This window comes from Camelus ferus, chromosome 2 (genome assembly GCF_009834535.1).
Source record: "Camelus ferus isolate YT-003-E chromosome 2, BCGSAC_Cfer_1.0, whole genome shotgun sequence".
NCBI classification, from domain to species: domain Eukaryota; kingdom Metazoa; phylum Chordata; class Mammalia; order Artiodactyla; family Camelidae; genus Camelus; species Camelus ferus.
The window spans coordinates 25,096,322-25,240,500 of NC_045697.1; positions in this window are offsets into that span (position 1 = coordinate 25,096,322).

Here is a 144,179-nt window from a genome sequence, read left to right on the forward strand (position 1 = left end):
TTTAGGTGTACAATCAATAATCAGTATGTTTGTAACCGAAGTAGTAGTTTGTGGACTACCAGCAACTACAACCCTATACTACTTTCTGTGTGCGGTAATGACATCTAACAAAAAATTAGCCTCCAAATAATTTCATTGCTCAAGTTTTTTTTGGTGGTGGGGGGAGACTATTTGTATCTTGCTCTCTGTTCATTAATAAAAAAATTGTATAAAAATATTCCCTTACTATAGATTATATCAGTTTAAACCACAGAAGCATAGCCCCTTTAGATTTTGATAAAGTACCTTGGTAATAAAATGAGCACTACTTTACAAAAATCATAGACCAAGCACTCATTCATCTCTCAGGTCTTCTACTTGGAAGGGTCCATAGGCTTATCTCACTATCCTGTCTGGGTTTATTTATTTATATTTTTATAAATAAGCACATTTAAATCTAGAGAGATAAGGCGAACCAGCGAAGCCTTAGCTATATTAACAGAACCAAGACTAATACCTAGGTTTGTGTGTCCTGTGGTCTTCCCTCTACTGATAAAAATTTCTCTTTACACTTCAGCAAATCAACGAATTAGAGAATTTCAGAATGCTATTTGTTCATTTTTCACCCATTCTGTCATTGTCTCCTTTTCTCTACTTGCTTTCTCTTTTGGCTTCTCATTTTGTTTTCTCTTCCTCTCTTCTTTCCTGGCTAAGTTGTGATGCTATATTTGCGTTTCTTCAATTTATTTTCAAAGCAAGACTACCTCTGGCTGCCAGCCAACCTTTACTCTCTGTGAAGAAGACAAGTGCTATTTGTTATGTGCAATGCTGCTGTTTTCTGTTCTTGGAAAAGTCAAACAGAGAAGTATATTCAGCCAGCATTTTTTCCAGCTCATTTGAACAGAGATATTTCTTCCTCGGATTTCCTTCAGAAACTGACTTAAAGCAAGCTCAGCCTCTGGCACTCAACTGGACTTTGAAAGCTGTGATTGGGTCTGGCTTTTCAGTTCAGACATGTAACAATTTAATCTGCTGACCTTTTGCCTTCCTTCCTCATTTTCTAAAAACATTTAACCATGGGCAGCCATTTTATCTTCAAGAGTGTTCCGTCCCCTGAGGCATGTTATCTTCACTGAATACATCCAAACAAAATCAAATGAATATGATCAAATAATGGTTAAAGAATCTAGGGAGAGATTACTGACAAATTAATTTTTTTGGAAAATGTTAGTTATAATTAAAGGCCACATCCTGATAGCCACTGACTTTACATAGTAATTTAATGAAAAAAGAGTGTTTTTGCTTTTTAAGCTTGTTGTTTTGAATAACTAACAATGAAAGTGGTACTCATAACCTCCTGTGAAACAAGGATATAAAATTGGAATAAAAAATACTACTACTACTACTACTGAAAACAGAGTCATAGACTTCTTTCTAAACGGCCTGCTTTAATACATAAGCTATATATATCTTTACATATGTATATCTACATATATATATATGTATATTTTTCAGTTAAGAAAGCATTAATTCATGCTTCTCCCCCTAAATAGTTTCACATAGATGAGTGTTTTCTCTAAACGCCATTCACCTAAATTTTATAACTCTACATCATCATTTATGTGTGCTCAGCACATCTGAGCTACATTTTTATTGTCTCCTGAGTAAGAGTTTGTGTTCCTGCCTCCTAGCCACATTTTGAGATCTAGAGTTCTTTGAGATGGCTAAGAGTATTCCCTGATACAAATTATTTTAAAATTAAATTTAAAATTCTGTTCTTCTGATTTTTTTGTTTTATTCTGTATCTTTTTAGATATGAAAGTAATCATATTTTTCTAGCTTTTCACATAATGATGTGTTGTTCCGATAGAGTCTTACATCTCTTCCAACATGACTTTAAAAAGGATGGTTGTATGAATCTTCATTTTTATGTATTTAAAGAGGTCAACCCTAAGTTAAATTAGTTGGATTAAAATGCTGGATGTTTCCATACAGACGATTTGATTTTCCAAAACCTAAGGCATAAATTAAACCAGAATGTTAGCCTACCTTTGAGCATAAGTGAGCTATAATTGAATATATAATCCCTAATTCAATTTTCACCTGGGTGTTTTGGACTCAAATCTATTTTCTAGCTGCACTTGATAAGTACATTGGAGAGGATTTGGAAACAGAATCAAAGTCAAGTGCGAATTCTTTCTGGAAAATGAACATCATATTTCCATAATTAACTTGATTGTTTACAAAAATTTATATGTACATAGCATAGTTTCCGGAGCCTTTGAAATTTTGAGCCTGTGTAAGAAGGTAGGCAAATGACTAGAAAAGTAGGGTGTTAATAGAAATCTTTTTTTTGAAAATCATCTACAAACTGACCCTGTTTTTTTCTATATTACTTTAACTTTTTCACTCAAATGTACAGATTCGGTATTAAGTTTTAGGGGGTGTGTGTGTGTGTACATATGTATTTTTTCAATCTGGTTGCCAAGATACCAAAATAATCTCTTATGGGATTTGTGTCTAAAACTTAAAGATTTAAACAAATGGATAAATGGATAAATTCAAGTCAGGCATCTGCCCACATAAATTTCTTCAATACACTTAAGCATAAAAATGTCACATTTTGTTATATTTATAAACCAAATTTGATCTTGTTCAACTACTACCTGCTAGAATTAATAGGATATATAATCTCATCATTAGTGGTAAGAGGTTCTTTTTTCTTTTTGAGGAATTAAAAAAAAAGAAAAGAAAAGAAAGAGAAAAAAAAAAAAGGAATAAGCAAACCAAGAGAACTGGGTAAAGAATTCTGATTTTCATTTTACTGTGAAGACAATTTTAAGACAAAGACCAAGACTGTCTTTCCTGAAATATAATTTAATTGGACCTTTGTCTCCCCAAAATCCTATCACCATCCAAAAACCAATAAAAACATCTTTTTGTTTGATTGTTTACTATATAAAATCAGTTTCAAGAAAATTAATTCTTTTAACTCTTCAATTTGCTCACCAGTGGTAAACATCTTCCAAAGAGAAACTAAAATGTTGCTATTCTTACCTGAATTTTTATGGTCTACCTGGAATTCTGCCCATGACAATTATGACCTCCATGCCAAATCACTGAACAATTACTACAGTTTTTAAGACTACAGTGTTTAAAGAACATTTGCTCACACTGGAGAACTTGAGGACGTTCTGTGGGAGGGACCAAAGGATTCGGACATTCTTGCAATGTGATATCCCTCCATTCATCCAATTTTGAGACTAAAACTCTCTTGTCACTTTAGGACAGTGAATTCACCTTGACTTTGCCCAGACTCTGTTATCAAGAATTGAGCCTCTAAGTTGTTAAATAAACAAACAAGCTAATGAAAGACCAAGAAACTTCTTCAGAGGAAAATAAGATGGTTCTATGAACACAGTTTTTTTGCCCAAGGAGAGTGGTTATTAAACTCAACAGAGTGCAAGCTACACAGAAAGTCCTCTTTCCCTATTATTTCTTGTGATGTTTCTTTAGACTTGAGGAAAAGGCTTACTCTAAAAAAGAAACAGATCTTATAAGAAATCTAAATCACTGAGCTACAATTCTCTTCCTTCCAGTGGTGAGAATAGAAGGTTTCTTATACATTTCAATGTACTGAATAGAAGATAAACTATGCCAAGACCATTAACTTGAGCAGAAGGAGATGGTACTACAGTGGCACAGAAAACCTATAATTCCTAACAAATGGTCATTTATATTTACTTTTTATTGGCCATAATTAAAAAGAAATAGAGATATGGATATCTGCTTATATATTTTTCAAAGTTGTTTATTTTGTACAAATTAAATTATACTATTGCATTAGAAAATTTAAAAATACTAAAATATAATTATTCCTCAGCAAATTCACCTGTAGGTCTTGTGGTAAATGATCTGGCCTAGAGTCATTTGAGGAAATACACAAGAAAATAAATTTTAATTTAAAAACCTACCTCACTTTTGATCAAAGTTTCAAATATAACTATTCACACTTACTAACTGAACTTGGACTTAAATTAGTTTCTCTGTTTAAAAATCAAACAAAACATTCTCAAATATATCTTCAAAAATCAGTATTTCTAAAAATGAGAATATTCTAAAAATTTAACTCATATTAATTAAACACAGTATCTAAGAAAATCCCACAACATTTCAGATACTTTGTAGATAATTTGGGGAGATTTATTTTTCCAAATAAGGAAAATCAGCATTGTGTTGAAAATTTGCAGCCCTTGCTGCATTTACTTATCTAACACATTTGGATTCATCATTCATCTATAGGTAATGGAAGTTACATTAAGGCTATTTCTATACAGTAAAAAATGTCAGACAAAAACAATTTCAATGACTTAAATTTCACATGTTTTAGAAAATTGCTTATATGACAATCAGCCATTTGAAGCAATAAAAGTCTCCAAAATCACTGGAAAATTGTTGTTTCTTACATGGCATTCATGCATTTCAGATTTATTGTGAACATTTCAGGAGCAATTTTGCATTTTACTACTTATTTTTTGATGAGTTTTATTTTCAAAATATTAGATGAATACTAATTAAGCATTTTTCCTTGTATTACATTAAATACTTTTTTATTTTTTTGCCTCAACCACTATTTATTACATGGTATTCTGAATATTAATACTGTTAATTTGTTAACAATTAACAAATTGTTAAACAATTCTTTATTGACGTATGGATTTGTAAGAAAATGTGCCTTTGCTGCTTTGATAATCTACATTTCTCAGCCCCTAGAACCTAATAGTAATCCTCAAATTAATAATAGGAACTCAAATATACATTATGTATCTGAAGGGGTGTATTTACTATTTTTATTTGAACAAACTGAGAGATTAATGAGTTATGAAAAAGAAATGAAGTATGTTAGCCTTGATTGGATCCTTTTTCTCTAAAAGACTTTATTGGAACAATCAGCAAAACTTGATTAGGTTTGAGTATTTGATGGTAATTTATCAATGTTATTTATTATTTTTACTGGCCATTATGTAAGCAATTTATCTGCAAATGGGTGAGGAAAATAAAAAGTTACTTTTATAATTCTCGTAACTATCCTGGAGGCTTAACGCTATTTCAAAGTAAAAAGAAAACTGGCCAGGGAGTATAGAGTTAAATTTTAAAACTAACAGATTAGCATCCGTTACTTGCATTTATATATAGACCTACTAAACAAAATTTTATTGTTAAATCCAATTTTTTACACGGTTAAATCAATGTTATAATGTTAAAGATATATTTTTAAATGCTCACAAAAGGTTTGATTCCTGTTAGGGTTAGGGTTATTTCTAAGAATCTTGAAAAGTAAGTACCCTGAATTATTTCATTTAATCCCATCAGAAATGAATAAGATCAATTTGAATGGCTGTATGACAGTGAATAGTAAAATAATATCATCCTAGAAAATCTCTTACTATGTGGCACTATTTTAAATACCATATATAATTAAATTATTTCATTATAATTAATGAGAAAACTTTAAGGCCCAAAGCACTACTTAGAGGATCTCCAACCCCTGTAACAGTCCATGCTCTTTGAATTGGATCAAATACAGAAACAGAAGAGAGTAGGGAGCAGATCTTGACATCTACCAATTTCTTGTTCCTTTCAGTTCATACTTGAATCAGCTGAAAAAGTCCAAAAAGACTATTTGTGTTTCATCAACATCTGCTCAGCATTCTTGAATTAAGTACCAAATTATAGGTAACTGAGAAGTTTTAACCCTTTAATAGGCATATTATCTCCCTTTGTAAAATGACATAATAAAAATGTGTGTAAATCTATATTTATCTCATTTATTACCTTCTTTATAAGCATTATAATTAGATTAGTAGGTTAATGCAGAATTCATATTCGTTAAGGATAAGAAAACACTGCCTATCTTAGAAGTCTTTTGTTATTTAGCAAATTTTTCAGTAATGAAGAAAACAGGAATACTAATATCAAAAGCTTATATTTATTGTGATCTTATCTGTTAAATATAAAATTTCTTTCCAGCAAAAATCTTATGTGAAACATCCCATTCTTAATCCTGTTCGGGAGATCTGACTGCTGAGCTGGCAATCAATCTTTATAGTTTGATATAAATATGAATATTAGATACTTTATTCCTAAATGAAATGTAATGCACTTTTACTTTAAAGAAATATTTTAGTGAATGTGAAATTATATACACACACTCACACACAGGAGAAAGTGTCATTCTCTCACTTTGCAACAGATTACACTACATGCTTATCTGAACAGAGGCTCGCATTTAGCAGTCAAAATCGAACATGACTGTGCCCCTTTGCAAGTAACCACAATGCCTATCAGGACAGCAATACCTAGAAGAAATAACAGCGATATTCAACAGGTGTCGAGGGACAGCAAGAGGAGCATAAGGGGATATTAGGTACAATCTGGTGGCTGACTGGAGTGCATCATGGGCATATGCGAGACTTATGCTAATTACCCCCAGAAATTCTCTGGAATCTTCCAAAGTGGGCATTTCCCCTGTACTCCAAACTTGCACCATCATCTATTTACTTGCTCTTCACACTTGTATTATTTAATAGTTATCTAAGCCTAACTTGTCCAAAACAGAGCACCTGATGTTTGTCAGCCCACCCTATCCAACACTGCTCCGTTTCTCTCATACTATACATTCAATCCAGAAACATCTAATTTCAACATGTATCTGGAATCTGGCCACTTCTCACCTCCCTGTCCAAGCTCTCCTCTTCTTTCACTGGAGTACTGAATAGTTTCTTAACCGGTCTTAGTGCTTATTCTCTTACCTCTGCCTCTGCTTAACACAGAGATCATTTTCAAATGAAATTTCAATTGTATCACATCTTGCTGTCACCCTCCCATGACTCCATTTTATTCAGTGAAAAATCATAGTCTTTATAATGGACTCTGAAGTACCACTACATCACTGGTCCCACCCACACACATTACCTCTGACCTTTCTGACCTTTATTTCCTCCTACACTTTGCTCAGTAGATAGGCATTAGTGTCATGACTATTTTTAAAAACCTTTTTCTGCCCTTTCCCCCACAGTCCCTATCTCCCTTAGCCCATTCTAAAGTTGTAGCATTTATGACTTCATAACATACTATAAAATTTAACCATTTATTGGCTATCTCCCCTTACCAGAACGTATGTTTCACAAGGGAAGAAAGCTTTACCTTATGTTTAACTGATACATATCCATCTCTTGCACTCAATAAGTATCTACTGAATGACTGAATAACTAGATTAGAAGGCACTAGACATAAATTATGAATAGAATCATTTCTAAGGTGCTTCAGAAAAATTTTGATGAGGAAATGACCAACTCAACTTTTCTCTCACTTTGTCCTAAGTTACCACAAAGAACAAATAGTACATGTGAGTTAAGAAATTTTCTATCAGTATTTTTTTAACGCAAGTTCTTAGAACCAACAGAATCGTAAGCTCTTCCTTAAAAATAAATTAGGCATTTTGGGTGGAACCATTACATATTTATATTGCATTTTTAATGTTTATAAATACAGATTGTTTTATAAAAATTATCCCTATCTTAGCATTATTATTAGCAAAGTTTTTTGAGGCTTAATTTATATTTGGTTGAATATCAGTGAACTTTACATATATATTAGATGAAATAAATGTATATAATATTCTTAATTTTATTTTTATTCTTAATTTTTATAGAACATGAATAATCATACATGACTATGCTTTCTAAGGCATAATAACAGAACCATATAAGATCTTCTATAAACTTTATGACATTTAAGTGTGAAGAAATGTCATCTTCATCTCTCTATAGCCAACATCCAGCATTATATTTGTGCATATTTAACATTTGAGGAACATATGAGGAAAAAAAATATAAGACCAGCATGGTTTTCAATAATGAGGTAAATTAAACATAGCTATGTAAATTGGCACATAGAAAAAAAAAAACAAAACCCCTACCCAACATGTTTTACTGTTTGCTATGGAATATTTCAACAGTGGCTTAGCTACTACATATCTGTGTGCTTGTTTACTCAACACATGATTTATAAGTGTCCTGAATTAAAAAGTAAAACCAAAATCAAATGTTCCAAACCAAAGCATGTTGAGGTTCTCTTGACTTAAAAAAAGCAAGATCTCTAATCTTTTTATAAATATTATTTAATCTTGTAATTTTAAAACTGATTTAATCTTTATCTTGGGTGGAGTAGAGATGGGAAAGGTGGATGAACGTATACATATTTATCCCTACATACGAATATATACGAGATAGATGGGTAAGTTGAATAGGCCAGCCTAATAAATCAATCACTACTTACAGTATTTATATAAAAAAATCCCACTGTTTTAAAAACTAACTTGCTAGTTGATTTTTAGGAAAAAAAATAACTTTTCTAAGTTGGAGACAGAATTAGAATTTTTTTTTTTTTTTTTTTTGGTTTTAGAACAAAATCTTAATCACAGCTTATTCTAATAAAAAAAAAAAAAAATCCAGTACTTAAGATACCCTGACTATGGAAAGATTAGTCAGAATGTACAGAGCACAGAGGAATTTTAGGTCAATGAAAATCCTCTGTATGACACTATTATGATAGAGACATGTCATTATGAACTTGTCTAAACCCATAGCATGTACCACACCAAGAACCCTAAGGTAAACTTTGGGACTTTGGATGCTAATTGTGATAAAAATATCACTCTGCGGGAGTGGGGGTGGATGTTGATAACAGGGAAGGTTGTATGTATGTGGGAATAGGAGGAATACGGGAAGTCTTTGCACATTCCTCTCAATTCTGCTGTCAACCTAAAACTGCTCTAAAAAAAAAAGTCTTAAAACTAAAAATTAAAAAAAAAAAACAACTTGAATAACCAGACTTAAATTTCTGTCTGACATACTTTTCTAAGAATACAGATTTTTATTTTTCATACTACATAAAAGAGTTTGAGCTACAGTATTTATTACATTACATGGGTAAGAGTATAAGTAAAATCTTGACAATACCATCTGTTCTAAATTTGGTAAATTTAAAAAGCCTACATCATACATAAAAAATTATAATCAATAACATCACCTCACTTTAGTCAGTTCCACACCTTAAACTGTTTCTAGTGAGATTTTTTTTCAAATTTCTATTAACTACAGGAAAGAAATTCATTTAATCTCTTCTGAGTCTTAATTTTATAGCATCAAATCTGAGACTTCAGTAGTTCTCACTTTTAAAAAAAAATTTCTTCATTCATGCCTTATCATTGCCTTCCACTACTACTGAGATTCTTTATCGCTATTTGGAGTTCTCCCTAGGACGTTTCCTTTGTAAGCACTACAAAATCTGCTAGGTAATGTTCTCTTTAATTTGCAACCTCTGAGATAGTCACAAAAACTGCTAATTAAAAGCAGTTGAAAATAGTCTGACTCACAGATGCAGCTGGATTGAGTTGAGTGGGAGGGTAGCACAGATAATCGTTTGTTAACATCTTAATTTACTTTTAATGGAGAAAGTGAAATCCTTCATTTAATTTACATTTGTTTCTTCTCTTTAATTATTTGTTGTACTAAATTTTCACTTTTTAAAACTAAATCTTGCACAATTATATAAAAAGTAACATGTTATTTAATGTTAACTAAATTCTTAGATTCAACGATAATGAAATAACCTTAATAAATACAGTTTGGAGAACTTCAGACTCAAACTCATTGCCTCTTATAAAAGCAGTAATGATGGTAAACCCTATAAATGTGAAAAGAAATGAGTTCCCAAGAGTAGAGTTGTTCACTTATCACATAATTATCTCTCATTAATAGAAAATGACAATATTATAATTGAAAGAAAAGTCAATCCTCTAAGCCTTCTTTCCAAGGTTCATATTAAAATGCATGAAATCTTAATTCCTAGCAACAATAATAAAAATTTAAATGTAACAGTTAAATTTGTACTGTGAACTAAGTGTGTGTGTGTATGTATATAAAAAACATAATTATAAGAGGATTATTCATCATCATGTTGGCTACATGTGTGTTTTTTAGATATCAATAAGGTTATATTCTATATTTTTCTTCTTGAATATTACATGAATTCACATGCTATGTTACTATTTATAAGTCATATTCACTGAATTTAACTCATCTTACTACATTTGTTTATATATTATTTGAGCTCTCTAACTTGCAGTGGCTAATTCTAGTATCTGTGGTTTGAGGTATCTTACAAAAAAGTATAATAAGTGGGACTGAAAAAAATCTTAACAATATGTTCAGTTTGACCTTGGGAGTCTGTACTGGGAGAATGTTTCCCATGAAAAAGTTATTGGGAAGGCCGAGTGGTTAGCAAATGATCAAATCCTAAGGTCATATTAACCTTGGTTAATTCACCATTGTCATGAGTCTGACTCCAAGTCCAGCTGCGTTAGGATCTCAATTTCTTCTGTACTAGAATGGACTAAAAATGAGGAAGCTGATTCGTATTCAGAAAATGCAGAACACACCAATATGTGACCCACAATGTCAACATGTTAACTTAAAGTACATTTATTTCAAAAGCAAATAAAAAACAAGATTGCTTTATGTGCCTGTCAGATATATTTTATCCTTTTGAGTAAGTCACATGCGAAATACAATGACCAATATGCTTTTAATTAAGCATGGTATTAGCAAAAGGGAGATATATATACACACATATAAAATTATTAAAGGTATGAGCTCTGGGATACTTACAAGTCACGATTTTTGTAAGTAGTTCAATGTTTGAATCATGTCATATTTTGAGAAGCATATTTCAACAACAAAAATTTTAATATTTAAAAAAAATAAAAGTCTTTACTTGCTTTTCTGATCCCTTTACTGGGAGAAATATAATTATAGCAATATTTCTTAAACCTTTCTCCTGTCCATCTCCCAACTGAGATTCCTAATCAAATACTCCCCTCAACCTCTCAGACATTTCATGTTCCAAGAAAAAAAGAAGAGCAAGAGATTACTTTTTGTAAAAATAAAACATGTTTATTACCACAAAATCTTATTAATACAGGCTCACAATCCCTTACCCGAAATCCTTAGGGCTACATGTATTTCAGAATTTAGAATTCTTTGGACTTTAGAAAGGCACAAAGATGTGGATGCTGTTATCATTAATATGAGGATACTGACGTTTCTGCTGCTGATAATGAGGATGCTGCTGATAATGATAATAATGCTGAAACCCACCACTGCGGCTCCTGCTACCCCTCTCCCTGCGTCCTTATCCACCACACACATCCTACACATATGACTAAAGAGACGGGTTTTTTCCCTCGTTTCATTCAAGAAACTTAGAGTCAGGCAGCTTACAAAATTGATAAACTTCCATTTTTAGTTAGAAGCAATTCCAGAATTCAAATTCTGACCCTCTCTCTCTAAATCTAGGATTCACCGTAATCTCCGTAATAACAGTATGTTTCCAGAATATCTACTAGAACTTTTATCCTACTGATATTTTATTCTGTTTTCTTTTTTTTCAACCTACTCAGGTCTCTGACCCTGCAGTCAATTGATCAGTAAAAGGTTATATAAAGCCTAACTATGGTGTCACCCTTTGTTGAATTCTAAGCAGTTGTAAGAACTCAGAGTCTAAGTAGGAATGCATCTCACTGCATTCCTGTTCTGCATTTATATTTGACCTATATTTTATTCTCTTCTCTGTCTACCAGTCCCTTTTAGGTTGAGGGACACAAACTATTCAGTGTAGGTATGTCCTTGCTACTTATGTCTGGATCTTCATCAAAACTCTTATGTGCTTGTTTGTTATCAGAATACAATGGAGAGAGAAATCACAGAATAATTTGAACAGGGAAAGTGTGATATATAAATTAATTAATGTTAACAGAGAATCAGAATAATAAGGAATGAGAGTGAACTCTACAGAATAAGAGAAGATATAATGAGTTCAAGGAAGAGTCCCCTCTTAACCTTCAAAAGATGAGTTTTTCAGAGATTTTTGCTAATGAAACCAGTGTCTCTCATTGGGAGAAAATGTGACATGGCACCACATCAGGGGAACTTGATGACTTGTTGAAAATCTGCCACTCAGAAATTTCTGTAAATATGCCACGTAAGACTGTTGGGGAATCAAAAGACTTGCATTTTATATTTATTTTTTTACTTTTTTATCATCATCCATATAACTTGGTAAAAATTAATCTTGAATTTCATTCCTCACTATGATGAGCAACCCCACTGTATCCAGTCATTGAAAGCAGCTGTAAGAATCTTCTAAATTATGAAAACAACAAATGAATAAAAAATAGACTGAAAGTATCAGAATCCAACGAAGTTCCCAGAACTTGAGAGTAAAGACCTTATAGAGGTTCACCAAGGTTGCATTCAAAGCAGCCTTCTCCCTGAAAAGCTATTTGCTGCCTTTGTGAATGTAGAGCCTGATAGCAGAGCATGATCTCAGTGTTGTTGCCACTGAGCTGGTGCAACATTAAAGTTCATGGATACCAGAGCAATGAGGATTTAAGAGGAAAGAATGGCAGAGAACTGGAACTATGGAAGTTGATCCAGGTCTTCTGGATACAATCCCTCAAAAGGCATTAACCAATTCCTAAAGTGGGCATGTCTAGAGTAAAAGGTCAAAAACAACAAAGAAAAACAGCTGCTGAGAGAAAAACGATACTTAAGGATCCGCAGTGTCAGAGTTCTGGGGCAACAACTGATAGACCTGAAGTCTTAAAAAGGAAGTCAGACCCTGCAACCACTCCAGGTTCATAGTTCATAGTTCTAAAGGGTTATTCCCTAAAAGAAAGAACCTATAAGAAATAGAAGAATTTTCACAAACTTTAAAGCTTCAAGCATTCACAGTCATTATTAAAGCAAGGTGATTTACATGTGTGCTATCAGCCTGAAGAGAAAAAGACAGTTTTCTCTGAAGGATGATAATACTATCCAGAAACTAATCCAGAGACTTAACTTTTCACTTTAAGTACACAAAATCTCACCAACCATGCCAGCAAACAAAGTTCAATGAAGGAAAAAACAGATATATAAAGATACAAACATAAACCAGGTATAAAAGACTGATTAACTTATAAGAGAAGCAGAAAAGATGAGTGTGGTTTGGTTGAGTTATACTCTCTCCTCAGCCTTTATAATCTTAATCACATGGAATTAAAAAAATACAGAATCACGAGAAATTAAAAATGCTAAATCACTTGATTACATTAATAGTGTCAAAACAAGAGAAAGTGATGGCCTTTAAACTATAAGAATAATTGTACCATATGGAAAAAAGATGACTTCGAATTCACACCATGTACGAAATCAATTCTAGATGGATCATAAACAACAATCTGAAATGTGAAACCAGAAATTTTATGTAATACCACATAGAGAATGATATTTGAATAGGTTACTAGTTCCTCAAAACACTACACAGTATTTACTATGAAAGAAAAGACTGATAAATTGAACTTTATTAAAATTAAGAAATTCTTAATTCTTTGAAAAACAATTTTGAAAGACTTGAAATGGCAATCCACAAATTAGAGTGAGATATTTGTAATACAAATAACCAATTAAAGATTCATAAAAATACATAAAAAATAAGTGAAAATCAATAATGAAGAGATAACTACATCTAAAACAAAAATGAACAAATGAATTGGACAGGCACTTTAACAAAATGTTATCCAAAAGTAAGCTTATGAAAATATGCTTAAGGTAGTTATTAGCAAAACACAAGTAAAACTATAATGTTATAAAAGAATTAGAATGGTTACAATTAAACAAAAAACAGCAATACCAAGTATTAGTAGGGGTATAGAGTACTAAGAACTCACACACTTCAAGTGAAAGTGTAAATTGCTACAAACACTTTGAGCTGGATAGCAGTATCTACCAAAGCTGAACATAGGTATACTTAAGATCAAATTCCTAGATGTATTTTAGAAATTTATATATACACTTAGAAATCTGTATATACATTACCAAAATGCAAGAATATTTAAGAAGCATTATTCATAGCATCTCAAAACTAGAAATGACCAAAACTACCAGAACACTAAAAACACTAGATAAACTACCAAAACACCAGATAAAGGATAAAAACTTCAGAATTGCTAATAAAGTAGAATATTATACAGTACTAAGAACAAATTATAACTTTCTATAACACAGATGAACCTAACAGTGCTTAGTAAAAAAAATTTTAGAAAATCCATAATAGAATAATGAACACTGATCATGTTTGAAAACATGCAGGACCATTTTCATGGTAGTAGAAAAGTGGCTGCATTTTTGGAAGGGCTAGTAACTGATTAGAGCCATAAGGGAATATGCTGGAGGCTGGTATTAGTCTGTATCTTGATTTATTTGATAATTCTACAGAAATGCTTACTTTTAAAAATCCAGTGATCTATCTACTTAAAATGTATTCATTTTAGTTTGTGGCGGTTTTATTTCAATTTAAAGGCCAAAGATAAAAGTTTGCTACGTTTAGATCTTACCACATTTAATAAGAAATGGCTGAACTTAAATACCAAAATGAGTGTACAAATTTCTATGATTTCACAATAAATTTAAGAGAATTAAACTTTTGTATTTTGGGCTACATTTATACTAGATTGCAAATCAGTCTATTCTCAGGTGAATTCCTTTTCTGATAGCATTTATATACCATGTTTTCTTATTTCATCCATCTAAATGTTTTGTGTCTAAAACAAAATCCTGTCTATGGACAAAATTTTGAAAGAACCAATACAAGTGTTTAATTCACCTGTAAAAATCCATTTGCTGAGGGCTAAATTGAAAGAAACATAGAAAGGAATAATGTAGGAGGAATTGTGTTTAGTTCTTTCACATTCAGTATTTTATGTTCGTTGGAAAAATGTGTGTGTGTTTTAATAATTGGTGTCTCCATTAATGTTATTTAAGAGGAAGACTTAAATGTTCTAAGAAAGTTTTAGCAGATTTTGAAGATTACTGATTTCAGAGGACACAGTATAGCTAAAAAGTCTGAGAATGGAAGATAAAATGTCACATTAAAAACAGTAGAAAAAAATGATTAACTTCTTTCTGTTTTTCCTATTTGGCCCTCTCTTGAAATGCAAATGAAGATCTGATATTCTGACAGTTGTGTACAGATCCACATGCTTTATTACCTGGGTTGGAGCTTTGTCATTTATTCCTCTTACTTTTATTTACCAAATATTTCTTACCATATAATATGTGTCCACCCATTAGGGTGATAGAAAAGTTTGACCTGCCCTCCTTCCTACCTCAGTACAGGTGTTTGACAAGTACGACTGCCAGACACAGGCTTTCCCCTGAATACTGTTTGGACTCTAATCCAACAGAGTAGCATAGTAAATTAAGGCTTCAAATTTCTGGCTATATGTGAACATGTCGTTAACTGGTATCATTACTATCAATCAACTATATTTTGTAAAATTCTAATTTATCATCACAATATATTATTTTATATTATTTTAACAAAAGCTTTTCTTTAAAAGCAGGCATACGAGTTAAGCATTCAAAAAGAAATGGAAGAAATCTGGATTGTTCTGGTGATTCTGATTGGTGGTTTACTATTTTTAAATATACATTTGAACAACATGTTTTTTCTTCTTCATAATAAAGATATCTTCAACCTTCTAGTTGCCTCCAAGTTGGGGCCACACTTCTCAAGGACTGCTAATATTTTAAAACGATACTGGTAAATTTTTATTGTGACCTTACCACGTGCTAGGCATTTTGCATAGCTTAACTTCTATGAGGAATTATCTATGGTCCAGTCCTTCTGCATATTATAGAAAGTTAAGGTTATGCAGTGTACCTTTAACCCAATTGACTAAAATTGTTAGTAAGAAGCCTACCATCTCGTCAAAGGGCACCACTTGTTAGCATTGATGCCAGACAGGTGCCTGTGTCACGTGCAGCTCTTTCACAATTAAACAATAAGAGTGCTAATAGTGTTTGTTTCACACATAACATGTCTCAATGCTTTGCTGTGATAAATACCAATGTGGTGAGAGAAGACAAACACATGTCAAAGGAGTAATTTCTTTAAATGAGATCATATATTCCTCAAACACTGGAAATTTTCCTAACGAGGAAATTCTAAACTTAAAGAATTCCAAATTTGTAACGGTTCTCCCTTAAGCTCTGTTCAATTAACAGGCACATTATGTAATCACATTCATTTAAATCCAGATGGAAGTCCTTTAGAACATTTTATAACATATCCACTATATTTACTAGTTGTGCTACAACCAGCACATTAAAGTTCAATCATTCTAAACATAAATTAAAAAAAAATATTGAGGATTTCTGATTCTCAGTTACACATGTATGGAGCTTGGAAGCTGGCACCCCATACTAACAAGCGAAAAACCAAAGAAACAGAAAAAACAACTCTCTTTGGATCCATAAAAGAAGAGAGAACAAAGAGCAAAACCCAGCCCCCAGTACTGGGGAGACAGCAGTGAACACAGGCCAGGAGTCATGACTTACCAGAGCAGTGACCTGAGGGTGAAACTGCCACAGGAACCAGGGCCGGGCAGGAAAATCCAAACTGCAGTGGATGAATTTGCTGAAGGCTCAATGTGGGAGGCTCTGAGAGTTAACAACCTCACCAAGAACCAGTCGTGGGGGGCAGAGCGCTCCACAATAATGAGAGATTTGCTTCCAGGAGCTCAGCCAGGTTCCCACAGTAAACATCAGAGAAAAAGCCCTTCTTGCTTCCTGCAAGAAGAAGGTAAAAGGAACCACTCTGAAATAAGCCTGCGCACTCTGATCCTCTTAATGAGGCCTGCCCTCAGGTGAAACTAGCTAACCAGAGCCTAACGGACAAGGGGAAGGGAAATCCCCAACTCCAGCCCATCTGCACCATCCTTTCCCATCTAAATATTGAGGTAAAAAACAAACAAAAAACCAAAACAACAGAGAAACTGCTGTAAAGCTTACAGTCCAGAGGCATACACTGATACCTAATCACTGGGCTACAGAACACTTCTGCAACCCCACACCTTACCTCCACATTACTAAGCACCTGTTGGTACCAGTCCCTTGTACCTGCTTCATCATGTTTGGTTATCAAGAAAAAATTACAGTCTATACCAAAAGATAAAAGAACAAAACAAAAAACAAGCAAAAACTCAAACACATACACAATTTAAAAGGCAGAGCAAGCATCAGAACCAGACATGGCAAGGGTACTGAACGATCAGACTGGGAATTTAAAGTAACTATGATTAACCTGCTAAGGGCTCTAATGGATAAAATAGATAGCATACAAAATCAGAAGGGCGACGTAACCTGAGAGATGGAAATCCTAAGAAAGAATCAGGAAGAAATACTGGGGATCAAAAATACTGCAACAGAAACGAAGAATCACCCTGATGAGCTTTTTAGTGCATTGGACACAGCTGAGGAAAGGCTCGCTCAGCTTGAGGATATTTCAATAGAAACAGCCAAACCTGAAAAGAGAAAAAAAGACTGAAAAAACAGAACAGAGTATCTAAGAACAGTGAGACAACTACAGAATGTGTAACATTCTCATAATGAGAATATCAAAAGGAAAAAAAAGCAGAAGAAATATTAGAAATATTAATGACTGAGAAGTTCCTCAAATTAATGTTAGGCACTGAGCCAAAAATTTAGGAAGCTCAGGGAGCAGAAACTAGAGTAAATACTGAAAAACCTGAACATAGGCATATTTTCAAACTACAGACAATCAAAGATACAGAAAAAAATTTCTGAAATAAGCCAGGGTTGGGGAGGGGGATACAGTACCTATAGAGAAACAAATACAATAGTTATATACAACTTCTACTCAGAAACCATGCAAGGGAAAGAGAGTAGGGTGAAATTGTTAGTGTTGAAAGAAAAAAAAAAAAAAAAACCAAACCAGAATTTTGCATCCTAAGAAATTATTCTAAGATTATCCTTCAAAAGTGAGGGGAAAACAGACTTTCTATTTCTCAGAGAAAGAAAAATTGAGGGAATTAGTTGGCAGTAGACCTGCTTTGCAAGAAATTAAAAAGAAATAGTTTAGATAGAAGGAAAATGATACTGGTTTAAACATTTTAATTGACCTAACAGATAACAGTTTGTTTAAAATAGTATTAGCAATAATGTATTTGATTATGTATGCTTATGCATATAGTATATATACATGCTTATATAATGAAATGAATTACAGCAATAAGACAAGGGATGGGGTAGAAAAATTAGGATTATGTTGTTATTGTAAGGTACTCCCACTACCTGTGAGGTGTTTTGGTGTGTTACTTGAAAGTGAACTTGGATTAGTTGTAAATGTATGTTGCAAATTCTAGGGCAACCACAAAACAAAGTGAAAAATAAATATAACTGATTTTCCAAGAAAGGAGAGAAAACGGAATCATGTAAAATGTTCAATTATAATCAAAAAGGCAGAAAAAAACTAGAAGATTTAAAAACGGTACAAAAAAGGGCAACAAATAGAACCTAATAACAAATATGGTAGCTATTAATCCAACTATATCATTAATCATTTTGAACATCAAAGGTCTAAATGTACCAATAAAAAAACTGATTGTCAGAGTATGTCAAAAAACAAGACCTAATTATATGTGTCTGCAAGAAACCAACTTTAAATACAATGACACATAATTTTAATGTAAATGGATGGAAAAAATATACAATGCTAACAATCAAGTGAAAGAAGCAGTTTTAGTAATTTCAGACAGAGCAGACTTCAAAGCAAGGAAAGCTATCAAGGATAAATAGATATTACATAATGATAAAGGAGTCAATTCTCTAGAAGACAAAGTAATTCTTAATGTGCATGCATCTAACCACAGAGCATCAAACCACATGAAACAAAAACTAGTAGAACTGCAAAGAGAAACAGATGAATCCCAAGTCATAGCTGGAGACTTTCACACATCTCTTCCATAAATGAATATTCACAGGCAGAAAATTGGTAAGAACATAGAGGAATTCATCAACACTATCAGTTAACTCTATATAATTGACATCTATGGACTACTTCATCCAACAATAGCAGAATTTATTCTACTCAAGCTCACATGAACATTCACCAAGATAGAACACATTCTGGGCCATAAAACACACCATAAGAAATAAATCAAACAAACAAACAAACAAAAAACTTACAATCTCTGTTCTTGGACTACAATGAAATTAAACCAGAAACTACTAATAAAACAATAACTGGAAAATCCCCAAATATATAAAGATTAAACAACATGTCTAAGTAACACAGTGACCAGAGAAAATTTCAAGAGAAATTTTAACAGATTTTTAATTAAATGAAAACACAACTAATCAAAATTTGTGGGATGCAGTAAAAGCGGTACTTAGAGAAAAATTTATTGCATCGAATGCATATATTAAAGAAGATTTAAAATCAGTAGTCTAAGTTACTACTTTATAAAAGTAGAAAAAGAAGAGAAAATTAAACCCAAAGTAAGCAAAAGAAAATAAATTGTAAGAATTAGGGAAGAAGTCTATGATGTTGAAAACAAAATTAACAGAGAAAATCAATAGAACCAAACCTAGTCCTTTGAAAAGATCAATAAATTTGAATGACCTCTAGCCAGGCTAACAACGAAGAAAGAGAAGGTACAAATTACTACATTATATAAATGAAAGAGGGGACATCACTACAAATCCTATGGACATTAAAAATATAAACAATAAGTGCTATGAACAATCTAGGCCAATAAAGTTGATATCTTAGATGAAATAGACCATTCCTTGAAAGACACAACCTGGCAAAATTCAAGCAAGAAGAAACAGACAAATTAAATAGGCCTATATTTATTAAAGAAATTGAATCAGTAATTAGTATATTTCTGAAACTTACTAAGTAACAGACCCCAATGGGTTCTTTGGTGAATTTATCCAAACATTTAAGGAAGAAATTTTTTTTTTTTGATTCTTTACAGTATCTTTCAGAGGACAGAAGCAGAGAGAATACTTCCTAACTCAAGGGACCAGCATTACCCCTAAACCAAAGCAGACAAAACAGTACAAAAAAACTACAGATCAGTATCTCTCATGAACACAGATGCAAAAATCCTCTATAAAATATTACCAAATCAAATCCAGTATTATATAAAAACAAATATACACCAAGACCAACTGAGACTTATCCCAGGTATGTAAGACTGGTTTAACATTTGAAAATCAATGAATTTAATCCACCACATCAACAGGGTAAAAATAAAAAATAAAAATCACATAAGCATATCAATAGATGCAGAAAAAAACATATGACAAAATCTCAAAATCTAACATTTATTATAAAAACTCTCAGTAAACTAGTTATGGTGGTTAAATACCTGAACTTGATAATCTACAAAAAACTAGAGCTAAAATCATAATTAATGGTGAGAAACTCAAAGCTTTCTTACTAAGATCAGGAACAAACAAGTATATATCCTTTCACAACTCTTTTTTCACCATCCTAGGAAATTCTAGTTGATTAAATAAGCCCCCCCAAAAAAGAATAAAAGTGATAAAGATTGAGAAGCAAGAAAACTGGTTTTGGTTTTGGATGACCTGATTGTCTATACAGAAAATCTGAGAGACTCAACAACAACAAAAACACACGACTCCTGGAACAAATAAGCAATTACAGCAAGGTTGCAGCATATGGGTTAATATGCAAGAGTCAACTACTTTTTTATATACCAGACATGAAAAAGTAAAATTTGAAATTTGAAAATAGCTTAAAAAATTAAAAACATAATACCATTTACATTAGCACCTCCAAAAATAAAACATTTAGATATAAATCTAACAAAATAAGTACAAAATCCATGTGAGGGAAATACAAAACTCTGTTGAACAAAATCAAAGCAGACTAAATAAATGGGGAGGTATATCATGTTCATAAATAGGAAGACTCAATATTGTCAAGAAGTCAGTAATTCCCAACTTGATCTATAGATTCAATGAAATACCAGTAAAAATCTGAGCAAGTTATTTGGTGCACTTTTGACAAACTGATTCTAAAGTTTGTATCAAGAGGCAGAAAATCCAGAATATCACCCTTGGTGTTAATGACTTATCAATATAGTTTCATTGATTCTAACAAATACAATACCCTGGTGGAGAATGTTGATAATGGGCAAAGCCCTGTATGTGTCAGGGCAGGAAGTATATAGGAAGTCATCTTAATTCTGCTGTGAACCTAAGATTGCTCTAAAAATATAAACTGTTTCTACAATTTCTTTTTCTTTTTCTAATTATAAATAAATTCTGTAGTAGTCAACATGCCAAGGTTTCTAGCACTAATTTCCAAATGTTTTACAGGTGTAACTAATTAAGGTATTAATTTTGACACATATATATCACATAGATTTCTCAGTAACTAAAAGAGATCAGCACAAATGTCATTATGAATTATCTGCCAGCTGTAGTTAGAGGACATCTGAAAATGTCAACTCTTAGATCATATATTAATTTATTTGCTCACATTTTTTCTTTCCCTTAAGGTTCTGCTCAATACAGTACTTCTGGGTAGAAATTAAAATCAATGAAAAGGAGTCACTATATAAAATGACTATTCTCCCACAAATTAATCTAATAAATTAATGGAATTAAAAATAAACTTTCAATGGGATATTTGGTGAATTTGACAAGCTAACTACATATTGGAAAATATCAACTAATATTTTACACATGAAAATATACAAGAATACCAAATGAATATGAAGAAGGACTTGTTATATGAGGTAACATAGCAAACTTTAAAGCTGTAAAAATTCAGGGAATATGCTACTAATGCAAGGAAGAGAACAGGACTGTAGGTAGAGTGAAGAGAGTACTTTCACTCTTCATACTTTCATGTGTCAGTATCCCTTTTTTTAATTACAAGAGAATGTATTTGTATATTATTTGTACAATTTAAAAAACTAAGAATAGCACTATTTGCTAACATTTCAGAGAGCTTTGTGCTATTAATTGTTCCAGGTGTTTTCACAGGTCTTGTCTCGCTGAATCCTCACAACCACCTTACTGTCCTTTTATTTCAGAAGAGAAAACTGACACCAGAAGAATTAACTTGCCTAAAGTTGCACAGCATAGAAGTGTCAGGGCTGGGATTTGAATCAGGCACCTTGGCTCCACATGCTATACTCTTAATCGCTATACAGTGCAGAGTTTCCAGAGCCAAGAGGGAAATGTATCCAGTATATAGCAGGAAGATAACTAAGCAAAGTTAATGAAAGATATATGAGTATGTCAAATTTTCACAAAACAAGGAGCTATATTTATACATATATATACACATATATATATTTCATTTATATTGCATAATGTGTAATATTATATATAAATATATATATAATGTAAAGACAATTTCCCAAAAAAATCTAAAGAAATTAAAATAATCTAAATATAATTAACTGTAAAAAGTGTGTATTAGTTTGCTACTGCTGCCTAACAAATGGTCAACAGATTTAGTGGCTTAGAATAACACCTATTTATTAGCTAATAGTTCTCTAGGTCAGTCTAGCATTGCATAACTGGGTTCTTGCTCAAGTTATGACAAGATAGGGCTTTTATGTTGCAGCACTGAAGTATCAGTCTCAGGCTGTTCTCATCTGGAGGCTTGGAGGAAGATTTTGTTTGAAAGCTCATTCCGATTGTTGGCAAAGTCATTTCCTCATGGTTGTAGAACTGAGGTTTCCATTTTCCTACTGTCAGCTGGAGCATTCAGTTCCTAGGGGCTACCTGCCCTCATCTTGCCATGTGCCCCACTCTATTTCAAAGCCAGCAATGGAAAATTTCTCCTGCTCAATACCACTTATGATTTAAACATATCTTATTTCCTCTTTGTCTGACCACTAAACCCAGACTTAAAGGGCTGGTGCAATCATGCAGGCTCATCCCAATATTCTCCCTATCTTAGGATCAGCTGATTTGGGATCTTAATCACATCTTCAAAATCCATTCACAGTAGGGTCTAGTGTGATGATTATATTAGTTTAATTAATTTTAAGCTTTGGTGCCCAGTTGTTCAGTCAAACACTAATCTAGATGTTGCTGTAAAGGTATTTTTAGATGTGACTGACATTTATAATCAGTAACAAAGTAAAGCAAATCATCCACATAATGTGAATGGGCTTCATTCAATCATTTCAAGGCTTTTAGAACAAAGACTGAAGTTTCCCAAAGAAGGAGAAATTCTGTGTTAGGGTTGCAACACAGAAACCGTGCCTGAGCTTTTAGCCCATTGGCCTGTCCTAACAAGACCACAACATTATCTCTATACCTGAATTTCCAGCCTGCTGTCCTGCCCTATAGATTCCACACTGCTAGCCTCCTTAATTGTATGAGCTGGTATCTTAAAAGCTCTCAGTCTCATCCTTAACTCCTGACACTTACTGACTTTCAACATATCTCGTTTAATCATTCTACTCGCTGATTTTCAATAGCAGGGCTCAGTATAAAATTGAAGATGTAAAGAGGATTTTTCTCTGACATAGGGTTGCTGTATTTAGGAAATAAAAATATGGAACACACAGTTAAAACTGAAAATCAGATACAGAATGGATAATGTTTTAGTATAAGTATCTCCATGATACTTCTACTAAATACTTAATACTTACACTAAAAAAAATCCATTATTTATCTTAAAATCAAACTTAGCTGGTGCCTTCAATTTTATCGGGCAACACTACATTGGGAGCACTTTTCAATCTTCAAAGAATCTTCCCTTTTTTCTGTTTGCTTATTTAAGATTTGGAAAGAAATTGTTTAACTACTTAGTATGACACTTGTGTATTTAATGGTAACAGCATTCAGCATATAATTAAACCAGTTGGGTTTTAATTGTAAATATATCCAGAGGCAATAATACAGAAGCTCATGGTGTTTTGAAGCCATCCTTAAAAACTGATACATATTTGTGTATGTGGAGTTTGCAGAAAGCTTGAAGGATTTTATTAGGTATTCCGAGACTAAAAAAGAATGGCACATATTGCTAAATACATATTATTTAGCAAGTACTACAATTCAGTTGTGTAATAATGAGCTGTTCAAACAACAGTGCTACGTACTTCTCTTCTCTCCCATGTTCATTGGAGACGCTGCAGCTCTGCTCTCTTACTTCCTGTTAAGGAAGATGGAGGCAGTGGGAGGAAGGCAAGTTCTCTTCACCTGGACTTAGGACATTGAGACCACAGTCGTGGTTGTGGCATACCAGCTCTTACCCTAGAATCTTCCAGTTTGAAAGTTGATCCATTTTTTCAAATACATAAAACAGCACCAACTTCAAATAAAACAGAATCAACTTCAAATGGATTATTGTGAGGATTACATGAGAAAATTTGTGAAAATATTTTATAAAAACTTCATTCCTGTAAATGTTATTGTGATGCAATAATGATTCATTTGCTCTCTGGCTGAACTATACCTTCAACTCACTGATATAAAAAATGTTTCTCATGAAAATTAGCACTTGATATTTAATTTTAACTTTTGTCAAATAATATTTTTAGAAAAGGTTACTGACATTGCAAAGATTCTATAGAAATCGAATTACCCTGTTACTAACCAAAAGGTTTATTTTAATAGAAACACTGTAGCTTAGGCAAAAAAGAATAAACAATTTTTATTGTCATGATCATTTGTATATGCATTGTGTATTTTGATTTTTTTTCATTTATAGTCTTTTTCTTAGAGTGGTTAAAGATTTACAGAAAAATTGAGCAGAGCACTAAGTTCTGATATATTCCCTCTCCCTGTCCCAACAAAATCCTCTATTAGCCTTTCCCAGTGATGTGTACCTTTGTTATAAATGATGAAATAATACTAATATATTATTATTTAGCCGAAGTCTATAGTTTATATTAGAATCCACTTGTTTTATAGAGTTCTGTGGGTTTTAACAAATGCATAGTGTCATATATCCATAACTAAAGGATCATACTGAATAATTTCACTGCCTTCAAATTTCCCCAAACTAAACTTAATTCTTTCCTACTTTCTCCTCCCAACCCCTGGCAACCACTTAGCTTTTTACTGACTCCATAGTAGCCTTTTCTAGAATGTCATATAGTTGGAATGATATAGTATGCAGTCTTTTCAGACTGACTTCTTTCATTTAGCAATTTGCATTTAAGGTTCAATGTCTTTTTGTGGCTTGAGATACTTCTTTTAATGTTGAATAATATTCCATCTTATGGATATACCACAGTTTGTTTTTCCATTCACACATGAGGGATATTTTCGCTGCTTCCACATTTTGGCTATTATGAATAAACTATACTACAAACATCTGTGTGCAGGTTCTAATGTGTACAAAAGTTTTCAACTCATTTTGGTTAAGTGCCTGGGACCACAATTGCTGGACCACATAACAAGGCTAAGTTTAGCTCTGTAAGAAAAACTATCTTCCAGAGTGTCTATGTATTTTTACGTTTCCACCAGAAACAAATAAGAGCTCTAGTTGCTCCACCAGCATTTGGTGTTCTTAGAGTTTGGGGTTTTACCTTATAGGGGTATAAGTGGTTTCATATTAGTGTTTTAATTTGCAATTCCTAATGAAATAGAATTTTGACTATCTTTTCATATGCTTATTTGCTATCTGTGTGTCATCTTCGGTGAGGTGTCTGTTTAGATCTTTTCCCCACTTCTTAGTTCCATTGTCTGTTATCTTTTAGTTGAGTTTTAGGAGTTCTTTGCATATTCTGGATACAAGTCCTTTATTAGATATGTGTTTTGTAAATATTTTGTCCAGCCTGTGGCTTATTATTTCATCCTGTGAACACTGTCTTTCTCAGAGCAGATTTACTTTATCATGTTGATTAATCTGGTTCTTCTACATTTCCATATAAACTTTAGAATCAGTTTTTAGATATTTACGAAGTAACTTGTTGGGATTTTGTTTGTGATTGCGTTTAATCTACAGATCAAATTATAAGTAGCTAATATCTTAATAATATTGAGTCCTTTTATCCATGAATAGTCAAAAATCATTCCATTATTTTGGTTTTCTCTAATGTCTTTCATCAGATTTGTAGTTTTTCACTATGTAAGACTGTGTGTATATTTTGTTAGATTTATATGTATTTCTCTTTTTTGATGCTAATGTGAGTGGTGTTTTGTTTCACTTTAAAATTTGAATTATTCTTTGCTGGTATGCAGAAAAGCAACTGACCTTTGTATATTAGAATCCTATCTGGAAACCTTGCTATAACTGCTTACTATTCTATGTAAAAAGTATGTTATCTTTGAACAAAAATAGTTTTATCTTTCCTAATTTTTATACAAAAACTGAAACATCTTGTAATCTGTGTACAAGATCAGGAGCACCTGAATCAGATTGGTCCAGCTGAATGTACGAATTCCCTCATTTAGGGGTATCTAAAATGTGAAGCATTGTAGTGACTGGTAGTGTTAGACTGGTAAATTAGAAATGGTAGTGAAAAATCTCAAGGAGTTTCCAATCAAGTGTGAAAGATGGGAAAGTGAACCAAAATTCCTATAGTGCTATCCTGAGAGCCAACCAAGTTCCTAGAGATTAAGTTTAAACTGAGACTTGAGGCATGTTTATGAGTTACATTATATGAGATGAGAAAGAAGTAGTATGCAAAATTATACAGCATATCCCCTTTTAGTTATAACATATCTTAAAGGATGACTGTAGAAAAAGAAATAAACAAACACGGAAGTGAAAGGAAGTGAGTGATGGTACTGAAGGTGGAGGTAAGGAGCAGATCCTGAGTAGACATATCTCTGTAGTTTACAAGTTAGAAATTCAATTTGAACACTAGAGAAAGCCAGTGAGGATTAAATAATGAAGCTCCATGGTCATATGTGCAATCAGAAAATACCAAAGAAAATCTAGAAGTTGGATTTGGATTATTCTTAATAGATGAAGAGAGAAACTCAGATGTTCTTATGACTTCAACAGAATCAGTGGTGGAACTGATGCAGTCTCTACCTTGGTAAAAGGCACTGGAAAGGATTTTTAAAAATTGTAATAAATCATCAAAGATTTTATAATCCTGACAAAATTAATAAATTAATATCAACAGTGGCTTTACAAATACAGAAACTAAATATATAGGAAATAAGATAATCCAAAATTGGCCAGAAATACTACAGTGTTTTGGAACATAATAGGAAAAAATAAAATGCGTAAATCTGAGATAAGTAGAGCCTGGGAAATAAGATTGTTTAAAACTAAAAACTAAATGTTTAAGATATTGGCCCAAAGAGTCCTATGTTTATTGGTTTACTTACCCATTCCCTCATATTTTATTCAATGGACATTTTCCCCCAAACCACTGTGAATTAAATGCATCGCTGGATGCTAAATATAAAGATTCATAAGAACGTATTTTCAAATCAAGGTTCAGAGACAAAGCTACAAATCAATAACCAGAAACATAGTAATGCACAAAATGATACTCATATAAAGAGGATAAATAAGGCAACAACAAAGGGGGAAAAAAGGGGGAAGATTTGGTAAGCTTTTTAAAAGATAACTGTTGTCTAGAGAGCCATCAAGGGTAACTGTTTCTTGGAAACAGCATAGTAATATGAAGCAACAGAAAATCAAGTAGAAGAGATACCTTTTTCTTTTTTTTTTAACAGCATTTTCAGCAGTTATTTTTGCTAACACCTAGGTTAGGGCAAAAGTTTATCAGATTTTGTAGAAAACTTTTGGAAACAAGCAAGTCATCTCTTTGAAAATACTCATATCATTTTTTTCAATACCAAATTATTTGATCAGATCCAAACTAAGGATCCAGATTTCCAAGTAGTTACTGTTAAACCTGATTGCCTCTCCCAGCCACTCCCTCCCCCAACAAAGTACTTCAAGAGACTTAAAAAAAAAAAAAAAAAAAGCGTATGTAAAGTTAAAGGCAATGTTGAAGAAGTGACGGTTCTTTTGCTTCATTTATACTCAGAATAGCTTATTGGCCTGGCTAGTTGCACTTGGTCCATAAAGTAAATGTAAACTTGAGAAGTAGAGACACACTCCCATGGATGCATGAGCCTGATTTGGGGAAAGTTCAAGTATTGCTTGGTCACCTAACACTGTATCAGTGGGACAGATTAGACAAATAAGGATCATTCTTGTATTAAACAGTGTGAACAAAAGAGAGTCTTCATTATCTCTGAGATTTCAGATAAACTGCCATGACACCTTTTTTCAAATAAAAAATTATCTTGGAAATAGGGTATAATAGAAAATTAGCATATTTTCAAAAACAGATTTTCTTTATGGCTTTATTTTCACAACTGTTCTAAATGACTAACCAGCATTTATTCTATGCTACACATTTTACAAAGTATCAGGTAAAGGCACTAAAACATCTCTTGAATTAAGGAAAAGAAGATACACATTACTGCATAAATACAAGTACATCTTTTTATAAACTTACAATTTGCATTTCGTGTGTTAATACTAAGTTTTGTTTTCTACATGGCATAAGTGCAAAACATAACACTTTCTTTTTAAAAAGTTTTTTTAATTATTTATTATTGTGGGGAAGTGCTTCAAATACTTCAAAATAAATTTCATGAATATACAATTAACATACTTGACAGTAAAACTTTCAGTCACTTTACATTATTGTTATTTTTTATATATAAACCTTTTGTTCTGACATAAAATTTAAGTGTGTTACCATCAGCTCATCAATTTTTTATCATTGCTACAGGACTTCCCCAAAATAGACTTCAAAGCCATTTTGTTCTGTTTCAGAAATATCAAAAGAAATCCCTATTTTATTTGACTGTATCAAACTGATTAAATGTCATTTTAACATTAGAGAAATAATACTGACTATCTGTGAACTTAACATATGGATACAACTTAATGAATACTTTTTTTAAGTTTTGAAGTTTCATTAAAGGCTTGAAAGTTTGTTATTTTGTCAAATGGATAATGTCATTATACAATAAAATCATATAATTGTGCCTACCATTTTATATGAATATAATAAGTGATAATTACATTAATTTAAATAAATTATTCACATGAGAATAATGACTTTGCTTTGAGTTTGTTTCTGAATTTATTTATGGAAATCTTAAATCTCCGAAAAAAGCTTTAATATGGAAAGATTTAACAGCTCTTGTTAACCAAAGTCATTTTAAAAGCATCTGGGAAGAGGAACTAAATTTTTTTCTTCCCTATAAAAGTCACCAAATGGATTTGTGAATAAAAGCATGAAATTTTATTATGAAGTGATATTTGATCCTAAACCTCATTAGGATGAAACAGAATTTACACTTGAAAAGTTACTTTGGTATTTAGGGCAAAACTGTTAAATTTGAATAATGTCAACTTTTCTACATGAATAGAAAGTAGTCTATTTAACAGTATTTAAATTTTTTAAAAGCCTGCATGTTAATTTAAAGTACAACATTGTCCAAGAAGTTATATCACAGAATACTTGTTTTTATTTACACAGCCCTACAGATTGTGAAGTATTTATATCTCAACTTTTCATATCAGTGTTTAGAGATCAACTAAACTACCTTGCTATTTTGTAAGAATTTTAAAATTTTTTTACTACTCAAGTCTTTGGGGTATTCTCTAGTCTTTGTCCATCAGTCTTAATAAAAACTGCAAGGAGTTCTATCAAGGGAGTTGTATCCACATATCTCTACCAAAGGAATAATTCAATCCTTTGATTCCTTTGGTTGTAGTAACTATCCACTTAAGCTACCACCTATATACACATTGACAACCACATTCATCTAAAGAATAGTTATAATATATGTTGGTAAAATACTTACATAGAGAAGAGCATGTTTTAAACATAAAGTAGTACCTCACTTTCAGCTATAACCAGATGAAATCCAGTTTATAAAGACATGTAATCTATAGTCCTTCTTGCTCTGGACAGTACTCCTCATAATTATAATTGTATAAATAATTTAGTTTAAAATAAAATATAAAGAAATGGTTATAGTGAGATTTGACAGTTGTTTATTATCATTCGTCAAATGTAACAGGAGACTTCTACATATCCATTGCTATGTCAAATTAACGAGTTTAACCCCTGGAAAAGAAATATTAGCATGCAATTCATAAAGTCAGCAATGTTACAGAGTTTAAAAAGTTTCTTAACCTTTATAGGCTCTAGTGAGATAACATGGAGTGTTCCGTACCAAAAACCATTATCCACAGTTCATGCATTGACACCACAGCTAACAGCACTGAGACTAAGCTGTTGCTAGGCAGTTGCTGAAAGATAAGGGCTATTTTTCTTTTTCTCAAAATGAAGAGTAAATAAATTAATATTCCTAAATATTTTTAATAGTGCCTACCACATGGCAGGTGTTACAGACATTTTTATTTTTAGTAAAATAGATATTAGTTCACTGCACTAATCTTTCACTTGTTATCATTTTCACATCTCCCTATTTGCTTTGAGAACATAAATGTAAATACAAAAATATGTTCAAAAATGTCTACAGAACTTATTTTAATGTTAAAGTATCTAGAAGACATGGAACATAGAAATACACAGATAGTAAATTGCCATTTACTGATCTCACGCATCTACATTCTAAATGTGAGCAGGATGAGACTGAGACAAGTTAATGAACAAACAAGTTATCAAAAATGATACTGAATAAGTATGATTTGAGTGTTTTATTTTGTCTATGGTGATCAAGACAAATATCTGATTAGTTGACATTCTAATGGGTAAATTTATAAAAAAAAGAAACTGAAGGTGATCAGTATAAGTATCTGGGAAGAGATCTGCCCAGGCTTAAAAAAAGAAACAGTAAACATAAATGCACTGTGTTGGGAGAATTCTTCATGTGTTTGAACACAGCAAATAATCTAGTGTGGCTGAGAGAGAATAGAGAGAAGAGAAGTCAGAGGGAAAGATGGCACATGAGTATCAGCAAAGGTGGAGGCAGTTTATTAAATTGAATATATAATTTAATGTCTCACTCTTGGCAATATCCTCTCCCCAAACTATTAATTTTTCAAGGAAAAACCAGATTGATTTCCCTATGCTAAAATTAATTTTCAGAGATGTTATGTCCCCTACTACATTGTGAAACTGCATGGTGAAATATTAAATTCCAGAATTCTTTTTATGTCAAGTTTTAGAAAAATGAATTAACCATTGTTCAGTTCAGCTTTCTCAATTATTTCTCAATGCTTTACATTAATAATAATATAAATTATTGCTGAGGGAGGGAAACATGTCTACAAATGGGAATTATTTAACTGGACTGTATTTTGGAGCTTGAAACTAAAATGATATTTTTGATGTATCAGAATTCTGTGACCACCTCTGGAGCAGTTATGATACAAATTAAAAAATAATTCAAACGTCCTATCAATGTTTAGAGGTAACTATAATTTTGATCAGCTGAGTTCTGCTTTCTACTTAAATAATATTAAATATCACTCCCAGACTTCAAAAGTAATTTCTGTACTGAATATTGTAATACAGAAAAAGAATAGTAATTGACATTTTGATGAAGGCAAAAGCTCTCAGATGTTTCCAAATAACAGCGTAACAAATAAATTTTTTTATCGTACAGTTTCCAAAGTAAACTTTAATTAAATTGCATTTTTAACTTACAAACTTCAATAAAATCAAATAATTTTATGTTTCTAAATCTGATAATATATTAAACCAGCCAATTTCACTTATTAATACAGGTCCATAAGGTTATGTGTATGTCTTACATCAAAAAAAAAAAAAAAATCACTGAAACCATTGGAGGTTGTTGTCCACAGTTATTTGGCAGCTACACCTGACTTAAATCCATGGGAGCCTATCAGTTTATCTCATAGTCCCACCAGTCAATCGCATATAACTCTGCTGTTTGGTAATACTGCATCGTGTGTGCATGTGTCAAGAGGCCAAGACCCTAGGTTTCAACACTGTGTGAAAATGTCAAATGAACAAAAGAGCACAGCAAAAGAAAAAAAAAAGAAGCATCTCTTTTTAATAGTAGAGCAGAAAAATAAATTATTATAGAAGCTTGAATGTGTCATTGAATTGAGGCAATTTTCTGAAAATATGAGGTCAGAAACTACTATGATATTTAATTTAAAAAGCATACGCATAAGTTATTGCTATTTTATTAGAGACAGTAATGATCTAGAAACAATTAAAAACAGAAGACCAGTCCAAAGCTAGAAAAGTGAAAATTGTGACAATGTCATAACTGAAAAGATTTCACAAATGGAGAAGAATTTGACAACTAAGACCAGTTGTGACAAATAAAAAAGTGAATATATATCTAAGACCACCAGTCATTCTGGATACGAAACAAGCTCATGCATAGCATGAAAATCTAGCATTTAAGCAAGTGTGACTATGCAAAAGGTGGGCTGCAGGAATGTAATGGAAAATATGTTTTTTTCTCATCATGAAGTAGCCAAAAATTACACTGAAAACTGCTGCAATGAGGAAATTATGAAAGCTATAAATGAATAATTTCAATGCTAATGAAACAGCCTCCTACTCATGCTGTATTCCCGTAAAATGAATGAATGAATCCAACAAGCGTTAACATGGTTGAGGAGAAAGCTTCATTAGCTGTAAATGTGCTAAGACCAGGTTGACTGTCCCTGGCCACAGGCCCCAAAAGATAAAAATAGCAATAATTGAAAAAAATTCAGCACTTGAAACATTCTGACAACTTTTGTGTATAGCAGATAGGGGAGAAAGCATGAGAAACCAGAGAAAAACTTTTAGCCAGATCAATAACCATTTTGTACCAAAATCACAAGCTCGCCAGAGGCTAGCCAGACTGAACATTATGTAAAAAACCATCTTTTCAAATTTATTCTTCCCCAGACATGGTATTTGTGAAACAGCTGTATGGCCAAGGAAATTTATGTCCCAGGGGGAATCACTGCACACATGCTCATGGAGCTGGTGCTTACTGCATTTAGCAGAGAGTTCGAATTTGATCTTGGGAATGTCACTTACACAGCTGGAAATAAGATTTTGGTTTACAATGATGTTTGAGTGAATTTTCCCAAATTCTGATCTTTCAGTATGGACACTGTAAGTCTAAAAAACAGTATTTCTCAAACTTGTTTGCAGCCAGGATTCTAGCTGTGTAGAAGAAGGAACATACGTATGAGACTGAAAAGCAGAAAATTTAAAGTGTTTGCAGTAAATTGATTTATCTTTCTAGCATGGTTGGAGATGTTCAGTTTTATCTGGAACAAATCAGGCAGACATTATAGTGCCCGGTCCCTATTTATTCATTTATCCCGTATTTCACAAGCATGTAGCTAATGCTTAGTAATTCCAGATGTTTTTAGAAGACAGGCACCGTTACCATTCTCATTTTATAGGTGGAGGGAACTGAAGTACAGCTGACTTCCTAACAAGGCCAAGGTCACAGGGTTAATGAAAGGTGAAGGCTACAAGTGAATTTAGCTAGGGCAGCTCCAGAGTCCATGCTCTAAACCACCAGGCTATGCTATCTCTTCTGTTATCTTTCCTAGCCTCCCTAGAATCTCAGAGAATGAGTGAAGTGGTGGCGCATCAATGGAATTTTTCAGAAGAATTTTTAGAAGAGCATTATAGTGTGTTTAGTTGTTATTATGCATATAATTATATATATTATATACATGTATATAGCTAGAAACTATATATATAAAATCTTAGCTATGCAGTATTTAAACATTGGCTATCTGGGAGATTCTAAAAACTATTTAATATGACCCTTTATTCATAAATGAGCGTGCAAGCATATTATTGCCTGAAACTTAGGAATCATAACCAATACAGTAACTGGTTACAAAGGTGCTTGCAGAAAAGGCATTCTCAAGGAAATTTAGGATTAGTGATTTCACAAGGTTGAGATTGTCAGTGAACAGAGGAGCCAATTAACACAAAAAAGATAAGACACTAATAATCCATGGCAAGCAGTAGCAAAATATTTACTTTAATTATTACCTATGGTTGCCTGAAATGAATTGCCTATTGAGAGCTAAGCTTTAATACATGTATTATGATTGATGATCATGACAATGTTTACACAGGGCAGAGGGCTGAGAAAGGGAGGGAGGGCTGGCAGTTTCTGACTATGCTACCAAGACAGTAACCAGCTCAAGATTTAAATTCTCATCTCAAAGGCTAGTGAGGACACGGGGATTTTCTTTTCCAATAAAGTAAAATCACTTATCTTTTTATCAGCAAGTTTCATACAGGTATAAATTTAAAAATAAAGTCTATCCTTTCAGTTTGATGAATTATGGCATTGGATTAGATTCTCAGGGCTGTCTTAACAAAGTCCCAAAACATGAGTACAAATGAAGATTACTGCGTCCCAGTTCTGGAGGCCAGCAGCCCAAAATCAAGGTATTGGCAGAGTCATGTTCTCTCACACAGCTCTAGAGCAGAATCCTCCCTTGCCTTTTGTAGTTTCTGTTACTTGACATCAATCCTTGGTGTTCCTTGGCTTATAGACACATCACTCCAGTCACATGACTGACCTCCCCGTCTGTCTTCACAATGCCATCACTGGGGGCATGCCTGTCTCTGCATCCAAATTTCCCTCTTTTTTATTAGGACATCAGTCAAATTAAATTAGGACCCACCCTAGTGAGCTCATTTTAATCTCATTCCCTCTGTAAAGTACCTATTTCCAAATAAGGTCATATTCCTAGGTAATGAGAGTTAGGGCTTCAATATCTATTTCTGAGGTAGGCAATTCAATCCACAATAAGTGTAGAATGAATATACATATAGCCTTCTAAAATACATTGAAATTAGGACATTTATAAAGAGAGAGTGGGATAGTGACATTGGAGAGAGAATATCTGATAGGATTCCAGGGACATGGATAGGATTCCCAAACCTCACCAAAAACCTCTGCCAAAATAAGATAAGGCTGCTTTTGCCTTTTTTCAAACAAATATAATGACTGTACATGAGGTAATGATGTTGATGAAAATGCAAATTCCCCTCATATTCCTTTCTTAGTTTCATTTATTGCCACAAGATCTATAATAAATATCATATTCAAGATGTTCCAAAGGAGAAACTGCAAAGCCAAAACTCGTATAAAATGGCTTAGACACCAACTCAATGGCAAGATTTGGCTCATATATTCAAGACAGGAATCTAGGAGTTAAGAGATCTGGCGATAGCTAGATGGAGAAGAAAATAATATAATAGTGTATTAGGCCCAATTTATGTAAGTGGAACACCTACAAGAAATACCTGAATCAATCTCATAGCTTGAGAAACTAGTAGTGATTTTAACTGCTGGATCATTTACTGGATTAATCTGGAAATTATTAGTGGTTTGCTTCATATGAAGTTGAAATTCCATGATATGATATACAACAAGATATCCAAACACTTTGAGAACTGAAATGTTGGAGTCGGTAGATTCTATGTGATATAATATTCACCCCCTCAGAATCCAGAGAACATTCTGTTTTCCAAAGCACTGAGAAATATATTGATGAGTAGAATTTCAACCCTGCAATTCCTCAAAGCTGTTCTATTTGCTATACAGGAAGTGGTACCACTGAAGTAGATTCCCTATTTGGATTTGATTGATGAATTCCTGGAGTGGCAGAAACAAAGCAGTAACACAAAATTGCTAAAGCAATGCTGTCTTGGTTACTCCAACAGCCAACTATATGCATCTGTAATCAGAATGTCAACTTGTCAATCTTTAATGCTGGCCAACTGATGGCATTATGCCTAGGACTCACTGAGTCTCACTAAGATCGTCTTTGATTTACTTAACTGGAGTTGTGGAAGGGGGGGGAGGAGGAAGCCCTCTAATTCTGGAGATTAACTTGAATCTCCTTAAATGGCACTGACCTAATTTTCAGCCCTCAGTCAATTCACAGATGCAGAATTCCTTGAAAGAAGCTGAGGCTGGGTTCTATTTCGGAAGGACCCTGAGAGAACTCCAAAAGTACATCTTCCTTGCAGTCCTCACCAATAAGACTTGCAGTCATTTATTAGAGAAAATGTTCTCTGGGTAAAGCACATTTTGGAGGCTTTTTGGAAATGTTCTCTGAGCTAACACAAATCCCCAGAAACAGAATTTTACCACTGTCCACCAGCCAGAGGGGGCTTATATGGCTCAGTTAATAAATGATCCGTAAAGAGCTCAGTAGGACTGAGAACCTATCCTATAGTACTTTTCTCACTTTCAAATCTATAATTTTTAGGTTTATTTTATTATGAAATAATTACAGTTTGACAGGAATATGCAAAGATAGTTCAGAGGGGCCCATCGTACTCTTCACCCAGTCCTCCCAGAGGTGACATATTACACAAGCACTAATAGGAATTTGATGTTGGCACAATATGTGTATAGTTTCACAACATTCATTACATACAATTAAGTGCATCCAAGATACGAAACTATTTGATCCAAATAAACAAATCTCCCTTATAATACCTCTGTAGTCATAGTCACACCCACCTGCGTACCCTCTCCGCCACCTCTAATCCTTGGCACACATTAATGTGTCTTCCACCTCTATCATCTGTAATTTTGTTATTTTGAGAATGTTGTCGAAATTGAATTGAAACTATTGGTCCATAAACAGGGCCAGTATATTCTGTTGAAATAGCCGAGTAGAAAACAATTTATACAGAGAGGATTCCACTAAAAGCTCTGGAAGGGCAGTCCCCTCTCCAGCCGTTTTGGAGTGGACTTGAAAGAAGAACAAGAAGGGGCTTTCCCTTCCCTTTCTCCTTTTTCACATGTTTTCTTAAAATTGTATTTTGTTGAAACATTATTTTGTAACTTTTTAACAGACAATTTAAACGTATCCAGGCTGGGGTTTGATCATTCAGGTCGTAGTGGCCCCAGCTGCTCCGCCACCCCGCAGCCCCCTGAATGTGCGCTGCTCCTTCTCGCTTCCTGTTTCCCCTCAGAAACGCCACCCGTTTTCCACCTGCCCAAACCTCCTCTGCTTCAGATCTCAGCACACAAACGTACACAAACCTCATCTCCTCTCACGGCTCTCCGGTTTTCTCTGCTTTCTCAGCTCTCACGGGCCCCTTTCTGCGCCGAGTGCTGACCGCCTCGTCAATCGCAGGGTTACCGTGAACCTGCGTGGTGCGTGTCGTGCGTGGTGTGCGTGTTGGTGCGCGTCGTGCGCGTGGTGCGTGTATGCACGTCGTGCACGTGGTGTGCGCGTGCTGCGTGTAGGGGGAGTGCGCGGGAAAGGGCAGCGGGGCTTGTCGGGTCAGTTCGCTGAGCAAACGTTTGAGTCCAGCCAGTTCGCCCCGCAGGCCCGTGCCCCAGGCGACTCAGCTGTCGTGCAGTTAGATCTGTGGGGCTGGAAGAGCCGGCACCCTCTGGCGGACGGAGGAACTTGTGAACAGGTAGGGAAGAGACGGGGGGGGGGGGGGGGGGGGGGGGGCGTCAGCCTGTGTGTCTGGGATGAGGTATGGAGTTTCCTCGTGTAAATTCAGACCCTGCTGCTTAAAGTATGGGCTCAGGGACGCAGCATCAGCGTCGCCTGGGCATGTGTTAGCCCGAATCTCAGCCTCTGTCTCAAACCTGCGAATCTGCGGATGGATTTGCATGCGGTAGTATGAGAAGCACAGAGTAGCAGTCTTTCTGGCTCATAGGCGCGTTGAAGTTTGAGAAGTGTTGACATGCGAGTCTCTCAGGATTCCCAGTAGGAGGCAGAACACCAACAACCAGCATGAATTTCTGATTGTGATAGGGTTGAGGTCAAATCCTTACTGACTGTTTTAGGGTCACACGGCGATTCAGAAAAACAAGAGACCTCCCCGATAGGGTGACTTTGGAGCTGAACACAGGAATAACTGAAGACATGACCATCGGGATGTCTGCAAAATAAGCAGCCGTGCAGAGGCCCTGGGGCTGGAATGTGCTTAGCATGTTTGATAAAACAAGGAGACTGTGTCTGAGGCAGAGTGAGGGAGGAGACTGTGATAGGAGACCGTGGGGATGGATTTTGTTGACCATGTAGTTCATGGTGAGGACTTGAGATGCTATCTGAGTGTAATGAGAGGCGATTGGAGGGTTTTGAGTGGAGGAGTCTCACGATCTGACTTTTAACAGGTATCTCTCCTAGTGATGTGCTGAGAATAGACTGAAGGGAGCAAAACAGGGAGGGCAGGTTCAGAGGCAACTGCAAGATTTCCGAAGAGAGAGGAACAAGGTGGCTTGGACCAGGGTGGAAGCAATGGAGGTAGAGAGACATGTTTAGAAGCTGGTCATATAATGAAAGTAGAGCTGCCAGGGTTTGTTTATGATTGATTTATGGGTACAAGAGCAAGAGAAGACTCTCCCCAGATATGTTGTGTACAACTCTCTAGATTAACCTTTCCAGAAGACTTCACATACACTGTCTGGGGGCTCCAGCAGGCTGGGGAAGTTGTCTCCCTAACAGGGAAAAAAAACATCAGGAAAGTCATCTTATAAAATGATAGAAATTATGAGAGTAATTTAAAAAAATTTCCCAGTTGGCTACCCCTAATTTTTTGTTATTGCTATATTTATACAGGATTATAAAATTCAAAATCTTAGAACCTGTGAAATAGAGGCTGGTTGGTGAGGTCTGTAGTTTTTCTCTTTGTTTTTGTTTTGTTTTCCTTGCTGCAGCTTCTGTCTTTCATTATACATTGTCTTGTACTTAGGTTACAAGTCTACGAGTCAATCCTTCTCTGCCTTTTTAGACAATGACTTTTTTCTTTTGGTATCTCAGCTGTTTGCTGAACAAAATAATGAATGAGTGGATGACTTTCAGGAGCTAAGAGTCTGGGCTAGATGAGAAATCATTTTTGTATAGTGTGTAAGAATCATATTTTCATTCATCACAGCATATAATTAAGCCTTGGCACATACCCTGTTCAAATCTACATTTCAGTAAAGGCTCAAGCATTGCCAGTGGCTGACAGGTGTTTCTTAATGATGATCATTCCATGGACAATAGGGTTATTTTCCTTAACTTGGCTTTATCAAACTTGTCCTGTAGGAGGGATGTAGAACTACATCCCACAGTCAGTCTTGTGCTGGGAGGTGCCCTTCCACAGTTCTGCAGAGGTGTTTCAGAAATTTCCTCACCCACGAGACAGATTTGGGCATCAGAGGGCTGCTCCAGACAGGCTGGAGGAGAAGGGAATTCTTCCTTATGCAATACTGAATGCTGAAGGGGGCTCATGCCACTACCAGCTAGTTGTGATTTCACTGTGAGAGTGTGTTAACCAGGGCTAGGAGGATTTTAGAGCAACATTAATCCCCAACAGTTTATCATTTCAATGTCCAAACTGTCCATCTTTTAATTTATTGTTTTGATGACCAAATTTTGCATCTCCAGCATAGACATTTTTTTGTGAGCTTTCAGACTCATAAATCCAAATGACTGTTCAATAATTCTATTCAAACTATTCAAAATCATCTTAAGACCTTAAATGTTTTCAAGTCTGATTTCCTCAAAATTCATAGAGCCTCTTCATGATGTCTCCAAGTCTCATGGTTGGCATGAACAGTTATTTCATTCTTTGCTCAAGACGGGAAATGATCATCTTTCTTAATTCTCTCTCTCTCTCATTTTGGCTAAAAGTGGTGGGAAGCACTGTAGGTTTTGTCTCCTAAATGTGTCTTCAAATCTGTCAGATTCTAAGCAGCTCCATAGCCAACTCCTTAATCCCCCTCAATCCCAGTTATCATCTCTTGGTGGTTCTCCCATGGTAGCTGATCTTCTCACACCACCTTGGTCTCCATCAATCCAGTCTTCCCAGTTTTAGACTTAATGTTTAAGCAACAAGGTCTTCCTTGACCAGAGTATCTAAATGAGCCACCGAGCCCTACCCCATATAACTTTATATTCTGCTATATGAGTTTCCTGTAACTACTGTAACTCATTTCCACAAACTTTGTGGCTTGAAACAACAGAAATTTATTCTCTCACAATTCTGGAGATCAGAAGTCCAAAATCAGTATCACTAGACCAACATCAAGATGTCAGCAGAATCACACTCTGGATGCTCTGGGGGAGAATCCATTTTTTGTTTCCTGTGTCTTCTGGTGGCTGCCAGCATTCCTGGGCTCATGGCCACGTCACTCCGATCTTCCAGGTCAGAATCTTTACATTTCTCTCTCTGTTCTGTCTTCATATCACCTGCTCTTGTTTGTATATAAAGTCTCTATCTGCCTTCCTCTTTTAAGGGTACACTTGATTGCATTTATTACCTTTTGCTCACATAATCCAGGATAATCTCCCCATTTCAAAAATCCTTAATCACATTAAAGATTTTCCATCTGCTTTTTTGACCATAAAAGTTAACATTCACAGGTTCCTGAGATTAAGACTTGTCTATCTTTTGGGAGCTCATTACACCTGCTTTATTTTTGTTTTTCTTCATAGTACTTGCCACCACCTGATGGAGATTTAGTGAATGTTTTCTGTTTATATTTGTTTCCCCAGCTAGAATGTCAACTCCATGAGGGCAGGACTTTGTCTTAGTCATCACTGTGTCTCCAGTGGAACAGTGCTGGCACATAGTAGGTACTCAATAAATACTATTGAAAAGATAGAGAGTGAAATATTATTGAAACTGATAATTCAACATGAATTTAAAGTAAAAATGGAAAAACAAACAGCTCTTCTCTGTTTCTTAAGTGTGAAGTACATGTTTGAGGAAAACTAGAAGTTTATTTACAGATTCATAAAAGAAAAAAAAACTTGAATAAATAAAGGGATCTGCAATGCTTCTGAATCAGAAAAGACTCAGTATTTTAATATGTCAGCATTTACTGTAGGGATCAAAATCCCAAATACATTTTTTCTCTAACTTGATCAAGTGACTCAAAAAAGATTTATCTGAATAAACAGGTGAGTCAAGACTTGATATATGGGGAGATTAATGAGTGAAACTTGGAATACTAATTGTTAAGACATTTAATAAAACTACAGAAGACACAGCTTAAAACCAGAGCCTCATACATATAAAACTTAGAAGTAATAAAATAAACATTACAAATAAGAAGGTTAAGGAAAAATTACTCAATACATGTCTCTGAGACAATTACATAACTGTTTAGGAAAAACTGGAAGCAGATAGAAGTCTCACCTCCTACCATATATTTAATGTAGCAATTAAAATAAGGGAACTGGATTTGGCTCTCAGTCCCATGACTTACTAACTGCGCACCTTAATGACAAATTGAAATTATAATGGAGTGATCATAGTTTAGGCAGCCAAAAATAGAATCAGGCTGACATTGTGGATCTGGTCTCAGACACGTCCCTGCACCACTGAGAACTTGGATTTTCTGTAAAATGTACCAAACCCAAATACACCACCAGCTGTATTCAGGACAATATCTGCAAGCTGCAACCTGGTGGTCTCAAGCTTCCCCCTTGTAACTATGCAACCATTTCAGACTCCAACCAATCCTTGCTTGACAAGAACTCTTACTTCTTGCCAGCTCCAATTATAATTCTTGACAAATAAGTTATGTAACAAACTGTGGCCTTGCAATTTTTGCCTTTATAAGCTTTTTTTCTCCTATTTTATTGTCTGATGGAGCACAGTTTAAGTACTTCTTGAATCTGTGTTTTGGGGCTGCAGCCCTAACCAATCCCCAGTAAACACCTCTTTATTTCAGTCAGGTCTCCTTTCTGAAATTGTGGTGAAAGTAGCTGGCGCAGTTGGCAGGACCTGGGTGACTCCCCGCAGCAGTCCAGCACCTATTCAGACTCTGCATATGGTACCTACACCAACCCATTGTGTCCCGCCTTCTCTCCAGTTGCATCAGACCTGCAGGGTGAGTGCTCCTGGATCCGAACCTCCCATTTGGTTGAGGTTCAAGTCTTTAGTTGAGAATTTCTTTTAGATTTTTCTGTCTCAAGATTTGGGTTCAAGGCTTTTCTGTCTTGTGATTCAGATTTCAGATTTTCTGTCTTTGCTACTTGGTGAGAGATTTGGGTTTCAGATATTTTTTCTGCTTTTGGTGAGTTCTCAGAATAATGGAAAGTTCTTATAGCAAAATTTCAATGAAATTGTAACCCTCCTCAGGAACCTTTGCCAGCTTTATATTTAATACCTATGAACCCCCATACTGTAACTACTTATCTAAATGGGTCCGTTTAACCTGGAATGATTTAAATTTGTATTGGCCAAAGTGAGGAGCTTTCAAAATTCCCAAATTAGTCTGTCTTCATACACAACTAGAAAAAATATCAGAACCAGACAAAATCAGTGGAAAACATGTTTTACTTGGTATCTAGAGGACTCTAGACTTAACACTGAGAAAATTACATCCCTCCCAGATGTAAATGGAAAGTTGACTCAGACTGTTTCTAAACTTAAGAAATCAAATGAACTTCCTCGCTCTCTCCTTCCCCTGCCCCCAAACTCTTCACCTTCTCCATACCTTTAGCCACCTCTTTCTGATGAAGGTTGCCTCGACTGTGAGCAAGCAGTGTATGGAATTTTGAAGACAGGAGACCATATGATTAGATACAGTTTAGTGCCAGTGAAGTCTTGTTTTGGGAGGTAGATTAGCAGGTACTTATTGTATTATTAAAATGCATATATATACACATGAAATATATATGCTATACATGGGTCAGTGATGAGCTTGTGAGATTGTATCGTGAACTGAGGAGTATATTTATCCAATTCTGAGCAATTGAGCTAGGGTACTCTAAACTGTATATGTCTATGTATCTGTATATGTATATACATATACACACACACGTATGTATGTGTAAACCCACTGACACACATATATTCACTATTATGTAGCATTTGAATATAAAAATTTAAAAACACTCTTTGTAATAGTATCCCCAAACATGAAACACTAAAGGATGAATTTAACAAAACATAACTTCCATAGTGAAATCAATGAAATATTTCTGAGAGAAATAAAAGAAAAACATAAGTAGATAGAAATACATACAGTATGGATTAGAGTTCAATATTATAAAAATGTCAGTTCTCTCCAGATGTAGCCATCCATGCAATGCAACCCCAGTCAAAATCTCAGTAGGTTTCTTAAAGTGTAAATTGACAAGATGAGTTTTTAAAAAACTACAGAAATTCAAGGGATCTATAGTTAGAAGTAAAATTGATTAGTGAGTATATGGATTTTCACCTTGTTAGGTAATAAATAAAAGATAGCTCTTTTCCAAAGTTGTAGCAATTTACACATTCCCCAGTAATAAAGAGAGTCCTCATTGCTTGGAACTTTCTTGCTAATACACAATAGTTTTCAGACTTTTACATTTTTACCAATCAAACAGATACATAATAGCATCTCTGTGTAATGTTAATTTGCATTCCTCTGCTTTTTAAAGATATCACTCATCCTTTTTCGTTTATTGGCCAGTAGACTTTCTTTTCTGGGGTTATTTCATTTTTTTCTTTGTAATGGGTACATAAACCTCTAAAATCCTTGATTACTTAATATTTTGTCAGTTACGTATGTCATCAGTAATAATTGTCACAACAATGCTGCATGATAAACAAAAATCATTCATTAATGGCATACAGAATAAACATATATTTACCCCATCAGTTTGAGAGTTGGCTGAGGACATTAAAACCTTAAGTTCCAATGAGTCGTCTTTACCTATAGAATTAGACAAACCACCCCTGTCTGAGAGTATTAACCCTGCTTTACTTAAGAAAACTTTAATGGCCTCCTCTGAGATATTTGCTTCTTAAGATACTGTTTATTCTCCTCAGGACCCAACCCCATCACTCTTCGTTTCTTTTAGGCCAGTAACTAGAAGCAGGCTCCTAAAGGTGAGATACAGTGTGACCCATGAGGATGGGCACTGCATTCCAAAATAACTACTATTTTTCTAACATCTGGATTGGAAAAATCCAATTTATACAGATAGATACCTAGGGAGTATGTATAGGAATGAATGTTACAGGGGGGTGATAATAGTGGAAGGAACATAAAGTTATATCAGATGGAATATGAGCCCATTAAGCAGAGTTTCTGGATTTAATGTTGTAGCTTGGGTTGTTAGAAAGACCTCTAACATTTTGTTAGACTGAATAGGTTGGTTGACTGAACCAAACACGAAAAGATGACCCACAGTAAGTAAGTTAAAACATCAGACCTCCCTTGGTAATTGTAGAGGAAGGGATTCAAAGGCTCAGCAAGATTGTCACGTTAGAATGGATTCATTATTTGTGATCCACCCTGAGAGGGTCTGGAGGACATGTCTTTTACCATGACTTTGAGAAATAAATTTGTGAAGGAATCCTTAGTGTCACAAAGCCTCAGCTCTGATTGCTCTTCTTGTACGTCACAAGTTACGTGGGGAAACTGCTGCAACTGAATTGAGAAGCATAAATGAAATGGAGTAATTGGATCCCAGGACAGCAGGAGCCAAGTGGCAGCACTCAACTGCCAAAATCAAGACAGGCATGACTGCCATAATGAACCATGGCGTCACTGCAGCAGCCTGAATAGTCTGACTTGCAGAGTGCTGCGGTGTTGGCGAGTTGATCATAGTGTTCCCAAGAGTGAAACAGACGAGGAAGCCTACTAAATTCTTACTTGAACTGTATGAGAAGAAGAGTTCTACATCAAAGGAACAAGATTCCAACTTGAATCATAAAAAAGAAAGTCATGATTCTTCAATAAATTCCCAGACTTGACCAAGTTTGTAGAACTAAAATGTCTTGAATAAAATGGAAGCTAAGTGCCCTTGAAAAAGAACTCTGCTATACTGCCTTTATACCATTAATCTTTCTCCCACCATTCCCCAAAGGGACCTATGAACTTTTATCAGGGTGACTGTGCATTGGGGAAAAGGAAATAATTAGAATTTTTAGAGATTATTAGACATTGGCTCTGACTGAGGCTAATTTCAGGAGACCCAAAGCATCACTGTGGTCCGCCATTCAGAGTAGGGCCTAAGTGCGACCAAGTAATCAGTGGAATTTTAACTCAGGACCATCCCACAGTGGAGCTGGTAGGTTCCTGAACCTCTCCTGTGGTATCTCCCCAGTTCTGGATTGCATCTTGGAGTAGCTATAAATAGCAATGGGCACAATCCCCACATTGGTTCCCTGACCTGTGGGTTGAGAGCTGTTATGGTGGGAAAGCCCCGATGGAAATCATTAGAACTGCTTCTACTTATAAAAATAGTGAACCAAAAGCAATGCCACATTCCAGGAAGGATTTCAGAAATTAGTGTCACCATCAAGGACTCGAAGAATGCAGGAGTGGTGACCACATCCCCATTCAACTCACCTGCTTGGGCTGTGAAGAAGACAGATGGATCTTAGAGCATGGCAGTCGATTATCATAAACTTAACTGGGTGGTGATTCTAAATGCACCTGTTATAGCAGATGTGATTTAATTGCTTGAGCAGATTAACACATCCCCTGGTAGCTGGTATGTAGCTATTGTTCTAGCACATGCCTTGTTCTCCATTTCTGTCTGTAAGGCCCATCAGAAGCATTTTGTTTTCATAAGGTTAGGCTAGCAGTACCACTGTCCCACCTGAAGGGTGTATCAGTTCTCCCGCTCTCTGTCACAATTTAGATCACACAGATCTTGACTGCCTTTCCCTTGTGCAAGATATCACACTGGTCCATTCCACTGACAACGTTTATGCTGATTGGACCTGGTGAGTGAGAAGCAGCAACTACTATAGACTTATCCTTAGAATATTTCTGTGTCAGAGGATAGGAAATAAACCTGAATAAATTCAGTGAATTTTTGTACCTCAGTAAGATGCTGAGTAGCCCAGTGATTTGGGGCACATTGGGATACCCCTTCTAAGACGAAGCATAAGTCTGTACTACAGCCAAGAAGGAAGCATAACACCTAGTGGGCCTCTGGATTTTGGAGACTACATGTTCCTCATTTGGGTCTGTTACTCTGGTCTATTTACTGAGTGATCCAAAAATGTGCTGGGTTTGAGTGGAGCCAAGAACAAGATAAGGCTCTATAACAGGCCTGCGCTGTCCCACAAGCTTCTCTGCCACTTTGGTTGTAGGACCCAACAGATCCAGTGGTGCCTGAAGTGTCAGTGGCAGGTAGGGAAGCTGTTCGGAGCCTTTGACAGGCCACTGTGAGGAAATAGTAGCACAGGCCCTTAAGATTTGGGAGCAAAGCTCTGTCATCCTCTACAGATAACTATTCTTTTGAGAAACAGCTTTTCGCCTTTTACGGGACCTTAATAGAGACTGAAGGCATATCCCTGGATACCAAGTTTTCTTCCAGCCTGAGCTCCTATCAAGAACTGGGTGTTATCTGACCCACCAGGGCATAACGTTGAGCATACGCCAGCACCCCTCATCAGATGGAAGGGGTATAGATGAGATCACAGAAGTAATTTACATTAAGAAGTGGCTCGGATGCCTGTCATCCTCACTCCTGCTGCACTACCTTCCCTCTCCCAGTCTGCAGCTATGGCTTCATATGGTGTTCCCTACAACCAGTTGATGGAAAAGAATAAAAAAAAAACCTCAGGCCTGGTTTACAAATGCTTTTATGTGAAATGTGGGCACCACCTGGAAATGGACAGCTGCAGCTCTACAGCCACTTTATGGAACATTCCTAAAGAACAGTTGAAAGGGAAAATTCTCTCAATGTGCAGAACTCTAAGAATTACTCCTAGATGTTCATTTTGCTTGGAAGTAGAAAGCCAGGCATGCAATTATGTACTGATGTGTGGGCTATGGCCAGTTATTTGGCTAGGAAGAAATATATTTGGAAAATTAGTAACAAGGAGGTCTGCAGAAAAGGTAAATGGATGGAGCTCACTGAGTGGGCAGAGGACGTGAAATACATGTGTCCCAGGTGAATGCTCACTGAACGATGACTCCAGGAAAAATGATTTTAATAATCAAGTGGATAGGATGATCTGTCCTGTGGATAGCAGTCTCTTTCCTTAGGCACTCTTACCATTGCTGAATGAGCTAATGAACTAAGTGGTTATGCTGGAAGTGATGGGAGTTATGCCCATATTTAGCAACGTGGGACTTCACTCATCAAGGCCAACCTGACTACAGCCACTTTTGAGTACCAGTCTGCCAGCAGCAGAGATTGACACTGAGTCCCTGATATGGTACTGTTCCCAAGGTTTATCAGCCAGCTACCAGGTGGCAAGTTGATTACATTGAACTACTTCCATTATGGAAGTGACAGCACTTTGTTCTTGCTGAAATAGACACTTACTCTGGATGTGTACTTTCTTCCCCTTCCTGTAAAACTACCACCTTATCAAATGCTTTATCCACTGTCATGGTATTCTGCACAACATTGCTTCTGATCACGGAATTCAATTCACAGTGAAGAGTGTCACAGTGGGCCCAGACTCATGGAATGTGCTGGTCTTACCACGTCCCCTGCCTTTCTGAAGCAGCTGAGTCAGTATAATGGTGTAACAGCTTTTGAAGATTCAGTTACACCACCAAGTGGATAGCAGTATCTTTCAGGGCTGGGGCAGGGTCCTCGCAGGTGCTATGTATGCTCTAAATCAGTATAGCTACAAGTCATGGGTCCAGAAACCAAGGGCTGGAATGGGAGTGGCAACATTCATGCTTAATCCTAAGGGTTCACTGGTAAAAATGTGCTTCCTGTTCCTGAATCCTGTGGTTTACTGACCTAGGGGGTCTTAGTTCCGGAGGGAAGGAGGCTTCTGCACTTTAAATGCATAATTGATACCCGTCTTGGGTACAATTATTTTATTGGAAAATTACATAAATATCTTTATTCTCATGGCATGTAAAAAACAGAACCTGTCATAAAGGGTAACACTCAGTGATTATCAGTTTATGAAAATGTGTGCTTTTTATTTGCAAATATGTATTTTAATACAGAGGAGTCAAAATGATAGATTTGCTGATTTTAAATGAAATCCTTAGAATAGAATATACACATCATTTAAGATCAAGCTTTTCCAATGCAAAAAGGTTTATAGGTTGATATAAACGTGGGCTAGGAATAGAAGAATCTCTCCTCTTAATTGAAATGAGTGTGATTACTTCACGTATCAGAACGTGTATCAACCACAACTTACTGATGCAGGAGCAAGAGTCTAATGTTTCATATTGTGGTTAAATGTTTCTAATTGGTCATTTGAGACTAACTCCATTTCTCTATGCAGTAAATGTATGTAGGATATTCATTTCAGCTGTCATGTGGCCAAGTAATAACGCATTTTCAGCAGAATATGAGTTACTCTGGAGTATCAGAGAAAATGTGTTGTGGTTTTAAAACATGATTTTGGTGCTGTGGTGAATGGTATATTTAAAATTTTTATTTCTAATGTCTTTGTTGCTGGCAAATACATCACCACATACATATGTGGATACACACAGGCAACATATTTTGTTATATGTAGATTAATGCATACATTAAATTAAGTATGTATTTCCACATATCCAGGGATCTTACTGTTTAGAATTATTAATTCTTACAGTTTTTCTGTAGATTTTGTTGAATTTACTATGCTAACTGACGTGATTTCTTCAAATAATGATTTTTTTTATGTGCTTTTCTAGGACCTCAAATGAAATGCTGAGTGTGATAATTCTAGACTTTAGGGGGAAGCTTTAAATATTTTACTCTTTTTCCTGTAGGTTTTCTGTTAGTATTTCTATCTGATTGAGAAACCTCTGTCTTCCAAATTAAATAGAAATTCCAATCATGATGATGTTTAATTTTGTCAAATACTTAGTTTTTTCACTCTATAGACATCTTGTATAGATGAATTATAGATTGCCACGTTAGCACTTACAGTTCTGGGATAAACACTGTTTTCTATTGATGAGTTTTATTTGCTAATATTTTATTCTATTTCATGACAGTGTTGTGTCTGTAGTTTTCTTTACTGTAATGTTCTTATCATTTTTAGGTTGCAGGATTTTAATCCTTTATTACATGTGTTTTGAAGCATTCACTTTTTTGATTTTTTTTTGTTTGTTTTTGACAGAGTATGTGGTATTTTTGTATTACTATTTCCATATATTTCTGGGGATAATTAACCAGTCCATAGAGGCCTAGGATTTTATTTTTAAAATGAGTTATAATAACATTAAATTATTTAAATAGATATTATATATTTCAGATTATCTATTACTCTCATTTTAAAGTTGCATTTTTTAATAAAAAACACTCATTTAATCAAAATTGTCAAGTTTATGGCTATAAAATTATTTCTTTTATTGTCAATAATATGTAATATCTTCTTGATCTATAGTAATTCCCCTGACTTAGTCATCAATTTTAGAAGTTTATTCTCTCTCTCTCTTTCATCAGTGTAGTAGCTAGGACTTAAAAAATTGTCTTCATAGTTTCAAAAAATCAATTTTTTGTCTTTGTTGATTTTCTCAGTTCTGTATTTTCTATTTTATATATGTTTGTTTTTATCTTCGTTAGTTTCTTCTATTTGTTTTTTTTACTTTGCTTTACATTTTCTTGCTTTTTAAGATAGTAACTTATATAACTTATTTTCAACCTTCATTCTCTTCTAATACATGCATTTAAGACTATCACATTTCTTCTAAGCAGTATTTCAAATGCAATACATATATGGGTCACATCATCATAATTATTAAGTTCAAAATTTTTTCTTATTTGAGTTTCCTTAAGTTTTAGCCATTCTTGGATTTTCTCATTATGGTTTAGTTGTTGTTTTACAGTTTAATTCTACTGACCAGAAAATATACTTTGAAAGGTTTTAATCCTTTGAAATTTATTGAATCTTTTTCATGGCTCAGAATAAGGTCAATTTTCAATATTACCTTAACATTTTTTAAATTTTGTTATTGTTAGGTGCCATGTTCTGTATATGTCAAATAAGTCGTTTGTCACTTTTTATTTCCAGCTCTTCTGTATCAAATTGAGTTTTTTCTTCTTCTTTTCTAAATCATCTATTAAGACATTTGTTTTTAAACCCCCTACTGTCTTCCTTTAATGCTGTTAATTTCATTAATACATTTTGGAGTAATATTATTGGTTACATTTAAATATATGTGAGATGATATCTTCCTAAGAGATTGATTCCATTGTCATTATGAGACATTCCTTTATTCTTAGTAGTGTTTCTTTAAACTTACTCTCACCAATATTATAATAATTCTTCTAGATTTATATTGGTTGTTGATTGCATGGTGAAATCTTTTGATTTCAAAATTTTCTGTCTTGTATTTTGATTATATTTCCTGTGAACTTCTATATAGATAGCTTTAACTTTTAAATTCCATCTTATATTTGGATTTTCATTAGAGTAGATATTCTTGTTCATATTTATTGTAATTTTCTCGTATATTTGTATTTAAATCTACTGTCTTACCCTTTGTTTTCTATTTGGCTCGCTTGTTGAAATTTTATGTTTTATTCTATCTACTTGACTTATTTTGTGTTTTATATATATATATATATATATATATATATATATATATATATATGATTTTATATTTCATCAAAGTTAAACTTAAAGTATACCAGTGTTTTATTTCTTTTTACAATTACATTTTCAAGCCCCTCTTCCAATTTGTCTCTACTTCTGAAAGAAGTAACATATTCGGTCTTAACTGAATTCTCTCTTAACTCTTTTCTTTCATTGATGTCTCTGTGTTTCTGTTTTTTGTTTTTTTTTTAATGAAGTGAAATATTGTAAATTTTTATTAATGGCCTTTAAAATGTATTTTTCAGAAATAATCTCTGGGAAAAAATATTAGAATTTGTACAAAATGTGGTTTAGGCTTCAGGTATTCATTTCTTTTGTCTTCATGCACATTTTAAATTGCTTTAGAGAAGGAATTTTAAAAATGTGTACAAAGTGCATTTAACAAAATATTGGATTAGATGATTTCTTGATTTGACGATACTATAAATTCCACAGAGGAACAACAGAGTACAGAGGAGATCATATTTTGGAATAAGATTGATGATTTGTATAGATTCTCTTAAACTGCACTTAACATGCACCAGCACCCCCCTCCCTTACCTCAGCAAAAATAATTCTTTTCACCATGCTCTGAGCTGCTCCCACCAACTGATTTGAAGGCTTACTGAATGTTGTTTGTACTTGTTCCTAAATATGGTTACACACCTTCAACTTTAAATTTTAATTACATATTTTAATAAAATATTTGATGGACAGTTGGAATGAAAGTTTGAAAGGAAATATACTTGTTTCAATTCAAACTAAACTAAATGTTAGGGGAAATTTCAAGACAGCTAAGTTGCTAATAACCATGGTATCAAGTTAAAAGTGGGCCAACACCTATGAAATAAAATCCAGAAATAAAGTAATACAATTTAGATAAATTATTCTGTCTATTATTTTTCATGACTCCTTGCTCTATATTGACTTTTTTGGAGATAAATCTACTACCTGCAATTTTGTTTGATAAAAATTCAATCTAATGAAAAGCAATAATAATTCCTTGGAATAGTAGCTTATGAGTTCTGAAGTAGCTAGATGTAGAAAATTTCAATTATTTGACGAAGAAAGAGAGGCTATTTAAAAGATTTCCCAGTCATTTGCATGGCCTTCAGGTAGAAACTTTCAAATCTTTGATCAGCTAATGCAGGGCCAATGAGAACTATTATTCTAAAGTTTATCCCACAATCGTGTGTTCACTATTCTTTTGCTTATTGGATTTTGTGAAATATGTGAACATAAGTCTAAGAAACACTTCCAAATACCTGGTTAAATGTTCAGAGAATGCTGTTCCCAATGGGGTGAAGGTATAGGAAAGGCAAGGTGACAAAACACTTTTTAAAGTCTCACTTAAGACTCAGTCTCTTTCCTCCATTAAAAAAAAAAATCTCCTAGTTGCAAATATTCATTCAGTTATGCCTTTTCTTCTGTGTGATATGGCTTGTATATTCTAGCACAAGAATTTCACTCAAAACAGTTTCTAAAGTCACTTCTATCCGAATTTTCAGATTGAGGAATGAAGAAGCAGATCTGTAATTACATTCCTCCTATTGCATAAGAGCAAATGGTTATAAAAAAGATATTTCCACTAATAATGCAACAGGGAGATTTGAGTCATTTTGTTATAAATTTACTGGAATTTTGGAGCAGCCCAAACATACACAATCTTTACCCTCTGTGCTGATGCATCAGTTTGTAGATAAATTTTCACAGAAGCAAATACAGCTGAAACAGAGTAACTAAACCACCACCAGTCATTCCAGAATTTAGTTTCTAAAATAAATAGTATCTGGCTCCCTGGAAGTAAGAAGATACATTTGTACAGGGTCTACATAGCTTTTCAGTGACAACTAACAACTCAAAAGGAAAGCTAAGAATAGTAGCCCCAAAGTGTTCATCTAATGCCATCACTAACCTGCATTTGCCAGTGTTTGATGTTAATATACTTTAAATTAATTTGAAACTAGTGAAGTTTCTAGTGTCCTTAGGGTCCTGATACCTTCAATATCTCTCTTGAACCTGGCAGCTTCAATTCAATTGACCTTACTTGACATCACTTATGAAAAGCCTTTGAAGTGCTGCTGCCTTGATTCAGAATGAATCTACACTGAAGAAAAAAAAAAGAAAAGAAAAACACATCATTTTTAAAACTTCTTTTTCACTCTGACTTTGTCATTTTCCTTTTTGCTTAAGTCTTCTGAACCATAATTTCTTTTGAGAGGTAAAATACTGTGTGTCCTATTTTTTATAGTACAGTGCATTCACTTTCTGGAAACTGATGCATTGTAGGGATTATAGACAGTATAATTTTTGTCTACTTCTAATATAGGTATACATATTTAAGCAATGTATACTTGGTCAGGATCAAGTTTTAAAAATATGTTAATGCACAGAGCCTGTTGCCTGGGCTATAGTACAGACTAAACATTGAATAAATAGAATGCAGTTGTCTCTTTGCCAACTGTAAATTCCTCTAATTTGGGGGTCATTATAACATTTTTTTTCTTTCTAGAAAAATATATTTCAGTGAAGTTAGAATGAGCTATATCACCTCATAATATATTGCTCATTCAAAAATTACTAAAATAAAAATGAGTAAAACCTCCCACCATCCAAAAATTATGCAGTATAGGGAAGTCCTTTCTCTCTAGACATGTGCTAGTATTTTTCAATACAGCAGGTTTAGATCCTCAATAACTTACTTACTTATATTAATTCCATAGGCATAGCCCCACTCCAATGGACAAAGAGTTTATTTTGCTCATCTTCAAATGAATCAGAGCTGTAAGTGCCTCAAAATAGAAGCTTAGTAATTTATGAGACATTCCATTTAAATTTAATTTTGGTTGTTTACTTTATAAAATACAAGACAAGGTTGCTTAAGCATGGCTTTCCATTATGATTATACTATATAACATTGAAAGTCTACTAAAGATAATACTAGCATATTTGTGGCTTTAATCAACATGCCGTGGGCTGTTGACTCTATGAACAGGAACAAGTGTATCTGTTTTGGAGTAGGTTACTTTCCCAGTCACAGATATTTATATGAAAAGTATGTAAATAGGACTTCCAGTATCAGACCAATGGGAGTGGTAACATATTTTAGTGATTACGTATCACCAGTGTTGAAAAGCAAAATGTGTGTGTCTTGCTGTTGTAAAACTTCTCTTTAAAATTTTCTTAATCATTTTAACATATAAGTAGGATGTCATGAGCACATAATATACCCTGTTAGCTAGTATTTGTTATGTTATAATCTTGGTAGAAGACCTACCAATTGTTTTTTTTAAGGTACACAGATTCCCTATATACTCTCTCTACCCCCTCCCACCCCACACACAGCCTCCCTCAGCATCAATATCCTGCATCAGAGTGGTGCATTTATTATAAAGCAATGACCCTGCATTGATACATCATTATCCCCCAAAGTCCACAATTTACCTTAGGTTTTTTCACTTGGTGTTGTACATTCTATAGATTTTGTCAAATATATAAAGACATATATCCACCTTTGCAGCAACATATAAATTAGTTTCACTACCCTGAAAATCCATGCTTTATGTATTTATTCTTCCCACCCCTAACCCTGGCAACCACTGATCTTTGTCTCCATAGATTTGTTCTTTCCAGAATGTCATATAGTTGGAATTATATAGGAAGTAGACTTTTCAGACTGACTTTTTTACTTGTTAATATGTATTTATGGTTCCTTCATGTCTATTCATGGCATGACAGCTCATTAATTTTTAGCGCTCAATAATATTCCACTGTCTGGATGTAACAGTTTACTTATCTGTTCACCTGCTGAAGGACATCTTGGTTGCTTCTCGGTTTCAGCAATTATGAATAAACCTGCTATAAAATTATGTGCATGTTTTTTACTTCCTTTGGGTAAATACCAAGGAGTGCAGTTACTGGATCATTTGGTAAGATTATGCTTAGTTTTCTAAGAAACTTCCAAACTCTTTTCCAAAGTGACTGTACAGTTTTACATTCCCATCAGCAATGACTGAATGTTTTTGTTAAACCATATTCTTACCAGCATTTGGTGTTGTCAGTGTTTTGGGTTTTGGCCATTCTAATAGATGTGGTATCTCATTGTTTTGATTTGCAATTCCCTAATAACATATGATGTTGAGCATCTTTGCATATGCTTGTCATCTATATATCTTCTTGGTAAAGAGTCAGTTCAGATATTTTGCCCATTTTAAACTAAGTTGCTTGTTTTTTTATTGAGTTTTAAGAATATTTTTGTACATTTTAGGTAACTATTCTTTATCAGATATGTGTTTTGCAAATATTTTCTCCAAGTCTGTGACTTGGAATGTAGATTTGCATTGTACTCTTAGGCCTATGATCCATTTTGAGTTAATTTTTGTACATGGTGTGAAGTCTATGTCTAGATGCTTTTTTTTTTTGCATGTGGAACTAGTCAATTGATCTAGCACCATTTGTTAAAGAGATTATCTTTGCTCCATTGTATTACCTTTGCTTCTTTGACAAAGATCAGTTGACTGTATTTATGTGGGGCTACTTCTGGGTTCTCTACTGTGTTCCTGTAGTAAGTCTTGACGTTGAGCAGTGTCAGTCTGCAACTTTGTTCTTGTTTAATATTGTGTTGGCTATTCTGGGTCTTTTGTCTCTGCACATAAACTTTAGACTCAGTTTGTAAATTTCCAGAAAATAATTTTCTGGGATTTTGATTTGGATTGTGTTTAACCTGTAGGTCAAGTTGGGGAGAACTGATATTGACAATATTGAATCTTCCTGTTTATGAACATGCACTGTTTCCTCATGGATTGATTTCTTCTTCAAATCCTTTTGTAAGAATGGTGTATTTTCTTCATGTGTATCTTAATTGCAAATTACATTTATTCATTCCTGGTATATAGTAAGGTATATAGCAATTGATTTTTGTTTATTACTGTTATATCCTGCAACCTTACTACAGTTACTTATGCCTTTCAGGAGTTTTTGTTGTTGTTGAGTTTTATCAGAGTCTCTACATAGATAATCATGTCATCTGTGAACAAAGACAGTAAGACAGTGTGTTTTTTCTTTCCAAATCTCTACATTTTTACTTCTTTTTCTTGTATTAGTTGTAACTTTTAACACAGTGTTGAAATAGGAGTGGTAAGGGGAAACTTTCTTGCCTTTTTCCTAATTTTAGTGTAGGAAACTTTGAGTTTCTCACTATGAAGTATGCTACGTTTAAGATTTTGTAGATGTTTTGTTATCAAGTTGATTTTGTCCCCTCTATTCCTAGTTTTCTGGCAGTTTTTATTATGAATGAGTAATGGAACCTCTCTCCCACCAAATTTAACTTTATAAGTAATAATCTTATTTAATAGGTTACTTCACTACATGCTAATGCAACTTCTATTTTGTGCAAATAATGCAGAAGCAGCATTATTTTAAACTAAATCTATCATGAATTTGTTAGTGGGATTTTATGAAATGTTGGCTAATATCTACCTTAACACTGTATTAGGGTAAAGTACTGTGGGAAATAGAATCCAAAGATATCCATGTCCTAACCCCTGGAGCTTTGAATATGGTACTTTATATGGCAAGATTTTTCACATGTGATAAAAGTTAAAGATTTTGCAATGGTAAGATTATCTTGAATTAGCTGGGTGAGCCTAATGTAATCACTGACGTACTAATAAGAAGGATGCAGGACAGTCAGAATTGGAGTAGAAGATGTAAAAACAGAAACAAAGGATGCAAGTACTAAATTTCTGCCTTTGACGATAGAGGAAGGGAAGGGGATATGAACCAATGAATCCATGTGGCCTGTGGAAGTTAGAAAAGGCAAGGAAACAGATTCTCCCCTACAGACTCCAGAAGGAATGCACAATTGCTACTGTTTTGGCCTTTAGACCAACAGAATTGTAACACAATAAATTTGTGTTCTTTAAGTCATTAGGTTTGTGGCAATGTGTCACGGCAGGAATAGGAAATTTAAACAACCACTTTTCATTATATTACTATAAAATTAATTTGGAAAAACCAACTAGTTATTTGTTTGCCTTATAGAACATTTACATAATTTAAAGCAAATCCTGGCTATTTTTTAAGTTCATCACAAATAATTCCTTTTTATTTAAAGAAATGCCTTCTTTTTTAGCCATCTGTACTTATTAGGCTTCTCTGTACAAAATTAAGCCTTAATATTACATGGCTGCATTCAACAAGTTGAATAGACCAGCTGCTCCACTAGGTTTGCCAGGAAGTACATTTTAATTACATTCAACTCAATATTTATCAAAAGTCTGTCCAGCTGAGAAAATACGTGAAACTGTTGGGGGAAAAAAAAAACAATTTATTCCCACTTGTGCTAAAAAGATACCAAGATTCAGTCATATCAGCTGGTATTTGGGTTCTTATAATAATATAGCTTTTTTCTTCCCGATTCCAGTCATCCTTTTCATTGCCTCGTAAGTAATTGTCCTTGTTTAATAAAGGCTCTGTTGAGTCATCCTGAATGATGTTAGATCCTGATGGATCAGTTGTTTCTTTTATATTTTGTGGATGTTTTAGACATGAGAGTTCCTTTTTGAGTAATCATTTAAAAGCTTTAGAAAAAGCTTGCATTTAATTTGTGGTAAGAAACAACATCTAATTTTGAAATAGTCATTTTATCCTCATTATTAAATCTCAGTTATACTCAACCCTGTTTTTATATCTTATAAATTATTTTAATTTATTAATTTTAATCACATTTTATGAACTCTTTTATAAGCCATATTGAAATATTTAGGGGCATAAATAACTAATTAATTACTCAAGTTAAATTAGTGAAAATACACAATCTCTAACCTACATTTTTAAATACTGGCTGTAATAATGAGAAAATACTAGGATTAATTTGTATAGGAAAAATTTTCCAGCATGAGAATTGAGTTAGGGTTATACTGTCATTTTTCTTAATGTAAGCATTACTTATTATAATTTCCTTTCAGTTTTTTTTTAATAGCTTCATGATTTTTCTTGATTTCCTGATGTTCACAGACAGTTGAATGAGCGATTTCTTTTGGAAACTTACTGACTCCATTAATTGTTATTTTATAATTTGATTTTGCATGTTATATTTTACTGAATCATTTTTCTTTCAAAATAAAATTTGAGTTCATGAAGACAAAAGCTCTCTCTATTTACTTCACTTTTTTATTTTACTCTCTCATTATGACTTTCTTGCTTACATTTTTGTTGCTTTCTCTGGAGGTTAGCACACTTAATAAGCCAGGTGAGAACAGAATCTGCTCTAAACATTCTCAATGTAAAAGACTTAATATAGGAATTAAAAATTTGATGGCTCTTAGAAAAGCTGACGGTAGAGTAAAAATCAAAAGAGTGTCTGAAAAGATAAAAAGTTGCCAGCTAAGATCAAGGAAGCTCATATTGAAGATCTCCCTTGAAATAACAATCTCAAAATCACACTGAAAACTGTTCAGAATCTCACTATAATTCAACTAGTGCCCTAACTTGAATACAAGATAGTTGTAGCTGTGAATTTGATTTGTATCCTGATTTATCCACATGGAGGATCAAACTTTAGGGTTTCTGCTCAGCAATCTCAACCAATAAGAAGTGTGTGTGTCTGTGTGTGTCTGTGTGTGTGTCTGTTATGGGGAGAAGAGAGACAGATAGGGAGAGAGGATGCGAGGGAGAGAGTAAGAAGTTATTTTTTAAAATTGGTTCATGCAATTGTGGAGGCTTGATAAGTCCAAAATGTGCAGGATGGGTCAGTAGACTGGAGATGCAGGAAGACTTGAACTTTGAGTCCAAAGGCAGTGTGCTGGCAGAATTTCTTCCTTCTCAGAAGAAAGTCTTTGTTCTATTAAGGTCTTCAATTCATTGGATGTACCCCACTTGCATTATGGAGGTCACTCGATTTCCTCGAAGTCCACCAATACAACTGCTAATATCATCCAAAAATATCACCTTCACAGAAACATCCAGAACAATCTTTGATCAAATATCTGGGCATTATAGCCCAGCCAAGTTGACACAGCCATACTACAAGTTTTCAGTTTCTCTTTTTATTTCTTGTTCTCAGAACTTAAAGCCACGAGCTTAATGCTTTATAATCCAATTTTTTCCAGTGTAGTCAGGTGTCATCTCATATTATAACCTCTTTTATTTTCATCCATAAGATTGTATTATTGCTTCAGTGTGGCATCTCAGATCTCATCCTTCTTTAGTCCCTTGAATACATGCAAATAGAATTTATGTAACTAACTTGGCCCTTGCCTACCAGGGTCTCATTTAATATTAGTAATGGGATCATCGCTATCTTCAGTTCTAATCAGATCAAATAGCTTATTCTAGATCCCCATGTTTAAGGTTCTGTTCTTTGAGACCACTTTCATTAACACAAATTTAGTTAAATGGAGGCCAGTTAATCTAGTCCGAGTATAGAAGATTTAATATAGGCATTATGGACTTATATAATATTTGAAGATTGGATAGTGAAGGGCAGGGATGCAGGTGCTGGAATTCAGAGAAGCTAGATCTGAAGATCTGATCCTACAAAACTAAAGAGAGTAGTTTTCACGTTCTCCCTACAAAGCTATTGCAGTCTGCAGGAATCAGTACACAACTAAACAGGAAATGTGTCTTGAGGAAACATAAATGCAAGACTCTCTTCTGCAATTCAGAGGAGACCTTTGAAAGGAATGTCAGTGATGCCAAGTTTATAACAGAAACACATATAAATGTCTAATATGTGGGAGGAAATCAGTAAATATGTACGTAGTTAAATTGATTAGTTTCATTACTGCAGGTGCTATGATGCAACATTTAAAACCATCTGGTTTGCTCTATAAAATGGAACAGCCTACTAATTATGTCTGCTATGATACACATAGCCAAAATATCACCATCTCGTTCAATGATCATGGAATATGGTATTTGTCAACACAAATTATTTTGTTAATAGTGCTACTCTTAGAGTAAAGATCTGTGTTTGATACTTGGTGTAATGTATTTCTCAGAGAACCTAGTTTTCTTTCAAGGGGAACCCTCCTACCAAAATGTCTGGTACCTAAGAAATCTCACTAGATGTATCATTTAAAGTCAAATAGCCATGTGAAAGTATCTACCTAGCAAATGACCCATTTCTTTAGAACAAATTGACCAATTCAAAAGAAATACAGCAAAATTCTACAGTGCAAGATGTTACGTGCAACCCTGGAAAGTTTATCTTCCTGACTGGTTTTATTGTTCCTGCCACAAGCTCTTATGCTAAAGCTGAAAACTCTAAAAGAGCAGTAGTCTCTTTGTATATTTTGGTATAGGGCCTTGTATTCTCCCCTGCAATTTCAGATGCCAGTTCGGAAGAATAGGGACAATGCCAATGAGTCTGATTTGAGTCTGTTTGGCCTGCCTGAGGGATTGACCTTGAAAAGAGATCCTGAGGCTAAGCAGAAGGCATAAATCACCAAGTGATGTTCCAGAAGGCCAAACTGAGAGAGAAAGGGCACAATCTGAGATGGAAGTCACAGGCTAAACCAGAGGCCCAGGGTTAGCAAAGTATGTATGCAGAAATAGAACTGAAAGCAACAGGACAGTTGAAAATACAGAGGTGTCTGTACAGTAGGTTAGAAATGAGGAGAAATTGCCTATCAGGGCAAAACTTGCCGAGGCTCCAACTCTGGCAGTGGTATTTAATTGATTAAACTTAGTTGGCCTTGAGATTACAGTCTCTCAATACCCATTTCAGAACCTATATATATTAAGAAAAGCAAGGCCCTTGAGCAGTTCTTTCCAGAAGGATATAGTATGTTTTTTCTAAGCCATGTTGTCTCCTTCAGCAACGAATTCTCAAATTCAGCTCCATGTAAGGGAACCCTCCCTCCCTCACTCCCTCCTTTCTCTCTTCTTTCTTTCTTTCCTTCATTCTTTCCTTCCTCCCTTCCTTCCCCCTGCCCTCCCTCTCTTTCCCTAGCTTCATTTGATCATTTCCCCTTTAGCCCATTAGCCCAGCATGTGAATGTAATGAGTAAGTTCTAAGCTTATCAGCTAGTGCCTGAGACAAAGCACATTAGTTTTTGGAAATCAAGTCTTTCCTCTGATCAGAATTTTTTAGTGTTTTCCCATGTTGTTAAAATGCTTTCCAGATTCCTAGAAAATCTTAGCACGTCCATCATGGTCCAACATAATCTTGCCATTGCCCATGTCCAGAACGTAATTTTCCGCCACTGGCTCTGTTAATATACTCCAGCCACACCAGCTTGCTTCCTCTTCCTCAAACATGCCAGGCTCATTACTGTCTCAGCACTTGGCGTTTGCTGCTTTCTCTGTGTGGAATTAATGCCCTTGGAACTGACCATGTCTGACTTTGCATAATCATTCAGATCTCAGCTCAAATAGACAATTTTCAGAGTCTCTTCCTGATGCTTAAATCCTGCCTTTACCCAGTCATTTCCTCTGCATCAATTCCCTGTTCTGTTTCTCTGCCACAATTCATATCTGAAATTATCTCAATTATTTGTTTAGCATTGATGATCACTTCATCTCTTTTAAGTGTCAGAGATGCAGTTTGTTTCCTTCGGTGCTGTCCTGGCGCCTGGGTCAGGTTCCTAGAGCAAGTTTGTTTTTGTATTTGGAGGTGTGGTTATCCACATATACACGGAATAAATACAGGTTTAATTAATTCATTAAATCTCTGTATCTTAACTCTTTTCACATAAAACTGCAGACCCACTAGAAACTCTTATCATCTGCCAAAAATCTCCCTAAGATTCCTGAAGCCACCCAAAGGAGACATGCTGTCTAACCAAAACCAGTGTGCTCGCTTCTGAGTGCAGCAAGAAGAAACCCAGGACCTAGGTACTTCTTCCAACCGATGCTGCTCCTTTAATATAGAACTCTCGGAGCTGCTGTAGGCTGCAGATGCTCAGATTGCTTAGCAAATCTCCATTCTTGTCCTTCTCCTGGTAAATGCTTCCAGTTTCCCAAATCTGGCCGGCCCATAGCCCTTTGTTAACTAAGCCAGCTCCTCGACTCGTAACCACTGGTGTTTCTCTCCCAAAGGCCACTTCTCATTTCCCTGAAAAGCACCCTCTGATCTCTGTGGGATCCTTTCTCTTCAGTTGCTTGTTTCCCTAATATCTTTGACCCGAAAGTGGACACAGAACTGCCTGTTAATTAATGGCTCACGATGACAATGGCTTGCACCTTCAGCAGTACTTTAAGTCAGGGGTGACCAAAGGGAAACAGGCAAACAGAGAGACACATTACAAATGCTATTAGATGGAGCTTCTCTAATAGCCTGTGGACCCACAGACCCACTGCTGATCTGTCAGCCAAGGAAGATGCCTCCCTGACCGTTCCCAAGACCTCACTATGTGACCACAACTAGCTTACTGTCTCTTCACAGAAGTAGCTTCGAATATGCCTGGGAAATGTGTGGATCAAACTTTTTTGTTAAACAATTTTGCTGAAGTATAATTGAAATGCAACGAACAACGCATTTAAAGCATACAATTTGGTGAGTTTGACATATCTAGACTCCCATGAAACCATCAGTATCATCAGTATTTCTTTGACTCATGAGTTATTTAAAAGTCTATTTTAGCTTTAGGTATTTGGGGATTTCTTAGTTACTGTTCTATTATTGATTTCTGATTTAATTCTGTTGTGGTCAGAGAATATGTATGACTTGAATCATCTTAAGTTTTTTGAGACTTATGGCCCATATATACTTTATTTTGGTAAATTTTCCACATGATCTTGAAAATATGAATTGTATAGTTGATAATATCTTTTAAGTATTCTGTATGCCTAACAATTTTTTATAAGAGATGGAAAATTCTACTGTAATTGTGAAAATTGCATGTTCGTGGCATTTATCTCTTTAAAAAGCACTATATTTGGTAATAATTTTACTTTAAATTACTATATTTTGGTGACTATGTGCTGTTACAATTTTTTTAAAAACATTGCTCATTCTTGTTTTACTTATTCTATTAAACATTTGCCTTTGACAGTATTTTCACTGATTTGTTTTAAAAATTGATGTCGTTTGGCATGACATAAAAATTATGTAAAATGTAAATCTTTTGTAATAGAGGGATCTTAAGGAGAGAAGAATTATGTACAATGATCGAGTTCCTTTCATGAAGACATCACTATAAAGCTGTTCGGCCTCCATTTAAGTCTAGTTTCTCACTATAAGCACTATCTGATGTTTTGCATATGTCTCTTAGCCTGTTTCTCCAATGTAAAATTAAGATAATGATGTTTATTTCAAAAATGTATAAGGATTAAACTAGAGATTACTCATAACTTTCTTGTCATACTGGGAACATCAACCTATGGCAGCTCTTCTATTGCTCAAATTTTGTTGTTCTTACACATCAAGAAATCACAAAGTAGTTCATCTCCTGGTAAAAAAAAGAGGTGAAATAGTTTCTTCTTTTCCTCTGAACTTCTTTTCACATTCTGTGATTATAGCATTTCAAATGAAATAGACATTGGGTGAAACTGAACATATATACACATTTGCACGCAGGCACAATAGTGTAACATAAATTTCCAATATATTTATCCAAGTTTACAGGATCTTATTGAAAGGAGGAGACCATAAAAGTAGAAGAGACTGCGTGTGACAGAATATATAGCAAGTAGGTTAGCAGCCAGATGCTGGTGGCATTATATGAACAAGGTAAATACAGTACATTGGCAGAGTTTAATTATTGACATAATACTGCATTTTTATGTCAAAACTTACATTATCTTTCCAGAAGAATTTCCAGTGTCAATCTGTACTTCCTTTTGAGAGAATGCTAATAAATACTTTGTTCTAAGAAACACCCTGTCACATTCTCTGCTGAAGGAAGGAAGGACAATTAGTGGTATTGTGATTTTGACACTATCTCAGCCTTCATATTCCTCTCTTTCTGGAAAAGCTTATCCTCATAATAAATGATACATGAAGTTCTATTTTATTATGCCTTTAATTATTTCCTTGTGTTATCCTATCACTTAGATTTGAAGTACCTATATGGAAAAAGGTTTTATTTCTTTCACTGGATTCAGTAAATATTTGTATGATTTTTAATGGTTTTACTTTCAAGTGAACTTTCATTGCAAATTATATTTATCAAAAGAGACTTCCAAGTGTAAATATATTGAGATTAACATAATTAAATGTATTATACCTATAAACATTAAAACTAGATAGTTTAAATATGAAATGATCAGAGGCTTAAATGTTCAGAATTCACTCTTTTACATAATACATTTCATTTATTTTTTTATCTACACAATTCCCTTAATACACAAATTAAATATGTGAATATCAAATGTGGTTCAATATCTATAAGAGCACTTTATCATTCTTGTTGGATATCTTTTGATTTTAATATTTTTGATACTTCATATCTTCACCTACTATATGGATTATACAATTTTAATAGAATTCTACTTTGGCAGAATCAAAACTGGAGAGATTTTGATAACATATAACCTATAAATTTCAGAGAGTAATTATGGTGAATAATGAAATTATCTATCAAAATCCAAAACCTTAAGTGCTAAGAGAAGATGTCATTGGCCAGATTGTTAAATATCCAGAAAGTTTACTCAAATGACAGTTGAGTTCCTTTACAAAAACACTATTTTATTATGCCATCATCAATTTTGCTTATATAAATCTCTGGATTACGTTTGTTCTTGAATTGTATTGTTACCACAAATGAGCATTGATATTCCTGGTTAGTACAGGAAAACATGAAGAATGATTGGAAGTTAAAATTATTTTCATATTCTCAGAAGCACATGAAAACAGGAAAAATAACTGGTTCAGAATTGTCTATTATGCAGATTATAATTTCACAGTTGTTTCTCACATCAATTACATCATGCCTGCTAATAAAAAAAAATAATTCTAGCATAACTCGAACAGTGACTGAGCTGCCAAAAATATCACTGCCAGTGAATTAAATCATGTTGTTTACAATAATTTGCTGACTTTTAATATGAAAAAAGTACTTTGTGGAACTAATGCTGATGCTAATTCTGCATTTTTATGCTCTGAAATGACAATGATATAATGAAAAATGAAATCTCATCTTAGTGTGCATTTTGGATGCAAAGCACACAGATATTACAAAAGACATCTTGATTGAAATCTGTTCAAAAGTAAAGTTTTTAGAAAAACTAAATACTCCTTCTTAACTATATGCCTGTGAACCTCTACACTATCAATTCTGTGTGGGAGGGGGGTGGAGCTTGTAATAAGTGGTACAAAAAGAAATATTTAATTTTATGGCTATATACTGAAATGCATGTGCAAATTTTAATTAAGACACTAACAATAAAATGTGAAGCTTAATTTTACAAGGTAAATCTAATACTGTGATTTCTAGCATTTTAGCAATAATAGCATTTGTTCTCGATTATTTAGTAACTAGTTGTTAATTTAGTTGATTTTGTAGCTCTTTGACCCATGTTATCAATCCTTTTGGGTACTCTTTAGCATATGAAAAGCATGGAATGAAAGAACACCAAACTTAAATTATCTAAGATTATTGTTGTCATTATTGTTATTTTCACTTGTTAACAATTCTATCATTATGCTTAGTGAGAAAGCTGAATAGAATGAGATTTGCAAAAAACCTGCCAACTAAAAATTAGCATGTTCACAAATGTCAAAGGAAATCAAGACCAGAATTATCTTCATTCTAAACTGTTGTCTAAAAAGAAATGGTAAGAATCAGATTTAAAAAAAAATTCAAAATAGTGAGATGTTCCAACTAAAATTGTTTCCTTATATTTCTGGTCATCCGTCCATTAGAAAACTTAGATATTTCTAAGTAAATGTTCATGGATTTCTCAGATATAGATTTATAATTACTTTTCAGAATGGATTAACCACTTGCCTGGACTTTACACTTTGTCCAAAACTTAAATATTTCTTAAGAATACAGTTAAAGATCAAATTCTTTAACTTGTAAAGATCCTTCCTTAAATTCTCTATTATTTTATTTCATTCATTCAACAATCTTAAGTAGAAAATGAATAACTTAATTTCTCAGATAGATGTTGTTTGGTTATCTCTTTGTTTTGAAATTATCTAAGCCCAATGTGTAAAAAATTAGATGAGTTAATAAAGCCATAAATATTTTAAGATTTAGAACATGCATGATATCCAATAGTGAATTACTTTTCGTTAATTATATACTGTCCATTTGAATCTGCTTTACTTAATAAACATGTTTAGTTTATTCAAAATAAAACCAAGGAATTCCAGAGAAATTTTCTTAATATTCTTGTTCTAGTCTCAGCTTTTAACAGGTTACTCAATCATGTGCCAATGAGAATGGTCTTTCTTTGTGCCTTTGCTTCCACCTAAGTATAGATTGTCATTCAATGCAAGGCTAATGATAGAGCCTTGCAGTTAGGATTTTTTAAGTAACTTGCGCCATTTTTTTTTTTCTTTTTTTAAGTAAAGGTTGATTTACTTAGAGAGATACAATGAAAGGCAAGAGAAAAGCCACGAGGTATGGGGGTTGAGTGCTCAGATTAGAGTAAAAGTAGGTACACACTCCATGGACAGAGTGCTGGCCATCTCTGAAGTGGTAGAGAGAGAGGGCAGCAGCCACGAGGTGCTGTGTTGCCAGTTTTTATGGGCTTGGTGGCTTCATATGCTAATAACAAGAAGGACCAGTCTAACTAGTTTGGGGAAGGGACTGAGATTCCCAGAAAGTTGGCCATTTCCCACTCTTTGACCTTTTGTGGCTAGCCTTGGGATTGTCATGGTGCCTGTGGGCATGTTATTCACCATGTTGATATATTACAATGGGCGAATAATGAAGCTCAAGGTCTACTAGAAGTTAAATCTCCCACCACCTTGAGCCTCAAGGCCTACTGGGGGTTGAATCTTTCACCATTTTGATGTTAATTGCTGTAGCATTCCTTGACTGGCTGTGCCCTGCCCCCTTCCTGTCTCATTCCCCCCTCAGAGATTTTACTTCCATAATCTTATGGGGTTGCAGAGGGGTGAAGGTCCATCTTCTGAAACCACTTCCAGGGTGAGTAGGGGTGTTGACCTTGTCTATCAGGGAGTAAAAATCTCTCAATGTCTAATCGAGGGGCCCCAGGGGCAGGACAGCCTTTTGTTTCTGCATCTGAGGACTGAGGGTATGGGCTGGAATCCTCGCATAGCCATCATCTGCTGTGGGGCTGCTGTAGCCCACTGTTTCCATTGGCTTTTGATGAATTTTCTTAAAGATGAAGCACCTTTGTAACAGCACTTTGACAGTCTGTAACAACAAAAAGACTTAAAAGTCATGGTTAAACAACTGCAGTAGATAAAGAGACTTGTTTGTAATTACTAGAATTATGATTAATTATATTTAACTTAACATATTTAAAAAAAAATCCAAGTTAACTTGATAGCTAAAATGCCTCAGGTTTCCCTTTAAAGCATCTCAAAGTTAGCTTGAGCTGTAGAATTTTTAGAATTTGTTAAATACTTAAAATCCTGATTATGTATTAGTATTTTTTTTATGAAACTCTTTTACTGAAAACATACATACTTTCCCACTGTATATTCAAATACTTATTTTAGGAGCTTTAATTACATATTATAATTTTAACCCTTAAAACCCTTAAATCTCTGGCAAAAACCAAAAAGCAAGCAACTGTGAATTGGCTGTCATATCACCGTTTCCTGAGTGGAAACTTATGTTTTATTTTTTTTTTTCTCCTAAGGCAAAAATAGTTAAACCTAGACCTGCCCGGCAGTTAATGTTATAATATATTTTAAATGACACAGATAGTGAAATTTCTGACTTAGTTTCAAGCTTTAAGTACCAAAATTTGAGAGACAATTTTGGGTATTTCCAAAACAAAACTCCTATAGAGTTTACCCAAAATCTCTTATTTTGTTACTTTTTCGAAATTTTTTTTTTTTTTTTTACATTGAGTTACTTTTCTTGTTGACAAATTTGTAACAGTTTTTTAAGTTTTACTTACCTGGGCTTTAGGGTTAGGGCTTCCTTAGCAGCCACCTCTTTCCCCCACTTCTCATATAAACCAAGCTCTACCTTTCATATACTGGGGGTGTATTCCATCTTCTGTAAGTTGGAGACCTCCTGTTTGTCTCAGTAAATGTTCCTATGCCTGAGCAGTGTTTCTGACTCACATTTGGTGATGGTTTTGCTTATATACTATGTTATACAAAATAATTAAATTGCTTAAAAATTAATTTTTTTTTGACGATCAGCCTGTTGCAGGCACAGAATAATATCATGGAGGTTTGAAAGTGAAATGCATTTATTATACTTCTAGGTCCCAGAAGAGGGGTGCATGCCAAGCAGGGGGTCATATAAGAGGAGTTCCAAGGATGTGGGCTCAACCAAGGAGGTGGGGAGCTGAGAGATAGTGAGGGCCTAGGGGAAAGTGCCTTTGCTGGGGGATCAGAGTGGAATGCATAAGTCAGAGGCATGAAGGGACTTCATTAATGTATTTAAATGCCGCTAGGTCACAGTCAGGGGAGGGAAAGAAGGGGAGCTTGTGGCAGGGACCAGCCTGATCACACAGGTGCACCTGATCACCTGGGCAGGGTGCCCACAGCCTGTCTGTGGGGATGTTGAGGCAACAAGAAAATATAAAGTTTTTAAAAAGTACAACACGATTGGCCCTGTGCTGTCTCAACATCATTAACAATACTAATTGGGATGGATAACACTTGTCATGTTGGTTGTGGAGATGTTTAAGGTGAGTGGGACAGCGTGAAAAAGTGGGTCAATTGTGGCAAAAGTAACAGCTAGGAAGAGTCCTATTGGGTGCGTGATGAAGATTTAAAACCCAGTTCTCAACCAAAGTATGCTACTTTGTGTGTAATTGCCAACAGAATTTGTCCGGTATCTCTGATTTTAAGGAAATCTGCTAGAAAAATCTGGTTATGTTATGAAAGATTTTAACCTTTTGGCCTATCTCTCATAACTTTGTACCTGTTCAGTGCTAATAATGAACATGCAGCAGGATGTACCTTGAATGGCACAAACTCCTTTTTTCCTGGCTAGTAAGTTGTCAAGAGCCAGAATGTCATCTTTTATCCTTTGAGCTGGAGACTTATGGGCTTGTTGCCTAAGGAATAATGTTCCATGTATTCTTTGAATATGATGTAAAGGGACACTGCAAAGTGTTATTTGACAATTATGACTTGATTTCATTTGATAAAGCATGCTATACTGTTGTCAGTGGTGGTGGCTCCTGTGACTCTGACAAGTCCTATTAAAATAGGAGTAAATATTCTTCATGTTACTTGGAATGCTTGGGTTGTTGAAAACAGGGAGGTACCTGGTGGATAAAGAACTATGGGAATCCCCAGTGTAGCAACTGCATGCTGGGGTACGGCTTCATTAGGGTAACCACGCTGGGGAGTTGGCAAGGAAAAATATAAAAGATGCTGTTCCTGTGAATTTGGGCCACAGGAAAACCTGAAGTTGTCATTATGCATAACATAAGGTGCCTGAGAGCACGTGGTGTTGTGTGTGACCACGGGGAAAGTCTGGTTGTAGGGGCTGTGATGGGAAATGCAAGATGCAAGAGATGGTGGTGAAAAGCTGGAAAAGGACAGCAAGAAAAGGTATCAGAAAGTGGGTGTTCCTCTTCCAGAGAGTCAGGAGGCTGACTGAAATGAAGAAGGTGCCTCCTGGGGAAAGCAATAATCTTCATTAATTTTAGTAACCTCTCCCAGATTTCCCTTTGGGCACTATAGTGTAGGAATGAATGTTTTAGCAGAAATAAAAAAAAAAATACCAAGATCACAAGCTAAGCAGACAGTGAACTCAGAAACATAATAAAATTCCTGATATCAAAGGAAATGTCCTATGTCCAGTTTGGCCTTAAGGCATTCTGTGGACGTTGCTTGGGCAGAGACCTTAGTGTCCCTGTGAAGGTGTCCCTGGCACAGGGAGTGAAGTCTGAGGTGATGTCATCTACAGTGGTGAATTCCCAGATTAGGTAATGCCATCTGGATTGTGGCTTTGGAGCATCCTTTCCAAGAGGGTACCCACTAGAGTTGATGTGGGTTCCTGGACTGTAAACCAATGGAAGCACCCACACCGGTAGTAACGTACAGACCAGCAGTCGACAGGTTGGTGTGCAGGTGTACTTGACATGGTTTTTGTTTTTGTTTTGGTGGAAATATAGGTTCAAATCGATCCCATATCAGATGAGCAGCTGACTGGCCTGTGGGGCAAACTATATAGTTAATGAGTCCCAGGAGAATATGTGCCCAGGATCAGGGGGGAAGACCTAAGATATGTGAAAATAGGTTAAGGTCTGGTAAAAATACAGAACTTTAGGGTTTTATTGGTAGTACTGGAATTTGAAGAGGAGTTGTTTGAGGAGAGCAATATGTCTCTTAATTAAACTAGTTATTTTGGACCTACCAGGCAATGGAAGTTCTAATGAACTTTTCTTTCAAGAGTCTAGCATCAGTCTTTTGAAAAGAGAAAATGTACATTTTGGTCACTACCAGTAATGTCTGTAATTCTGAAGAGAATAAGGAGTGCCCTGGCAAGGCTTTGCATTACAACCTTAGTATATGTAGAAACATATATGATTTTGATTTATATTTTGGTTAACTGCGGGACAAGAATCTCTCAGAGTTTTTCATCCTGAAGGAGGCAACTTTTAGGAAGTGGTTTATTACTTTATAATAAATGTTAAGATGGGGCTATTGTTGGCCAAGGCATCTGGAACTCAGATGATTGCCTGAAGTTTGGCCAAGTATATTGTTTCCCGGGTCCCATCTTTTATCAAGGACATTCTAGGTAAGGGATGGAAAGCAGTAATATTCCACAGAGCTTCAGCACGTATGATGGTTAGTCCATCAACTCCCATTGCTGTTCACTCAGTTAATCCCAGGGGTTCCCAGGTAGTCCCAGGTCTGGGGAAGGGGTGACCTGGGGAACCTGGTAATTGAGGATAGGGGAAAGCATTTTCTCCCTAATGTGGAATATACCAGCGAGCCTGGATTTGGCTCCATTCTGTCTTAAGGAGGCCTCAGTAGCAGTGCTGAGGTTGTGAAGTGCTGTTTTCATGACCCAAGGATAAGGAGCAACTGGGTTTGGAAGGTCCCAGGCTCAGGGTCTGTGAGAACCTCTGTTTCCAGGAGAACCCACTTACTACCCAGTCATTTGTTGCTTGAATGATGTATAACACAAAGCGAAGAGAAGCAATTGATTGCATTTAAAGCCCTGGGGCAACTAATGGCCACTGTAAGTTATTCAGAGACTCTAGGAGGCATAAGAAGAGGTGGCCAAAGCCTTTACAGTGAAGGGAGTTTCTGATGGCATTAGCAGTGTGCTTATTGGTTTCAATGTGTAAGTAAAATCTGTAAATGAGGAATATGTCAGTAACCTAAAAGGACTGAAAGATGTTCGACTCATTTGTCATTAATAGGTATGTCAAATGAATCTCTTTGAAGGAGGATGTTATCAACGTAATGTCATACCTGTGTTCCTGGAGAAAGGTGGATGTAGTGAAAATCTTGTCTGCAAAGATTGTGTGTTATAGCAAAGCCCCTGAGGTGCTCCACCGGTAGAATAGTCTGGAAAAAGTGTATTGTGTCCCTTCAGAGGCGAAAGCAGACTGCAGTTGAGAGGCTGTTGAGATAGGCACTGAATAGAACATTAGCCAAATCTATATGAGCAAAATATTTACTGGTTATTGATTGAATAGAATCAGTAATTTTAATAATATTATGTATTAATATATGAGTGTGGAGGTCTTAATGGATGGGTTCATAGGCCCTCATGGATAGGAATGCAGTTGTATAAATCTATTGTCAAGTTTTATTCTTCCCAGATTTAAAAGCAGACAAAATTGGGGTGTCAGATAGAGAAGCCATGAGGTTAATCACCCTTTTGTTAATTAGGTTTCATATAAAAATTTTTAATCTTCAAAGGCTCTATTTTAATTTAGTTTGGGCCATATTAGCTGAGGGGATTGTCCCTGGAGTTCCATTTATCAAGTCAATTTGTAAGTGTCAAAAACTTACTTTAATTTTAATTTATTATTCATTGTGTTAGAGCATCTATGCTGAATATGGAATATTTTAGCATACCATAGGTATTATGACCATGAGAAATTTAGGAAAAGCTACAGTTAAAGTGAGGCGTACTCGTTTTTCCCCTATTTGTATTTAGTTATTTTTTTTTTTAAGATTATAGGAGGCACTATGTTTAAATTTAGTAGAATCTCCAGGTATAATTATAATTTGAGCCCTGGTATAAATTAAATCCATAAAGTTTTGTCAATTGATATATTTTAGCTAATGTTAAAATTAGCTGAGAACCTGTGTTGTACAGGCACAAAGTCTAATTTGTGCCTGTTTTATCTTCTGTTATACAAATTCTTTAGTATATAAATTTTATGTATAAATTTTGGATTTCCAATTGGATCAAATTATGAAACTGTTTTAATTTTGTTATATAGATAGATATACAACTTATATAGACATATATGATATATTTATTATATATTTTAGTAAAAGATTATATGTACACATTATTTTATTACCTTTTATTTTCTCCCCTGTGTCTAGTTTTGTTTTGTTTTTTTTTGATTGAGATACAACAGACACATTCTGTTAGCTTTGGGTATGCAATGTAACGATTCTACATTTGTACATATTGTGAAATGATCACCACAATAGCATCCGTTATCACACATAGATACAAATATTTTTTCTTATGATGAGAACTTTTAAGATCTACTCTCTCAGCAACTTTCAAATTCAGTCTTACTACGTACAATCACCATGCTATTCATTATGTCCCCGTGACATTTATTTTATAACTGGAAGTTTGGACCTTTTGACTCCATTCACCCATTTCACCTACCACCCATTCCCTGCCTCTGGCAACCACAAATCTGTTCTTTAGAACTATGAGTTCTTTTTTTCTTTTTTTTTTAGATCCCATATGTAAGGGCGATCATGCAGTATTTACCTTTCTCTGTGTGACTTATTTAACTTATCATCATGCCCTAGAGGTCTATCCAACTTGTCACAAATCACAAGATTTCCTTCTTTTTTAAGACTGAATACTACTCCACTATGTAGATATAGATATAGATATAGATATATACACATTTTATCTATCCATTCATCCATTGATGGACACTTACGCTGCTTCCATATCTTGGCTATTGTGAATAATGCTGCAGTGAACAGGGAGGTGCATATATCTTTTTGAGTGTTTTCACTTCCTTTAGATAAATATCCCAAAATGGAAGTTCTGGATGGTAGTTCTATAGAAGTTTATTATTAAATCAATAAGTAATCTAGGGCTAGCATTATATTTGCTAGACTTGGCATTTGCTAAGTACATAAAGTTTGTTTCTTTCCTTTTTTTTTTTTTCTCCTTGTTTTTGGCTTTTAGCTTCCTGAAACCTGAGTCATTAGTTTCTGTCTCTGGCTGGTAAGAGGAAAAGTGGGAAAAGGGAAGAGGCCTAGTCAACCTCTTGACCACCTTTCCCTGAATGACCTCTGTCTGCAAGAGAATGTCTTCCCCCTCCCACCTCCTCCTTTTTTTCTTAAGCAGAATATTTTTAAAATTACTTGAATCTCTCTGTGGTTAAAAGTATTTTCTCTCTTGGATATTTGGCCAGGTAGGGCCTCTCTAGGATGTTCCATCAACCTCCAAGGGACTGCAGTCTACATTTAGGAGAACAATAATGGCCTCAATTTTTTCTTTTATTTATTTATTTTTGTCTGTAACAATTCAGCTTTAAGGAGATTATTACCATGTCAAATGTAGCAGCACAAATTGACTGGGAGATCTGTAATCACAAATGAGCTGAGAAATCCCCCTCTTGGAGGAGGGGTATTCAAATATTAATTCTTTCCCATTTCTTTTCTTTTTTCCATTGAGCCACCCATCTTGATGGATGGAATCCATGATATCGCTTGGGTTTGCAGGAGGAAGAACGATGGCAAGGGCTGCAGCTACTGACCCTTAGTAGGCAGCATGGAGGCAAGAGACAGGGAGACTGACACTGTGAGGGAGGACAGCCAATTGTCTGTTTCCCCCAAGTGCTGTTCAACGGACATATTAAATGATGCAGGCCTGTAACCTATTCATATTGCAGCCCACTGGTGCTCTTAGCTGACTAGGATGGCTCTCAGCAATAAGCACTCAGAGAGACTCCAAGATAAAGGAACTCCTTTATTGACATGGGTCCTTCCTCAAATCACAGTCACTCAAAGAAACACTAAAAATAACTAATTCACAAGGCCAATGACTCAAGATCCCAGAAGCAATAGTATAATTTTAAATGAGTAATAGTATAAATTCTTAAATCTCCTACTTAATGAGATCATGGCTGGAAGCAATATCCTGAGGCACGTTATTGGAATTAGGATTCTAAGAGTACACACTTAGGATGGAGAGTTCTGGCATCACTTGGAAGAGGTAACACAAAGCCATGCAAAGCAGCATACAAGGACTCCAGCAGGACAGAGAGCCTTCCCAAATGGTGTGTGTGTGATAGTGAGAGAGAGAGGGAGAGGGAGAGAGGGAGGGAGGACCATTGGCAAGTGTCTTTATTGGGGAGCAGGATGGAGTACAGGAGCAAAAGGCATAAGTGGGGGTTTATTGGTGCATTTGAATGTCATTAGGTCACAGTCAGGGTTGGTCAAGAAGAGGAACTCATAGTTCAGATCAGGCTTATCACCCTGGTGCACCTCTGGTCTCCAGCCTTGTGTTTTTCTTGTGAGTAGCCTGTAGAGGCACTAAGTTAAGAAGTGTTGAGTGAGAGTGGACTTCCCTTGTGCCTGCAGCTCTTAGGAATTCTAAATTCTAATTGTAAGATGGAGAAAAACACAGTCACTCTTTAGGTATTTTAAAAAGTGTTTTAACTGTTTTTATCTTTTATGTCATGTCAGTGTCTTCCAATACTCTCCCCAATTGAACCAGTTCATCTGTCCCATCTCTTCTCTAAGAGCCCTGTCACCATTTGTAATTTAGTTTACCTAGCTGTCCTACAAACTCAGCCCCACTGAAGAGCTCCAGTAAAGTTATGATTTTATAGATTATCAAAAAAATTTTGTCTTTAGATTAGGGACAATGTTTTCTTGAAACTTTCTACATCCTAATCAAAACAAATTTCTCAGTGGTTTGTTTTAATCTTTGTTAAATTAGATCCAGTGTACTCATTAAAGGGTGAAGTCCTCCACTGTTAGTACATGGCCTTTCTGAGATCCAAACTGAATGCAAGAGTTGTCATTGATGCACCTCTGTGCTGACTGACTCTTTGGAAATCGAACTGCTTCCAACATTTTGAAACTTCTGTAGTATCTATTCAGCTCAGCTCCCCTATACTTTTCATTCACAACCTATGGTCTTGTCCTATGCATGCACAGATTATTATTTAGACAGTTCAAAAAACCCCTATTCATATTTAAGGACTTCTTCCTCTCTAGTACCCTCTCTAGTACCTCTCTAGTAAAAATTTTTAACAGCCTCTGTATCCCCAACTCTTACCTCCATGGTGACCATCATGATATTTTTGGACTGCTCCTTCCTACATTACAGTCTGGAAAGTGACAATAAGAGGAAAGCTGAACAATTGTATGTTTTATTTAATATTTTTCCCTCCCCACAGAATTCACATTTCTGTGTTACCCACTGTCCAGTATCTAAAAATATTTGCTTTGTATATTTTGTTCAGCTTTCTGTTTATGGGTGTAGGGTACTCTAAAGTGATGAATGGTCTGTTATGATCTTAACATGACATTGATCTTTGTTAATTTTAATGATAATATTATGAAGAACTTCAGCAATTAAACAGAATCTGACACAGATATAGATGTTACACAGGTCATTTCTGTAATTTTTTGCCACTATAAAACCTATTTTTAAATGAAATAAATATGCCTCACATTGAAAGTGAGGACTAAGACCCTTTCAATCTATCCAGTGTTTTCTCATATCCATGTATTATGGACAACATGTTAAAACAAAACAACAACAAAAACAGGAAGTTACCATAGAAACCAATTTCTTACCATAGAATCCAAGAATTTAGATCTCAATGGAACTTAGTGATAATGTGGCAAAACTCTTAATTTTATGGAAATTAAAACTTAAAAAAAAAATTAAGTCCATAACAGGAAATTACTAATGGCTTTTGTTATCAGATCCAGGATTTAGCTTAATGGAATTTAGGTGTAGATCCTATTTTCCCATTCTAAGCCCAAAATATAAAGTATCATTTTAAATAAGTAAAAATGAGAAAAACTAAAATATTTAAGTGAAGAATTAAAAAAATCTATTTTTGGATTCAAATTCCTTTAATTTGTTCTTACAGAATGAATTTTTAAAAATACTTAACTGAATAAATATTTGGTAAGCATATCTGTATTTTTATCACAGCTTATTTGAGAGTGTAAAGGATATTATAGCTCAAATTATTATAGTCATGCATAATGTTAACTTCAACATTATGTCACAAATTACTTAAATGTGACTTTTAGGAGTTTAAGTCAACATTTCAAGGAAAAAACATTTAATTTTTCGTGAAACAACTTTATAATTAATTGGATAAGTGACAGATTGTTCAGTTAAAAGAACTCAGGACTGGGAAGATGGAGTGAATTCCTTTACAGTCTCTACAACTATGTACATGATTATTAGCTAACTCTGAAACCCTCCCCATTCATTCCACAAATATTTATTGAGCTCTTAACTGTATGCATGGCTCTGGATCCACAGAATGAGAGAAAATGCCCTCATGAGACTTATACTCTAACCAGAAAACAGACAATTTGATAGTTTTTTATACCAACTTGTTCAGAACATGTATGTATGTGTGTGTGTGTATATATATATATATAAATGTGTTTATATATTAACGCTTCAAAATTAACACTTCATATGGGAAAATAAAACTGTATATAGACCAAAGATGACCCCTTGATAAAATTTAAGCTGCAACTTGAAAAATATTATTGAGTGATCCTTAGAAAGATATGATACCCTTATAAAAAAAGAATGATCCTAGGAAAGAAGAAAGCATGTTCCAAGAAAGGAAGGAAGGAAGGGAGGAAGGAAGGAAAAGACAGAAAGAAGAGAATGAATGAAGCCCAGGAGAGGAAGAGAAAAGTTTGGTTTGTTTTTTGTTCGTTTGTTTGTTTGTTTTTTGATAAAAGATTATCTACTATATATATGCCAGGCAGTATATCAGGCTGTGGAAGTTGTAAAGGTATATAGTGAACAAAAAGTCATATTTTAGGTAACACTAATGAAAGCTGAAATGGAAACCAAATCATCTTGATATATACCAAAGAACTCAACACCCTCATCTTCTCATCATGTGTAAATCAACCAAGACATTGATATGAATATAAGGAGCCTTCTATACATTGAGCCTAAGAAGAGCTTGGTCGAGTCTCCATTCCAATCCAGATCACTCCAGGTGAGTGATTGTGGAAAGGTGAGGCTCTTCTTTAAGAGCTGAAGTCTAAGTTGAAGAAAGGGATAGAGAATTAGTAAATTTTCCCTTTAAAAAAATAAGTCTTCTTAGAGCAAACATTCCAAAAAAAGTAAGTGCTGTTCAGTACATCAGGTGAATGTTAATCTTTCTCCGAGAGATGGTTTTATTCTGTGTGTGCCAGGAAATCAGTATTTGAAACCTCTAATAAAGAGTTTGTAAACTGTGTACCAGGTTGATGGTGCCTTGGGAATCCTCTTGAGAGAGAGCGAACTGTAATTCCTGAGGGTATTCCAATGTTTTGTTGTTTACATGACATTTCTTGCCAAAATTTACACAATGTTTTTATTCATGACAAATCAGCCTGTGGAGATATTAATATAAAATTTTATCTGACAGTTGTAGGCTAATCAGTTGAAGAGCAGCAGTGTTGTTATACGTACTAAGAACAAGGCATAATTTGCCTTAGGAATTTTTCAAGAAAAATATTCCATGTGATACTAAAATTCTATCATTATTATTAATAATATAGATCTTCTTGACAAGTGTCTTTTTTAACAAGGGTAATATGTTACTAACCATTTTTACCATCAACAGCATTTTCCTAGGATTGCATACATTCAATTTGACTATATAATCTAATTCTTACAAGTCTTCTTCGTATATTACTCTCTGAATAACAGAATGATTAGCCAAGTGTTCTTAATGAATGATTTCCTAGTGTTCTGCAAATTATATAGAATCCATGATTGTAAGTTTTGAAAGACTATTGTGCATAGATACGTGATTACATATATAAAATTCAGAAACTCCCCTATTTGACTTTGAAATGTGATCCTTTATTTGAGAAATGAAAGTATGAGTGTAATAGAGAAGAAAAAGATTTATATAGCTGGCTCAGAATATCCTTTTCCCACTAGTCTTCAACTTAGAATCATAAACTTTTTAAAATGGCCGTGTTTACTTACTACAGTGTTTTCGTCAACATCGTTTCCTAGTCATAACACTCAGGTTTCCAAATCGTACAGAACTTTATACTTCAGTTAAAAAAAAAAAGTGAGAAAACCATTTCCTGACTCTCTTCGTTTGGTGTCTCCCCATTGGTAAATTTATGAGATCATCCTCCCTGGTAACCAAAGAATGATATAATATCAAACACAAATACTTTGGCTACTTGAATGCTAATGAAATTAAATGCAACAGATGATTTTATACACTAAATAAGGGTAGTCTGAAGTATCGCATGAGACTTTCATTTTATTTCATTTACTGAAGTATAAATGACTTACTGTATTATGTTCATTTCAGGTGTACAACATATTGTTTCAATATTTTGTATGTTTGTTATGAAATAATCAGCACAATAAATCTACTTACTGTCACCATACAGATTTATAACAATGCTATTGACTGTTATTCCCTGTGCTATAAATTACATCCTCATGACATATTTATTTTATAACGGGAAATGTTTATTTCTTAATCCCCCTTATCTATTTCTCGTATCACTCTAATCCCCTCTCTTCTGGTAATCACCAATTTATTTTCTGTGTCTGTAAGTCTATTTCTGTTTTATTATGTTTGTTCATTGTTTTTTATTTTTGTTAGAGTCCACATATAAGTGAAATCATATGGTATGTGTATTTCTCTGACAGATTTATTTACTTAACATTATATAGTCAAGGTCTATCCATGTTGTTGTAAATCACAAGACTTCATTCTTTTTTATAACTGAGTAGTATTTCATTGCACATATATATACCACATTTTCTTCATCTATTCATTCACAGATGGATGTACATTGTTTCCATATCTTGGCTATTTTAAATAATAATGTAATGAACATAGGGGTTTAAAATTAGTGTTTTTATTTTCTTCAGATAAATATCCATGAGTAGAATTGCGGGATCACGTGGTTTTACTTTTAATTTTTTGTGAGAAACCCACCATACTCTTTTCCATAGTAGCTGTACCAATTTACCCACCAACTATGCACAAGGGTTCTCTTTTTTCCATATCATTGCCAACACTTGTTATTTGTCTTTTTGATAACAGACATTCTGGCAGATATGAAGTAATACCTCATTGTGGTTTTGATTTACATTTCCCTGGTGAGTAGTGATGTTGAACATCTTTCTGCATGCTTGTTGGCCATCTGTAGGTCTTCACACACACAAAAAGCCTATTCAGGACTTCTACCCATTTTTAATTGAGTTGTTTATTTTTTTTTTTTTTGATATTGACTTGTAGGTGTTCTTTGTATATTTTAAGTTTTAAGCTCATATCAGGTATATTTGCAAATATATTCTCCCATTAAGTAAGTTGCTTTTACCTTTGGTTGAGGGTTTCTTTTGATGTGCAAAAGCTGTTTAGTTTTATGAGGACTAATTTTTTTAACTTTATTGTCCTTGCCTAAGGAGGCAGATCCAAAAAGTAATGCTAAGACTCATGTCAAACTTGCATACTATCTATATTTTCTTCTAGGAATTTTATGGCTTCTGGTCTTAGATGTAGGCTTTTACTTCATGTTGAATTAGCTTTGTATATAGTGTAAAAAAAGATATAGTTTTATTGGCATGTAGCTGTCGAGCTTTCCAAATACCATTTATTGAAGATGCTGTCTTTTTTCCCATTGTATATTCTTGCCTCCTTTGTCATAGATTAATTGACCATGTAACTGTGGGTTTGTTTCTGGGTTCTTTATTTTGTTCCATTGATCTATATGTCTGTTTTTGTGACAGTGCTATCTTGTTTCCATTACTATAGCTTTGAAATATAGTTTGATATCAGACAGTGTGATATTTACAGCTTTGTTCTTCTTTCTCAAGAATACTTTGGCTATGGGGGATTGTGGTTTCATACAAAATTTAGGATTGTTCGTTCTAGTTCTGTGAAGAAATGCCATTGGTATTTTGATAGGGATTACACTGAACCTGTAAAATGCTAGAGTAGTATTGATTTTTAACAATATTAAATTTTTCTATCCATAAGCACAATGTATCTTACTATTTATTTGTGTCATCTTCAATTTCTTTCATCAATGTTTTATAGTTTTCAAAGTACAGTTATTTCACCTCCTTGGCTAACTTTATTCCTAGGTATTTTAATCTTTCCGAAGCAGTTGTGAAAGTGATTGATTTCTTATTTTCTTTTTCCTGATAATTTTTATTAGTATATAGAAATGCAACTAATTTCTGTATTTCCGTGATATCAGTTGTAATTTATCCTCTTTCCATTTAATTATACTTATTTGGGCCCACTCTCTGTTTTTTGAGTTTTGCTAATTTTTTTTCTTGACAAATCTGGCTAAAGCTTTATCGATTTAGTTTATTTTTATTTTAAAAAACAAGCTCTTAATTTCCTTGATCTTTTATACATTTTTTTTGTTATTTTTTAAATTCTCTGTTTCCTTTATTTCCACTTTGATTTTTAATCTGTTTTAGTTTCTTTCTTTAACTTTGAGCTTTGTTTATTCTTTTTTTTCCTAGTCTCTTTAGCTTTAAGCTTAGATTATTTTAGATTGTTCTTGTGTCCGAGTAGGCTTGTCTCACTATGAATGTCTAGTAGAGCAGGTTTTTTTTTTTAACTCTTAGAACTGCCTTTGCTGCATCCCATAGATTTTGGAGTATTTTTTCCATTTTCATTTGTCTCCAGGTATTTTATAATTTTCTCTTTGATTTCTTTGTTGATTCATTGATTTCTTTCTTTCTTTTTTCTTTTTTTCCAGATAAAACATATTTTTAATACTTATTTAATAGGCTCATTGATTTTTTAGTAGCATGTTGTTTTGTGTCTACATGCTTGTGTTTTTCTAGTTTTCTTCCTGTAATTGATTTCTAGTTTTATACTGTTGTGGTCTGAAAAGATGCTTGATACGATTTTAATTTTCTTAACTTTATTGAGACTTGTTTTGTGGCCTGACATATGATCTCTCCTGACTAATTCCAATTTGTACTTGAAAAGAATGTGTATTCTGCTGTTTTTAGATGGGATGTACTATCTATATTTATTATGTTACTCTTATTTATTGTGACATTTAAGGTCAATGTTTATTGATTTTCTGTCTGGTTGATGTAAGTAGGATATGAAAGTCCCCTTCTATTGTATTACTGTCAGTCTCTCCCTTTATGTGTGTTAATATATGCTCCTATATTGAATCTGTGAATACTTACCAATGTTTTTGTCTTCTTCTTAGATTAAGCCCTTTTTCATTATGCAGTGCCTTTCTTTGTGTTTGGTTACTTTCTTTTAAAGGCTACTTTGTCTGATAGTATTGCTACCCCAACTTTCTTTTTGTTTTCATTTGCATGGAATATCTTTTTCCATTCTTTCACTTTCAGTCTCTGTGTGTGTCTTTATCTGAAGTGAGTTTCATAGGTGTCATGTAGGTAGATCTTATTTTTATACACATTCACACATCCTATGCCTTTTGATTGGAGCATTTAGTCAATTTACATTAAAAATGACTACCAATAAGTGTGTGCTTATTACCATTTTGTTTATATTTTTCTTGCTGTTTTTGTATTACCTCCCCTCTTCTTTTTTCCCTTTTTTAGTCTCTACCTTTGTAGTTTGATGGTTTTCTTTATGTTATGTTTGCATTCCTTTCACTTTAATATTTTTTGTATCTCTTGTATGTTTTTGATTTGGGGTTACCATATATCAACCTATAGTAGAGCAGGTTTTTTTTTTTAAAGCTGATGTCTCTGTAAGTTTGAATGCTATTCTAAAAGCACTACATTTTTAGTACCCCCCCTCCACATTTTGTTTTTGAGGTACTTTGGGTATTCCTTAACTACTTACTGGAGTTATAGTTGATTTTATGACTTCTGTCCTTTAACCTTCATAATAGCTTTATATATGGCTGATCACTGTCTTTACTACATATTTGCCTTTACCAGTGAGATTCTTTTCTTTCATATATTATCTTGTCACTTACAGGAGATTCTTTAACATTTCTTGTAAAGCCAGTTTAGTAGTGAAAATCTCTTTTAGTTTTTGTTTATCTGTGAAACTCTGTCTCTCTCCTTCAATTCTGAATGATAATTTTGCCAGGCAAAGTATTCTTGGTGGTATTTTGTTTTTCCTTTCAGCACTTTAAATATATTATCTAATCCCTTCTGACGTTCCCAGTTTCTGCCTTATGGGATTTTTTTTTTTTTTTTTTTTTTTTGGTGTGTGTCTAGTTGTTTTTCTCTAGCTAACTCAAATTCTCTCTTTAGCTTTAACTTTTGCCATTTTAATAATGATATGCTTTGATCTGGATATCTTTGGGTTCATCTTGTTTTATGGCTATCTGTTTCATGAACCTGAATATCTGTTTCATCCCCCAGGTTAGGGAATTTTTCAGCTATTTTAAAAATACATTTTCTGTCCCTTTCTCTCTTTTCTCCTCTGGGACTTTTATAATGTGAGTATTAGCATGTTTTATGTTGTCTCAGGGATTCCTTAAAGTATCCTAATTTTTTTAAGTTTGTTTACTTTTTCCTTCTTGTTGTTCTGATTTGGTGATTTCCATAATTCTGTCTTCCAGATTGCTTATGTGCTCTTCTGTGCCATCTAATCTGTTGTTGATTCCCTCTAGTTTATTTTTTATTTCAGTTACTTATTCTTCAACACTTATTGGTTCTTTCTTATATTTTCTAATTTTTTGTTGAAGTTCTCACTGTGTTTCTCCATTCTTCTCCCAAGTTCACTGAACATACGAACCCCTTGCTTAAACCCCTTGCTTCTTAGGGAGGACCTTCTTTGTGTTTGTGATATCCCCTCCTGTTTGTGGGTCATCACGCCGAGGGTTTGAGTCCCAACTATATTGCATTTCTCTCCCTCCTCCACACCTCAATATGACTTTTTATATGTTTAATTTTAGAAGCCCCATTCTGCTATTCTTCAGGTCATTCTAAGAGAAAGTTGTTCAATATGTAGTTACAGTTAAGGTGTGTAGTTAAGCATGTGCTAAGGCACAGCTTCAGTAGCTTTGAGCTGAGGACCAATTTTTCCCCACAGATACAAGAGATTAATGTATAGGGATGATAAGATACTGTGAATAGCATCCAATATTAAACAGGTGATGCAGTGATGGAATCATGTGTTGCTTTAGGAAACATAAAAGATTAAATAAGTTTTGAGAGATGATAGCTTACACAGAACACAAATGTACTTGTAGTATGGATGTGATGAGTGAATAGAACAAGCTACTGCATTTGTATTCTATCGAAAATTAACAGAACAGAATGAATGAGAATCTTGGGATTTACAAAAGACAGGAGCTGGGATGGATTTGAGGCAGTATAGATTCCTTTGGGGATTCATTGGAATTAGTACTAGCAATTAAGAAATGTTCACTGGGGGGTTGATGCACTGTCACTCTTTGTGTAACAGATTGACCTGGTTATTACACATAAAGCAGAATGAAACTTGGGAATTACGGTTGATCACAGGGGACTCCATAAATGCATTCCTCCACTTGGTGTGATACCTCGGGTAAAATATCTTAAGCAGGCTGAGCATAATAAAACTTGCTAATACTTTTTCTGGTTCAGTCTCAGAGGCTTGCTAGGGGACTACTCGTGGAAGGAAATGTATGTTAGTTATCTACCATGGCATAGCAAATTACCTGTCAAATTAACACTTGTTAAGTGGTGCACAGGATGTTGGATAGTGAGCCATGGTTCCACAAAGGACCGCGATGGAAACTGAAATAGAGAAGTTTATTATTCATAGTTTCTAGAAGAAGTAACTGGCATACCTCATGGGGCCATATGAGGAGATTAAACAGTGCAAAGAGGGAGGCAGAAACAGAGGAATGTGCCTTTGTTAGGGTATGTGGATAAACTGCTTTGGAGTTCCCAGACTAAGGCCATGTTGGTGAATTCAAACCAAAAGAGTAGACTTTTGGCAATTTCTGTGGTGGGGCGGGGGGTAGGTTCTTATGTATCAAGGGGGTACATAAGGTGAAGTCATTGGGAAGCAGAGAGTGTCGATCACAAAGGCTGTTGAGGAAGTCACATCGGAACTTACATCTTCTTGTGACTCTGCAGGCTGCTAGCTAGAGCTTATGCTTGCATGAGGGGCTAGTGTCAGTTTAATGCTCTTCCAGGCCACTTGGCCAAGTAAAATGGATGCAGGGGCAATAATACTATGGAGTAGTTTAGCTGAACTCTTGACATTACCCCAAAAATTAGTGGCTTAAAAACAATGAATATAACATCTTACAGTTTCTGTGGGTCAGGAATTCATGAGTAATTAACATGAGTGAGTTTTACATATTTGCAGTCAGCATGTAAGCAGGAGCAATGTTAATCTGAAGTCTATCTGATATAATAAGCTGATGTAATTCCAGAAGGGCTGTCCTACAGGTTTATTGGCAGAAGGCCTTCACTCCTCATCATATGGGCTTCTGCTCATGAGATTGTATCTAACTTTTCTCAGAGCAAGTGAGCCTCAAGAGAAAACAAGGAGGGCACTGATATATTTTATAACCTAGTCTCCATCTCCAAAATCACCTACCTATATTTACACTTCATTCTATTTGTTAGAAATGAGTTATTGAGTCCATTCCACAGTCAAAGACAGAATTAGGTTCCAGGTATTCTAGGAAAGAAGTGTGACAGGATTTGTGAACATGTTCTTTTTAATTTTTTGACTTTATTAAGGAATACTTGACCAATAGGATTAGATATATTTAAACTGTACAACATGATGATTAGATAAACATAAACATTATAAAACAATTACTAAATTCAAGATAATTAACACACCAATAACCTCACATAGTTAACATTGAAGATGTTTTAAATCCACCAAAGATGCAGTATATCTTCCTGAGATGCCAATAGGTTATGTTAATTTTCTTAATAATGGGATATAATCAGGAAATATCTCATTGTGATAACCAGCACCTGTATTATATTTCATTACCTTATGGTAAAGTATTAGCAGAAGTCACAGACAAATAAGTAGTTTTATGATATGAAGAGGTTATTATAATACATAGCATTCTGAGATTGACTGGTCATTCCAACCAAAGTGAAAATAACTTACTTTTAGAAAACTCAGTATTGCCAAACACTAGCAACACAAAAGCCAATAAAGACAAGAACAAATAGCAATAAAAATCTCAATTATCTCAAAGCTCACATCAAAATAAGAAATAACTAAGGATTGTGGTTTAACTTGCATTTTAGAGGAATTCTATTTCAAACTTGGATGTGCTTTTGACACCCATGTAACAAATGACATGTAAAAATGCTGTTTTTTAAACGAGGAAGAGAGAAACAGCAGGATGAGCTACTGAACTAGGTAAAACAAAACAAAACAAAACAAAACAAAAAAAAACTAGCATGTTTAGGTCCTGAAAGAATATTCATTATTCTAATCTGTTTATTATGTTGGAAGAATTTGAAAGAGGATCTTGTCTGGGGATTCTAGCAGAAGCCCAAGATACTTAGACATGTCAGGAATGATAAGCTATACTTTTTAAATACATTTAGTCCATCATCTCTTCTTATACTATGTATATATAGCTAGGAAATGATTTCCCACTGAGGGACTTCCTTTTCTGGTTTCTATGCAATTAGGCATGGCTTTGTGAATAGTTCTTGCCAATGTACATAAGAAGAGTGGGCATACCAAATCTGGGTCAAAGTTTATAAGCAGCAGGTGCAGAATATGCAAATTTGAAGCATTACATCTATACCTGAGATATATCTAGTGAAAATCCTGGAATTTAGCATATATGGTATGAATGATTGGAACAGTAGGTTCCATCTCCCCTTGTCCCTGTCTGACCTTGTGGTGGGGGTGGCTTGAGTGTGTTCTACCTGTGGAAATAAGTGTGTACACAGACATCTCATGTGCTGGGTTTTACTAAAACCCTATTCTTTCCTTTATAATAAACAATCATAGCTAGAATGCTCCTGCAGAGCTGGGCTCTACATTTCCCAGTCCGCTTTGTACTTTGTTATGATCATGTGAATAGTTTTGCTTATGAAAAGTAAGTGGGATTTTTGTACCACTCCTGATAAAGGATTATTGAATAGCACGTGTATGTCCTCTGTTCTCTTTCTTTTCCAACATCCGAATAAAATGACAATAACCTTCTGAGGGTGCAAGTGACACAAAACAGAAAAAGCCTGCACTTTGGAACAACTATATGAAAGAGAGTCATCTGCCAATCAGGAGTATCTACCTTAGACTCTTCTGGGAGCAAGAATAAAAATCTGTTGTCTCTGAGCTTTATTTGTTTTTGGTTTGGTTTTTAAAGCAGTTTAATATACCATAATACAAAGTGCCATTGGGCCTTAAAACTGAAAATGTTCTGACACAGGTACATGCTGCAAGACTAGAGAAGCTAACATTGGCTGAGAGTGAACAAGGTGACTAAAGAGTCCCAAACAGCTCTGGGCCAGATGTCCCAATGAAGCCCATTTGCTGTTATATGATAATAACACAAAAATACTTATGGAGCTTCTTTTCTTTTATGCCAGTCACTTTTATAGGTTCCAGGGATGCAGTCAGGGTAGACGTACACAGATTGTAGTTTGTACATGACGCAGGGGACTTCATTTAGAGTAGTGCAATGTACTTTCCATGGAGTAATTCTCATAGATTAAGGTGATAATTATGACTCTAGCCTTGAGTTATTGGTGCTTGGCAAACTACATACAGTAGTCAATCAAACAGACTTGCTTTCATAAAATTTATCATCTACAGTGAAAAATAGGCAATAATTTAACTATAAATAGATATAAACTATAAATCTCTGATTGTATTAAGTGTTAACGAATGAAGAATGAACATGGGAATAGACTAATCATGGTAAAAGATGCTAATTTATATAGGGTTGTCAGAGAAGGCCTCATAGTGGGAGTAATATTTGAGTGCTACTTGAAATGATATGAGATATTACTAACCTTTGTATGTGACTATTTGAGGGAAAAACATTTCAGGCAGAGGGAAACACAAGTACAAAAGATTTTATAATGGTATGTGGTTAGTATGTTCCATGAACAGCAAGAAACACAGTGTGGACAGAAATCAGTGAAAAAGGTGGACAGTATTAGAAAATGAGTTTGAAATGCTATACATGTCCTAGATTGTGGAGGATTTTGTTGCCCTACGGCCTTAAGAATTTATTTTAGTTTTAATGGAAAATTAACACTGAGAGAAGCTCTCCCAGATATCCAAATAAAATATTTCAAGAAATACATACTGTTTATATTTTTCCAATGTTCTTGAAAGGTAAAAAAAGATAAACACTAAATTGATATTCTTGGACTCCAACTTCCTGGATCACAATCTTGAAAGAGTCTAGAGGAAGGAAGCTGAGCAATTAAGTATTTCATACAGTAAACCCCCTGACATTTTCTGTTGAGATGAAGTTTGTCTATGAGAATAGGAAAGAGTCCACCATCAAGTAGTAGCTATTCCAATACTATCAAAACCAGACCATCTTTGTATTATATTTTGTTCATGGCTTTTTGCATTGGACACTTTAAATTCCAAAGAAAAGTGTCAAATTTTGTTTAACTGAGAGTATAATCTTCTTGACTGAGAAGGGTTATGTTTGGATGTCTTGAATCATTCATCCAGTTGAGAAAATGATTCTCAAAGAAAGAAAAGTCTAATCTGTCTAATGAAATGGCTTTTATGTAATATGCCTGGTAAAGCAAACCTAGATCAGAAACATCCAGTATTACTCCAAGGATTTATATTGATTCCTGCTGTCTGTTCCAATAGGTAAAGAGGTATTGAAACGTTTTTGTTTAGGGATGAAAGTTATGAAAATGTGTATAGGCTTTTGAATTGTAAATTCAAAAGTTTAAAATTTGCATACGTTATATAGGTTTGCATAGATTATTACATACAGAAGAGTAAAATTCTGTGATAGGAAGACAGAAATTTTGGCATAGGCTTTAGAGATGGCAAATTGGGTCTGTGGCAAGTTGAGTTCATGAAGTGAGTCATGTAAACAATAGGTTCAAGACGGTATTTTTCTGAGTACCCCTGAGGTTGTTTATGTTTGTCCGGATTGTCCATGTTGCCAACAGCACAGAGGAGGTTTTGATTTGCTTAGCAGACCTAAGTTTGAGTAGGATACTTAATCAGTGTCAGCTCTTTTCCAAGGGCCATGAGCAGAATTTTACCAGAAAACACAACTGCTGAAACTCAATGCAAGACACATGAACATAGTTTTACATGCTGGCATCAGTCAGAATGATGACATGCCGAGGGCCTGGATACAGTGGGTTACAGCTGGACACTGCTTGTCAGATGTGGATGACCCTTTTGTGCCCAAGCAAGAGATCATTTATTCAACAAATATATCAGCAAGTATTCAATAAAATGCTACTAAAGGTCGAGCTCAGTTCTAGGCACTAGAGATTCAAAATAACCCACATCGTTCTAAGTATGATACCCAAGCGATTGCTGCCTTTCACACTGGAACTAAAGATAATGTAGGGTGCATCTTCATGGTGCTTGTAATATACTTGGTGCAGTTTACTTATAAAAACAAACAATTAGGGAATAGTTTTAGTCGGTGTATCATAAGTGCCAGAATTAGGCTAAGAAAAATTAATGCTAAAGACCAAACCTCATAGGTGAACAACGCAGTGTACTGTGAAGCAAAGATCACATAAGAAAATAAAGATCAATCTACAATGAAAGGACAAATATAAATGGCAAATATTTTAACCTGAAAATCAATGTGTTCAACAAATCTCTAATTTTGTACTAAGAAATTTTAACCCCAAAATAAAACTACCATTGAGAGTTAATTTTAAGAGAATATCAAATTTATTAAATATGTGGAAATTCAGTTAACATACCTAAATGTATAGCTTTGTTCCCCAGAAGCAGTGACTCCCCAGTAGCAGCAGTCACACCTAGTGTCCAGATGTTGGTTTCAAAACCATTTTCTAGTAAGAACTGAAGTTCCTTGAAGAAATAGCTCATTCTAGGACTTGGTCAGGAAATATACACGATGAGCCTGGAGCATCTGATAGTGTCGGAAAGTAAGAAAGTGCTAAGAAAAAAGAATGGTAGAGGTGTGACAAAGGGGCACAGGAAACTAACAGGACAAGTCAAGGAGCTCTCAGTTGGAATATCTTGAGCCACATAAAAATACAACAGCAGTATTAGATCATACCCAAAATTTAAATAAATATCCATGTGTCCATACTGATATAAATAATGGACTGAATTAATACATACATGGAGGATAGATAAATCTCCAGTGTAGAAGAATGCCAAATAAATTAACCCTTAGGGAAATGAAGCGTATCTCCTTCGCCATAAGTGTAGAATACACATGGAGTTGCTTCCAAAGCATACTGTATGGAAATTGAGGAAAAAAGAGTGATTCCAGTGGAGAAACCTGGAGACACTACCTCAACCAGAGAATCAAGGTCAATCAGCAGTGATAAGTCACATTAGTATGTAACCTTGACATGATTTGATGAGAATAGCACGTCCCTTCCATGGTGTTTCTCCCCAAAACCAATAAGCTAGGTCTAATCAAGAAAAACACATTAATCATGTCCAAATTTAGAGAAATTCTTCTAAATACCCATCCAGGACTTCTCAAAAAGTGTAAGGGCAATAAAAACAAGGAAATCTAAGTAACTGTCACAGCCAAGAGAAGCCTAAGGAAATGTGACAACTCAGTATAATGTGGTATTCTGGATGGACTCTTGAAGTAGAAAATGGATACTAGGTAAAACTAAGGAAATCTGAATTTTAAAAAAGACCTAAGCTAATAATAATGTATCATAATTTATTCATTAATTGTGAAGTGTATGCTGTACTGATACATGGTATTACTAACAGGGGAAACTGGATGTGGCATATATGGGAACTCTCTTTACTAACCTCTATTTTTCTGTAAGTCTATAATTATTATAAAATAAAAGTTAAAAAAGTAACAGGCAAACGATAGTCGTGGAGAAAGTATTTGTAAAACATATATATAGTAAAAACATGTACTTAGAGTATATAATTCTTACAACTTATTAAGAAGAGGAGAGTTAACTCATTTTTTGAGGAAACTTTGGGGAACTATAGAAATATTTATCTTGATTGGAGAGGTTACAAGACTGCGTACATCTGTCAAAACTCATTGAACTGTTTAATTTGTAAAGATGGATTTCATTAAAGATCATAGCTTAATAAACCTGTCTTCAGAAAAATGGAATTATAAATTTATTTATCTCAAAATCGCAGAAAAAAAGTGAATTAAAAAACCTCGGGGGCAAATAGAAATACCAACATGAATTCATAAATATCAATAACCACATTAAATTGAAGTGGTATAAAAACACCAATTAAGAGGTAAAAATTCTCAAATTAGATAAAAAAGCTAGACTCAAATGCTTTCTATAAAAATACTGATTCAAACTTAAAGATATAAATTGTTTAAAAGTAAAATAATAAAATACACAGTACTAACTTTGATAAAAATAAAGTTGAAAGATCTATATTAATGTCAAAGTAGATTTTATGATAAAATGTTACTAGAGATAAAAAGATGATTTTCATAATAATGAATGGATCAATTCATAAAGAAGGCATAAAAAGTATTTGTCTATGCACATAATAACATGAAAAAATTCTCAAAATTTATATCAAGTGAAAAAAGGAAAAAATAATATTTATTACACAATTCCATTTATATAGCATTTTGGAGAAAAAAATAATCTATAGTTAAAGAGAGCATATCAGTGATTTTCTGGGTGTGGAAGTATGAGAGTAAATCGGGAGGAAAAATGACAGAAGGTCAGAGGAAACTTTGTAGGTGATGGATGTTTGTGTTGTCTTAATTGTGATAATGTTTTCATGGCGCATATATACATCAAAATGTATCCAGTAATACATTTTAGTTATATATATGTGTGTGTGTGTGTGTGTGTGTGTGTGTATGTTGTAAACCATTTATTACTTAATAAAATTATAAAAAAATAAGTAAAAATAAATCAACTTGAAAAATTTATCCGACCATACCCTTCTTCTCAAAACACCTCAGTGGTTTTTCATCATACTCATTATCATCAGAAAATATTACGTTAGTAACATTCGGAAAGGATTTAGCTCTTTTCCAACCCTCTGAACATTTCCCTGGCCTTTCTCTCAATGCCACATTCTCTCTAGCCTCAGAAGACTTGTTTTGTGAACACAGCATGTGAATTCTTGTTTCATGAAATTTATCGTTGCTATGCTCTCTACCCATTATATTTGCCCCTTGATGCTGTATGCCTTTTACTCTTGAATCTAAAATTTCCTTTGATTTTCTAATATGCCATTATATAAAAACTATTATTTATCAATAACAAGTTTTTCTTTCCACTGGTTAAGGATTTGCATATTTTCTGCTTTACAGTTTTAGGTAGAAACTTCCCAAAATGTAGTAGTTTCAACAGAGAGTCTTAGTTCTGTTTTTTATACATACGAATCTACTCTTTCGCTCTTAATGAACTATGAATGTTGATTTAGTGTTCTATCATTAACTATTTGAACAGAATCTTCAGATGTTTCTAGAATTAACCAAAGGCAAGTGCTAAATTCTATGGACAACATTTTATTATTTTACATACCAATAAATAATATAATACTGAATCTTTGTGTTACTGAGTTCTGTAGTACACGTGTAAAATATTATTTATGTTTAGATCCTAAAATTTATTTAAGATAATTGCATCAGAATTTTAAAAATAATGATTCCTCTGTTTCTTTTTGGTTTTCTTTTTATCTTGCTCTTCTATGAGCATTTGCTACATTCATGAAAATCAATTGCATAGTTTTCCATTCAGAGTCTCACTATACATAGTCTAGAATTTATCTGATTCCTGACAGTTGAAATAAACACATGTTTAATAAATATTACTTAGTATGCAACCTGCTTTGTAGTATTTTCAAAAGACCTATTAAGTTTTTTCTGCTTTGTAGTTTTCTTTCTGTCAAGTTCAGTACTTTGTATCTCCAGGAAACATTTCAATTTATTGACAGATTTAAAATTTGTTAGAAAAAAATATGCATAATGTTATAGTTTGTCATACATATGATACATATGAATATGTATATATGATATATAACATCCTTTTTCTCATCTGGAGATTTATACATGTAAATATATAATAGATATCATTTATATTTCTGTTACATAAATAAATAATTTACATAATTTATGATGTAATTACATACAATTTCTCCTAAATAATTTAAGCATACTATCAGTAACTGCATATTTACATTTGTTCATAGCTTTTTAATGTAAAATTTATATAAAATGAAATGCACAAAGCTTAAATGCATGTTCGATTGGTTTTGACAAAGTCAGATATCTTTGATATCCAAATACCTATCAAGATAAATAAAATTGCTCTCAATTCAGAAAGGTATCTGACATCCCTTCCTGGTCAATCTCTGTCCTCATTCCCCAGAGGCAACCACTGTTCAGATTATTCTTCTCTGTTTCTTGTCTGATTGCTGTGCCTAAGACTTTCAATACTATGTTAAATGGATGTGCCAAGACTGGGCATCCTTTTCTTATTCCTGATTTTAGAGGAAAAGCTTTCAGCTTTTCATCACTGAGTATGATGTTAGTTGTGGGTTTTGCATAAATGGCCTTTATTATGTTGAAATATGTTCCCTCTTTACCTATTTTGGTGAGAGTTTTTATCACGAATGGATGTTGAGTTTTGTCAAATGTTTTTGTGTGTCTATTGATATGACCGTGAGATTTGTATTCTTTCTTTTGTTGATTCTTTTCTTTTGTGAGCATTGAACCTTCCTTACATCCCTGGAATTAATCCCACTTGATCATGGTGTATGATCTTTTTAATATATTCTTGATTTCATTTTCATGATATTTTGGGGGGGATTTTTGCATCTATACTCATTAGAGATCCTGGCCTGTAATTTTCTTTCTTTGTAGTGTCTCTGTATGGTTATGATAACACAGAAATTGTGACTTTGTAGAATGAATTTGGGAATGTCCTATCCTCTTCAATTTTTGGAGTAGTTTCAGAATAGGTATTAGCTCTTCTTTATATGTTGGGTAGAATTTCTCTGTGAAGTTGTCCAGTCCTGAACTTTGTTTGCTGGGAATATTATTACTACAATTTCACTGCTAATGATCAGTTCATTGAGATTGTCTATTTTTTCTTGATTCAGTCTTAGAATGTTGTATGTTTCTAGAAATTTGTCTGTTTCTTTTGGGTTGTCCAATATGTTGACATATAACTGTTCATAGCATTTCCTTATTTTTTTAAATTTCTGTGGTATTTGTTGTTGTCCTTCTCTTTCACTTCTAGTTTTGCTCATTTGGGTCCTCTTTTCTTGTTAATGAGTGTGGCTAATGGTTTGTCAATTTTATTTATCTTTTTAAAGAACCAGCATTTGATTTTATTGATCTTTTCTATTTTTTTGTAATCATTTTATGTCCTCTCTGATCTTTATATTTCCTTCCTTCTGCTGACTTTGGGATTTGTTTACTTTCCTTTTTCTAATTTCTTTAGATGGAATGCTAGGTAGATTATTTGAGATTTTTCTTGTTTATTGAGTCAGGCCTATATTGCTATGAACTTCCCTCTTAGGACAACTTTTGCTGCACGCAGTAGAATTTGGAAAGTTTTGTTTCCTTTTTCATTTGTCTTGAGGTATTTTTCTGATTTCCTCTTTGATGTCTTCATTGACTTACTAAGTTTTTAGTGGCATGTTGTTTAGTATGCATGTGTTTGTGATTTTCCCATTTTTCATCCTTTAATTGGTTTATAGTTTCATGGAAGTGTGGTCAGAAAAAATGCTTGGTATGACTTCTGTCTTACTAAATTTGTCAAGACTTGTTTCGTGGCCTTGCATGTGATCTGTGCTCAAGAATGCTCTGTGTGCATTTGAAAAGAATCTGTATTCTGTTATTTGGGGATAGAATGATCTGTAGATATCTATTAAGTGCAACTGCTCTATTTAGGACCACTGTTGTGTTACCGATTTTCTGTCTGGAAAATCTGTCCATTGATGTAAGTGGGGTTTTAAAAGTCCCCACTAGTATTTATTATTTTATTGTCAGTTTTTCCATTTATGTCTGTTAATATTACTTTATACATTTTGGTGCTCCTCTATTGGGTATATATATAATTAGTATAATATCCTCTTTTTATTTTGAATTCTTTGTCATTATATAATGCCTTTCTTTGTATTTTGTTATCAACTTTTTAAAAAAATCTATTTTGTCTTATATGAGTATTGCTATCCATAATTTTTTGTTGTTTCCATTTGCAGGAAATATCTTTTTTCATCCCCTCATATTCCATCTTTGTATGTTTTTAGTTCAGAAGTGAGTAAGCAGCATATAGATGAGTCTTTTTTATCCAATCAGCCATTCTGTGTCTTCTGATTGAAGAATTAGTCCACTGACATTTAAAGTAATTATTCATAGGTATGTACTTATTTCTATTTTATTACTTGTTTTTCAGTTGTTTTTGTAGTTCTTCCCTTTTCTTTCCTTTCTCATTTATTACTTTTCTATTGATTTTGCTTTTGATAATCTAGAAATGGAAATAGATTTGGCTTATCCCTAAGTCATGAAAATATTCATCTATTTTTCTCTAAAAAATATATAGTTTAAACGTTTATGTTGAGGTTTATGATTAATCTAAATTCAATTTTTGTGTATAATGTGATATGGGGCTAAGTTTTATTGTTTTTTCTGTGTGAATACCCAATTAATCCAGCACTATTTATCGAAAACACGTTTTTCCCCATTGGATTTTTGTGGCATATTTGTCAGAAATAAATTTACTCTATATATGTGATTATATTTACCAGGGAGATTGTAATGTACTTTTCTTTCCTCTTGATCTCACTTTCTTTTAGAATTTTTTCTTAGAATTTAGTATTAAATATACGCTGATTCATACAAAGAGTTGGAAAGTGTTCTTTCTTTCTTTATTTCCTGACACAGATTATGTAAGAGTTTTGTTATTTATGTCTTAAGCATTAGGATATGCCAGTGAAACCATTTTGTGCCTGGAATTTTATTTGAGGGTAAGTTTCAAAATAAAAATTCAGTTATTTAATAGATATTATCCTATGAATATGTTCATTCTGTGTCAATTTTGCTAAGTTGTATTTTTAAATGGGCATATCTTCTAATTCTTTTAATTTATCGGCATAAAAAGTGGCTAATAATAGACCTTTATTCTTTTAACATTTATCAGACCTGTGAAGGTACATTTTTGCAAGCACGTCTCTTGAATTCCTGATATTGATAAATTTTATACTCTATTTTTTTTAATCTGTCTACCTAGAGGTTTAGCTTGCTTTCAGTCATGTTTATTAGTGTTTCAAAGAATCAACTTTTGGATTTATTAATTTTCTCTATTGTTTGCCTCTTTCTTTCTTCCAAGTTTTGTCTCACTTTCAGAATCTACTTCTGTTCACTTTGAAGTGCCATAAGGTCATTCAATTTTTAGATTTTTCTCAAGAATTTACAGACATTATAGATGGGAGAGTTAGATCAAATAGGACCTTACTCAGCCATACCAGAATTGAAAGCCAGATATTAGCATTTTGAAATTTTAAAAATAATATATTTCATGTGTAAAAGCCTTCAGTGGAATCTACATGTCATAGTATTTTGTCTCTATAATCATGAAAAAGTACCCAAGTAAAGTTATATTAGTTTGTATTCTTCCAAGCATAATTTTCTTAGTGCACATACAATGCTACACAACTTATAAACTAAATACAGTGGATGAATGTTAACATATAATTATCAAAGAAAATATTTTTAGAATGCATTAAATAATCAGAGAAATAAAAGTACTGTATTTATCCTCTCTATTTAGCTCACATATATGAATGAATAGTATTACTAGAATGAGGAAAGCTTAATCATGTTATGTTCATTAATTTTGTACATGTGGATACAAACACTGAAATATTGTATTCACATAAATAAGTAGATTGGAATTGAAGTATCTTGCTATGGTGTTTATTACTTTATTTAAATTTTTCTGTTGTATGCCATAATCATATAAAATATAAAATATTTTAATGATTCTATTTAAATTTTGTTGAAATCCATAATTGTATATTCTCTAAGTTTCAAAATATTTTATTACCAAGGCATTGGTACAAAGTCATTTTCTTCCTCACATTTTGGAGGCATATGTAAGAAGAGATATATTAAAACTTTATCCCATAGCTACGTATTAGACCAGTTACCCTTTAAATTAGAGACATCATGTATAACCTAAAAATGCTGTGAAATTAAAATATTGTTATTTTAAATACTTCATTGTCCATATTTGATAAAATATTTTTATCTTGTTCCATATATGTTTCCAATATAATTTAATAATGAAATATTGTGGTTGTAATTAGTTTAATTCATAAAATCCACTTGTAAAACATGAATTTTCTTGCCAAACAAGCAAAAACTCTGCCTTACTTTCTATTAGAAAATATTTGATTTTATTATTAATGTTAACAAATACCTTAATATTCATCTTTATGACAAACATTTGACTTCTGAATTCTAGTTCTCGGGATATATGGCCATGAATTTGACATCTAGGTAATAATTATTTTTCATGAGCAGTATGTCTTGATTCTAATAAGGCTTTAGAAATGGAAAAGATGAAAAGCCCTTCAGATTTTATTTGTCCCTTGATTAAAGGTGTCTTTGCTCATGTTAATATTGTACTTTCTAATTTACTTCTTTGAGCACTTAAGACAGTAGGGCAACATGTTACAGTAAAATTCATTTAATTGGGAGATATACATCTTTCTTCTACATAGTGGGGTTAGGTGGTTGTGAAAGGTGAGGAAGGAAAGGGGATTGTGCACTACTCCTCATTAACATACATTTTCTCAAGCATGTGCATTTTAGGGCGTGTTACAGCTTGGGATCAGTAATCTTAGAAATTCATTGCCTTAAGCAATCCATGCCTTGTGCTCCTTGAAAAGTTTTATACTCTGGGTAACATACCCTGATTGAAAGGCACACCTAGTCTTGATGAATTTAGCTTAGCTGAGGCATCTCATCTTATAAAAACATAGAGGTAATAGAAGGGCAATAAGTGAGAAGGAATAGGGCTAAATTACAATTAAGGAAACATTTTGGGACATATAACAAAAGTAAATATATATATAAAATAACTACTGATTTTTTTTCCATCATGGATGTTTAGCATTCATTAGAAAGCCTCTTTCATAAAGCTACAATATGACTTTTGCCCATTTTTTTCTACTCAGTTGTCTATTTTCCTCTTATTAATTTATAGGAGTGCCTTATGCATTCTGGATAGGAGCATTTTGAGGGTTATACATGTTGCAAGTATTTTATACCACAGTTGGTGGCCTCTTTTTTCATCACTTAGGGATGGAAAAGAATACTTTACCCATATTTTCCATACATATCAAGCCAGGACAAATATTCTACTTTTTATCTTTATAGCTATTAAGTTAAGCCTTTAACAAAAAGGGCACAAATAAAGCAACTGACTCTTTCATATGTCATTTTTACATGATTATCTTCCATTCTCTTGTTTATTTCTCCAGGTCTGTTAGGCAGGATTTCATTTCTTCTACAGCTAAAATTTGCAAAACTCTTGCCAGCCGTTTAGTATACAAGAAAGGGCCAATGGATGTATTCTAACAGCTTATCTTTATATTAATGAAAGTATTCCCAAATATAAGACAAACTTACAAATCATTAATATTTTTACTAAAATAGTGTTCTTTTACCAATGCAAATAAACTGCATATTAAGAATCTAGACACGCTTTGTAAATCTCTTTGCATTTCAAATTTTCTGTGACACGTAAGAAGGAATGTTTAAAATTAAGTTGCATTTATTGGAAAGGGGTCAATGAATCATAGCAAATGTATACATTTTTCACTTAAATACTCTCTGCATGGCCACTTAAACAATTCTTTCTTCCTCCGAATAGATTCATAATCATGACTGAGGTTTAATTCCAATAAAAGAAATTGGTTTATTGTTCAGTAAATGTGCACTATAAATGCAGAACCAAAAATATATCTAGCTAATCACAATATTTACTAGTGTCAGTGAGATTAAAATATTACATTTTTATTATCATGAAGTTGAAAATTATCCTTAAGGAAAGGCACATCCTCAAAATAAATGAGGAAAATTATAGAGCTGGCATGAGCCTAAATTGAATGGATTCTTGATGTGATGATGTAAAAATCCCTTTCCAATTAAAATTTTAATTTTAATTTAGTTCATGTAAGATCTGTCCTCGTAAAAATGTTAGATTATTATCACTCTTAGCAAGAGGTACATTACAGTTCTGTCCCTCAGATGAACTGATATTAGTAGTAGAATGCTCTTGAAGTCATATACCAGAACATGCTTTTAGTGGTGGAATGCAATGCTAAAGAAGAATTGTATTCTTTGTTAGGTATATAAGAATAATGTTTTATCGAACTTATGAAGAAATATATCTGCCTAGAAAAACTTATAGTCAAAGAATTGACACATTTGCATTTCTTCTAAATAACCCAGACTTTTATGAGTGTGTTTGTGTGTGCACACATGTGCATGCTACTAAAAGAGACATGGCATGTAATTTTTAATTACATTTCATCAGCATCTGTAGTCAATAGCCAAAAACAAGACCTAATAGAAAAGGAACTTTAAATGCCTTTGCATTATTGCCTAAGTGTTGAATTAAATCACGTGGATGACATCTGACATATCCGCCTTCTAGTGAGCATATATAAAAATGCAAGACTGATTCATATATTAAACATATGAATGAATACGGAAAGTTTTACTTGTCAGCTAGATACTCCAGGCTTTAGATTTGTGGATGAATCCTGATATTCAGTTCAGTTGTGCTGATTTGTATGGACTCTGCCAGTGTGTCTTTCTGTAGATTTCGATTCAAAACTATGTTTACTATTGACCCCTTTAATCCACAATTTCCATTTTGTGCAGTACATTCTAGCTTTCATTAACTCTTGTTTATCTGGAGTGTTAATTTGTTCTGAGTTCAATACGTGAAAAAAAAATTTCTAAAGGTTTATTTTATTCTTTAAATTAGAATTATGTGAAAAAAGTGAGAATGACCAATATTAATATTTTAGTTAAATACTTAAACACTTAAAAAATCATAGTTATTCAGATGTAGGGGTATAGAATAATAGAGTAAGAGTGGATCTTTGAGGTCAAATAATTCTATTACTTTTAATCCTCCTTTTGTAAATAATAGAAGTTAATAATGAATGTCTCAATATGCAATTCTCACTTTCATTATTTTCATCTTGCTGTTGAAATTAATGTCTAGTTTGTTTTTAATCCAATACTCTATTTTAAAACATAACATCATATTTAGACTTTAACAAATAGCACATTATGTATAATTTTTAAATTGCCTATCACAGTGTTGTTATTTCTCCATAAAACAAAGCAGCAGTTAATTATCTATAGGAGGTTTTCCACTTTGAGCATAAAATAGTCATAATTAGTGTGAGTTTATTTTCATTACTCTCAGTAATGAACTCTATTTGTCAGGTAGTTCATTAAGAAAAGGAACTGAGGTATCACCCCAAATGTCTACAAATGAATCTTATTTGTTGTGTTCTAGAATTACAGTCCTCTATCCACTCTGGGATTCCAGCAGAGCTGAGGAGCTCATACTGGTACATCAGTCACAGGAATCTTTAGAAATTGTATCTGTTTAATGATGCTAATCCATTTCAAAATAGATGTTCTAAACATGATAAAAATGACTTTCAGACTCTATACCTCCGTGCCTCTCAAATCCAGATGTTTTCCTACACTATAAAAACCCATACCAATAGACAGGGCCTGTAAAGGAATATCAGTATCTGAAGAAAAGGGCAAAAGAGCATGCCACCTTAATTCACAAAGCACCTACCTGCATATCTACAGTCTTATTTGAGCCTCAAAAATATTGTATTGGTTATTGATTGTGATTTTCCATTCAAGTTACATTCAAATAATTTTTTTAATAATTAGATACTTCACGTATTTTACTTTGAAATACTCCCCCCTCCCCATTGACTCAGTATTCCTTCTTAGGAAGGTGACTATCATTCATTCCACAGCTGACTTAAGAAAAAAAAAAGCAAGAAGTCATTTTCACATTAACATGTTGAGTTTTTTGCATGTTGGAAGTATTCTTTAAAAAAACAGGGAAACTTACGTAATATCTAGAAGTCCTCAGCTGTAAATAGGACAATATTTATTTGGTAATCTCTTGCTGTCTTCCTTATATAGGCAATGAATACTGAGACCTGGCACCGATGTTCAGAAAATGCAACTATCAAAATGGTGACTTTTTGAATTAAATGTTTAGATTCCTCGGGAACCTTGGGGTTTTGTAATATTTATGCAACTAGCTAGATGTGTGGAATCATTTCATTGAATATATGTGAGTAATGCAGCCACCGTGTTGACTTAATAAGAAGGTTATCATTGCCAAAAGAGGTAATTCAACTCACTTTAATTACTTGGTTTCTAAAATATAAAAAAAATGAAATAAAAACTCTAAGCACAATTTAACAAAAAGAGACTCATACAAGTGTACACACAAACACACAACTTGAATATCTTATAAAATCTGTATTTTGAAAAAATGTTTTCTGTAATAATATTAAATATTAGTTAAAATTTGAAAGTACTTTTGATGATAAACCTGAATGGTAATATGTAATTTGAGAAGAGATTTCTATATGCAGTTCAAACTTAATTGGTTTTCACTATTGGAGTTCCCTATGTTTTCATTAATATTATTTTAAGTAGGCTCGAGAGAAATGACACAGTATTTACTAATCAATTTTCTTATTCTCTAAGCTCTATATTTAAAAATTAGATCTATTTTTTCCCCAGGAATCTGAGCCCTACTAACAATTCTTAGCCTGGAGAAGAAGGCTTGAATTTGCAGCTTACTTGCATATTTTTTCTTCTTCCTTTTGTATTTCTGTCCCTCTCATATACACATATACACAAAGAGCAATCCAAGGACTGACAAGTTCTGTCTATCCCTTCAAAGTTTTCCTTTATTCTTTGAGTTTAGATTTAACACAATACTTAATGAATGTGTAAGAGTGGAGTCTCATCTATTAAGAACTATAGATATCTGTAATGGTGCATAATTGTGTAGTCCAGATTTGTCACTATATTCAAAAGTGTCTGGTATGAAAATAGACTTACTACAAGTTTGTGGTGTTCAGCCATGTTCCCTGTAACATGACTCAAGAGGATGATACAGTATGTCATGTGAATAAAAATGTCTGTGATCCCATTTAAATTTGGAACATATTGAATTTAACACACTTAAGCAGATTTTTAGAATTGGAAGACTTCTCAGAAAAGTCATCTCATAAAGCATACTGAAATGCTCTATGTATCCATAAGGCTTTATTTATCTGCAGAAAATCTCTGGAGGCTGGTATGCAATACTGGAACACATTTTAGGAAAAAAACACAACTATACCACCTATGAGAATAAAGTCTATATGCTGCTTGACTTAACTTTCTCACCATTACATAAATTCCAATTAATTATTTAATTATGTACCACAAATACTGTCTTGTTCAACCATCCATTTATTTTATTTTAGAGAATTCTTACAATATTTCTAAATATTTTTCTATTTAATTATTATTTAAACTATGGGTATCACAAAGATGCATACGAGAAACAAAATGATAATTTGAAATATAATTTAATAGAAAGTAAGCAAAATCTCAAACTTTTTCTTTAAATTATTACATAGTATCTTGTATTTATGATGTTTTATAGTTTACAAAACACTACCACACATATTCATTTTACATGTCAAAATAATTCCTTATAATTATTTTCATTTTGCAAATGAAGGAGCTGAGGCTCAGAGAATAAAATTAGTTTACTTTGGCATTTTACAGATATCTGTTAGTGTTTATCAGTTAAGAACTTTTCCCTTTTCTTTTTTCTGTGCTTCTTTCAAGAATATAAAGTGCATCAGGATTCCTTCAATGAAAACTGAGATAAAATCAATTCAAATTGTTTTAGCCAAAAGGAGATTTAGTGGTGTCAAGTAACTGAGAAGATCAGAAGTAGAAAGAAGTAGATATGGTTTAAGTCATCGATGCAACAAAAAATATGATGTATTAAGCCAGGGTCTCCAGAGAGACAGAACCAACAGAATGTGTGGAGACTCAAGGAAGAGTTGAAGTTCAAATCCAAAGGAAGTTGGCTAGGAGAATTCCTTCTTGTTCAGGAGTAGTTTATTTTTGTTTGTTTGTTTGTTTTCTATTAAGGCCCTCAACTGATTGGATGAGGCCCACCCTCATCCAATAGAGGTAATTTGCTTTACTCAAAGTCTACTGATTTAAATGTTAATATCAAAATATGCTTTCACAGAAACATCTAGAATAATGTTTGACCAAATATTTGGGCATTGTAGCCCAGCCAATTTGACACATAAAATTAACCATCACAAATGATTATCTAGTTTTTCTTCATCTCTTTGCCTATCTCTCTCTCTTTCTCTTTCTCTTTCTCTCTTTATCTCTGTGCATCTCTATCTTAACACTCCTTCTCTATCTTCCAGTCAGCACAGAAATGCCAGTTTCTCCTTGCAAGTTGAAGAATTTTAAGAAAATGAGTGAATTTCTTTTTTGGTGGCTTTACCAGATATTCTCAGAATCTTTGGACTGAATTAGTCCAACTTCTATAACAAATAATTGGGGCTATAAGGATGCAAAGCCTGATGATACTGGGTCTGGGCCAGATATCTAAATGTTAACATTGGAATCTTTTGCTAGAATAAGGGAGGTACCCAGCAAAAGTCTAATCTGTGTCACTCCCATTTTATTAATCATGTAACTTTTATTTTAAAATAAACCTCTTTCTGTAAAATGTTAAGCTACCTATTCTTCAAGTTAAACTAAATTTTAATGAATAATTATCTTATTGAGATGTTCTCATTCAGATAGACTGAAGAGGGGGTTACAAGAAGGATTAGAGTTAAGCTTCCCCAGCTGTCCTTTTTGCCACAATAATGAAAACCTTTCTTCAAAATGGAAGCAGACAAATAAAATATTTGCAGTGAATTGAAGAGACAATATTTTATGTATAAGAGCAAAACTTTAAGTGGAAAGTATATATGTCAATGTTTGAAGTTTAGGAACACTTTGATATTAATAGATTTTTATAAACAGTCTGCTTTATATTTCTCTTTTTGTTTAAAATACTCGATATGAAATTATTTCAGGCATTCTTTCCATGCCCTGAAGTAAACCGGAAAGAAACAGATACTAAGAGAATGCTGATTTGTAGTTTGTGCCAGTAAAAGTTAATTTTCAGTTAGAAAATGATTAATCTTCTTAAGCTGAACATGGTATTTATTTCCTGACGCATGCAGACATAAACATTCCGAGATATGCATAGCTCTAAACTTGTTATACTTTTTTTTAAATTCTTTCACATTAGTTCTTAATTTTGCTTGACATCCTTCCTCTCTACCTTTGAGTCACAAGCTTTTAGAATAGTTTCCTTAAATGGAATGCCAATTTTTCCTATTTGTTCCTGTTCTTCTTCTCAAATGCTTTTAATCTAACTACAAAGTATGGTCTGAAGACTTAGATACTACTTTGTTGCTTAAGTGTTTTATAAAACAATGCGTGTTTTATAAAACAATCCATGTTTTCAAGAACACAGTCTTCATACTTCCAATATTAAGATACTTGTCTGTCTCATCAACAGAATTATATGCGGTAGTAAATTGTCTCTTGTAGATAAAATTTATTTATTCCTCTTAATAGATCTTAATATTTCTGATCAAGCTTATAATAACATTCTTCAGATTTCAGAGTTAATCTGGCAAGACCAGCATCTCTAAGTCTAAGAAGACAAAGAAATTGCTGGAGTGCCACATTATTTCCAGATAGTGTTTTGAAAGACCATTGATATAAATGGTGTGCATTTATTTCTGAATCTGCTTGAGCTGTTCATGTATCTTTAGACTACTTCTTTGCAGGGGTAGGCATGGAGTACCATGTAATTTGGCTGTGTTGTGTGATAAACCTTTAGGATGAATTATAGATTTAAAACGACAATTCATTCTATAATGGGTGAATGAACTAATGTAAGAATGAATCCATAGTGACTATTTAAAATAGAATTCAAGAAAAAGAACACTTTATTTGCTTCATAAAAGCCTATGAGGCATTGCTGTTGAATAACGTAAGCAGAATGCAGCCAGATAAATCTTCTTAATTTACATCTAGGGCTTCATTATGCATATTTAATAGCACTCTGCAGAACTTTAATTTACAGACTTTTGGAATTTTACCAGTCCCAAACGTAGTGCTAAACATGCCTGTTGGAACATTTAACTGAAGTAAGTCACCGGAGATTTCCTTAACGAGCGCAGAATTATCAGTTATTTGCATTCCTTGTAGATTTAAAGCAAAGGGGCCTATTAACAAGATAATGGCAAATGCTTTTTGAATGCAAGTATTTCTCTGGAACCATTCACTGTCAGGCACAACTCAGAGTATACATTTTCAAGTTTGCATTGAAATTAAGTTACCATTTGTTCACCTCATATAAATAGGTGACATTAAGTAGTCACATGTTGAATTGTGTCCAATGAATCAACTTAAAAGAACCACCTGATATTACCTAGAGACTACATCTTGAGTGTGAATCGATCTTGCCACTTACCATGTACGTAATTGATAAGAGTATATACAATAAAAATTTAATACCTGCTATGTAAGTGTTTTCAGTAAATCAGATTATTCCAACCTTAAACAAAGTGAAATTATCAGTATTTTTCGTCTTTTTGAGAAGGTTCTGGTTCAAGAAGTTTGGTACTGAATGTGTGCATTCCAATTCAGTAAAACACAAGTGTCAGCTGTTTGTTCTTTTCACGAAACTCACTAAATTATGATTTATAAATATGAGAGAGGTAGGCTGATGATGTAAAATTGTAAAACTGACATTTGTTGAAAGAGAAACATTTATCTGTGATTATTTTGCTTTGACTTCATTTTTCCTTCTAAACGCCTGAATAATCTGTCTACCCATGTGTATAGGGGAATGATGGGTTTAATCTTAGAACACACATAATGGGGTAATTGATTTCCATTATGAGGCATGTAATACATTTGCCACAGTTAAATAGCATTGCTAAGTAAATCCCTGAAATTAGGATACATTAGATGTTAGCATGCTGCTCATTAGCCAGAGTTCTAGGCCTTGCCAAACATACAGTCACTTTTTAGTTCCATCATGCAGATGAATGTCTCTTTTCTGTAGCTCTGTAGATAATATATGTCTCTTGAGCCTAAGACATTGCCCTGTCCTGTGTGTAGCTCGTTGTCGTCGTGAAAAAGGCAGTGATCAGCATCGCATTTGGTTGTATCTCCGAGGAGACTATTAAAGCACATAAACAGGCTCTCCCTTCACCCTTCCTCTCAATAAGGCAGCAGTTGCCTGTGAAGTTGTTGTTGTTGTAGTTGTCATTGTCGTTGTCATTGTTTTTTCTTCTTCTTCAACTTTTGAAAGATACCAAAATGAAAACCTTTAGGCAAAGGAGAGGAATAATTCATCCATGACTATTGAAATGTAGGTTTATTTTAGGGGTGAGGATGTTCAGCTTTCTCTTTCACTGAAGTTTTTCTTGTTTACAAAATAGGGTAGATACATGGTGCATAAATGTAAGGACAAGTGTGCAGAGTGAGTACTGATGCCAGCTGCTCACACTCACTCATGCCACCATAATACTGTGATAGAATCAGCTGGGCTTTGTGTCGACTCAGACACCGAAGAGCTCGTGTTCCTGTTTCTAGTGTGTTGAATGGCTTGTACACCTTGGAAGCAGAAGACTTGGGTTTGGATTTCAGCTCAGTATATGTACCTAAATAACTTCAGTTTCCTAGTGTGTAAACAAACAACAAAAGAGAGCCTGTTTCCTCATCTGTTACCATCACATAAAATCATCATAAATATTCAGAAGCTGTATGTAAAGTGCATTTGACGTGGAAGCTGTGAGAGCTATTATCATAACATTACTGAATTACGTTTATTACAACTGACATTATTGTCATTTTGCTTGGTGTCCATTTTTAAATTCCAGAATTCCTACTTGACTTCTGTGGGTGGATACTTCTTCTGTAATTTAATATCAACATCTCTGATCATAAATGGTGCTTCCTAGGACACAAGGTGCCTTCACCCAGTAAGCTTTTGGAAATGAGGAAATAATATTGAGAACTTGACTCTGTACTGTAAGTTACCATATAGTGGAAAAGAATAGAGGTGGGTGAATATCAGTTTGCAATGTGAATGACTGTGTTAGTATTTATTCTAGTACATATATATATGGTATGTGTACTGTATGGAATGATATATAAGTATGTGGTTCTACAATTATATGCATGAATGACTCATTGTGGATGGTGTTGCTTGGCAAATAAAGAATAGAAGATTCATATATACACATATTAGCACCACTTGTCCAAAGACTCAGGGTTAATTTGGATATCTTCCTGGTAAGCAAACCCCAAAAATGGAGAATGGTATGTTGGGCTACCAGAACCTGATATTACTCATGTGTCATATAACTAAATCAATTTGCACCATTTCCATGCTAATAGAAATTCCAATTATAATTGGACTTCCCATAAAGCATGCACAGAGTGAGAGAAGGATAGTGAAGCTGATCTGATTCTAAGAATTATATTTCTTCTTATAAAAAGTGAATTGACATTGTGACATTCTGTATCCTTTTCTCATAAGCTTTTTTATTATGAATTAGAATCCTTAAATTTCATTACTTTGGGGACACGTAATATCAACTTTCTGTGCCTTAAAGATTGAGGATTAAAACTACGCTTGGCAAATCCACACAGATCAAAGCCATCTGGTGAAGATCTCTTTGGGCATCCCTCCAGTTTCCCCCTGGTCAAGTCCTTCTCGTAATTCTGGTACAGAATATTACATTTTCAATTGCATTCTCCAAAGCATAACAACATACTACTTTTCTTGTTTTGCAAATATCAGTTGCAGTCCTTCTAATAAACCCTTCTAATGAAACACACTGATTGAGTTCAAATTTTGCTCTAATTCTTACTAGCTGAAGGATTTATGACAAAGTATTTAGCTATTTTTGGCCTCAGTTTCTTCACTTGTGTAATGGATAATAATGTTACATTACTCTTAGTGTTTTATGAAGATTAATTGGTTGAATGTAAGACAAGGCTTGCTCTGTAGTAAGCCTTGTACGGCTTTTGTTAACTATCTTTGGACCATTTTCTGCACATAAAACCGATTAGCAAATTCTGTCAATTCTGTCATTATAACGTCACTTAAAGCAATTCTTGCTTCTTGAAATTTACCCCCTACTGCCTTGATTTTGTTCTTTACACTCATATATAAACTACTGTAATATTTCCTAGAATTCTCAGCCTGCCTAAAATATTTTCCCATTCTGATTCCACACTGCCTCTACCAGTTTTCTTCTTTAAAACATGCATCTGATCATTAAACTTCTCCTTGTATTTAACAGTCAGTGAGTATTGCTTATAGAGTGAATTCCAAACTCTGCAGTAAGACATCCTAGACCATCCACAATCTGTTCCTAATCTCACTCTTCAGCCTCATTTCACATTATGTCCTTCAAAATCACTGCAATCTAATTATACTCTTCTGCTGGTCCCCAAATGTGCCAACCAAGTTTTCAGGTGGGAATAGCTGCTGTGCTGTTGTTAAGAGCTTGAGTACTGAAATCAGACTTCTTCAGGCTCAGTCCCCACTGGTATCACTTATTTGATGGTGACCTTTGGCAAATCATTTAATCTCATAGTTTCCTGAATGTCAATTTCCTAGAAAAATAAGAACAATCTCATAGAATTAAATGAGATAATATATGGCCTTTGGCATTGTGTTTGATACTCATTATGTCATAAGAAGATATCTGTTATTTTTAGATTGCCTATTGTTTCCTTAGCCCAAACACTGCTACAATTTCCCATAATAATGTTTTCCCATTATGCAAGGACCAAATTAAATGCCAGTAGTACATTAAATGTGTCCGTCCTGTCCCTCAAAAGACAGCATAAGGTATTTCTGTTGTAGAACCCATGTATCATATTAATTTTATTTATATTTAGAATTCAAAATTATTTGTTTATATGCCTTTTTCTCATCTTAGACCATCAGTTCATTAAAGGAAGAAACCATGTCTTATTAATCTATCTCCTCCAGCCCATTCCAATCAAAATGCTGCCTTAAAATGCCAGGCCCTCTGAAGGAAAGTATCCCTTGCTAGAAACAAACTGAGGAAGGAAGACAAATCGGGCCTCCACGTCTCATATTCTGATGCATTTTCCACTTCACATTCAACCCACTGCTCTTCCCATGTGGTTCGCCAGCTCTGTGGCTTTGGGGAAATTGCTTATTCCATCTAAGACTCAGTTTCTTCATCTGCATTGCACTCATAATGAGTGTACCTGTTTCATAGGCCGTCACGAGGATTAAATAAGATGATTCATGCAGCACGGTGATCATCCCTGTAGTGAGTGCTCAGCCATGCTTACGAATTGTTACCATCAGTATTTTTCAGCTGAATTACGATTTGGGATGAGAAAGAAGAGAGGCTAGAGAATATAATCGTTTCTTCTTTCCACGTCTAATATAGGAAGGAAAATGTGTGCCTTATCACTCTACCACAACAGTTGCAAAATGGACACTGGGGAAATTGTGAGATTTCACCGGATGAATGATACCCAAAATGTCAAATGCAAATGTGTTTTCCTCAAGACAACTTACAAAAAAGCAATTATTCATTCTTGGTTAAATCCTAGAAATCTTTCAGAAACTAAATACACTAAAATAAAATAAAACTAGTTGAAAAAACCCTCCAATAAAGTGGTATATGTCTACTATTAAAGTATGTAGGTAAGATGGGATGGCATTCCCCTTGCTGTCTTTGTTAAATTCTCTTGTGGTATGTATCATTGGTCAGTGAAATGCAGATTTGGAATCATCTTTTGATATTTTAACATTAGGACATTATTATAAAGATTTATTTAGGTAATAGGTATCTGACCCAAGGAGCAAACTTCATTAATTCCACTTATGCCATTTCTGTGATAACCACCCCCAATATATGCCCTATAACAAATCATGTCTATGCATTTTAGGGAAAAAAAAAAGTGTTTTGTTAACTTTTGATTCTATTTCCTCTTTCCCTGATACATGTTGAAATGATTAGCAGAGGTTTTCAAAATGAGGTCTAAGATTCACATGGTGTGCTCAGTTAAAAAGGCAGGGATTTGGTTCCATCCCAGACCTGCTAATCTGCATTTCTTGGAGTGAAGAGGCTTGAAATCTGAATTTTAACTGGTTTCACAGATAACGTTTATACGCATCAAGAAGTGAGAACCAATGAATTAGATTGATGCTATTTAGAAAAATATATTTATGGATATTTTCCAATTTTCAAACAGATTTATATAAGAGAACATAAATACATTTTGGAAGTTTTTTTCCCCTACCATTTAGTATGGTCCTCACAGTTCCTAGAATTTTAGTATTATGTTGTTTCTGAGGCCAGCTTGTGTTAACAACCAATTCGGTACTGTTTCATTTCATAAAATATTGTTCAGTTTTATACTGAATCCACAATGCTGCCTCAGCGGTTTGAACTACTCTACAAAGCAATTACAGATCTCCCTGCTTCTGGAGTGTCCTTTGAAAACTCAAGCCTTTCTCTATAATCTGAGACTTTTGTTGCAAGTACCTTTGTAAATGCACTCAAATCCTTGTAAGTCTGGCCTTTTTCTTCATCTGATGGTGTCAGTATGTGTAGCAGGCATTACATTTTACTCATCCTTAACAGCAATAAATAGCTCATTTACCTTTCTCTTACTCTAATTTTTAATTGTTTTTCTATTTTTGAGAGCTTGGTGTCTGTTTGTTTATTTGTTTGTTTTAAGACATAATTCTACTTCCCATTAAAATCTCCAAATAAGTTAATTAGTTCAGAGACTCATCTGATACTCAGACAAGTACTACGTGTTTGACTACATATTTAAGAGGTTGAAATTTAATTATTTAATTATTGCTCAGTGAATCAGGTCAGTGGAAGCAGTCAGTCCCTTCTCAAATTGCTTGTAACACACAAACAAAATACCATACCTGTACCCAACAACTCTGCTGTGTTTTGTAGCTCTGAAAATTTGCCCCCAAAATAGTGCATTTTAAAACTTCATCTGATTATTGATCAAGTGTTCTTAGTCAGGGATACTGAATGAATTAAAGAATGAAACCCAAGTTTAAATAATTTTCGTATTCCACATGGTATTATCCCAATGAATTAGGGGTAGGATATATATTATACTTAACATATATATTTCTATTTTGATTTTTTTTATAAACAATTGAATAATTATCAAGTTAACATAATTAGTCAGTTTCATCTAATTAGTTGTTACAGTGAAATATTTAAATATGAGAAGATTGAATCACATGATCTAAATTTGGAAAAAAAAATAGTTTCTATTGAAGTTGAAATTCATGATTTATAACATCTGTAAGGGAAAGAAGGAAACCAATACTGACATTTGGGCTTGTTCTTTTACATTTGGAACTCAGTTATCAAGACCACTGATCCTCATACAACTAAAATAAGAAAGAACAGCACTCCATGAAAGAAAAGAGAGATGAAGACCACATTTGCTAAAAGAATGAGTGGGGGTTATAGTTTTTCCTTTGTCCACATACTGTCAGTTAGAACATACAGTGTCAGCGGATCCTTCTGAGAATAGAATCCTCTTAGTCTTCACTTACTAAGATCCAGAGATGGAAAAGAAACTTATTAGGACCAGTTCTGTGAAACTTCATGAGTGTGAAAATCAGTGCAATAAGGATACCAAATAAAGAGATACATCTTTAAGTTTGATTAGGTGCCATTTGTTTATTTTTACTTTTATCTATTTTGCCTTGGGAGTCTGATCTAGGAAAATGCTTCTATGATTTATGTTTGAGAAGATTTTTGCCTGTGTTCTCTTCTAGGAATTTTATGGTGTCATGTCTTATGTTTAGGTCTTTAAGCCAATTTGAATTTATTTTTGTATATGGTGTAAGGGAGTATTCTAATTTCATTGATTTGCATAGCTGTCCAGCTTTCCCAACACCACTTGCTAAAGACACTATCTTTTCTCTATTGTATATTCTTGCCTCTTTTGTCATAGATTATGACCATAGGTGTGTGGGTTTATATCTGGGCTCTGTTCTGTTCCATTGATCTATATATCTGTTTTTGAGTCAATACCATGCTGTTTTGATTACTGTAGCTTTGTAGTATTGTCTGAAATCTGGGAGGGTTATGCCTGCAGTTTTGTTCTTTTTCCTCAGGATTGCTTTGACAATTCTGGATCTTTTATGGTTCCATATAAATTTTAGCATTATTTGTTTTAGTTCTGTGAAAAATGCCATGAGTATTTTGATAGGAATTGCATTAAATTTTAGATTGCTTTGGGTAGTATGGCCATTTTAATAATATTAATTCTTCCAATCTAAGAACATAGGCTATCTTTCCATTTCTTTGAATCATCTTCAATTTCCTTTATCAGTGTTTTATAGTTTTCAGCGTATAGGTCTTTCACCTCCTTGGTCAAGTTTATTTTTATGTTTTTTTTTCCCATGTAATTTAAATCAGAATCTAAAAAAATACAAATAAATCTATATACAAAACAGAAGCAGGCTCACAGACGTAGAAAACAAACTTATTGTTACCAAAGGAAAGGGGTGGGTGGGAAAGGGATAAATAAGGAGTACGGTATTAACAGATACAAACTACTATACATAAAATAAATAAGCACCAATGATTTACTATATAGCTCAGGGAATTATATTCAGTATCTTACAATAATCTATAATGTAACATAATCTGAAAAATATATATAAAAGTTGGCAAAAAAAAAAAAATTCCCCTTGCTCCAAAGCATTTGTAGAGCATATGTAGAGGGGACATATTAAGTGAGGAGACTAGATAAGTGGACATTAGTAGGGAATCGAACCAGAGGTGGAGGCATTGACCAGCAAAAAGTGGTGTATCTATTGAGTTATCCATCCTACAACATTTTGGGGGAGCCCATTCCTGGGTGAGTGCAGAAGAGGATAGAGGAGTCAAGGCTGAGTGTCTAACTTTAACTGGTGGAAGCTTTTCATAGTCTACTGGTTTACTGGCTATAATTGTGCTATTATAATTTTGTCTATGAAAATAATTTGTGATACAGGCTTCAATGTGAATTTAAGACTAAATTGAAAAAATATAGATTTTCTGTTTTGTTTTCAGTCACTTTTTCTCTGTGCTTAATTCACAAGATTTATTGTTAAATAACCAAGATTGCTTTTAGGAATACGAAGACATGCTTGCAAAGTAAGATTCTATTGTTCTATAACTATTTTTACTCTTCCCCAAGGAAAGTTAGCTGTAATTAGAAACAAGCAGGAACTAGTTAGATCTAATTAGAAAGTATACATTTTCTGTAATTGCTTGTTTTTTTTTTAAATCAGTCTTAGAGACATTCAAATTTCAACAATTAAAAAAACTCTTAAAGATGTTTTTTAATATGTTCTAAAATATTGATAATATTAACCATTTGTACATTTGCCAGCTTTCTCTAGATTATTTTGTCTGGTAATCAAGTATATACAAAACAAATGTTTTACTGTCTAATTTTTTATATATGTTCCATGATTTAGAAGTTTTTACATGACTTACTACACGTTTGGATTTTCCAATGACTGATCATTTCCATCTGCCCATAACCACGTTCCTCCTCTCTCTTTTACATTTATCCAGAGACATTCAAAGCATTTTCTTAATCACTTTCATAAATTTTACAGGCATTACAAGAAAGCCAAAAAGTTCAAACAATAGCTTTGGCTTTGCCATGTGGTCTTTTAGATTTTGCTTTTCTCCTTAAGATCTTTAGGGTGAGTTTACAAAATCTAAACCTTTTAACAAACACATATAAAACATGCCTTTATACATACCTATGCATGGGGAAATTAGCAATAAATAAAGGATAGAAAAGTTCAGGTAAAATCTGAAAAGAGGCTGAACCTCAAAATGAGGAATTATATGCTCTCAGAGGATCAGTACAATTTTGCCCAGATCTGTGAGTGATGTCCAGAAAGGAAAATGAGAGAAAGTAAACCTAAGCTCTGTCCACATAACAGTTTCTACAAGAAAACCAGGTCAGAGAACCTGTTCAATATCTATTTGTACCTAAGAAAGGTATTTATATACCTAAGAAAAGTATATAAATGACCCAGTGTATTAGCAAGTTGTTTGAAATTATCCACTAAATACATACATAGATTTGATAAAGACCATACATATCTACTTTCATTTCCAATATTCACATGTTTGGCATTTACGGGACTACAGATTCTAGGAGACTATACCACAGTATTTTAGTCATAATTTGATAAATACATGAATCATTTGAAAAAAATCAGAAGTATTTCTTTCTATGTGTGTCATTCAGTTTAAACTAGATGGTGCTATAGGACTAGACAGCCCCAAATCAGTCTATGGCTTAATTCACATCCACTCCCATATTCACATGTAGTGTTGCTAGTGTGTGCGTCTGTACACTCAATCAGCAGTCACTGCACCACTGTAGGTCTCGGTGTCGGTGTCCTTTCAGAGCAGCTGTACTTCGTGTATGGCCCAGCCACCTAGGCTGCTTTACCCTTACGCTGCTTCATCTCAGCATGAGGGCTTCTTTGCCACCAGAGCAGGAGATGACAAAGGTATTTCTATCTGTTTGTCTCGAATATCTCTCTATATATCTAAGCCATCTATCTTTCAGGTATGTATATGTGTGTATATTTATGGGTAATCATAACTTTGAAGATAAGAGAAGGAATATTGGAAAAGACAATTTGCCCTATTAAATATTACTGACCATAATTTTCTTCACTGTCTTGAAACTCTTTAAAAGAATTCTGTTCATCATTGTTGACACAACATGTCTAATGCATTCCATCCATTTAATGCATTTGATATGATTTAAACATTTTTTGTAGTTTATCTGTTAATGTGAAATCTCAACAAATAACCTATGGCTAGAATTTTATCATTGATTAGGCACCATAAAAACTGTCCATATTAAACTAAAGTTGTTAACATGCTATCTCTGAACTACCTATCAGTGAAATACCTAAAATATGAAAGCACTAAAGGTCTTTTTAAACTCCAGAACACAACATTCACATTGCTCTATGTTATGCTTTTTGGACAACAGAAATTTCATCTGTTATAGAGGCTGTTTTATCTTTAAATCACTTTTAGCAGCATTTATTGACCATTGACTATGAGCATGAAGTAAAATAAATATTTTAGTAACTAGGTAGAATAGGATTCTATGATATTAGACTCTGGAGATATGTGATGGATTGGTTAATAACATCAGGATTTTAAAAATCATTATATTCTAAAGAATGTGTCTGTTTCTCATTCAGTTATTTCCCAGTAGCTTGTACTGTGCCTCAGAACTCATTAATAAGTTGCAAGTTGTCAAACATCATTTGAAGGTATAGAGATATACAATCAGATTATTAGGAATATATTATTCTTTAAAGGAAATGCCAGGAAAAATAATTGAGTGGAACTGCTTTTGAGATACTTATAAAGTGATATGAGCCCACTGACCATGGTTAACTAAATAATAAACCACTGGATTTTTGCTACTGAGAATATGTACTCTTCCTTTTTCAAGAGCAGTTTTATTTTTCCTCCTGTTTTATAGAGTATTTAAGGAAACAATGAGTTTATGTGTTTGTTTTACCTCTAAAGATCCTCCTCATGTATTTAATTAAAGTATGTTTTAATTAAAAAATATTATAGTAAATATATATAACATAAAATTTGCCATTTTAATATGTACAGTTCTGTGGTGTTAATTACATTTATAAAGTCATGCAGCCATCATTTTTATTTAAAACTTTTTTATCACCTCAAACAGAAGCCCTGTTACCATTGGGCAATAAATCCCCATACCTTTCACCCCAGCCCATGACGATCTTGAACCAACTGCTTTTCTCTACGAATTTGCCTATTCTAAGCATATATAGAAACATTATCATATATTATTTCACTTAGCATTTCCATGGGTTATCTCTTTTGCAGGAAGAATCAGAACTATATTCTTTTTTGAAACTGAATATTATGCCATTGTGTGGAATACATTTCATTTATTCATTCATCTGTGGATGGACACATAGTTTTTGTTCCCACCTTTTGGCTACAGTAAGCATTGTAATGGAAATATCTGTCTGAATCCCTCTTTTTATTTCTTTTGGGTATGTACAGTTAACCCTTGAACAACCTGGGTTCAGACTCTGCCAAGTCCATTTACATGCTGATTTCTTCCAATAAATACTTACTATAGTATTTTGCAATCTGTGAGTGGTTGAATTCACAGGTATGGAACTGTGGTTTCAAAAGACTATAAAGTTATATCCGGATTTCTGACTGTGTGAGGGGTCAACATCCCTAAACTCTGAGTTCGAGGGTCAACTGTACTTAGAAATTGAATTGTTGGTCATATGGTAATTCTATGTTTAACTAACCATCAAACTGTTTTCTACAGGGGATGCAGAATTTTACATCTCATTAGTAATGCGTGAGGATTCCAAGTTTCCCACATTTTTGTCAACACTTTTTTTTTCTATTTTAAAATATCTATTATTTGTTATAGCCATCCTAATGAGTATGAAGTTGTATCTGATTGTGGTTTTGATTTGCGTTACCTAATGATTAATGATGTTATGCATCTTTTCGTGTGCTTATTAGCTATTTGTATATCTTCTTTGGAGAAATATCTGTTCAAGTCCTTTGCCTATTTTTTTTTTAATTTATTTTTTTTGTTGTTACTGTTGAGTTGTAGGAGTTCTTTGTATATTTGGTATATCAAACCTTTGTCAAGTATATGTTTTGCAGATATTTTCTTCAATTCTATAGGTTCACTTTTCACTCTCCTAATAATTTTCTTTGATTCACAAGTTTTGAATGTTTAAAATTTCCAAAGTCAATGATCATACCCCTATGTCTTCTTCTAAAAGTTTGTTATTGTAGCTCCTATGAAAAGTCTTTGATCTCTTTTGCGTTAATTGATGTGGATGGTGTGAATTAGAGGTTTGGCTTCATTCTTTTGCCTGTGAGAGTCCAGTTGTCCTGTCACCGTTTGTTACAGAGACTGTTCTTGAATAGGTTTGGCACTCCTGTAGACCATCAGTTGGCTGTACACGTCTGAGTTTATTTCTGGATCTTAACTGAATTCCACTGGTCAGCATATCTGTCTTTATGTCAGTACTACACTGTTTTGATAACTTTACTTTTGTAGTTAGTTTGCAAAACTAGTGTGTGACTCCTCCAAATTTGCTCTGATTTTTCAAGATTGTTTTGACTACTTGAGGTCCTTTGAAATTCCTTATGAATTTCTGGAACACTTTTTAAACATTCATATTCTAAAATATAATAATTACTGATAAACCTTCCAGATAAGCAAAGATGAGTCAATGTTTCCCATATTTTAAAGAAGGATCAACACTCAGGTATTAGCATTTAGGTCCCTGTCTATGGCAATGTTTTTTTCTTTCTTATGATTGTCTTATGGTCTTCAGATCATCTTGTTCACTCTCTCCAAGCATCTCTTCATCCAGTGATCCTTGCGGATTCTGAAGTGGTTAGGCATATATAGAGTACAGTAGATGGCATGGCGCTCTGTCAGATCATTTTCTTTGCAACTGAGGTTTGTCTTTTCCTTCCATTTTACCCTTTTCCTGCTATTGTATTTTTTTAATGTCAGAGGAAGTGAAGTTACAATGAAGATTTAGAGATTGGTATATATGCAGATGTTCATGACCAATAATCAATAATAACCTTTTACACTGATTGATGTTAAATGTGCCTGGTATATTGTATAATTAAAAAAAAAACAACCTACCTAATGAGTGAAAACTGAAAGACTAAAAACAATAAATCAGATGATTATATAAAATCAGGGAGAAAAAGTGATAGGAATTAAACACTGACTGTCTTATTACATCATAGATGCTGAGTTATTAAATAAATGTTGGTCTATTTTAATAAGCTAATACTTTATTTTAATATATTTTGTATTTATTATACATTGTATACTATAATTATTAACTTTAGTAAGTTGAAATAAAATGGATTCTTAAAATTGCTTAAAAATTTATTTCATTACTTAATTCTCCACAACAAAGAGAAATATTAGCACCATCTCTCAGAAACCATTATCAAATACAAGTCTTAGAGAAGATTTAGCTGAAGTTCCTAGTTCAGTGAGAGTATATGTTCTTGCCTTCAGAGTCCTTGAGCTTTTCCATTGTTGGTAGAGGTTATCATGGCATTTTACCATGCACTGCTTTAATAAACTGTAAAATTCAGAAAATCAGAAATCAGGACAATATGCCTTAGGATCCTAGCTGCAACTTTCAGTTAATACATTGTCCCTCACCTCAAAGGTTAAAACTAGTATCACACAATAATTGTTTAAAATAATAGTGCAAAACTACTATATTTAATAATTATTTTTGTCTATTATTGTACCAATATAAAAGTTAAAATAAAATGAGGAAACATTTCCCTCTTCTTAGCCAAATCTGCACTTTTCATAAACAGGGGCATCCAGAATTCTACCTAATCAAAGACAGGAGGACAAGAGTAAATTTAAAAAAGAGAGAGACAGACATGTTCATAGACAAAGACAATACTTTTAAACTTAATTTTAGTGAAATATATTCAGTAACAGTTTAATCTCCTCCTCACAGTAATATATTAAGTAAGTGGTTCTTTGACCACAGCCTTGCAATTTCTGACCTTCAGAGGGATTGCACAGAGATAAACACATCTACTGGATATATAGGTTACCCCATCTTGCTTTCTGAGGTGATGATAGTCTTTTTTTTCTTTTTTTTACATCTGTAGTGATTAAATTTTTCTGTGAAGCATGAAATATAATTACAGTGAGATTAGAGAGCATTACCTACATGTGTTATAATTGCCCATGAAATTTTCTACTGAAAAATACCTACAGTGTTTAATACTTTTTTTATTCATTCTATTGAACTAGAAAGAGTTATGGTTTATAGTTTAGATGGAATGATAAAAATCTAATTTTTTAAAATCTCACTTTGTTCCTCCTTAGTTTCAATTTTTTACTAAAGAAAATTAACTGTTAGATGCTATGTTTGTTTCAATTTGTATTCGTTAAAATCTGGTTTAAAATCCCTCACTGAAGCTTTGCTAAAATGTCATCTGTCCTAATGAATATGTATAAAATAAAGTATGGAATAAATCTGAGAAAACTTTTCTTCAAAGTACTCGGTTTTTTTTTTGTTTTGTTTTGGTTTTTTTTGGAATTGAATGCTCTTTTGCACTTGACTACATTATCAAAGACACAATGTGCATAGTATCAAACTTTATTTTGATGGATAAATCTGGGGAGTGAATGATTGTTGTGGAGAACAAATGCAGTGGAAACTTTTAGGTAACAGAGGAATTTAGTTAGTTGTCAGCTGTCCTTACACTCTTTACAGTGGAATATTTTACTCTATGTATTAGAAACCTAATGACAGCATACTGTTACATGAACTCAATTACTTCAGCATCCACATGAAAAAAGACTGGAAAAAAATTATCTTCATTCTCACTGCCTCTGCCTCAATTGCAAGCTTTTATCACTTACCAATGGGCGGTGGCAATCACTTGCTAAACATTCCCTTTCTCCAGGTTATCTCCATCCTAACTGTTCTCTGCACTACTCTAGTGAGGTAAAATATATTCTTGCTTAAATGACATTTCTCATTAAAAAATTGATTCCTGGAGCCCTCTTTACCATGCCAGACAGTCAGGGAGAAGGCACCTTTCATATGCAAGTGAAAACTGGAGGTAGTTAGGATTAACTAGAAAGGAAGCACCTAAGGGACTCTGAAGACTAGAGTCATCAAACCGAGAGAAAGTCTGGGCTGCTCAAATCAAAATAACGAATATAAGTAGTATCTACATGGTGAACCCTCCTTTCCCCATTGAAATCTGAGATCTATATTTACATCTGTTAAGTTGCAAATCCAATTATCCTTTCTAGAGAATTTTAGGGGCACAGGAATGTAGCATTTCTGAGAGTTGTGGTTTCCCCCTAAATTCATGCAGTAAACAAGCCACTATATTGAGATTCAGCAGTTCACAAGTTTCCTCCTTCTTATAATTACAGGTTGCAATTAGCTTTTTGTGTGTTCTACACTTAGATATGAGCGAATAGCATAGGTTCACTTGATATTTTAAAACACATTTCCAACATGAAAAACTGAGACCAAAGAAATAACGTATAAAATAAATTATAGAAAACAATTATAATTCCAGAAAAAGAAAATTTGGAATCCTTTTTAGAATCCTCAGAGTGTTAAGTAAGTTATTATATTAATGATAATACAAGAATGCTATTTAAAACAGACATCTTGAGGGCAAAAACATGATCTTTAGTAAAAATTATTGTCTATGCTTCCTCTTGAATAATAGGACTCAATTTATACTGCCACTGCAATTAAAGAATAATTTTTCCTACATATGCATTGTAGCAGTTGTTGTAGGTCTATTCTTTTTTATTCCCAAGTTGGGATAAATATTTCACAGAATTGGCCTTTGATTTTTTTCTAGGTTTATTGAGATGTGTTAATGGGCATGTGTTAAATGACATGTAACATTGTACAAGTTTAAGGTATACAATGTGTTGATACTGTATTGCAAAATAATCACCATCATAGCTTTAGCTAACACCTCTGCCATGTCCCATGATTATCATTTTTTTGTGTGTCGTGAGAACATTTAATATTTACTTTCCTGGCGACTTTCAAGTATATAACAGTATTATTAACTACAATCACCATCTTGTACATTAGATCCCCAAAACATTTGTTTTATAATTGGTAGTTTGTACACTTTGATCAACATCAGTCCATTTCCCCCATCCCCTAACTCCTAATAAGTTCAGACCTACTCCCTGCTTCTATGAGTTTGGCTTTTTTAGATTCTGCATATGAGGGATGTCATACAATATTTGTCTTTCTCTGTCTGACTTAACTTCACTTAGAATAATACCCTCAAGGTCCATCTATGGTGTCACAAATGGTAAATTTCCTTTTTTCTCATGGTTGTAGAATATTTCATTGTATACATTTACCACATATTTTTTATCTATATATTCATTGATGGACACATGTTGTTTTTATATCTTTGCTATTGTGAATGATGCTGCAGTGAACATGGGGATAACCCATATCTCTTTGAGATTCTGTTTTGATTCCATTTGGGTATAAACCCAGAGGTGGGGTTGATGAATCGTATGATAGTTCTATTTTTAATTTTTTGAGGAACCTCCGTACCATTTTGCATACTGGCTGTACCAGTTTACACCCTGCCTATAGTGCACAAGGGCTCCATTTTCTCCATATCCTTGCCAACACCTGCTATCTCGTTTCTGTATAATGACACCCATTTTAAGAGGTGTGAGGTGATATCTCCTTGTGGTTTTGGTTTCCATTTCCCTGATAATTGCTGACTTGAATACCTCTCCATGTATCTGTTGACCATTTGTATGTCTTCTTTAGAAAGATGTCTATTAAGTTCCATTACCCATTTTTAATTGGATTTTTTCTGCTATTGAGTCATGAGTTCTTTATAATTTTTTGGATATGAACCCTTATCAGATATATGGTCTATAAATATTTTCTGGTCTCCCTTCAGTTGCCTCTTTATTCTGTTGATTGTTTACTTTGTTATGAAAAAGGTTTTTTAGTCTGATGTTATTCTACTTACACATAAGATAGGGGTCGAATTTCATTTTTCTACAAAATTAGACTTCTGAGTTAGCGTGATGGTGTGACCCAGTTTGCCTGTTTATGCTTGATGTCTTAGCATGATGGACTTGAGTGTCAATTTTCACTTCAAAATATCACAGTTTGTATGGATAAATTAGAGTCCACCTACTTGAAATCCTCAGTCATTGGAAACGCATCAATGGGAGCTGTAGATTTCACTGTATTTTACAATTCAGAATTAATCAGAGGGCTTGGTCTCTTGGTGTCCAAGGTACATCTTTTCCTTACTTCCCAAAGCATTATGGTACATGTTATTTCATGTAAAATGAATGTGTGTGTTTATATGGATGCTGGAAGATTTTAGTTCAACCACATAACATGGTAACAAGAATGGGCCCCAAATAGGAAGGATGTATTACATTTTTATAGGACCTTGTAAGGTTTCTGAGAATATTCATATCCATTGAAGTCCTATACAGGCTACTCTTTGTGCTAAGCCAAATAAAGATAAACTAGCATTACTTCGTTATATTCTTATCTTTTCTTTGACAATTCAAGGGAAGTCATAGCTTCCTGATGTGGGATAATTAATAGTGAAATATCTTGTATCAAGCAGCCAAATACACCTTTATTTTGTTCTATATGACAACAACATGGGAAAAGTGAGGATTGAAATTCTTTATTATAAATATCACATTGAAAGTACTAACAACATCAACAAAAATAATTCTACTCAATTTTATTTCACATTTGTTTTAAAATTATTGTATGAAATTCCATAATACTTGGGTTGTTTTGGTGTACTGATTCCAAATGTACTAGTTGATTTTTCCTTACACTAAATGAGTATTTTGATATATTTTAATGCAACCTATAAAATATTTTCCTCCTATTCAAGATAGGAATGGTAAGGAAAGAACAAAGAGTCAAATTCCTAGTTTTGAGCTCTTAAGTAGACTTAGCAAATATTTAGCAAAAGCAGTAGCCTGAAAGCCAAAGCACTTTTTAAGTCCAGGCACTTGAGTGAATTAGAAGACCTCTCTGGAATTATTAGAATGCGGCTTTGCATATAAAGGCTAGAGGGCTCATGGCACACAAAGTTTACCACATGCCATAGATGAGAAAGAAATGTGCAAGAATCTAAGAATTAAGAGTTCCTAGGTTTCCTCTATAAGGTGAGAATACAAAGTTGGATCAGTTAGGAAAAGTGAGAGTCTTCAGGGGTATGTGGATGTTTTGATGTTGATAAAATATTGAGAAGGGGCCCGACACAGCTTGTTTGACCCAAGTTTGGATGAGGGTAAGTTTCCTAGTTGCCTAGGTATGCAGTGAAGCTTGGATGGTTTTGACCTTTGCAGAGAAGCTCTGGGTCCCCCTTGGTACCTGAAGTCGGTGCTAAAGGAAGCATCTGTATAATAGACAAGAAAGAATATTTAGAGGCCAGTACTCCTATGAGGGCTCCCAATCGTCTGTGGGCACAGTCGTCCAGAATACCAGCCCTATCAACTGGGATTCAGAATTGGTTGAGAGGAGTACAGCTGAGCTAGCCTGGCCTGGGGGAGGAAGGACACATAGCATATGGACCTAACACCTGAGAGGCGAGCAGGGTCACCAACATTACTTGATTAAAAAGCAACAGAGACCATTGGAAAGGAGAAGCTGTACCTCTTGGTAGGAGAAACTATACTTTTTAAAAAGCCTGGGAAAATATGTAATAGCATGTATAGAGCAACATGGGAGAAGGGCAGGCATGTCTTCCAGGAAATTAGATTATTCCAAATGAAATTGCTCATCCATCCCACCCTATCAAAAAGTAAGTGCTAATTAAACTTGAAGTGACTTAATTTCTCCTACAGAGTAAACTGTTCTTTCTGCCATCAGTGATGCATTTAGTTGTATCAGGAGGGAGGATTGTTAAATGTATGCAGGTTTGTTAAAACCATGCTTGATCTACATACTTTTATTCATGTATAATAGTGGAGAAAAGGATGATTTGACTCCTTTTGAAAGTTTTGAAGATTTCTTTACATTGTCAACAAATGCATTGAATTTGTTGGTACTTAATATACATTGTGTTTTTTTGTGATGTCTAATATTTACAATGAGTTTTTTGTCAAATGTTTTCTAATACTTATTTCAATCAAGAAAATAAATAAATCCTGAGATTTGCCTTTGCTTTTTGGGAAAAAAGAACCTTCTGGAAAAGTAATCCAAGCTATCTTGTCCTGTTGGACATTTAAATAAAGATTTAAATATTACTGTCCCAAAAATATGAAAGCATATTTTAATTATAAAAGAATAAAATACGCAAAAAGATTCCTGAGAGCCATTTCTATGACATGAGTACATTGTCTAGTAGACCCTGAAGTGATGTCTTATTCTGTGGGGGTCTGTGTATTTCATTGTTTTGGTCTATTTTGGAATCTTGTAGATACAGACGTTAACTTGTGGAGAGTGAATGGTGATGTATGTTTTCTCGTTGAGTAATGTGAATGGTTCCTGCCATACTGAATTGTTTTTTAAACTAGCTTTAACATTTTATTGGAGACCCTCATTAGTTAATTACATAACAATATTTCAAAAATGTATTAATTTCATATTTTTATGAGGGGAATGATTTTACCCCTTCTTTTCTTTATAGTTTAATGTGTTAGAACATTATCAGGAATAATAAATGACACTTCTTCCTAGGAACTAGTGTGACCCAGTATCAAGTTAATTGATACTCATATGTGTTTATTTATTACGGAAAGAGTACAGAGATTTATATCACCACTTCAACTTTTAAATACAAGACATGAGTCTGCTTGGAATTCAGCCCACACAGGGTGTCATTTTGATCTGTTGTGCCACTTAAGCCTTTTCTTTTGGTCCAGGTCTTTCATTTTCCGTATAGCTGTAGATACAGGTACTAAAAATGGAAAGTTTAATTATTTACATATGATGCTTGTGACAATATAGATTGATAAATTCTGCACTTACTTACAGAAAATGAGTTGAAATGAGTAAAAAAGAACTGAAATGGTTTTGACAAGATTTATTTTTCTATCATTAGGACTATGAACGTTTTCATCAATAGTTTGAGAACCTTAAAATTTATTTAAATAAAGTCAAATTGTAATCACTGGATTTGGATATGCATGCATGTATACACATATGCATTATTTATACTTATATGTATATATTATATGTGTATACATAGATAATACACACAAATATACATGCATGTATATACACTTATGTATATTATATTACATATGTATATAATAGCATCAGAACAAAACAGAAATTTAATGAGCTTTGAAAATACTAATCAACTCAATTGTTAAAACTGAATGCACACACAGGAAGGAGTAAGTATAGAACTTTGAAGAGTTACTTAACTTTGGTCTTTATGTCATGCATAATGGTATAAAAGGAGCTAATTCTTTACTGTTTAGACATAAACTGCTTCTAATATCTTGAAATTATTTTCATTCTTTTCTCTGATTTCATTTATACTTTCTTATTCCCATATTTCCAATGGAACTATATTCTTCTAAGTTCAGAAATCACCATTCTTCAGTTAATCTTCCCCTGGGTACAGACAGATCTGTGTACAAGTAGCAGCAAAAGAACACGCACCTTACCAGATGGCTGCCAGACTTGGAACTCCGATGAGGACTTTGCAAGGAAAGAAATCTGAAGTCAATGATCTAAGAATAGCACTAAGTACAGCCTTCAGCTTATCTGCCTATAAATTTTCAGCAGATTTAATTCTTAATATTTACTTAGTTTAATTTAGCCTGTCCCTGAGGCAGTCAGTGAGAGTGAAGGACAACTGCTGATTCATTGAGAACCATGCAGGCGTTTCCTGTAGGCAGAGTTGGCACTTGGTTTGTTGAATGGCCCCTCTTTGGCTTTAGTGAATTTTGAATGTTCTGTGTCATTGAAAGGGTCTCATTACATACAGCAGCATGCTACAAAGGGAGGACACAACGGTTTTTGGCACAAGGCATACTTCTGTCCACATGCTGACTCTGCTACTCAGGCTTTCCCTAATGATGAGCAAGGGGATGAACTTCAGTGTCTTAGTCGGCAGAGTGAATGAGGTAGCATGTCCTACGGCACAGGAGTTTTGTGACATTAAATAAGATAAGCATTCAAAGTCCAAAGACATAGCAGGCATTTTAAACTGGTAATATCTCTATTCTCTAAAGTTACTCAGAATGCCTAATATGCTAGACTCTGTCTGCTATGCCCACTATTATCATAGGAATTTTATTTCCAGTAATCACAGAGATATACCTAGCAAAATAGGTGATGGCTTTTAATGAGACACTTTTTCATGCAGTTTGCTTTGACCAATGGACAATAATAAAACAGGATACAAGAAGAGACTTTTAAAGAGCTTGCACATTGGAACTTGGCCTTTCTCGCTACTCTGTGAATCCTGAAGCCACCACATGAACTAGCCTGGGCTAGCATGTTGAATGCTGAGAAGGAGGTGACCAATAATTTACACCTTCCATGCTGGCATCCAGACAGCAGCCAAACAAATGAGTGTGGTTTCCTGGGACCAGACAGCAACCTGTCCACTGATTGTAGGAACATGAGTAACCCCAGCTGAGTCTGGCTCAGATTAGAAGAACCACACAGCTGAGTCCAGACCAGTGCCAACCTGCAGAATTACGAGATAAATAGTTGATATTTTAGCCATTAGATTTTGTGGGTTTTTGCACAGGAACAGATAAATGATGTTCTCTCTTAGAATATTTTAATAAATATACTAATTGACTGAAGACAAAATATGGAGGAAAAAAAGAGAAAGGAAAAGAAGCAATGAAGGAAAGAAGAAAGAGAGGGAGGGAGAAAAGATGAATTAGGAAGAAGGCAGGATTTCTATCCTGGATCTTGACATTTTCCCAAGGATTAGCAGAAGAACACTTATTTGCCATCGTTTTATCATCACTCAATAAATTAGCATTCCAATGTAGAAATGCCAGATACATTAATTTGGGGGGAGGGTGGAGATGATAGCTGGGGGAGAAAAAAACTCCCCAAGAGCACCTTGGAAAGGCTTTTGTCTTAAATACACCAAGAACATGATTTAACATTTGAGAGTATTTTATTATCATTAATTAGCATAGGTAACTTACTCCATCCATCTAAGAACTCATTGGCAAAACTTAATGTCATGGTAATAATGAAAAGAGCAGTATGCCGATTGGTATAATATTAATCTTGAAGAGAGCAGGGAGATTTGAATAGGAAAGACGAACTGTACTGGCACTCGTGTGTACATATTCTTGAATTAGTATTAGATATATTGCAACTTTTTCCAGGGCAACATGGCATTATAGAAGAATAAATAGGAGATTTGTATAGCTCCACACTTTATTTTGTAAACAATTGTTTATTCTTTCTTCACACCAACAAAATTACATTTTCTGGCTCTAAGTTATAAACTCAAAGTAGATGTAATGTGTCTTGGTAAACTAAAAGAAAAACTGAGAATGACACCTAGTTTGTAGTCAGGATTTAAAAATTGCAAAGCGCAGAAACTATAAATTTTTAACGGTGGCTTTTCTCTTGGGATAATGGGTCATTGTAGATGGAATATCAGTCATATTTTTGCACTTCTCTGTTGCTACTTATGGTCCTAGCCTCAATCTGAAAAAAAAGTTATTCAAAATTCTATAAAATGTCAACATATACCGGTTATATGTAAAAAGTAACTTTTCAATAGATGTGTTAGAATTTATACTGTCAAATTAGTATCTACTTTTGAATGAGAAGGCTGTCAATGAGTATCTACTTACATGAGAAGGCTATATATTTATGTTAGTAATGTTGCTGTTCTTTATAATAGGTGCTATTTAGAATTGTCTCTAGAGCTCCAGGTTCAGGTTCTGTAATCTTACCTGCTTGCTAGAGAAACAAAGCTTCTATGCTGCATACGCCCATGTCAGTGAACATGTGCTGTCCACACTGATGGGGCTGATGTTCAAAAACACTGCAGGGATGGCAACCATACAGTAAACAGGCCCTTTGGGCAGTAGGAATATGTGGCTTGCCTCGGGGACAGGCTCTCTGAGATGCTTTCAACAGTAGTAGAAAGTGCTACTAACACTGCATACCCATGATCCCACTCACCTGTGTCCATTCATCCCAATCAAAAGTACTGACAGTGGTAATGGTTTCTCTCTGACAACAAGCCATCGCTTAGGTTCTGCACAGTTTCTACTTGGATCCTTTATATTTTGAATTCATATTCACCTTCTAGCTTTCCCTCTATGTGCCACATTCACACACATGAAAGACAAATTTACTCCCAATGAAATATAAATAATATAATGATTTGATGATATGACCATTCACATGTTCATATCTAATCTCTAAAATAAAGAACCATAGATCAGAAACCAAAATAATCCTTAAAATACGTAATAATGGAAAGAGCAATCTATTAATCATGGAATGTAAAGCCATACATATTGAAATTTGTAAAAATTAGCATCTACAAAAGTTATAAGCTGGACAGTGTTCAAAAGAAAATTAGTGACTTGGGAGTAGATGCAGTGAAATTTACCCAGAATTCAAGATAGAGTTAGGGTATTTTTTTTAAATTATACGAGACTTCTATACAAATATTGTTTCATTACAAATAATTAAATAAGTGAGATGATACATCATCATGATGGACAGGAAAACCAAAAAAAAAAAATCTTAATGATAAAGTAATAAAACAGCAGCAATAATGACAATATTATTAAGTGCTTGTCATATATCAGGCCTTGTTCTAAGTGCTGTATGCATATTTATTAAAAAAAACAAGTTTACATTATGTACTGTTGTTATACTCATTTTAAAAATGGGAAAACTGCTGCAGAGATATGTATACACAGCTAGAAGGAGTAGAATTTGTTTATACATTCACTAGTCCTCATGATGTTAGTAGTATACCATTCCACCTCCTTACAAATATGTCAAGGCTTCTCCAAATTAACTTATATAATAATTTACTTATAATAGAAAATGACCCTTTCCTTTGCTTTTTAAAAATTTATTTAATGAACTTGACAATTGACCTCTAAATTTCGCATTAGACAATCAAGGTAAATTTAAAAGCAAAGGCTGTTTGTATAAGAAAGACTAAGAAAGGGTAGTGTCTTAACATTATCTTATATTGGGATTTATTTTATGTTAGGATTTGCTTTGCCTTTATCGGCACTAGTAAATTCAACCACATTTCCCAGGCCACCTTACCCGCTGGCTTCAGGATCGTGGGTGGCACCCCAGAAGAGTAAACAGTGAGAGGCAAGGAGATGTTGGATTATTTCTGCTCCTTTCTCTCTACTTCCAGGCAGCCTCTCTTGCAGAGGCTGCATCTTTTTTGACATTCTAGTTACATCCAGGCCAAATCTTTCCTGCCGTCTTACCCACAGGACCTCGCAAACACCGACTCCTTCATGGCTCCTTCCAGTCCTGGGGGCTGCAGTGCCTTTCTGCTGTTGCTAAACATTGGGTAGCCTCGCCATCCCCTTCTGCCCTTTCAGTTCTGCCACCTTTACAAATAATTCCCATATTAAATTCACTGTGCTGGACTCTTTGGCAGAGCTTTTGTTGTCTTGATCAAACCCTGGATCATACAGCAATATTAATGAAAACATTATGATACTGGCCTAGATATATACAAATTGACAGAAAAACCCCGCATCTATGTGAATATTTGTGACAGAGTTGGCTTTTTTAATCAGTCAGAAAAACCTTGACTGTATAATAATTTCTTTTGGAAGCAATTAATTCATCACATGCAGAAGGGAAAGTATGAAATTAGTTTGACCTCACACTACACATAAATATTTTCTAATACATTAAAGACAGAATAATAAAATAAAAATTTAACATTGTTAAAAATATAGAGAGAAATATGTTAAGTAAAAAAAATAAGATTTTCTCCAATAGGACACTCAATTCAAAAAATTTAAAAATGGGATTGATAAAATTGCTAATATTAACAGTTCATTATGACAAACGTACACAAATTTAAAAAATAAAATGAAAGAAAATGTTTGAAACATTTTGGTATCAATTATATATAAAGAATGTCTAAAATGTATTAACAAAAGACAGTTCATTAGAAAAAAAGCAGAAAATTGTGTGCAGTAAGTTCACAAAAAATGTGATTTGGATGGCCAATAAATATGTGAAATATGTTTCTTCTGCCAGTAATCTAGAGTATACAAATTAAAAGGAAACAGATAATTTTTCAAATTTAACAAAATTATACAAAATGTTTTTAAACATTTGCTACTGGCAAAATAGGAAGAAATGCAAAATAGGACACTTGTATTTTTGCTGATGAGATGCAAATTGTTAGAACACTTTGGAATGGGCTTCAGCAATAATTAACAAAACTAAAGACATACATAACCTAAGACCTAGAAATTACACAGTATGCATGAAATCCAAAGAAAACTTTTACACTTAAACAAGGAAATATGCAAAAGTTCATATGACAAGCTTGTAATGGAGAATTGGAAACATTTTCTATTTATATCAGTGGAACGATGCAAATAGGTTTAAAGTGTGTATGTGTGAGTGTGTTCTGTATAGCAGTAAAAATTAATGACTAAATCTATATAAACCTGGGTTGATATTTAAAAAAAGAATTGAATAAAAAAGGCAAATTACAGAATATATATTCACATGATAGCAATAAGGGAAATTTTAAGATGACAATACAGTATATTTTTACACTATACATGTATAGTAAATACATAACAACAATATTAGGAAGGTATATACATTAAATTTAAGATGCTGCTGAAAGTTGGGTTGGACAGAGAGGAAGTGGGATAATGATCAGAACAAAGGAGACTTTTTTGTATGGATCCTCATTTTTAAAATTATATGGGGAAATACAGAAGTTTTAATATTTTAACAATATCTATGCTCTTGGCATACATGATGTATAATAAAATTTAACTTAAAAGTTATTAAGTATACCTTATACATAACCTGTGTTATAGAAACAAAATTAGAAAAATTAAATTCAAAATTTATTTGGATTTTTAATAAATTTGAGTAACATGATCATGAATAAGTATTAACTTCTTTATGTTTTCTGTACTTTATAATGTTAAAATAGTATTATATCATTTTTAACAATAAACAATGATTTATTTTACAAACACTATATAAATTAATTATCTCAAATGGCATTAATGGGTATTTGACACTGCTTTTACACTAAATAATAGTAACATCGTTTGCTTTCTATGTATTTTAATACAGTTTCAAATTAGTAAACTATATCTGTATTTTACACATAAATTGTTTGATGGATTGGTATAAACTTCTCTTTTGATTTTTTTGTACAAATTAATAGATTTACTTACAGAATAAGTTCTTTGCAAAAATGGTGGATAGCAACGTTCAAATACAGTGGCACATTCAAGTTGAATCATTAATCTGTCTTGCTCTCAATACAATATTTTCTTCTAATTATACATATATTTTACATGATGACACTTTGATAGCGATATTAAAATTTAATGCTTGGTAGATTTTGGCAAATTAGATACTTTTAGCTATTGGGCAGTTATGAACAGAGTTACAAAACTCCTTTACAGACAAAAATGGCATGTTTGTAGGAGTAATAAAGTAAATGTGTTTTTGTTATGCTGGGGACTATGACAAAAATATGTGCCAGTCTAAATTATTTGGTATTTCTTTTCCTTCTAGGTTTTAATAAATTATCAAAACAGACTATATTTTGTAGCATTTTCTGAAAATAAATCTATTTCTAACATATTTCTGAATTAATTTGAATAGATTTTGTGCAGAGGAAGTAATTTTACACTGAAATGAGTTGCATTGAATGTTAACACCACATACAGATGCCCTCTCTAATTGTAATATTTTTCTCTAGAATCTTAGTTCAGCAAGGTATCCTATTAAAGCAATTGCCCAAGTAACACTTTTATCTTTTTTGTTTGTTTCTATTAATGTTAAAGAGAAACTTTCATTGGTCTTTACTTTCATCGTTTGGAGTTAATCATTTTAAAAATTATCATCCAAATGTTTATTTTTGGCCTGGTAAACTGAAACTAAAATATTTACTTTGAATCTATCTTACCACTGTTTCTTCTGGTTTCCAGTTCTTATATCAGATGAGCAGACAAGTAACACAAAGCAAAATATAACTAAGATTTGGTTTCCCGAAAAGTAACCGTAAAATGCTTCCTCTAGTCGGATACCATACTTAGAAAGTGTGGAGTCAGAAAAGAACATACAAACTTGGTTCCTGCCCTATGATTCAGTGAGGCTGTCAGTCTAGTGGATACTACCTGTTTTTAAATACATTGTAAAAAATAATTTAAAACAAAATGTTTCATCTCTCCATAGAAATGGAGTTCAAAACCCTAACCACAAGACCATCATTTGAAATGATTAATAGAAACAATTGAAATGATAGATGGTATTTTAAAAGCAACTTATCAATTATTACTCAAAAATAAACTGTGAAATGTTTTATTTAAGCTTTTTCATCTTTACTATACCAAGATTAGTTGTTGAGTTGTTTGTTTTTTTAAAGAAAGAAAAAAGATAATGAGAGTAAAAGGGGGGAAAAGGACTTCAGCAAGCTTGAGTCAAATGACTTAGTGATTTAGCTCAAATGTGCAAATTATTTTAGACTCAGAAAAAAATTACTCATCATTTGCATATTTAAATTTAGTATTCACATTCTTTTACAATAATGCTGTGATGAAAATTAATTCTCACATGTATATGGAGCATAAATAAATGTGCATATAATATACGTCTAATGGCTAAATGAAATGGTTCATATCTATAGTATATACACACATAGAGCTATATACGTACATTTGTCGATGGAGAGAGATATAGTTATCTTCGTATCATTTTGATAAGTGATTATTCTCCAAAAAGGGAAAAGAGCTAAGAATATTTTTGTAACAGTAATTTTAAGGAGGATATGTGAATGAAAGTGATATTCAGACATTCAAACTCTTGGAAAACAAACAGACAATAGACGTGTGATGAGGTTAACATTTAGAATTAATATAGAGTGCAGTATAGCTTCAGTGTGAAGTGTTCCAGTTATCAAACCACTCTAAGCCTTTTTTCCTTGCCTGTAATGTGTAGATGATAAACTAAATTCTCTCTAGAATGTAAAATCTAGGTGATAGGTATCTGGTTATATTCAAAACAAAGGTCTGCAGCCCAGACCTAGAACACAACCTTGCATTTACGCATTGTTGAATACACATTGTTGAATAAATAAAAATCAATGAATCAGTCAATCAGTGGATGCTTTTCACAGAGAAGTTTTGAAATTGGTCTTAAACACTTTGCTTAAGCATATAATAAGTACCCACTAAACAGAATTTCCATTATAATCCTTCTTATCACCAATAATAATACAGATTTTCTATGTCTATATCATAATCAACATAGGGTTTATACAATTGGAGGTCATGCCTTTTTCCTTGTTAAGTTTTGTGGAATTTTCCATTTTAAATTGGTTTTGAATTATAGTCAAAGCCTAATGTAAATAGAGACTTTTATTTGATAGTGTATGTGAGGCGCAGGTAGAGTGACGACATGAATCAATGTGGACAGAAAATGAAATAAAAGGTAAACCAAAAAAATTAGCTTCACTGTTTTAAACATTCCTTAGGATAAAATGATAAATCTATATAAAATAAGTCTGCACAGAACATTTTCTAATGGCAAGTTAAGGAGTCTAGATCTTTTATCATGTAATCAGTAGTGATTCTTAAGCTGATGGCAATATGATAAATCTGTTATTATAACAAGAATAGTCTGGTGCAGAAGTAATAAAATTTTTCAGGTTTTAAAGCAATTTTACATCTTCTGTCAAAATATTGGTATCTGGCTTGCTTTTTTACCTCAACAATATCACTTCAGAGAATTTATACTTTGGAAATCTTCTGCTCAAAATTTAAACTGTTAGATATAGTCAAAGCATTGCTTAAATTGCTGAATCATTTAAATCACCTACTAATGAGAATTATTAATCAGATTATGGTATGTCCAATCGGTAGACTGATTTGTGGTCATTATAAAGATATGAGGGAGAGTGCTTTAATGAAAAAAATGATCGTGAACATAGAGGGGAATTAGAAAATATTGGCTTTAGTGCCTCTATAATTTCTATGAAAAGTATGTTCCTACCTTTGTGCTCTTCATAGCACAAATGTTCATAGAAGAGAGTTTGGAAATAATAATACACACATGTAAGAAATTTATCTATACTTTTTAGATTTTCTGGTTCAAATATTCTTTGCCTTTATCATTTTTTTTAAAGAAACATTTTAAAAGGAAATATCAAGCAACAGTATACAGGGTAGAATCTAATAAACCAAAAATTGAACTGGGTGCTGGAACAAAGGGAAGTTGAGTGTGCAAGGATGTGGCTATGACAGAGTTTCGAGTTCTGTTGATCCATTAATGAGTTGCTAAGTTGAGACAAAAATTGCTGTAGAAGTTTTGCAAATACTTCATTGTTGTTTTTATGGTTATTCTTGTTGTTGGAGTTGTTTTGGTCAGTAATTCTTTATGAAGACAGTTTAAATTTCAAGTAACAGATAAATATTTGATGAAACCCTATGTGTGCAACAAAAAATATTTTGTCTGTATGAATTAATACATATTTACATACTGGGTTTTAGAATAGTTTATCTTATTTGTATATACTCTTGGTTCAGAAAGATTTGGGGCTTAATATAGAGACACATGAGGTATAATTTAACATAAGTTAAAATAACAAAGATAAGTAAATAGTGTAGGACCATATCATGTCATAGCATGAGGATACAATACAATATGATACAAGCATATATACGTGTGATGGTTAGGACACAGGTTTTGTTTTTACCACTCCATAAATCCCATCAGTGAAAAGAATTCAGGTTAATTGCAAAGTATCTAATGCCTTAAATATCAAAAGTCTAGTTACCTTAGAGACTTAATATTAGACAACTTTTTACCTACGAATAATCATAAAAATCAAATTATGTAATATAATTAACATCATCTTCAGCAGTATTCCCTACAGTGGATCAAACAAGAATTTTGTAGATCTGTTTCCTATAGCCCTTTTTTGAAAGGGACTCTGGTGTGCAATTCAGTAACATCGGTTCATTTTGTGTGTGTTGAGGGAATTGTGGTGACAGAGCAACAATAAAATGTTAAAAGGTCCACATATACTTTTCCTGCTTATATGGATTTCAATGTTAATTTTAGAGAATTGAGTAGAATAGATTTTCTTTTGTATATTGTTTAAATTGTACTTTTGAAGATAGGTGGTTTTGAATATTGTACCAAGATGGAAACTATTATGCATTGCTCATTAAATGTAGACCCAAACACCTTATGGTACTGAATAAAACATAAAAAAAATTGCATATTGTGAAAAGAGAGTGAGAAAAATTTATTAGAAAACAGCTAGTTCATTACCTACCTTGACATATTACTTGGTAACTTGGCCATTTCAATCCCTGGTATTATGACTATTATCAGTAGACATTGTATTAGATATTTCATATTTAGGTGATTGAAATGTAGTGTGACAGGAAGAATTATTTAAATGTATACATAGTGATAGCAAAAATATTATCTATTTTAGGGATGGTAAAAAAGAAACAATTAATGCAAGAGATTTAATTATTAACATAATCTTTAGGAATCTAATATGATTCCTTGCTACATTTTAATTTTCATGAATACTTGTATTCATATATTTAAATATGTATGTTTTGGTTATTCGCTTATTTATTTATTTGTTTTTATGCCATTGTGCATATATGAACAACATTTATGTTTTAGTAAGGCTCCCATATTGATTACAGCAATGATAATCTGAAGCCAGTTATCTTAACTTCAAGAAGTAATGTGTTTAACTATACTTCATATAGCTGTAGTCTATATTTGTGGTTTTCGGCCAGGAGCAATTTTGTCCCCTTGGGGTTATTTGGTAATACTTGGCAACATTTTTGATTCTTATAAACAGGGAAGGAGATCCTGGCATCTAGTGAGTAAACCTAGGGATGCTGCTAAAAATCCTGTAGTACAGGAAAGGCCCGCCCAACCAACAGTCCTCTGGCCCAAAATACCAAAAATGCCATGGTTGAGAAACTGCTCTATCTTTTCATAGATGCGAGAATTTATAAGAAGATGTGTACCTCTTGTGTCTTCAGTTCCTCGAACAGTGCATGACATTCAATAGAGGGTCAAAAGCTAACAGTAAGAAGAACAAATAGATAAATGAATGAATGGGAAGTTTTAAAATTCACACATAAATATTCCTAGACAATTGTACCTTTTTTCCCACAGACTATTAGTTACAGATATAATACAAATAAAACAAAAATTATATTTAGAAAAACTTTTCAAGAATGATATTTTAAGAAATTAGTTTTATAATTTTAATTCAGAGGGAACATCTTTAAAAATCATGACATTCATGACAAAATGTAAATGAGTGAAAGAGATATATATATTAGCAACAATTAAAATACTGAAGTGGAAATTTTGTATTCAAATATTCCTGAACTTACCCTGTTTTCTCTCTGATAAAGACTTGTCCAAATAACCCTCATCTCTTCCTTCTCTGAACTTCTCTATCACTGTTAGTCACTGCCTCCCATGTTATTCTTTAATAGTATTTAGGATACACTCATATCTTAAGAAAGGGCAGCAAGTTTCATTAAGAAAGATACACATTAGCAGGCTAATGGAAAGAATTTCTGACAACACACTACAGAAAAAACATCATATCAACGGCTCAGTATTAGCGTGACTCCTCTCAATTTTCTGTAAAGAACATATACTTTAAATTTGATCATCTCTTAGAATTACTCTGAGGGTTGCAAACAATGTGAAAATCCCATTTCAACTGCATTCAGTATGTTCAATTCAGAAGTAATTGATTTTTCATCTTCACTTAGAAGCATAAAGCATGAGAGAAAATTTATGTATTGAAATAAAACCAAAGAAGTGTACAGGAACCTATTGAAAAGCTTGATGGAAATTAAGATAGAAAATTTGAAGCATTAGTAACTGCTTTGGTTATGAAAGGCATCATTTTGGAATCTATTGTTCATTTTTTTCACTGTAGGTATTTAGTTCTAAAATCGGCTTTGTTCTTTTTTGTGGCATTTCATGTACTATAACTATTATTTAATTAATTTAACAGTGAGTTATTAAGCACTGTTTTTTTCAAATCCTTGTGATAGCTGCTTGGCAGAGGTGACAGATTCAACAAAATAAATGTTGTAAGCTCCCCCTGCAAAACAGCTTTTATTTCTAATGAGAGAAGCAGACACGTATGATAACACAGGGTGTGGATTCTTGGATAATCACATATTAATGTTCAAACTTGATCCTACTAATTAATTCTGATCATTATTTGTATTCTCTATTACTAGAGAATAAATTGATTTAAAGGACAGCATTTCTGAGTAGTTTTATCCTAATTCCTATGACCTATATGTTTTAAGTGTACTCAAGAAATATAGGTTGATTTTAATTCCTAGTTTTGGCCTAATATTTGATTTCAAATATTTCTTTGTGAACTTACATATGTTTTCAATCCCAATTTTCATTGACTGATTTCTATATCTGCTTCTACATTTGAACTGGCGTACCTTTGTTAGAATACATAATCTTAGTAAAATTTGTTTAAACAGGAAAAAAAAATCCTTGAGGCAAGTCAGAATAGTTGAGTAAGTAGGAATGAATGGAAATGTACTTGGAAGTATTATGTTGTAAGATCAGTCAGTTTCTGAAAAATATAATTAATACTATAATTAAAATTCATATGAGTAAAACAGATATCCAAAAGCTTAGTACAGAGAGAAAGAAATGTAAAATTTCACAATATGTGAAAGACATTTTATAGGCTTTAAATTAAAAATCACTGATGTTAAGGAAAAATTTTTTTATAGCTGTATGAAAAGCATAGATGCACTGGGGAGATATAAAATTGACTACATTCAGAGAAGTAGAGTGAAGAAAATAAGTGAGACTATCACAAAATGTGGAAATTAGGTCATGTCTCATGGTAAAAGTCAGAGGACTGCTCAATTGTGTTTCAAGAGAAATGTAGTATATAAGAGATAGAGAAGTAATAGGAAAGCATTTTTCAGTTTAGTTTAGTTTTTAGTTATGAAACACCAACACCTTAAGGAAGGAAATTTTGTCATCCCAAAACAATATAAGACAATATAGATAGCAGGAAACTGATTTTTTTTATTATTTTTTAAAAATTTGTAGTTATTTCTGTTCTTACTAAGTATCCTGAATAAATATTAACCAGGATGCAAAATTGGAAATAGAAAATTAGAAAGAAAAATGCTCTAGATTTACTATCAATCCATACCTCACTGTGATCTATTTCTTTTAATTCAGTATACTTTGTCTTTAAAATTTTGCCCCATTATCCTATGATTATTATCATCATCATCCAAACTGACTTTTTTCTTACCATGTATGCTGGCCTATTCTAATATCAATTAGGTTGTTGAGACTTATGTTTCCCAGGTTTTCATTCCAAAAAAGAGTCAGACAAATAAAAAATATGCAATATTTGGGGGATAAAAATAAAGCAGCAACCATTTTGCTCTGATGGCTGCTGTTGACTGAAGGAAGTGAGAGATTAATACAGACATGCTAGTGAGGGCCGGCTCTTGCTCTTTCCTCCATCATCATGTATTAGTTTGTCTTTGTTAGTATTTTTTTTTTTTAATTTTAGTTATTTAACACATCTAGACAGAAAATTTATGTGAAGCAAGGGGCTGAATCTTACCAAACTGAGGATGGCAGTAGCCACAAAGAGACAACACCCTGCCGTAGGCTTGTGCAACATGTCCCCATCAAACTCCTTCTCTAGAAGCTGGGTGGACCTAGCTCTAGATTTCCCTGGTAACCCCAACTCTATCACCTACGCCAGGGCTGGATGCTGACCTTTCTTGGATCTTTCTAAACCCCTTTTTAGAGCTTTCATTTCCTCGTTCCTTCAAAATTGTGTGAAGTAGACTCCCTTGTTTCATTAGACCCATAGTGTCCATGCTTCCCGAATAGAACTCTGACTAACACAAGTTCACATCATATTCTAAGTTCTGTCATGTACAGCTTCTTATTCTGTCATAGCTACCTTTACACCATATTCTGTTTTTTTTTTTTTAATTCAGTCGCACTACAAAAACAATTTTCTTTCTATTTAGCTAAACCTAGTTTTGAAAAACAAAAATGCCATCAAGCATGTCTTTGTTATCCAAATCAGGCTATTCATCTACAAGCCTTGGACAACTTTCTGAGAAATATCCATTCCAGACCTTTAAAATCAGAATCAACTGATGTGTGTATTTTATATAATGTGTATTTTAAACTACGTATTTTAAATACTCATCAGTGAAGTAAAAGTATCAGTTCTGTGATACAGAATTATAGTTAAATTCATGTTATTTTAATAATAATAATATGGATTTGAATCCTGGTTCATCCACTATGTAACTTGTGAAAGTTTCTTAATCTCTCTAAGCATTATTTTCCTCATATTAAAATAGAATTAACAATACTACCTAACAATGTTGTTACACAATAGATTACATAGTTACTGTTTAATTACTAACAGATTAATTGTGGTTAAATAAGCTAATGATTATAAAAATGATTGCATTATAATGTTAAAATTACTGAATAACAGAATCAGTCTGAAACACTATGTGATCAATCTACAACATAAATCCATCCAAATTATCTCATTGTTGCCACTGACAAAAACAAGTAACATTTCCCTTATTCCTTTAACAAAAGTATTAGTTATCCTAGTAATTCTATGCTGGAAATCTTGACACAATCCTAGAATTTTCCTTCTTATTGTTATAAACATTTGTTCTAAGTGCCAGGATATGTCATTGAGAAAATAGACAAATTCATGCTCTCATGGAACTTACATTTTAGTGGAGAAAAAGAGAAGAAAATGAAAAATACTTAAGAAACAATATACTAGGTAGAAAGTGATTATTGTTAAAGAGAAATACAAAGCAGAGAAGTCTAGAGGAAGTGTCACCTTTACTGAGGACAGAGTCAAATGTAAGAACAAAGTGGCTGCATGTTGGATTTAGGCAGAAGGACCATGAAAAATATTATAGGCAACTTTGATTGCTAATGTATACAGGAGAATTCATATTACCCACCACAATACCAAACATTTTCTTGAGAAATGTGTTATAAAAATACTAAAAATTAACTTATTTATAGTTTTTTTTTTTAAATTGACGTGTCATTCACAAAGAAATCCTAACAGTTTTTCTATGGATTATAAATGTAGGCATTTGCCATCATTAAAGTGGGATTCTAAAGATAATTACATTTTAATACTCTATGAGATCTGACTAAACACCTTCGAAAAATGAAGATGCAAACAACAAAACAAATAGAGTGAAGCAATGATAAAATTTAGTCTCTGTTTCTGATAAAAAATATTTATCAAATTAGGAATAGGAAGGATTTTGTCATATTTAACAAAGGATATCTACAGAAAAGAAAAGAGAAAAAACAAGAAACAAAAAACCAACATATTTCATGGTGCTATTCTAGACTTTACTCTAAGATTGGAAATTAGATGATAATGTTAATTTACCAATACTTCTGTTCAGCAGTTTACTGGAAATTCTAGCCTCAGGTAAAGGAAAAAGAAACTATAAGAAATAAAAGAAATAAAGCTATATTCTCAAGTGATATGATTATGAATGCAGAAAATCTAGAAAAATCCACAAATAAATTCATAGAACATTTATAAGTTAGCAAGTTTATGGGAATGGCTGGATAGAAGGTCAGTGTACAAAAATTTGAATTTTATGCATGCTAAATAACAAGTAGAAAATAAAATAGGAAAATAAAATAATTTGAAATAACATCAAAAGCATTAGATACATAGGAATGAATCTACCCAGAAAAACGTATAGTGCCATTAGGCAATATGAAAACTTAAATGTAAATGTAAATGCTTCTCAATTGATAGGCTCAACATTATTAGGATAGCATTATCCCCAAATAAATTAAATGATTTGATACAATATGAAACAAAACTTTATGGTTTGTTTTTGTTGTTGTTATGTGTTGTTGTTGTTTTAATTTTGTTAGAATATTGACATTCTGAAATTTGTATGGTGATTCAAAGAGCAAAAAATAGCCACGACAATCCTGAAGACAGATAACAAGGGAGTGGAGTTATTTTATTCTCTTAAATATAAATATTTAGTATAAAGTCATATTAATTAAAATACTGTTTTATGGGTAGTAAGATAGAAAAATAGATCAATGGCAAAGAATAATGTTTAGAACAGACCAATGCATGGGTGGACAATTGATTTTTGACAAAAATAATATAGCAAAGTACTGAGGAAAGTCTGGTCACCTAATAAATTTCAATAAATGTTACATGTAGAGAATAAATGATGTTTAACAATCATTCCACATCATACACAAATAAACTCCAGGTCCAATATTTATGTAAATTTGAACATGCAATGGAGAAAAGATAGTCTCTATAAATAATGCTGGAAAAACTGGACAGCCACATGAAAAAAAATGAAAATAGATCACTCTCACACAATGCACAAAAATCAATTCAAAATGGATTAAAGACTTGAGTGTAAGATCAGAAACCATGAAACTCCTGTAAGAAAACATGGGCAGTATGCTCTTTGACATCTGTCTTAGCAATGTCTTTCTGGATATGCCTCCCCAGGCAAGGGAAATAAAAGTAAAAATCAACAAATGGGACTACATTAAACTAAAAAGTTTTGGACAGCAAAGGAAGCCATCAATAAAATGAAAAGGCAACCTATACACTGGAAGAAGATATTTGCAAAACAAATATCTAATGAGTTAATATCCAAAATGTATTAGGAACTCATACAACTTGAAAGCAAAGCAAACAACAGGAATAATGAATGAGCAGAGGATCTGAATGTTTATAAAGAAGACATACAAAAGGCCAACAAATATGTCAAAAGGTACTTAACATCACTCATCATCAGGGAAATACAGATCAAAACCATGGTGAGATATCATCTTGCACCTATTACAATAGCTATTATCAAAAGGATGAAAGATAAGTATTGGTGAGGATGTGGAGAAAAAACCCTTGTACACTGTTAATGGGAATATAAATCAGCGTAACTATTATGGAAAATAGTATGAAAGTTCCTCAGAGAATTAAAAATTGAATTACCGCATGGATTCCACTCCTGAATGCATACCCAAAGGAAATGAAACTGTATCTCAAAAACATGTCTACACTCTCTTGTTCATTACAGCATTATTCAGAATAGCCAAGGTATGGAAACAACCTGTGGCCATTGACGGATGAATGGATAAAGAGATTGTGGTATATATGTCTGTGTGTGTATGTATGTGTATATATATACATATATATATTTATATAATGGGATATTATTCAGCATTCAAAAAGGAGATCCTGCCATTTGCAACAACCTGATGAGCCTGGAGGGCATGATGCTAAGTAAGGGAAGCCAGACACAGAAAGAAAAATACTGAATGATCTCTTTTACATGCAGACTCTAAAAAAGTTGAATACATAGAAGCAGAGAGTAAAACAGTGGTTACCAGAAGTAGGGAAGTTGATCAACGGATACAAACTTACAGTTACGCGGGATTAATAATTCTAGAGATCTAACATAAAGCATGATGACTGCAGTTAATAATACTATGTTGAATACTGGAAATTTACTGAGAGAGTGAATTTCAAGTGCTGTCACAACACACACAAAAATGATAGCTATGTGAGGAGATTGGTATGTTGATTATCTTGACTGTAGTAATCATTTCACTATGTGTGTGTGTGTGTGTGTGTATATATACATATATATATATATATATATATATATATATATATATATATATATATAATCACCATGTATACCTTAAAGATGTATATTTTTTATTTATACATTTCAGGAAAAAAAATTAAAAAAAAAAAAGAAATGTAGCCTAGGAGTCATATGTTGAATGGATTAGTGAAAGTCACTTCACATTTCATGATTTGTTTTTAAGTGCCTAATACATCTATTACTATCCCATATCATTTAATGGCCATGTACTTTTAATTCTTTTAGATACACATAATCTGAGAAAACAGAACAGAACAAAATAAGAAGATACCTAAATAAAAAGAGAAGAGGGAAATCATATCTAGTTATCTAGTTAGTTGCAGTGCCTATTGCTTCTCTTTTTCATTTTTTTCATAGTAGTATTAATTTTGCTGATTTCAATAAATAGTACAAATGTGCATGAGGTAGACAATGGAAAATTAAATGAATTCTTTAGAGCCCATATTTTTAAAGAAACGATAATGGTAGAAGGGATTATATAGAAGTGATTTAGAATATTTTCCCAATTTATGTTAGTAGTTTTATCGATGTCCTCTCCTAGAGGAAAATGGAAAATTAACCAAACGTTCTCCCACAGAGAACAGTAAGAAACTTGTTCGTTACTCTACATTTTAACAACATCTATGACTTTCTGTCCAGACTTCATGAACCAAGCAATTTCTGAGTGATTCTATAAAGTTGTTAGCAGGTCATGCAAGAGAAGAAACAGAGATCATTGTTTATTAATGATGAACTGCTTTTGGCAAAGTCCTGCATCTTTTATCTTAGTTAACCTTCTCATCAATCTTTCTTGCAAGGTAAATTTGTCATTCCCACTTTATGAATAGACAGGTTGTATTATCTGCCTAAGTTCAAGCTGAAAATGTATAGCAGAGCCTGCAATTGAACCCAAGCTTACATGATTCTATTTTGAAAGCCCTTTCTGCTCTGCCACACAGCTAGTTAAATAATATGTAGAAATTAATGATGTCAAGTGTAGGAGAAAGCGAGCAGGAGGAACTTTCAGATACTTTAACCTCTTGTGGAATAATGGGATGGCCTTGAAGGAAAGGACAATTTTAAACTTGATTTGGAAGAAAATGATTATTGAAAGTGGAACATTAAAACATTAAAATATTCTCTAGGGCATTCATCTAGATTATGTATTCATACATGTAATAGAAGTTTTATAGATGATTAATAGGTATTTTCAAGGTAAGGAGATTTAGTCTTCCAAGAAAAGCATTGATTAGTGCTTAATTGTTTTTTAGGAAATTCAAATTTGCTTCCTAAGATTTTTGTCAACATTTAACAAGAAAATGTTTTAAAGGAAAATTTAAAGAAAGAGAAAGCAACTGTAATTGCATCAAAGTATGTTTAAACATCAGGGTTCCTTTTAGACCTCAAATAATTATGTCCCCTATGTTATAGATGCACAGAAGCATCTCTTCTCTCAAGCAAAATGTGTAGGTCAATATAATTCAATGATTAAAAACTTACATGTTGTTAAATAAAATCAAATCTGAACTTAGTATTAAGAGACTTTCTTGAAAAGGACTATTCCAATGAGGGGAAAGAGACTGTTGCAAAAGAAGACTTTCAAGAACCTCAAAGAGCAGGCAGCAAGGATTGTCTATTATAGGGAAGGGCAAATAAGGCTAGAAAGAGTGGATATAGGTGTTAGAGGAGGCAGGTAGCTGGATGTGAGCAGAGAAAGGGGGGCATGGGGCAAATGGCAGGAAACCATGCATCTTGTGAACAGCTGGGGTCCTTGGGCAGACAGAAAAGCAGGAACCTCCAGCTGATGAGAAATCCTACATTTTGGGGGTGACAGGTGTCCTTGAGGCAGGCAAAGAAAAGTGGGAAAAGGCAGGAATCTCTAGCATCCAGACGTAACCCTTTTTTCATTATGCCCTCATTACAATAAAATTAGAAGTATCCATCATGCATCAAAGCCATGACACTTCCAATCCAGACTAAATAAGGACAGAATCCCTCCTCCTTTCAGGGAATACGACCCCAAGTCCCTCCCTCCCCATTGAATATTCTTCCCATTCATTTTTACATTCTGTGTAACCAGCTTGCCAAAGAAACTCAGGGCAGCTGCTCACCTCAGTCTACCTGCTCTCCCCTTGAGAGTGTACTATCATGTATCACTTAATAAATCCTCACTTAACTTTCTTGACCCCTGTGTCTCATCTTTCTGTAATGAGACAAGAACCTAATCTCCAGCAACACAGGGTGTGGGAGGCATGACTAGAGGACGGGTCCTTAGGGAATGATTTTCCTTGTGTTCAGCAGGTTCTCAGGAGAGACCATTAAGGAGGGATTGTATGCTGAGGTGAGTCAAAATTCAGGACCTGGAGAAAGAGAAAAAGCTTAACTAAAGTTTGGTCAAATTAGTTAACAATCACTTTTTTTACCATTCATCAATGGGAACCAGCAATTCCACTAATCCTTTATGAAGAAGCAAAGAATGGGTATTGGGAGAGTCTGTGTCTGTCCTTGTCATATGTAAAT